Source organism: Tyto alba, unplaced genomic scaffold (genome assembly GCF_018691265.1).
Source record: "Tyto alba isolate M040663 unplaced genomic scaffold, T.alba_DEE_v4.0 Super-Scaffold_45, whole genome shotgun sequence".
In the NCBI taxonomy this organism is placed as follows: domain Eukaryota; kingdom Metazoa; phylum Chordata; class Aves; order Strigiformes; family Tytonidae; genus Tyto; species Tyto alba.
In genome coordinates, this window is record NW_024881321.1 from 5376681 (window position 1) to 5520859 (window position 144179).

Here is a 144179-nt window from a genome sequence, read left to right on the forward strand (position 1 = left end):
AAAATATATATATATATATTCATATAATTTCTGAGAAGTACCTAACTATTTCCAGGAAATCTAATGCATATGAAACTACCTCCACGCAAGCATACTGAATTGGGGAAGGGTCTCTGGTGGTCATTTTGAAGTACAGACCTTAACTCAATTTGCCCATATATGGTCAGAACTCACAGTTTGGATTACTTTGGCACATAGACTTGTTTATCTTGTTTACAAAGTCCACACAAAGGGAGCCTATTCCTTGTATCCTTGGTAAAAAGTCCTAGTCCTGCTTACCTTGCCTACAAAGTTCACAGAAAGGGGGCCGCTTCCTTGTTTCCTTTGTACACTAACTGAAATGTTCAAGTCTTTGGTACCAAGGTGATCAACCTGAGCTTCAGCTGGAGGATGACTCAGGAACCAGGACGTCTGTTTGCATGTTGCAGAGCTCAGAGGCCGGACAGGGGTGGGACTTACGAGGAATTGAAACTAACTGGTGAGAAGTCAAAGTTCTGAGTCTTTCCCTAGCCTTAGTGGCAATACTCCTTTCTGGTAAGGCAAGGTACTCCTGAAGCAATGTCTGGGATCAGAGGAGGGAGGGAAGGCAGCAGGTACAGGGCGGCTGCTGCCTCCGGTACCCGGTTTTCCTCTGAGCGTTACCTCTGGGATGCCAACAATAAAACAGAGAAGGCTGAAAACCCCCAGAGGCTGACAACATCTGAAGAGGAGCAAAGTGGCCAAGCATCGGTCTACCAACAACAGCGAGAGCAGTGGTAAGTAACAAGGGGTCTGAGATGGTGTTATGTATATCAGGTGCCTGTTTTCCAGGTGTGCACTTTCAAAGGGGGAAATACTTTCTAGAGAGCCTGTGAATGGGACTGGGCACACAAGAAGCATATCCTCATCCTCTTGGAGCCACCTGGGATCAGCCTGAAGCCCACCTATGAATGGCTCTTCCTACAGGGGACCTGAGTGGTTCTGGCAGGTTTCCTGATAGCGTGGCTTACGCCTCTGGTGATAGCAGTGGCCGGTTCTGTATATTTGGTATTGGTGTACGTGGTGTCTGTTTCTTGGCATCTTTCACAGTGAAATTTCAAATCTGATTCTAGCTCCCTGTTTTCTGTTTCCTAATTTTTCATCCTGGAAAGTCTAAAAATACTTCATTTGGCTTAAGAGATGGATGCAGGCTGTGTTCCAGCGCTGATCTGAATGCAATCCAGGACACAGAGCAGCTTCCAACAACTTCATGCTGACAAAAGTAAAGACAAAGCTTCAGCCCTCAATTTCATTTTAAGCTTTATTGGGATCTATGCTCAGTCTGTCTCTGGTTTTCCAATGACAATTAGTTTGTGTGAGCTCTAGCTTGCAGATATAGTACAGAATAGAAACAGAGAGCATTGTGTATGTATTTTATGCATGTGCTTAACAGATATATACTTAGCTGACCAAAGCTAATTGTTTATAGTCTTTTTCCTCAAATGCGCTTTTTTTCTGAGCTGTTAGTAACAGTGCATGTAATGCTATTATTATTATATGCTGAGTTTGCTTAGCTTGCTTTTTTTTTCCCCCGTCATTCAAAGCACAGCTGACAGAAACTGAAGGCTGTTTCAGTTTCCTTTCCTTTTTTTTTTTTTCTGGATGAAGAAGGTGGAGCCACACTGTGAAAGAGGTGGCAGGCTGCTGATTGCAAGCAGCAGTCAGCAGCTTTCCATTGTGACCCATGAATGCTTGCCTACTAGGTAGTAATGATACAGGGACTATTAAGAGCTGGGTAGCTTTGAAATCTGTCAGTGCTTTAATGACTGACTTTCAGGAGAGCAAACAGCCTTTCCTGAGTTACAATCTATGTTTATTTTCTGCCACTTCCAAACATGAAAGACCCTCTGTCTTGCCTGCCCTCACTGTAGCATATATCCACAGTAGAGTGAGAGCAGTCCTAGTTAGCTTACATATTTGTGCTACGTGCATTTTTTTTTTTTCCTTTTTTGGGGGGGGCGGAGGGGACGTGGATGGTGGGAGTTTTCCCATTGGTATAACTGTCTTTGCCCAGATTTGGGATGGGATACAAATCCCCTGGTACAGTTTAGGTAAATACTTAATCAGTTCGTTAGCCGGAGCTCCCTGCAGAATTTAAAGCTAGGACAAATTTATTCACACAGATTCTGACTGGATGATGGGATCCCCCCTAAAACTAAGTAAGCTTTTAGTGAAGAATAATTTAAAGACCTGTCCCCTTTTTCATCTTTGTATGATGCTTGCAGAGAGAAAGCTTGTGTTCATCTACTGCAAGGACTGTGTGCTTAATGTTTTTTGTGATGTGATACAAAAGATTCTCTCTGTGTCTTCATAAAGTTTTAACAAAGAATTAATTCCTAAACCTGGGGTGTTCAAATTACACTCTGCATTGGTATGTAGTTAATGAGAAGGAGGGACGAGGGAAAGGCACATTCAAACAGAAACCATGTAATATGAGTTGGAAGGAAATACTCAGAAAAATAAGTGAACGCAAATGGCATTTACTCTCTTCCCTGAAGGAGTGGGATGCTAGCAGTCAGTTTGAAGGAGATGAAGATACTTAAACTGTGATTTCCTTAACTAACCTGTATTAAAGTAGTAGAAGGTCTCTGAAGTGCTGAAGCAGACAAGGGGAGATCTTTATTCTTAAAACAAAATGTTAATGTTACATTCATTATTATATCTGTGTTCTGTTATTTCAAGTTATGTTTCAAGAAAGATGTCAGATTAAAATATCGTTTCAGCAGTGATAAAGCTGAACCGGCCTTTTAGCCATCAATCCTTTTGAACATGAACTTTAAATACTAGGACACCCTCAGAGTAGTCCAGGTTTTCAGTCTCTGGGATAACCAAGGGTTGAGCAGAGCAGTTGCGGAACTGAAGGCACAGGGTTCAGTAGAAGAAAACTTCCACAGCCTAGCATTAACCTAGAAGGCTTTCTGGAATATGCGTAGCAGAGGGAACATGAAAGGCCCAAGTATGATACCTCTGTGCCAAGGAGTGGCTCTATTCCAACTTATGTGCTGCTTGCTTTTTTTTTGGAAACAGCTAGGGTACGGTTTTGCTGCCAACAAAGCAGGAGTTGGAGTCTCTTTTGAAGCCTTTGTGTGAGTTGTTTCCATGCAAACTCTGTCTCAGGCTTTGCTTCAGAGCAAAAGGGAGTGGGAAAACACCTTAGCACTATCTTGGGGTGGGAGCAGGTGACCTTTCATGTAGACTAGACACATGAAAGATGTATGGGACATGGCATGTTGTAGTCTCATCCAATAGTCAATATTTGGATGACTATTGAAAAGTACAAGGTGGGCAACTGGTATTAGAGGGTAATTTTTCTCTTGCTTTAGAAAAGCCCATATATGATGCGTTGAGACTGAGAAGTGATAATAAAATGGTCCTAATTAAGTTAACAAAAATACTTGTTCAAATGCAAAACTGAAATGAGACTTTGCACATCCCCCCTTCAGTTATATATAGGATGTGGTTTCAGGCCATGGAGAAAAAATCACGAGGATGACAAGTGCTTGAAACTGCTTATAATAATAAGCTTGCATTTAAGTTACTTCACTTTGTCTGCTAAGTGCCATGAAATTAACTTGTAGAAAGTGAATTCCCAAGTTGTCCCTGTTCATGTCTATTCAGAAACAAAAGTCTGTACAGAAGAAAAGGTGGAGGAAAGAGGGGAAATTAGGTGCCTGAAAAAGAAAATGCTGCCCCCGTTCAGCCGTCTGTCCTTGACACATTTAAAGCTGGCAAGAATAATACTGGTTCTGGTAACATCCATTAAAAAGCTCAAATTCAAAATAATAAAATCTGAAGAAATATTGTCACACAGCTGGTAACAGTCCCTCATCATTTTGTGTGAAAAGAGAACAGAGTTACTAGAATGCTTCACTCAGAAAATTGTATTCTTTGACAGTCGGAGCCAAATCCATCAGGGCTTTCTTTCCTTCCTTTTCCAATCTTCATCTCGAATTTTAAAAAAATAGTATCTACGGTATTGTAAGACCTCTCAATCTTTTGCTAATAGAGTATACATAGCAGTTCTTCTGAAAATTTTATTTTCTTTCATTATCTGAGATTTCTATTTAAAAATACCAAATTAGTCTATGGAACTGGAGGTGAATGTTTAGCAAAACGCTTGTTTTGCCCGCTGCCCTGACACAAGTGGAATTGCTGGAAGGGTAATCTGAATTATGAACAGTCTGTTTCGAGTTGAGCTCTGCATTTGCTGCACGGGAGAAATCTCCCAACTCTCTATCTTTCAGGCTGATGTCCTAATTTTTACAGCCCAGTGGGACGATTCAGAGGTGCCCAGCTTCGCTGTGGTCAGCAGCCAGCCTTGTCTCCAGCCAAGCGTTTGGTGGCAGGGTCTACATAAGAGGATAACTGCGCAGTAAGATCTCTGTTAGTGTGGACTGTGGGGCTTGCTGTGTTCCTAGAAGTCCTCCTCACTCCTGTGTTAGAAAGCTTCCTTGGAAGATCTTGATGTGCACAAGCCCCGACATGTTAGCTTGATAAGGGGCTGTGGTGAGACATTAAGGAACATAGGGGAGGAACCTGTGTTTGGACAGGGGCAATAAAAAGATAACAAATACTGTGGTGCAGAGGCAGAGGAGGAAGAAGTACACCGTTGAAAAGAAGGTGGGGGAAGCAGAGATGAACGTGCCACTAGTTTAAGTCTTAATCTCCATGTGATACCATTGAAAAGAAAGTTGGGGAAGCAGAGATGAACGTGCCACTAGTTTAAGTCTTAATCTCCATGTGATACCGTTGAAAAGAAAGTTGGGGAAGCAGAGATGAACGTGCCACTAGTTTAAGTCTTAATCTCCATGTGATACCGTTGAAAAGAAAGTTGGGGAAGCAGAGATGAACGTGCCACTAGTTTAAGTCTTAATCTCCATGTGGTACCGTTGAAAAGAAAGTGGGGGAAGCAGAGATGAATGTGCCACTAGTTTTAAGTCTTAATCTCCATGTGATACCGTTGAAAAGAAAGTTGGGGAAGCAGAGATGAACGTGCCACTAGTTTTAAGTCTTAATCTCCATGTGGTACCGTTGAAAAGAAAGTTGGGGAAGCAGAGATGAACGTGCCACTAGTTTAAGTCTTAATCTCCATGTGATACCGTTGAAAAGAAAGTTGGGGAAGCAGAGATGAACGTGCCACTAGTTTAAGTCTTAATCTCCATGTGATACCGTTGAAAAGAAAGTGGGGGAAGCAGAGATGAACGTGCCACTAGTTTAAAATCTTAATCTCCATGTGGTACCGTTGAAAAGAAAGTGGGGGAAGCAGAGATGAACGTGCCACTAGTTTTAAGTCTTAATCTCCATGTGATACCGTTGAAAAGAAAGTTGGGGAAGCAGAGATGAACGTGCCACTAGTTTTAAGTCTTAATCTCCATGTGATACCGTTGAAAAGAAAGTTGGGGAAGCAGAGATGAACGTGCCACTAGTTTAAGTCTTAATCTCCATGTGGTACCGTTGAAAAGAAAGTGGGGGAAGCAGAGATGAACGTGCCACTAGTTTTAAGTCTTAATCTCCATGTGATACCGTTGAAAAGAAAGTTGGGGAAGCAGAGATGAACGTGCCACTAGTTTAAGTCTTAATCTCCATGTGATACCGTTGAAAAGAAAGTTGGGGAAGCAGAGATGAACGTGCCACTAGTTTAAGTCTTAATCTCCATGTGGTACCGTTGAAAAGAAAGTGGGGGAAGCAGAGATGAATGTGCCACTAGTTTAAGTCTTAATCTCCATGTGACACAGCGTTTGACCTGCTCAGCTCTCCGGGCACGCTGGCAAGCCTGACGCACAACACACGGTCGCCTCTGCGGGAGGTCGCTTGGCTCAGCGCTGGCGTTGCCAAGCCCAGTGCCTGGTCGTCCCGGCGTATGGATGCTCTGTGCTCCTCACGGCTAGCGATTACCAGGTGCTCCAGCTGGCTCTGCCCCCCCCCGCTGCATCCCTGGCACTGTGCTGGGCTAACGGAGCTGCTTTGGGGCCCGGGGACAGCATAAACATGGCCCTGTTTGACTTCATAGACTTTGTTGGGTCTGATGTTCGTCTACCACACTGCCACAGCGAACTCTCTCCCGTCGGCGTAGTCTGCCCACAAGCTTATGCTGACTAATGGCATGTTAGCGTTTTCAGGGAAGAGAGAAAGCTGTGCTGTGAGCCGAGTTTGGGCTGAGAGCTATCCCTTGGCTCCCTGATTTGATCCATCACTATGACAATTTCCTTGGAGCTTTAAAAGGTGGCTTAGATCATCCAAAACGGGATGCTGGCTGAAGCACCTGCTGCTCTTTCTGATGTGCCGTCACATTCTGAGCCCAAACCAAGCTGCTGAATCTGAGCCACATTTTAACTCTTGGAAATTCAATTCTGAGTTCAGTTTTACTCTTTGGACCAAATTTTAACTTCAGGAATTTTTCTACAATCTTGTGGGTACTGGAGAATTGAGATTTGGGTGCCAATAGCAGAACCACAGGTCTGTAGCTTTTCTGCTTGTTTCTGACTCATACCTTCTCCTCGGCCTCTATCTGCTGCTGTTTTCCTTCCCTCTCTTTCTCTGTGCAAGTTCACTTTTGCAGGATTTAACTCTTTGTTTCATCCTGAGGCCTCAATATGGCAAAAATGTTGGCCGTTTTAATGAAAGCTTTAGCTAACCAGAGGGACCAGATGCAGAAGTGAGTTACCCCGGATTAATAAGCTTCCAGATATCAGCTGAAATGTGGTAATTAAGTGCGCTCCTAGCCTGTGGCAAACACAGGACAAAATCCATGAACACAGACTTTTGATGACAAACATTCTCTGCTAATGCAGTTTATCTTCTGCCTCTCGTGTTAAGAACATACACGCAGCTAGGATCAGTCAGACAGTATATAATGTTAAGCCCCAGTAATTCACTTCTATCTCTGAGCTGCAAACTGGTAAGATGCTGCTGCTGGTAGAGATGGAAAACCAGAGCCCCAAGCCTGTACGTTAGGCTTGCACACCCTCCCAGAGCTCTGCTTACAGCACCGCTGGGGCACAGAGCATGTTGCTTGACTAAGGTCTAGAACTGTGGCTGTCAGTTATCATTAACATCTGGCCATGGGTGCATTGCGAAATAGGGATACCTGTGAGACAGTTGTCTACTGGCTGGGATTTGGCATTTTGTAGTCCGCTGATTTGGCTGCTTCTGCAGTGCTTAGCAGCACATGGCTGATCCATCAGGCATGGGAGCCCTGATGTGTTGGAGAATGGCTCAGAGAGAAGGGTCCTGAGCCCACCGAGCAGTTGTACGATCAGAGCCTGTTCTAGGGGCTGATGCTGGGCCTCCCTAGGGTTTGCCTGCAGCTGCTGATACATGAAGAATGTGAAGGACGCTTCGGCCCTGTGTACCGTGGTGTGTCAAAAACAGGTTAAGAGGAATTAGAAATAGTGGCCTGAGAAACTTAGTGTTTTGAGAAGCTTGTGCTGTTAGCTAACTGCAAGTAGGTGGACCGTGCGAATACGACCTTTAGAGCTTAAGCCAGTCAGCTAGTGACTAGTAGGCATAATAATTATCGTTGTCTGTATAAATATATGTACCCTGGACCAATAAAAAAATACGATATATGATGCTCTATCACCCACATTGAGTCCGTCTCGGCGTGCCGTTCCTCCGCAGCTCCGCACTGATGAAAACAAAACTTTGTGGTGATGTGGACTTGACGGCTTTTAAAGCGATTCCTGATAATTGAATGCAAAGTTCAGGTTAGCATATCTTTGAAGGAGATTCACCAATTGTCTTTGGCAGTTTGGTTACTTTTCTCTTTTAAATTGAGTCTTACCATGTAATTTAATGCAGTATTTCACCTCCATCTTCCCTTGAGTCTTTCCTTCAGACTGAACCTGCCCAGGTCTTTTTCCCAAGCTTTAGTCATTTGTGTTGCTCTCCAACCAGACTCTCCTTGGTTTCTGTCTTACACAGAGAACATTGCCCAGCAGAGCGAAATATTTAGCTTTCAGCTTTGTAGCATTCATGTACCGATGCACCAGCAGTATAAAACACAGTGGAACTGGAAATAGTTTATAACAGCCATTACTTTTGTAACTCTTTAAACTATTTCACAGTTCATTTGGAAAGCTCCCCAGTGGTAGGTGGCTGGAGCGGGTTTGAAGAAAAACTGAAGGGCACAGCTCTGCAAAAAACGTTATTGGTGAACTGCAGTTCTTACGTGCTTTTTCAATTTTAGAAATTATTTTATACAAACCTGAAAGAAAGCAGAACAAAGGTTTCTATGGTTTATACCCTGAAAGCATTGAAAAAGTGTCCTTGAGTGGTGCTAGTTAGATGAGTAGAGTTACACACAGGATTCAGAATTCAAGATTGCAGACATGGTGTTCCGTTTGTTGCCGATCTCTCAAACTGTAAACTGTCTTTTCAGATTTTCTATGACTGTATTGCATTTTTCTCCTGACTGAAATGTTTCTATATCCGTCTATTTATATATATTATTATATAGGTATTTATCTGACGACTACTGTGGTATTTGATGTCTATCTGTTTGTAAAATCATATCAGGTTGCTTTTTCATTTTATTTCAATACAGAAACATTCTCTTATTGGGTTATAACTTTCTTACTCCTGTTAATATCTGTTCAGTTTGTGTAATTAGTCAATACATTCCCATTTTCTGTGGAGCAAATAAACCAAAAAAAGTCTCATCAAGATTAATATGATCTATAAAGGTAGAAGATTATTTGTTTCTCTTTTTTGAAAAGATAGGACCTGGATAAGATGTTCTCCCTGCCTCCTTTGGTGTCTTCTATATTTTTATTTATAAAACAGCCCTACATCAAAGATAGGCTTAAGTCATATAACAGTAAGAGCCATTATTAGGGAACCTGTAAAGTTAAATTCTTTATCATTAATTCTTTACTTCTAATTCTTTCTGGCTGTGGATTCTGAAGCACTTTGTATATTGGTATAAAGTACAAAAAGTCTGCACACCACTGATAGCTTCTAATCTTCACATTTCCTTAATTGCTACCCAGGTAAGTAGGATAATTTTCTCCAGACTTATGGCTACTGTGGCAACTCAGGAACTGATTGGAATATTAAATTGGCAGGCTGTAGCTGGTTTTAGAGGCTGTCCTGGATCAGAGGTTTTGTCTAAACAGAGAAATGACATGCAATATCCCCCAAACTGGCTAAAAACACAAGGTGAAAGCTGATGGCGGGTTTTTGCATTAACTTTCTTTCCTTCAAAAAAGTCTTAAGAAAATAAGGGTTGCTAGGTGCAGATTTTAATTTTAGCGTTAGAACTGGTAGGGCAAGTGGAGTCTTGGGCAACAGCTCATCTGGCTCCTTTCCTGATGTAGGCTTGAATAGCAAGGACCAGTTCCTACCCTGACTTTCACCCACCTAACAAGAAGCTTACCATGTGCTCACTTTTCCTTCCCCCTGATCCCAATACCCACAGCTACACTGCTGCATATCTATCTTTCCAGAGACCAAGGTGAACACTATAAAATTAAGTAAACTCACTAATGTTTTGGTTCTGTTTTTTTTTGTTTGTTTGTTTTTTTGTTTGTTTGTTTTTGTTTTGTTTTGTTTTTTTGTTAACTTGGACTAAAACAAAGCATGTAGTATAAGCACTAGGTAAAAGACAGCCAAAAGTTGGTATGTCCTCTTCTCTATTTCCGTCCCCCACTGGAGACTTGACATCCTCATTTTCTTTTCTCTTTGCCTTTATTTCAATAATGTGGAAACCAAATTGGCCTTTAAGTAAACACTCTTTTAACCACAATGACTCTTAAGCCACTCTTTGGAAAACAGAGCAGAGCTTTCCCTGGCAGTAAGTGTCTTGTCACCTTTACCCCTTTCGTAAGCTGATGGATCTTTGCTATATTTCACGTGCCATCCTTCTGAGATCCTGGATAATGACCACAATCAGATGTCATAAGTGTGGCCCCCACCTGGCCTCCTGGCCTCTGACCCTTCCAGCCAAAAAACAGAAGCAGATAAAGAAAATTATTCATAGCGTAAGGGCTAGATTTGATACCACGACTTCTCATACATGTGCAGATGTGCAGATGTGAAGTGGTCCGTCCTTTCAATTCCTAATTTAAAACAAAAACTGAAGTCATCACATACATCAGATGATATAAAAATTCTTCTGCCCTCTAGTGTTGTGAAGAAGAGTGATGTCTGAGATGCACTGATGTTCTTGGTGGGGAAAACGTGCAGTCTTGCAACACAGTTCCAGCCATTTTTTTCACTGAGAGAGGGAGAGGAGTGTAAAAGGTACTTAATAATTGTTTATGAACTTGAGAGAAATATGATATTAATATGAAACAGCCAAGAAAAACTACTAAAAAAAAATAAATCTTGAAACTGATAAACTGTCCAGAAGCTTGTGAAAGGCAGTTTGGGATAAATTGTAAATGCTACTACTCAGTCAAATAAAGAAAACTCTGAAAAACCATCAGTGATGAGGAATCTTATGCCATAAGCAAGATGGGTCGTCAGAACTTCTTTTAAGTAACTATTGCAGCTGTGCTGTGAATGCCAGCGGGGCATTGCTGCTGTCTTAGCTCCAGCCTTTGAGGGTGGAGAGGTGAAAAACAGTCTCACAGGCACCAGAGTAAGCTGGTGGGAAGGAAAAGGATCGCATTAAACGGCACCATTAAAGCTTGCAGCTCTATCTTTATTAGTTTAATCTCATAAATTAATCCACGTCCTCCTAGAATAAGTCTTCAAAGAGAAAGAGGTAATTGGATAGAAATACTTTCCTTCTCAAACCTTGAATTACAGTGATATGGCAGCAGGCAGCTTTTTGCACTTTGATCTCTGCGTGATTTTCATTCCCCTTTTTAGCCTTAGTCTTGGGCCTCATTGTCTTATTACTTTTTCACATCCAGCTGTGCTCTCTTTGCTTCCTAGCTTGTCCTCTAGCCACCCTCTGTGTCCCTTTTTTCTTTTGAGAGGCTTAAGCTTCACCCCTCATTCTTTGTTTTCTGCTCTTCTCCTTGGGCCTTCCTCGCAATGAAGTCAGATTAAATATTTGTGCCCACACGTGCAGATAAAACCCTACCAAATGCTGCAGAGAGATGTGAGCTTACACTGATACGTGGAGCCAATTGGTGTTTAGTGTGTCTCTAGTAAACCTTCACCCTCGTGGCTCAGCTTCTGCTGAGTGGGAGCAGTGTAAACTCATACCCACACAATGCGCTGTGTAGATAAAACATTGTTTTCTCCAAGTGTAACTAACTGACATGTTTTCATCACTCTTTTGATCACCTCGAGTCTCTAATACACTCTGAACCCTGTCCTGCTTCTTTGCTGTCAAGTTAGATTGATAGCACCTTGAGACAGCAGCTGGATTTTGAATTAAGTCTAGCAAAACAAGGCCTTTGTCCTGATTCAAGTGAGTTGCACCTTAGGCATGACAGCAAGATAAATATGCCCAAGGAATTCCCGGTGCCTGACACACACAAAACTGACAAGGAAACTGAGGCTCAGACGGAGAGCAAGTCACCCGGGTCCATCACAAAGAGTATGATTTAGCATGCTCCTTGGACAACACTTGGGCAGAGGCAGACTGCCTAAATCCACAAGGTGCTTGGTGCCCTTGAGGTATGGTGTGAGACCGTCAGCACCAGTGATCCTCCCAGTAGACAATGGTCTTCCTCTGTGCTTGAGGAAGCCGTGGAAGTAGTCATCTACCACGTGGAACATTTTGATACAAAGGAGTGATCTGATTTGAAATGGCTGAAATTTGAGGTCAGCAGACTAGAGTGAGACTTGAATGAGGAAAGTGAAGGCTATGCTAAAATTTTCTGAAAATGTTATCCTTGGTATTTGCAGCCAATGCCAAATATAACAAGTATTTCTAAAGTGTTTGCCAAAAATTCATGGAGAGCTGAATACCAGTTTTGATATGAAGTTATTTGCTACTACAACAGAAAACTGACCTTGCTGATGAATGAACCTCCTCCTAGTCCTGGTTTTCTGTAGACACTAAAAATAAGAGTGTGTTATCTTTCATTTTAGTGTTGGCCCATATGTCTTGATAACTCCAAACGAAACCAGAAGGAACCAGTTGCAGCAAAGTAAGTTGAGTTGTCTAATATGATAATACATTATTTCTACTTGAATAAGTTTAGGAGTTTGTGTGCTTTATTGCCCTTGCAACTTTTATCCTCATTTTATGGTTCATGTTGAGTTTAGTAAGAGTAAAGTGAGCTTCTAGAGCAACTGAAGTACTACCGTAAAACAAGGCTCATCTTTGTAGCCTTTGTGGGCCTTGCTATTGAAAGGAATTAGTGGGGTCTTTCTTCTGTCAGTTGACTTGAGAGAGCAGTTTAATCAACCAGCCATCTTCGAGCATATGGCTGGCGTCCCTGGCTGTATTGACTAGACTTCTACCAACTACACTGGGAACTTGCCACCCATCTCATATGTGGACAACTGTATTGAAGTGTCTTAATTTGAAGCTGAATCATGTATTCCTCCTGCTTTTTATTTAGGGACCATGTGGTTGGGAGGGAAAATTACTTATTCTTCATTTCCCCACTGAGGAGTGTTACATCTCAAGCATTTCCCTCCATGCAGCAATAACATCGTAATCGTAACTTCTGCTTTACCTGCAGGAGTAAGTACTGTGGCATTTACCTACAGGTTCCCAGGTGTTAAAAAGCAATCTATTAGCAGTCCTTTAGCTGTTTTTTGTTTTGCTTTTGGGGCTGAGTCCTAAGTTTTGCTCACCATACAGTCTTGAGTTAGGCAAAATGTTTGCCTTGTTAGCTATCATTGCAGTGACTGCGTAACGTCCTGGGGGGGTGTCTGCACCCCTTGAGAACAAGTTTGTCTGTTCCTGGATGTGTCTTCAGGGTTACATACAATTAGTGATACTGCCCGCTTTTTAGTGTTGCCTCTAACGTCCATATATTTGTTTCTTTTTGTGCCTGCTCAGTTGCTAAGAAAGAACTAGATGACCTGGAGAAGTGGAAGGAAGACCACAGGCCAGGGCCAATTAAGTTGGTTCCACAGAGACTGGGTAAGACATATAAATCAACTATTATGAATTGCAAAATTTTATTTTCCAGGACATGAGATGTTTTTCACTTTTCTCCACATGCTACTTATTAAAGAGATTCACTGTCATTAAAGGCTAACATGAGCCTACCGTATGTGCTCTGTGCTTTTGATGGTCGTGGCAATAAAGATGTTTTTGAAACAAAACAGCATAGATTGTCACTCAAGAAACCCGTCAAGATCAGTGTAGAAAATTTATACTAACAATTGGGAAAAACAAGTGGATTATCCCTCCTGCTGGTGACATTGTCTGTGGTTGATGTCTCTGAGGAGGTGCACACTTGGCATTAGCGTGCAGATGGACAGCATGTGTTGGAGACCCTCCAGTTACCTATAAGAAAAGTCCTCTGTGTTAGTGGCCAGTACGTGTGCTTTCCTGACTGCTGACTAAATGTGCCTGAGTTTCTGTATAACCAATTTTGTAAAAATAACATCAGAGACGGGTAAATAAAAAACAGGATAAAAAACCACAGGAACTTAAGTCACCCTGAACTGAACTGATGTGTCTGATAAGATAACCAACTTTTTTCCTAGACAAGTGAGAAAAACCATAGGAGATCTTTTCAACTGTAACCACTATAAAACATTTAATTTAGTGCTATTTGGGAGTTAATTATTAAAAAAAAAAAAAAAAAAAAGACAAAAAAACCTCAAGCCAACCCACCTCCAATCTTGTACAGAGAATAGGACTGCAGGTTGTGCTGAAGCGAGAGGAAGGTTATTATAAGTGTTTTTCAAGTACCAGTCTTCAGACCTATCTTGTTCTAGTATCTTTCTTTAATGTCTTTGGCACAAAAAGCAGGAGAAAGCTGATGAAACTTGCTGACAAGACAAAACTTGAAAGCATCATCTGTATAGAACATGATGAGGATACTGTGCAGCAAAAATGGGATGACCTTGAGGAACTGCACTAATAGAAATGGGAGAGAATTGATTCTGACAAAGTGAATGATTATAATGATGCTTTTATTAGTTTTGTAAATCTAGATCTCTCCTTCCTTCCCTTGTCTGCCACAGGAGAATTTGAGGTGCACAGTGCAGGCTGTTGTCTGCCTTGACCTGGGAATTAAGTTCTTTCTTTGCCATGCTATACAACATAAGTTTGGGGTGGTGTACTGTGAATAAAAATAGATATCAGGTGGGAGATGGAGGAATTTGAACTGACTCCAGCCCAGATTTGTTTTTGTGATCAGGGTGATACTGGTCCCACATGTTTGTTTTGCCCTGCAGTCTAAGTCCTGGTTGTTTGCAGTGCTTATCCTACCTTTGCAAGTTGGTGTAATGCCCTGTATTCCCACCATCATGTGCAGTCGTGTGGCCAGACATGCTCTTTGTGAGTTCTCATACACGCTAGCTGTTTCTTGCCTCTGAGCTGTTCCTAGAAGACATAATTCTGTCCCAAGAGGACCACAAAGCTTTTTGCTGAAGAAAGTGAAATCTGAAAACAGAAATTTGGTGTGTGGTGTCTATGTAGAACGTGTGCAGGCTGCCTGCATGACTGGGGACATGGTGGCAAACCCACAGTGACTTAAGAGTGGATAGTCTTAACTTCTGGTCCCACTGCATTTAAAAAAATTATTGGGGAAGAAGAATTAAGAGAGAGAGAGAAAAAAAAAAAAAAAGGGCAAAAAAAAGCTGAAATAATTCAAGGACATTATATGAACTCTTCAGTCACTGTCTAGCTGCCACTCAAAGAGACCCCTGGAGACCGAGACACATGGACTATGTTCAGTGCCTCTGAAAAGAGGTAAGGTGCAAAGATTATTAGATCTTATAATTCCCACAGGAACAAATTTAGAACAGAAGAGAGCTTAAGGAAGGAGAAAAAAAAAAATGTAAGTGGCATCTCTAATTTCACAACTGTAGGTACTCATGAAGGTAAAAAAGTATCCTATGTTATTTTCTCAGAGTGATTTTAAGAGACTACACATCCAGTCCAAATCACCAGGGAATCCTTAAAGTTGAAGTTTCTTAATGCTTGTGCTTTCCTTAGGGAAAGAAGTATTCTGGATTTCAACTCTGTAATATTTGATTGGCAAATTTTCAGGTATCATGGAGGGATGAGAGCAATGAGGGATGCAAAGTTCCACCGTCCTTCCTAAGCACTGAATGGAGCAACAAATCATGCCTGATAAATGCAATGGCTTCTTTTTTGACCATATTATATAAAGCCAGTCACAACATACTCTGACTTCAGTGAAACATTTGACAAATTACAGCCAAGCCAACTTGAATGAATTAAACCTGGCTGAACGGCTACAGGCAGTGGCTAATAATGATCAGAAAAATCCTTGTTTAGAGCCAATGTCCAGCAGTACATGTAGAAAAGTACAGTGAACACAAGAGTGTTAAATGTTGCCAATAAAAGGCTAGAAAGAAAGAACGATCAAGCTTCCAAAAGATTTCAAAACTTATTTAGTAGCAATTTTATTTCCCAGACCTGGGGAGAAGACACTCTACAATGCCAACTGTATGCTTATTGCTACTGTAAGCTTGTTGCTTGTATACTGTATGGCCAGTCTTTCTTGAGAGCTTAAATTTATGGGGTTATTTGTGTGCATAAAAATGTTACCACACTTAGGGAATTGATCTCCCATTCACTGAACCTCACAGAAGCACTTAAAGATTAGTTACCTTCCATTAGTAATCAGAGAAAGCTACATCGTCAAGAGTGATCCCTCCTAAAATTTCTAGTATACTTGTCTTACATTTCAGGCACCTCAGGTCGCACAGATCAGCCCAGCTTCTTCTGTAGAATTAATGGTCACGTACCAGGGAACTTCTCAGAAAAACACTGGGTGCATATACAGCCCTCATCCTCAGAATGGGTTGGGGACTGCTGTTGTTCTTTGCAACAACTGAGGCAATGAATTACTGACTTTCCCAAAACAAGAAAATACTTTGGAAAATAGTAAAGCAGAATAATAGAATCAAACACACTCCCTCCATCCCTTAAGACCTATTATAATTTTCTCTGTGTGGCTGTTTTTTTTTTTTGTTTTGTTTTGTTTTGTTTTGTTTTGTTTTGTTTTTTAGTTTGGTTGGTTGTTGTTTTTTTTGTTTTTTTTTTTGTGGGTTGTTGTTTGTTTGTTTGTTTGTTTTTAATTGAAGGCTGAACATTATGGTCAGAGCTTCAGATGCTCTCAAAAGAGAGCCTGTGCCTTTGGAAAGGGCAGCATTTGCTACTTGGATACAAATATGAGGTCTCTGGGAAAAGGCTTTGATTTCTATTTCTGAAAGGGAATTCTTCCTCAAGCCCCAAGACATTAATTAGAAGATATTCAAATGATTGTATCCCATTAGATCTGGTAGACTTCAAGTTCCTAAATTTGATAAAAGAGAAACTTTTTGGCAATAAAATTTCTGACTCTGTATGTATGTGTGTGTGACAAACTGAGCAAAGTTGGGGAGGGCTGGATCTGAAAATGAAGACTCACCTGCGAAGCGTGACTGATTTTCTGAAAATAGCATGGTTTGTCGGTAAACTGATCATATACTGTAGGACATATTTGCTGGGAGAGTGGATGATACAGTGGATGCTCTGTAAATAACAAGCTAGTGCTTTTGACGGATGGGTAAAATGATCAAAAAGGTCTCCTATCTGTTCTCTTTAATGTCAGACAGCTACGGTAATTATGAAAAATTTCCTGTATATGCATACATCTAATCTGTTGTATTGCTCTATTCTGAAATGACTGGCATTTGAACTTAAAATGCTCATGCAAAATGCAATTTATACTTTTTTTTTTTTTTTTTTTAAGGTGGAAAGGAATCAGAGGCTCAAGCAAGGCAAAAACAGCAAATGATGCTCATGCAATCTAAATACCAACAAAAGGTCAGGAAGAATAAATCTGTTTATTTTAAGAACTCAAAAAAAGCTTTTCACGAAGTGTTTCATATGACTATAAAATTAACTCACAGTTGCTTGACAAAAGAAAGTCATGAAACCTGAAGGAAGCAGAAGAAAACCAGTATCAAATGTTCTGCACCAAAGAAAATGAGAAATCTGGCTATAAATATGTAGCAGCGTGTATCGCAGATCGTATCTAAAATGATAACCAGTACAGTTGTAAAGCCACTTCTGTGTCTTGCTGTGTCTTCCAGCATGTTGCCACTTTGACTCACTGATCAATGTACCACCCATCCAGTGCTTATGTAGAAACGTTCCTGTTATAAAAGTCATAAATGCTTGTAAGTTATCAATCAGCTGTGTGATTCCTTGGATAGATGCCCATTTATCAGTCCTAGATTTCTCAGTTTTTGTAAAGCCAATATTGGAGTAGCTGGTGCACAGCCTGCTTTATTCAGTGCCTCATTTTAAGAAAAAATTCTGTAAACTAAACACGCATAAGATTTGAAAGATGTGCAGTACAGGAGTCAGGTCAAGTTACCATATGTATAATTTGTATACGTACATATGTAAAATAATTTTCTATGCTTACGTCATACAGTGCAAAAGAGAAGAATGTGTAAAAGCAAAAAAAGCAGCTGAAGAAGCTGAAATCCTGAAAAAGAAAGCAATTCAGAGAGAAAAGGTAAACATAGTTACTGCATATAGCAAAATCCGTGTCTTTCTTGATTTTGCTGAACTACATGGAACAGGCTAATTAAGTTAAATGTTAGCCACAGATTGCATCAAGGAGTCAGGAAGTCCAGTCCTCCTTCTCTTTGTGGCTGACTGAAAGATGCCTGACTTGGGTGTTCTTTGGGGCTTGAGTGTTCCTTTGGCTCTTCAGAAACTCCAGCCTTTCGGATGTATCCATCCTGAAGAGTTAGCAGAAAGGGGCAACTCTACGGTCAGGATTAATGCTGTGTATAGAGGTTTTATAGTTCACTTTGGCATGACATTCCTCTGTAAGGTTGGATTGTGGCAGATGGAACAAAGACCTTATAGAAATCCATAATTGCCTGTTGTACACGTGGAAAATCCAGGAAAATCTAGCCTGTCATGGTGGAATAGGCATCCAAATCATGAAGAGGTCAGTGTAGTCTATCTACATCGTCCTGATTGCACCCTGAAATTTAGATGCCACTCCAGTCCCTCTGGAGCTTGCACAACCAGGTGTACTGTTAATATGAAAGATCACTTTTCCTTCTAGTATTCACTATATATTGACATCAATGACAGCTCACTTTCAAATCTTCCATTTTATTTTGCATTTGTTTGTTTTTTCTACTTATTCTCACAAAGCATCTTCTTGTCCTGTGTGCTGCATATATCTTTGTAAAAATTCATTCATGTCTCCTTGGTGGAAACCAAGTAGCACTCACTTGAGAATGTAACGTGGAATTTAAATGAAAATAGAAAAGAGGGGGAGCATGAAACTGATGTGCACAGTAATAATGAGAGAAAGAGAGATTTCAGGTTTGCGAGTTCTGTCTCCACAACAGTAAAAATGATCTTCTGTGCAGAAGCTGAATGCTGAGAGTTAATTAAAAAAATCATCACTACTGGATGGCTTACAAGGGCATGCATAAACAAAAATAGCTTTAATTGCCTCTAGGTAAGGGTTAGTCTGTTTCCTGTCTTTCAGTGGTTATCATTACTCTTTGGGCCCATTCACAATACTCAAAGGAGCAATAAATATTACCATGTGAAAATGTCATTAACAGTTACCAGCTCATGTATAACTCCAGAAGCAGTGATGATAGCAATAGTAGAAAGAGGATTAATTATATTTCATTCACCTATTAAATATATGTTGTTTGCCCCTGGGCATTGGACAAGAAAAATGTTACAAGACTGCTATAATTGATAGTTAACACCTAGAAAAAATATTGATGTATCAGTTTTGTTTTCATGCTCTTGAATTTCCTTGCCTTCACTCCCACGGATTATAAAATCTTTATAGAAGTTGTAGTTAGTAAAACTGTAACTATCAGTTTCTTCTAAAGGAGAATGCAACATCATGGCAAACATCTTTGACAGACTGTTTAATTTGGATAAATAAACATATACCCACAAAGCAAACAAACGAAACAGAGGAGCATGAAAGGGAACTCTTCATTTGAATTGTTTAATCAGGTTGTCTTCCACAATAGTGATTGAGCTGATGAAGATTTCTGCTTAGAAGATGTTTATATATTAAAAATTCAACTCTGACTTTAAGAAAAGCATGCTGGAAAGCCACTAAAAGGTGTCAATTTGGCTATCTCACCCTGCCTGCAGATGAACGGCTCCCAAGATCTGAGGATGACAGGAAAGGGATCCTAAAGAACTGGTACGGCATGACCAACATCGGGCCCTCTTTACCACAGGAGAGGAACTTTTATTTTAAAGTGATAGATTTGTAGACAGTTGCACCTGCAGAGCATCAGCTGAGAGCATGTCTTTCTGCAAATTCACAGGCTGCCTTTTCTTGCTGGCCAGTCCTTTTGCTCAAGGTTATTATTCATTCAATAAAAATCAAATTGTCCGACAGCCTGAAAGGAGATAGTGGCTAGCCAGCTTTATCAGCAGGGGGCCCCGAAACTTTCACAGATGGAGAGTTACTTTGCCAACAAACATGAATGGTGAAGCCCTAGAGACTAGTACACAATGACTAGAATGTGTTCTGGTACTCGGTTCAGCTCTTCCTTGATTGTAAGGATGGTGTACTGTAAGCCAGTGCTGCTTATGAACAGAGGACCTGTTTATGTTATTGCTTTAATGCTGGTTTTGCAGAGAAAAGCAGTATCCACTCTCCTGTTATCTTTGTGACCAAGAGAAAACTGGGTATCTGCCAAAGCAGTAGCCAAACGTGGAAGGTCTGACTTACCATCTGTACAAGCCCACCTGCCTGTCTCTATCATTCTTTAGTTAACCACAAGGTTAGGTGCAGGAGTACCAAAGCTCTTGGCATCTACCTTGTCTCTCTCCAACTCCCAGAGAGAAGAAAAGTGGATCCTTCCCCCTCGTTCAGTGTTCCAACAGGACCAGTTTGTGTGAACTAGTGCTCAAGTCTCCACGTGTAGCAGTGAATGGGATTTGGGATCCGTGCGCTCCATGTCAGGCAGCTTGTCCTGGGACTGCTTTGATTTGTTCATGTCTTAACCTCAGGCTGCATGAGTTTGGATATTCTTCTGTGCTAGTGATCTCTCAAGTGCTCACTGAAATAATTTTGGAGAGATTTTGTAACGTTAGCAGGGGAGTCCCTATTTCTGTATTTGTCCCTAGTGCTGAGATGCGTGTCTGATCTGCAGAAAGCGTGGGAGTACATGGGAAGTAGCATTATTATTATTTGCTCATTAGTAGCAGGTGTCTGCAGTTGGGTATCTTTTGTGCAGCCCTTCACATCATAGATTTTGACCAGACCGAACCATAACTTTCTTTGTGTCTTTTGGGTGAAAGGACTGTCAAAGTTCCCAAGAAAACAAACAAGTTGCTAATATTTGCCTTCCTGGTTTTTAAGCTTTCTGCATTTGTGCTGGACACAAAATAACATAACTTCAGTGCACTGGATGCTTCTGTTTCCTGTCATTCAATCTCTGTTCCTGTTACACTGCCTTTAGCCGTTCCTTGGATATTCTAAATCTTGACTAAATATTAAAATATTCAAAAGTTTGGATGTGAAAAGACTCGGTGTATTTCTACTGCCTTCAACTTTCTTTTGCTCTTACATTGCATACTAAAACTCTTTCCATCGTTAGAAACTGTCCTATTTAGAATAAGCTGTAATTTCATTTTATTCTTTATCAAATCATGTGCTCTTTAATTTGACTGTGTTAATCAGCATGAATGGCCTTTTTCGGGAATTTGTTAAAACCAGGCACTTTACAGACCTTCTGCTAATGCTTTTCAACATGTTTACCTTCAATATCACAGCTGTTCCATTCTTGGCTTTATTTTTGAAGACTGTGCCAAATGTGGAGTGCTTTGGCAATGTCTACTGATAGTTTGTCATTAGTTAGAGAATATCACAGTCCCATTGCCTGTCAATTGTACATGTCCTAAGCAGGGGGCTCAGAGCAAACCTCAAGAGTAGAAAAAAATCACACCAGCCACAAGTAAGTAACTTCAATATGCTGGAGTTTTCTTCAGACACCATTCTGGTGGTAGAATAGCTGTAGGAGATTTCCTTCTTTTTTATCTAGTGGGAGATGGGGGTGATATTGATGGATTGTATTTATCAAACTTTGTATCACTGTGCTGCTCTAGCTAGGAGCTAGATCACAGCGACTCCAGTGAGCTTTGGATTTGAACTTTCAGGAGCCCTGTGATACGGTGGTGGATCCCAAGTCAAATGCTTTTTTTTCAGAGGTGAAGACATAAGCTTACAGTGTTGAACAGTGGTGGGGAAAAGCCTGGGAGCTATTACTGGTGTTTTGAGGGTATCAACATCACCTTTGACAACAATAAATGCCATCAGTTTTCCTTTCTTTCTCTTAACTTTCTTTCCCTGTAAATTGTTAAATTGAACAGATGGATGGGAGTGTTTCACCTAAAAAAACAATCTGTCTCTGGGTGGAGGAGCAAACAAGATGTCTTTTGAACATCATTGAAATTTACCTATACTGTGAGGTGATATTCTTACTTTAGTTCAATTATTTTTTTTAATTACATCACTATTTCATACATTCTACTACTGTCTCAGAATGTCAAATGATTGAGCAACAGGACATCTTACTCAGAGAACCATCTTCCTCCTTTTGTTTGTTTTCCCATTGCCATTTTCCAAATAAAAACTTCTTAAGTCATTTGCCTTCCAACAGGTTATATTGTTACACAGCATAGTGGCTCTTTTCCTATCTTCAGACATCTGACAGGATTTTTTTTCTTAATCCAATACATGCCAAGGAGGAATTTGCACATGTTTTGCAAATCTCTTCCAGACAGTCATTCTTTATCCAATTAAAAAATACCCACCCTGCAATCACTGGAGGCAAAGTAATTGAGTAACTGCCAGTAGAATTGTAATTTTTCTCAAATGTTATTGATTAAAGGACAGGAAGAAAGCTATGGGGGTGGGTGTTACATCCCTGTTCTAACACCACTTTCCTCCTTACACACCACCACCACACTCCTCATTCTACCTGGCCTTGCACAATACCTCCACCCAGGTGGAGCTCCCTGACTTGGGGCTCTGACCAAACAGGCCATTCCCACCTACAGCTCCCTTCTCATCTCTGCAAGATATTGTCTGAAATTTCCAGGGCACTTCGTTTAGAGCAATGTCTGGTTGCTGGGTTACCAAACAGTGAGTCTTTCTCATTTTGAGGGTGAGTGATGAGCAGAGTGACAGTCTGAGCTTGCAGTTTGCTCAACGTCATTGTGAACCTTGGGTGGGAGCTCTTGTTGGAGCATCCCCACACCAACCGCAGCGTGTGAGCTTGTGCTCAACATGTAGCAAGGCTGAAATCTGGTTTGGCACCTCTAATTTGTGCTTTTAATACTCTGAGCTGCCTTTTGACTGCTATTCCCACTGGACCTACCTACAGCCTACGTGTCAAAAAATCCATTTGTCTGGCCTCCTTTTGACTGGAATTTAGCTTGAGCTACATACTGCTGTTACAGCAAGTTCTCTAGTTTCTGTTCTATTTTAACATTTTATTCTACTTTAATTTGGAGGGTGAGGCATCTTAAACAACCCTTCCACTGGAAATTATGTGCAATTTTATATTAAGAGACTTAATCAGTTGTGTGGTATCCAGATTTCCAGAGGAGTTTTGTGTGTTAGGGATTTGGTTGACTCTTGCACTGGGCAAGGTATCTGAGACAGAATATCACTGGTTTAATACAAATGTCTCCCACTTTCATCCGTCCTAGCATGTATTCAACTGACCAGTACCTAACGTTCCTGAAGGCCACAGGTCTATGTGCAAAGCTACATGTACTTGTATCACTGTGCTTTCTGTGCTACAAGACTATCACCTGCTTTGGTGCGGTGGTTTGTGTCCTCTACCTTCTTACTAGGGCCAATGTTGCATCAGTTATACCGAGAGATGGCTCCGACAGTGCTGTGGCATGAGAACTGTGGAGGTTTATGAGGCCGTTTGTGAGGATAGGTGGGTCTGCCAGGAGCACAGTGAGGTTTTCTATTTCAGAGTGGTCTCTTGAGTAGGAGCTATTTGGTCATGTCTGAATACTTCTAAATTTGAGATTGGGTCACTTCTGTAACCAACTGATGCTATAATTGTTTTAAAAAACAGAATATTGAAATACTTGAACTGTAATAATCAGTGTTTGTTTCTGGCTTACTGGAAATCTCAGGTATGTTTTCCTGTTTTTAATGCTGTAGGCAGAGAGGCTTGAAGTTAAAAAAAGACAACAAGAAATGCAAAGAAGAGAGATGTTCCTTGAAGATCAATTTTAGTAAGTAAAATTTCAAACATATTACCTAAAATTCCTCATCTGCTTGTTCTTCTGTTTTGGGGTTTTTTAATTACTTGTTTGCTTTTGTCTGGTTTGGGGCTCAGGAAGGGTTTTGTCTTCTGTTGCTGTTTTTTCACTTTTTGAATTGAAACTTTTGACTTCAGGGCAAGAGGCAATGAGTACAAACTGAAACACAGGAGGTTCCTTCTGAACATCAGGAAACACTTTTTTACTGTGTGGGTGACTCAGCATGGGCACAGGTCGCCCAGGGAGGTTGTGCAGTCTCTATCCTTGGAGGTATTAAAACGTTCTGAGCAGCTGGCTTTAGGTGGCCCTGCCTGAGCAGGGGGTTGGATGAGATGACTTCCAGAGGTCCCTTCCAACACCCACCACTCTGTGATTCTGTGAAATACTCCAAGCCTCCTCCATACCTTATTCTGTGAGAAATTTGGTACAGTAGGTTTCTCTTAGCTACTCAGAACATGCTCTTTGAAATTAAAACTGTGAATTATGGTTTGACTTTGTGCTTTCTTTCTCTGACTGAATCAATGTGATTATTTAATCCAAGACTAATTATCAAAACAGGATCTAAATTACATCTCCACACATTTTTTTTTAATGACTAGTAAAGAAATCTTACCCATGTGGAAATAATGAGGACTTCCAATATTTAGCATAGTCCTATAGTTTAAGTGTAGAGATCTTCTGTGAAGACCTGCTTCCCAAGAATACCGCCTTAGTGTCAGATTTAGATATGGCTTAACTCCTGACATAATTAATTCCATTGGCTATGAAGTTCCTACCTTGCAAGTTCACTCTATTTCTTTAATTTTAACTGATCCAAACCAATTATATCACATAATTAACACACAATGCTGTTTACTCACCTTTACCTTTTTTATCTTTGGCTCCTTAAATTACTCACCTGTGTTTTTAGGATGATTGATTGCTCTTTCCTCCTCTTTGACCTTTAAAGGAGTCACTTTTCTCCCGTGCTAGTAGCTCCAGTACTTTTATCATTTGCCCAGACTCTGTTCTGTAATGTATAGACATTTTAGTGCTTTTTCACTGATCTCAGCCTTTCTTGTCTTTTTCCTTTTATTTCTTCCCATTTGGCTTTAGGTACCGCTCTTTCCTTAAATACATTGCCAACATTTCTCTCTAGAAACTGGTATTTTGCCTGCTATTTGTCCTCTGTTTGTCCCGGTGTGGATTTCCCACACGCACACACCTTGATTCCTCAGGATTTCTGAAGACCCTGCACAGCTTTAGATCTCTGCATGTTTCTGACAGACTAGACACCTTCATGCTCTTTGAGCCTGACTCAACAACAACCTCATCAGATCTTTTCAGTGCAGGGTCCTCAGTTATGGGGCTTGCATTTTCCCAAGGGGATTGTCAGGGTTCTTATCTTCCCATTTAATCTGATTTTTTGTTTTAAGGCTTGTTCAGTTATGAACAGAGATATATCTCTTCTTTTCCATTACCTTCCCAGTCTGTACGTTCTTTCACTTATGGTGAAATGAATTGTTCTGATCAGTGTTTTTTCCATTAAAAGTAAGCTTGGTTCTGCCAAAAGCAGGCCCAAACCCTCTGAAACACTTTCATGTGGGCAGTTGGTTGGTCTGCAGGTGGTGCAGGAGCTCAGGCTGTCTGCACACTGAGAAGGAGACTGGCTGACAGCTGTTCTGTCCACTGATTTAGGAAAACCTTGTGAGTACTCGGCTGGTGTCATCTTAGAAAACCAAACTGACCGATACAACTGAAGGTAGAGATGGACTGTTGAGCTCCACTAATTGAGATTGTGTTAAACTATCAGAAGATTATCTGTATGTATACCAAGAGGGCCCTACAGATACTGCACCTGGAGGAAGTGAGCTGAAAACCTAATTACAGTGAATGCAATTCTGGTTAAGCAAAAACCTCCCGTGCTGTACAGAGTGACATCAGTGCCTTCCTGGGCCTGAGGAAATCCTCTGATGGGCAGAGAAAGAGGAGTCTGTGCTATTAGATGTTGCTGAGGTTGCATTGCTAAGATACACTGGCATTATGGAGCACAACATCCAGGAGTAATGGAAAGATATTGTGCAACTCCATTCAAGTACTGCCGGTTTTTAGAGACATGTACACATAAAAATGATTCGTATTTAAAGACGTGCTTTTGCCTACTATGCAAAAATGAGCCACTCATTACTTCCATCATCTAAGACCCTAGGTCTAGAGGTGAAGAGAACAAATACGAGGTTGTGCCCCTTTCCTTGCTGCCTCTGCTAGAGTATTTTGATCTCTTTCCCTGCTTGCTGGGAGAGGGGGGAAGGAAGGTCATGCATTGCATATAAAGCAATGACCTCTGCAAAGTCGTGGCCTGTGGAGCCATTTCAAAAGATAAGCTGCCTTGTTAGTCTGTTCTCTGTAAGCCTCTGTAGCTGCAACATCACAATTTTCCTGAGGAGATCAATGCCTACCAGCAGTCTCATTAGCTGAGAAACCTTTTAAAATTGATCACCACCTCTAGCTGTATCAGCCTCCATGGGGTAGAGCCCAATCAGTACCTCTCCTCTATGAAGTGCCGCTTCTATTTGATAAGGAAAGGCACTTAACATTCTCATGTCATTAGCATACTCTGACAATAAAGTATGATGCTACCCATAAGTTCGTTATTCTGATTAAATTCCTGTCACTATTAAAAATAAGAACTTCTCACTGAAATCCCCTTTCAAAGAGCATAACGTGAAGTAAGTGAATGCCAAAAGGAAAAATTGTCTGCAACCTTGTCCACTGTCTGCAGAATACATTTATTTCCTATCTCTTGAAAGCCTTGTTAACTTCCCTGTGTACAACTGGCCCTAGAAAGTCAACTGTATCTGTTATCACAGTTGTTTAAGTATGTGCTTATGTCTTGGGAGAGTGAGGTCTAGACATGCATGCAGAGTGCTATGGAAAAGTCTGCAAGCCTCTCTCTTTTGGGATCAGCAGCTCCTCTGACCCAGGTGGACTCACGCTCTATTAGGTGATTAAAATGTACAAAACTCACAGGGTATATCCTAAAATAGCTGTGTATAAAAAGCCTGAAGAGCACACAGGAGCAGACTTTGGGCTGGGGGAGTTGCTGCATGGCAGTATTGATACGATTTTTACTAACAGCGGAGAAGCACTTGAGGGATTTATTGATGATAACGTTGCAGTGGTTCTTCCTCTGGAGATGCCAGATCTAGAAAATAAGGAGTACGTGTGCACTTTTCTACTGGAAACTAATTACACATGAAACGGAATTCTTCCTTCTGAGTAATGGTGTCTTGGATGCATTTTACATTGATGGCCTGTGGCAGAGATTGTGTTTCTGTCAGAGTGCATGAAAAGGTAATGAATGCTTGTGTAGTCCATACTTTGCAATTGGTAATCCTTGTGAGGAAAGGACTGAGTGTCCATCTTTCCAAATGGTAATGAAGAGGTTAAATAGCTGGCCCAGGACTTTTCAGGACATCCCTCTTTAGTTAAGACACAAAAATTGTCATTTAAACAGTAATGAGGGATGACTACCTCATGCTTTTTTCTGTGTCTTGTGCAGGCTGTATGAATCTGTAACTGAACTGTAGCGTGTCTCACCATATGGTTTAACCCCAATTCTCTGATAAGATGCTTTAATTTGGATTTGACTACCCAGAAACTGAAGTGTTGGATGTGGTCCACTGCTTTTCTAATAGCCATCTACCTATTTATGTAATTGGAAAAGCAGTCTAGAACATAAGGTTACTCTTCCATAGTATATGATGGCTATCGTATCACTTAATCCTTCCCTTTGTTACATACCCATGCTTCTGTTTTTGTGAAGGTTGTACTCCTGTAAAAATTCCTGGCACTGCTGCACTCGGGTACATGTGTGCACTCAATATATTCTGCTCAGAGTTTGGAGCTGGAAACAGAATTTGCCAGAGTGCCTCTAAGTGCATATTCCAAACACAATGCAGGAGGTTCACCAAACCAAGCTGATATACACTTGCCTGCCAAAGCAGTTCTCTCAAAAGTCATAAAATGCAAGAAAATAAAATCTGAATCAAAACAGAATTTTTATTTATTTATCTATTTTTACAGGATAAATACTAGTGTCCTTGCCAGTTTTCAGTCCCCTATGATGTGTGGTTCAAACAGCCGGCTGGTAACAAATTTTCCCCACAGAAGTACAAATGTAAACCTGACCAGACTTTTAATATAGGTTGCTAGAGAGAATGAAAGAGGGCTTGCACAAAAAGGGTTTGCAGCCTTGAGAATCTTTTGTTTGCTTCTTTTTACCACAATGGTCTTCGTTTTTTTCATTTGCTCCTGATTATTTTAAGCATTGTCAATTATTTAGCTAACAGGCAGAAAACTAGGCTTTTATAGACATCCAAAGGGACTCTCTTGAGTGTAATAATGAAGGCAGTTTATTGAACGCCTGTGAGGTTGCTTTCTAATTGTACGCATTAATCTGCCCATGCAAGCTGGCTGAAAATATAGAAGCAGATTGCACATGCAGATGGAGCACACAGAATGGAAGATCTATGGAACAGACTTATACAAAACTGCATTTTCCTTAAAACTGGATTTATGCTTATTACTTCAGATAATAAATGAAACTTGATGTCTAAAATAACTTCCAAGAATATTGGATGAGTTGGTGGGAGGAAAGAATAGCCTATCTGTATTATTTCATCCAGTCAAGAAAACAAAAAAAGCAAGTGGGTTGACTGGAAAGATTAGTTTTGGGTGTGGGTGGAAAGTGATGAAAATAATTTTGCTGAGAAAGTTGCCTTTTTTTTTAAAAAAAAAAAAAAAAAAAAACAACCCAATTTTTATACTGTCTTGAAGCCTTATACCTAAAATGAACCAGTGCCACATATTTAGTTCTTATCCTCAAGAACAGGAACACATGCTCAGGAATCTGCAGACAAAAAAGACTACCAGCCAAAGATAGCACAATTTTGATCACTATCATTAGATTTGTCCAAGTCCTCCTTAGTATGATTGTGCATTACTCGCAGTGAAATCTCTGAATACTGCATTGAGGTTGGTATGTGGCTACTGGAAGGATTTGTGCTGGAAAGCAAGTGAACTAAATATCCAGAGGATGGTCTTTCTTCCCAGTAAAGGGCATTGCAGAAGAGCCATCAACATCTTACAGGAATTCAATGGGTTAATTATTTCACATTGTAATGTTCCACTTTATAGCTTCCAGCAGAAGGTGAATCCCCCCACCCACACCCACACCAAAAAAATGGACATTAGTTCATGCTGACAACTTTGCATGTTTGTTTTTAATTCTTACCCAGAAGTGGACTCTGTCCTGCAGGTGTGGGTTATAGCTGAGGTACAGGAGAACCAGAATCCATGCTGCGCTGAGGGCATGTTTGTTGCTGACAGACTGAGATGGTTTTACTACTATCTAGACCTTGTAAACTTATTGCTGTGGTAAATCTCTGCAAAGAGGAGGGGATGCAAGAGGAGGCATGTATAACTGTATACCAGCAAAAGCCACTGGTGTCCCCACTCAGGCTACTTGCAACTTTCTCAATGGCTTCATTTTGAAATATGTACCTTTGATGAGATTATTTTCTGAAGTGGTATAATTGACCCCCCAGCTTCATTCCCACTTTAGCAAATGATTTTCATTTGTGAAAATCCCAACTACACCTCTCTTCGGAGTCTCTTTCTCAATCTCCCAGCATAGGCTCTATGGGAAACTTGCATAAATGGACAGCAATCTCATCAACCTTCGCACCAACTTCTGAAATTTCTTCTATTTTAAAATTTGATTTTGTTAGGGCACATGACAGAGGAGCAGCAATGGCCATAGTACCATCCAGCCTGGCTTGTGGGTCATAGCAAGTGCCAGACCAGGATGCACATGGCATTGCACAAGGCAGAGCCCTCTCTGAGGATAGAAAAAGGACGTTGGTAAGAACACACCCACCATGGACCTTACTGAAGTGAAGGGCAGCTTTTCTTGTGGGTAGGCTTTGGTAGCATTAAGCAACTGATCTTAGTTTCTGCAAAAGTTGAGGAAGTTGTTACGCTTAGCCAATTAAATATGTTGAAGTGAGGAGAAGTATAGATGTGCTTGCTGGTGCTGCAAAAAGATGCATCTTGAATTAAATTCAGTTTTGTTTTTTGGTTTTGTTTTTCAGTGGGGGAGTCCTGCTATTGTTTAAAAACCATCATGAAATGTCTGGGCAGATGTGTGAAACTAACATTATGTATGCATTATGCATAATTCTTAGTTTTTCAGCTGAATTGGAAGAAAATGGTGAAATATTACTTTAGCATTGCTTACTGGTAATGAATTTGGAAGCTGATATGTCCGTGTCATTCAGCTATAAATGCTACTTCTGTTGTCTTAGCGACTACTCATGTTGTCTCCTCTCTGAAATGGCTATAATGATTTACCTGGCTTGAGATTCTTCATTTTTATTTTTTATGACTGGTTTTGAATGGCTCTTGGCATACCTGTGGACGTTCATTAGTGCAGAATTTTAATGCTGGAGATCCTGCAGCTTGAGAAAACAAGGAGTTCAGGAGCTGTCTTGTTTCCAGTAGTAATAAGAGTGGCCATTATCTTTTTTAAATTGTCAAGAGAAATAAATAGATTTATGATATATGCAGAAGTATTGTGCTGCTTTTTTTTCAAAAGCACTGGCATAAAATCCAGTGTATTTTTCTGTACCCTGGCATTTCAATATCCATCAATTAAAGCAAAAGAATTAACTGCCACTGGTTTCATTGGGAAGAAGTAATGAAGATTACAAGAAGCCTTTTTAGCCGATGCATTTTTAATGTTAGTCTGTAAAACAGACTTAAAGCCAATAACTTTATGTGTAGGCAGAAAAATTATTTTCTTTACATCTTTGTTCTGAGAGGAATAGTCTCATATGAAAAGCTTAGCAAGCAGTACTGTGTGACTCTTGGGTGGAGGAATATCCTGGGGCCTGAGTCCACATCCTTATTCATGTCCCTCAGGATGAATCCTTTTCAGGACTGGCTCTTCTGTTTGCCTTGTAAATGTGACAGGAGTTAAGACCAAATGACACATGAAGTTAAAGAGCTTATTCTGCATGAGATTTTAGATCTCAGGTCCTGCAATTAGATCAGTTGAGGGTCTTCAGATCTTCCACGGTTGTATGCTGGAGTCAACTGTGGAGTGCTCTGATTCTTGGCTGTTAAGGCCGGTGACCCTGTTAGATGATGGGAACTCCTACCCAGGCCAGAAGAACCTAGGTTGACTCTGTTTTTCATATCCACCCCCTTGTCTCACCCCAGTGGGAATATGGGAAGTACATTCATTTAGTCCCAAACAATAAGAAATGTATGTGGATACCCTGATCTACAACTAGATTGTGAGTGCAGGCTGTCAATTCTAAATCCCTAAATTACACCGTTCTCAGCGGAGCACCTAGAAAATTCATGTTTCTGCATTTCACATGTACTTTTTGAGCTTCAAGTATATGCTTTGATGTAACAGTTTTTAAGAAAGGCCTCTGCCTTGTAGAATAGTTGTGAAATATAAAGCCGTGTATCTGAGGACCCACAGAAAGCATCTGCAACATGGACTGATTTCCACAGTCATGCATTGTCCCCTTCTAGGATGTTTCTCAGTGATCCTGGCAACAGAGTCAGTATTTTCCCATGACAGCTCTTAGAGTTTTTCAGCCCTTGAATCCAGTATTGTGCTTCACTCCTCCACAGCTGCATCTATAGTCAGAAATTAAACACTGTCAAACACTGTCACTTTGGAGACCAACAGGTCTGAGACTGCCTGCTTCCATTGCTAGCAAACTTCTTTACCTTCCAAAATGAGGCAGTTGCATGCAAAATGCCTGTTTGGGAATTACTTCTTGTTGATACTCGTTCCCAGACAGGAGCCAGAAGTTAATTTGGGAAAGTGCTATTTGGTCAAAACTATTTCAGGAACTGTTGCCGCAATATAGGTGGCTGAGTTCCCATGCTAAGAGTATTGCCGGGTGCTGTTAAACGCACCAGTATGGGAATATCCTATTTTAATTAGCAGAACAAAGGCTCTTTCCCAACAGTGTAATGGGAAACAGGGCTACCAAGAAAGACAAAACACCCTCATAGGGTCACTTCAGCTTAACCAGTGCTTCTGAACAGCTCTCTTCACTTCAGCCTGATGCTTAGGGGTAGGCAGAGCTCAGGTTAGCAGCCGGTTAGGAGGGTGCCATCCTCTTGGTTTGTCTAAATTTTGGATCTCCTTTTGCCTACTTATTTTTGAAGGGTATCAGGATGCTGCTGCATTTAAATTAATTTCTTCAGCTTATGCTTTTCTTTCCTTAACATTAATTAGTTTAGAGGAACACATTTTATTAGCATATTTGATTAGCTCTTGACATTTTAGCAAGTGAGTGAGATGTTGCTCCAACTGTCTGAAAGTGGAACACCTATGGACACTTTGATATGTTGATTTTCTTCTGGAGATAATGCTTTCCTCTCTGGAACATTAATTGAACTGTCATCTCTATCGGTGTGCTGATCCAGGAAATGCAGTGTCTTAACCCTCCACTCCATATTTATGCAAATAATGAGGACTTCCACAAATCCCATGTTATTCTTTTGCCATCCATAAGGAATTAGTACATACAGGTATATCCCCAAGTTGCCAGATATTTCTTTACAGAGCTTCTATCTTTTGAAATATATTCCAGACTTTCTGTAGGAGTTCTTAGTCTTTCTGGTGTAGAAATAAATTGTTCTTTTAACAATTTTAGCATAGGTAGAGAAACACAAAATCTGCAACTTAAAACTTCAAATTCCCCAAATTATTCTGTACAATCTCACCACTCAGCCACTCATCTTTCATGGAAAAAATGTGTGTGCTTAACACTTGGGTAAGACAACTATTAATTTATTTAACCTTGATATAGAGGTGCTTTGTAGATCAGGGAATCTTTATGTTTCACTTGGTTCTTTCTGTGTTGTGTGTTGGCTAAGGACCATGTTAACTGCCCAGGTAATGGAAGAAAGAGAGTGGACTGGGAATGCTGAGACTGTAAAAGTATGGCTTGCTACAGCTTGAGCAAGTACTCTGAAGTGGTAACATGGTTTTGTATTACATAGAGTAGCAGAGAAGAACTTGTGGATTCTTGTTATTTTTCTCCACTTCTCTATACAACCACTGACCAGCAGGACATTTTCAAAGAATGCATCTACCTACCTTTTCAGATGATGGAGTGAAAGATAAAAACACACTTGGTAATCTATTTCAGCTGTTAGTCATCATCACTCTTTGACAGCCAAGGATTTTTCTCCAAGGTTAAGTAGCTTGCTTTGGTAGTGGCATCTTCTCTGCCACAGAGATAACTGGATGCCCTGTTAGCAGACTAAATCTTTGTGTTGAATGCCTCTTGAAGAACTCCTTCTGCTCTCACTTCAGTACTTTCATGCTTTCCAAAACTGTATACAGAAATAAAATTTCCTCTTTCCTCTAACTCTATTCCTTTGAGTGAGGAAAGGCTTAAATAGATATGCCTGGGACTGCAGGTTAGGAAACTGATTCCTGACCACAGCACTGAAATTCCTGTTCTTAACATTTGTTTATGCTGCTGCTCATGACTTTCTTTGACTGTACTTGGTTGAAACTGTGAGCAAAGCGATGCTACTTTGAAAATCTGGTTTACAAGGGATGCTATTGGAAAAATAAAACAGCCCTTGCCAGAATATGGAATGACAGTATTGTGCAATTCTGCTTCAACAGAAGACAAGCTTTTTTTTTTTTTTTTTTTTTTTTTTTTCAATTCTATAAAATGCTTCAAAGTCTTTCCGCTTGATTAAGTAATCTGTTGTAAGGATGCATTGTTATAACCATGAAGGAAACTTCCTTAAAATAATATTTTAAATCACTTACCTGCAATTTATAGATCTGGTAGAAGGATTTGCAACAATTCAGTGAAGCAGTTACATCCTGATCAAGACCAATGGTATGCAAGTCTGTTTTAGGAGCTTTACAGTGAGGAAAAAAAAGCATAGCCATTGTAGACCCCAAATATGTAAATTACAATGATTGTTTGCTTAAAAATACCTGTCAGAAAATGCCTTATCCACAGTATAGGTTCTGTATCCTCTGTCCCATTTAATTCTGGCTGTCTCCATAACCTTTTGTTCCACCTGTGATATTTTTCAGCAGTCACATGATAAAATCTCTAGGCTAGATTCCAAGGGTGGAATAAAAAGCTGTATTTATTTTTATGGAAGCACTAACAATTCTATTTGAATTGGATTTCTTTGTAGCAAAACCAATGAATTATTGAACAGATTGGACTTGGGTTTGCCAAAGAGCGATTCCTGTCAGATTGCTAATGGTGGCCCAAAATCTACAGCATGGGTAAGCAAAACCATGGCATGTGTTATATTTTCTGTCAGCTTTCCAGGTGCTGTCAATACTGTAATATTAGACGATTCTAATTGAGCCTAGTTGCCTAGACATAACTCAGTGAGTACCAAGGAGTTTTTCTGGGTGAATGAGATTGCCTACATTGTCTCTTACACACTGGCAGATTATCCTACATAGTAGGGGACTGTGTTTATTACTCATAGATTTCTCTCCAATAAATGAGAGCCAGATTTATATTCTAAGGTCAGATCAGGATCTTAAATGTGCTTTGTACCCATCCATTTGTGGCAAGCTTTTATGAAATCCCAGCTAGTTCATGTCGGTGGATACTTTACTGCATTGAAAATCTAGTCCGAAGAGAAGTTTATTTCTCACTGCATCCTAAAAATGATTCCATAGTCTGCTTGGGGACTTTGTCCCAGTTTGAATGAACCTGGTAAGTATCAATGTAATTAGAAAATAGATAAAGTATTGCTTAAGTTTCATTATTCTAATTGCCTCAAAAAGGCTTTTTCACATATGATTAGTCTCTTCATGTCTAAACTAAGCTTTCCTACTGATGTAAAAACTCGTGAGGAATATTAACCCTGAGACAGAAGTATTTCTCCTTTAGGGAAGTTTGTAATTGGAGGAAAAAAGAGAGCAGGCATCCAAGTGAACAGAAATAGTTGTTACAAGCAATAGTCCTTAGTCAGCAGAAACTTGGAAGTATCCAATCTGGTCAGCCCTCTGTTGCATACAGCACTGAACGCCAACAGTTGAGTAAAGTGAGGGAATGATTTACCTCCATATTTACTCAGAAGCCTTGGAAATACACAAGACCCTCCCGTTACAGAAACTGCTGCAAACAATATATGCCAGCTCTGTGTTGCCTCTAGTATCTCTTCCTGGTTTTCATTGCATGAAAAAGGAAGGTGATATTGAAAATAGGTTCCTTTCTCCTTTCATTCCACAGGTCATTTTGTGCCTCTGAAAACCCTAAAGAAATCTTAGTTTATGGGGGCAGATTTATAGCTTGAAGGAGCCAACTTCTGCCCAGCATTGCTGGACAGAAGGTCAATTTCAGGAGAGTGGCTTTCAGACTGTCTTATGTTGTCCTGGGTGGACAAGCAAGATGAAGGACTATGGGAAGGGAGAAAAGATGTCTTGAAACCACTTCTACCTCCTTGAAGCATCTGACACTCCAAAGAGTGGGGAGATTATTCCTTGGTAGGAAAGACCCAGCTCTGCTTGTGTATGTTGTGAACACTGAACTGCAAAGACAAGTGAGCTCATGTCCCCAGGACTGACTTGGATTTCAGCATTTGGTGTGGTATCTTCATATCTGTACAGAAGTGGGAGGATGCCTGAAGGAAGACTGAATTCTTTCAGGTGTACAGGTCCTACTTTTAGCCTTTGCCTTCTACTACGCCTACCTACATGTGCCTTCCTCGTTCCAGTTTTTGAGGGGTTTCTTAGTAAATTATGCCAAATTGCATACCATAGTTCATCTTTGACTTCACTAGTATCCAAGCAGATAAAATACATTGTTTAACTGTACTGTTCTTTAATACTAGCTGATATTATGCATGTCTTTTGCATGACAGCATTTCTACAGCTTTGTGAATCAATTCACCACTTGCTTATAATGCAGCAGTGCATTTAGCAGAATGTCTTCCCAATCAACTTGGACGAGGTATGGTCTATAGGCATATGCACAGCCTCTGTGCTCTGTATGAGGAATCTGAAGCACATAACCAATGAGTTGTTATCTAAATAAACTTGATGTCCTTCGTCTGGAATAATTAAAAGATTCAGGAACAATGTACTTGAAATAGTAAAGTGTGATAAGCTTAGGAAATGCCTGACTTGCAATCTAAAAGGGGGGCATACATATATATAATTTTTATAAATTTAAAATTCATGTTCGAAAAAAAGTTTGGGACAATCTAATGCTGATCAAATTTTTTCCGTCACATCATTTCTTTGATAGTGATATTAATTTAGCACACCTTGCTCAAATATCAGTGTCAAATATTACTTGATGTGCATGAACAAATTTAACTTCTTTGGAGTGACTCTGTCAATGGTGACTTTTTTGGCCTGCTTATTTAATCAAGCTCATAATTAAATTTAATCTTGTCTTTCAAAGTGTTACCAATCCTATGTAGATTTTTATTGTCTTCCAACTTGATTAACATACATTCTACACAATTCTCCAAGCCATTACGGAGAGTAATGAATAATATTGGACCCAGAATGAGTCTCCCTGGACACATGTAACAACTCCTCCCAGCTCAAAATTGAGCTATTAATAATTGCTTTCTCTATTCAGTCTTTTTAGCAAATTGTGTGCCTGTTGTTTTAATGGTGTCATTCTGCATGCATATATCAAGTTTTGAGAACATTGTGTAGACCTGCAACAAATTCCTCACTAAAGTAAAACCTACACGCTTGTATTAAATTATACCAGCTCATTATTTAGTATGCTACACTAGGTCCCTGCTCAAAGACTTTACAGTGTAATTTCCTATGTATAAGATCCTAAGGATCCTCTAAGATCCTAATGGTAGGCTGGCTCTGTGCTAACAACTGCAACTTGTGGAAGACCAGGGCTAGTTATTGTAATGAAAATCTACTACGTGGTTGAATACATTATTCATGATGTGTAGTTCAGATTTCCAGTTCTCTTGACTGCCCCCCAAATAATATAGCAGATTTGATCTCTCAGCTTCTGTCGTCCTACCTTCACAAATGCCTTTCCACAAATAATCCTGGGTTCCCCTCCATTACCAGGCCCCTGTTCTGCTTTGTTATCTTGGTAATATATCCAGTACTTTTCTTTCTTCCCAGAATACTCCGTCTCACTGTCATATATCCTGATTGTGTTTTCTGACTGCTCAGGGCATCTTTATGCTTGACACTGGGACATGGAATATCATGTGCTGTGGCTGCCTACTTGTGATGTGCAGGTGGACATTCAGCCAAACTGAGTGACTGAGAGGCTTTAGAGCACTTCTTGTTTAAATTCTAGTCTTGAGACTAATCTGTTTTTTAAGTAACTGGAATCATTCAACCGTTTCTGTTTTGATAATTACCTGTATAACGATTTGAGAATAAGGTTTGGAGTTTTGGTCCCCCCTCCTTCTCACACCAATATGTTTATATTCTCTGCTGAACAATAGACAAGAAGCCATGCTTACAAGCAAGCTCTTCAAGAGAATGAAAACAGAAGATTAGAGGAAATGAAGCAAGAACAACGAAGGAAGGTAATTATACATTAACAGTTTGCATATTGTATCATTTTTGCATGCTGTGAAACCAATTAAATACATTGATTACTTGTAGCCTATACACAGAGCTTCTCTTTAGCAAAAGTGATTCAGTCACTGTTTTCAAATATTGTGGGAGAAATGAGCCGATCTGTAAAATTTGGACAGGGACTAGACCGTTATCTTCTGGGTTCAAGGCTATTTGCATCTGGATGACTAGCTCCTGTTTGCCTCTCCATTTGAACAATTGCACAGAACACTGTTTCACCATGGCACCCGTTTTCACAGGCTAAGGAAACCAATTTTCTCTCTTTCAGGCAGAAGTTATCTTACTGAGATACTCATGATGATCTCAGACTCTGAGCAATCCCTTTCTAGAGAATGGAGGCCCATGTGCCCTGCCTTCCCAAACGGGGATGTGGAGGCACTCAGTCTTGCTGTTAAATCTGTATGGTTCTCTGTTCCCTTGCTAACCACCTAAATGAAGAGTTTTGTATCATCTAAAAAGCAGGCATGCCGTAACTGCAAGTTTGAACTCCATCTTCTGCATACGTGGCATGCATTGCCTGAAATGCATCTGAACCACTGTAGTCCCTCTGGCATAGATCTGGGTACCATATCGATGTAAAGTTCAGCTACACAAGGCGATGGTACTGTGCTAAGTTATCTGTCTGGGCTCCGGGTCTGATTGGGCAAGTATGAGCAGTGCAACATTTGAAAATCATATTAGCAAATCATTCAAAAGCATATTAGCAAATACTGCGCCTCTTGCTGTGCCTCTGCTGTTACTAACATCCAAATTAATGTTAAAATAGTTCCCCAGTAGCAGAATCACAGTGCAACAAATTCCATGCAGTGAGTTTCTAGTAGAGCTGGACGAGTAACTCAGCCCCTCTCGTGGATATCTTTCTTTAAATGCTGGGGATAACCATCCTCATTTCATAGTATTCTAGCCGCCAGGATGCTGGAAATAAAAAGGTGAGGAAACAAGGAGGCTTTTAATTGCTTTCCCATCAGCTGTATGCTTATTTCCAGGAGCTATACAGAGGAAAATAATTTGAAAGCCAGTCCTGATAGGTGTAAAGCTGGTAGCTGTTTTATTCTTTACATTGATTCTTCCATAGAGAAAATAACTACAGATGTGAATTAGCATGCCCCTATTTTATGAGTTTGGTTTAAGAGACTCATGTAGAGCTTTAGACTCTACCGATTTTCACAGATTGCTGGGAAGGTGTCGGCTGCTTCTAAGACTGCTCTTGCTTGGTACACGGTTCCAAGTGCTCCTTGCCTTCACAGTTGCTGTTATCTATCGCGCAGAGTAATGCACTACTTACAAACCTACTGTAAATAATATGTATTTTAAAGGGCTCCAATAATTGTCCCTCAGATATATGTTGGCTCATTTCTACTTCAAACTAATATTTATTAAAGTAATTGTGAGTTCTGCCTTGTGTGTACCTCCTAGCACAGTGTAGCTATAAAACGTATAGGTATTGTCAGTTCCCTTTTTTTTTTTTTTTTTTTTTTTCAGAACAGGTTTTACTATGTATTGCTTGATTTAGAAATTTTCAGTATGCTTTGAACACCTCATCATATACACACGATATATTTCAGAACATTACTCCAAGAGAGGACTCAGCATATTGAAAACTCAGATACTGGGTTTTAATTTTCAGGTTGAATAGTTATTTAAAACAGTGAAAATTAAGGTTGGCTTTTTTATTTCTTAATCCTGTTTCTTCTTTTAGGGCTAGACAAATATTGATACACAACTCATTCGCAGTTATTGATTTTCTTCATACATTTATTGCATAGTTTTTATTTAATGTTCCACTTAAATTGATTTTTTTTTAAAAAAAACTTTTGTGGTTCCATTCAGTTATTGAAGCTTTTATCTAACCACATCATTTTATTTTAGTTCCTATTCCTACTGCTGCTCTGTTGCTATGGAAAATATGAAAGATGGATCTGTTCCTATCCCTTCCCCCTCACCCTGCAAACCAAATTTTCTTTGCAGAAAAATCTGCATCTTCAATTCTTGCGTGCACTGCAGGGAGGAAGAGCCAGACAAACAAGCACACATGCAGAGCAGAGTCACATAACCTGTGTTTCCTTCTCAGTCCTGGCTAAAATTGCATAAGCAAACTCTCCTCTGAAAAAAATGCCCTTTGATGCTGTTTATGTATCTGAATATTACATAACGTAGGGATGGTAGGCTGGTACAGTGCTGGGAGCTTGCACACACTTTCACCATACCAGCAGTTACTGTTTGTCCTTCCCTCGCCCTTGAGGGAGCCCCAGGGAGCTGGAGGTGACACACCATGCCACATACCCCTGTTCTCATCTTCTCCTCGCGCTCCACGGAGGCAGGAGGTGAAGGGTATGCCTCCTTAGTACCCTACGGGCACAACGGCTGTGTCTGCTCCTGCTAGATGACTTTGTCTGTCTTCGCCCTTGGACCCACAGAGAAAGTAAAACCTGTGGGCTGGGGCAAGGGGAATGTCCTGGGTTTGAGTGGCGGGGTTTTTGGTAGTGGAGACAGGGGCTACAGCAGTGGCCCCTGTGAGAAGCTTCTCCAAGTTCCGCTGGCTCCAAGTCAGATCCACCTCTGACCAGGGCTGAGCCAATTAGCGATGGTGCCTGTGCCTCTGCCAGAACATATTTAAGAAGGGGAACTTGAGAGGGGATTGAAGGACTTGTGAGGAGAAGTTAGGAGAAGGACACCTATGTGAACACCCAGGTCAGTGGTAGGAGGAGGAAGTGGGGAGGTGTGCTGGAGCAGAGACCCCTGTATCTAGTTGTAAGCCAGCAGGGCTGCCCCCCTGCCACCCAGAGAGGTCCGAAGTGGTGTAGAAGCCGACCTGCAGCTTGTGGAGGAGCCCACACCAAAGCAGGTGTCTGCACTTAAAGGAGGCCGGGACTCTCAGGGGAGAAGCAGCCCCCACTGTTGTAGTTCGGCACTGGGAGGGCTGCAACACGGGGGGGTGACCCACACTGGAGCAGCTCGGGAACAGCTGCAGCCCATGGGGAGGAATCACTGCGGAGAAGGTTCATGGAGGCCTGTCTGCAGTGAGAGGGGAGTCACATGGATCAGGGGAGGAATCTGCGGTGTTCACCCCATGTCCCGAGAAGGAAGGAGCAGGAGCTGACTGTAACCCCCATCCCCTGCCCCCCGCGCTGCTGGGGGAGGAGGTAGAGAGATCAGGAGCAGAGCTGAGCCCGGGATGAAGGGAGGGGTGGGGGAGGTGTTTTTGGATGTGGTGGTGCTTCTCACTGTCCCACCTCTTCTGTTAAGTGTTGATTTTGTTAGTATTTGAATTAAAGTGATGTTCTTTTTCTTCCCCTGAGTCTGTCTTTTACCTGTGACAGTAATGGGTGAGCCACCCCTCCCTGTCCTAATCTCAATTCCTGAGCCGTTTTGCTTCATTTTCCGATTTTCTAGCACTTGGAGGGAAGGGGTGAGTGAATGGCTGCATGGTGCTCTGTTGCCTTCTGGGCTCAAACCAGGATAGAGAAGCAGACAGGCCTCTAACATACCCCTTTAAATGCAGGACTGTGAATGTGTGAATCCTGTAACCTCCCATTTTTAAAGCACAAATGAAACTCACTCAGTGCAATGCTGAACAGAAAACTGAGCTCAGTTTTTAACATAATGCTGCCACATAAATAAAATGCTGTTGAGAGAATTTCTGGGAACGGCACGTGGCTCTAGCTGAAGTTAACACCATGTGGAATTAATTGGGTTTGCAACATAGGTACATCAGTTAAAAATAAGTTTATTGTTTTGTACTTGTTTTGTTTTTTTTTTTTTTCTTTTTTCACTTTTATCTTTCACAGGCTGAATTAATGGAATTTAAACAAAAGCAGGAAGAGGAAGCCAGGACAAGAGCACATCAAAATGAACAGAGAAGGTATGATACAAAAATGCAGAATAAACTTTAATTCCTGTGTCAAAAGAGTGTCAAAATTGCAGGTGTTCATGCTTTAGAAGACAATTGCAATGAAGGTCCCTGACCTTGTCTCTGGTTTAACTTTGCCTTCAAACGAACCACTAATATTCATCATTACAACTGTTCACTGTAATGCAGTGTGATCCAGAGTACCTTTTTCACTTTATTTATCCTATCATCATAGGATACAGCATAGGGTAGAAACTGTTAGTAGTTTCATGAGCAACTACTTTTACAGTAGTTTCAGCTGGGAAATATCTATCTATCTATCTATCTATCTATCTATCTATCTATCTATCTATCTATCTATCTATCTATCTATCTTATCTATCTTTCTATCTAATCTATCTGTCTATCTATCTATCTTATCTATCTACCTATCTAATCTATCTGTTTATCTATCTATCTATCTATCTATCTATCTATCTATCTATCTATCTATCTATCTATCTATCTATCTATCTATCTATCTATCTATCTATCTATTTTTTAATTTTTCTTTATTTTAGAATGGGCTACTCTCTCCAAGCCATATTTTGTGGTGGACTGTGACTGAGGTTAACAGGCAGAGCTAAACATGGGATTTGATATAGATGCAGACAGAAGCTGCAGTGCAGCAAGGCCGTCTGCAGCTGCACTGCCTCGCGCCCCAGGCTGTGCCCCACTGCTGTGCCCTCTCTGTGCTCAGCGGCTATAATCTTGCACTTCTGTCACTTAACTGACTTTCCATTATCTTGAAGCACAGCTTTATTCTCAGCTTTGTTTTCTGCTGCTAAAATGAAAGAACACTCAGGCTCAAAAATAAAAACACCAGTTGTTTCTTTTTTATATATCATTAGGGAAATATTAAAAAAATTACTTCCGTAGGCAACCACTCTCCATACTGTTTTCATTTCTTTTCTTTTCTCTAGCAAAGATATTGAGATAATTACCCATAGAAATTAATGAAGGATTTTCGATTCAGTCCATCTCATGTCCCTAGATAGAAATAATCCAGTATCTTGCATTTTACATCATTCTTACCATAGCATTGTAAAACATTAAAACAACAATCATGTCTAAGCATGTGTGTCAGTCCTAAGCATTAATAGGGGGAAAAAGAAGCCATTTTCAGAAGGTTTGAAAATGTTTAAAACAGATTGAGTAGAAGCGTATTTGTATTTGTGCATGCTTTCCAGACTGGTAGAACAGTACAAGAAAATGCTAGAATTGATTTCAGAGCTGGATGGTAGGGAAAGTTGTCAGCTACACAGATTGTCTCTTAGTACCAAGCTTAAGTGGTCTTTTTCATTGGCATTATAAAATCAGTACTTCTAGAAACTCTCCTTGTGTACTGAAGGCTGAAAGGTGACCTCAGGTGAGTTGTCAAAATAGCTAACCTCCCTGATAAGGTGGGTGGTGGTATGTAGGTACTCTTTCTAGAGAGAATTTTGATGCATTTCTCACAACAGCTGAGGTATGCCTTTTAATCACAATGGTCTGATCACAGGAGAAGGATGCACCTAATGAGTTGAAGATGAAATCCACCCTATCTCATGCCCATCTGTAGTTTACGCAGCACAGGCTTGAAAAACATAGGAAGATGGGTATTGAACTGAGAATAGGGAAAGCCACTCACCACCACATGTTAAATTTCAAAAGCTTGTGAACTCCACAGCTACCTTCAATCATTTTTTTTTTTTTTTTTTTTTTTTTTTTTGTATTTTAAGGGTAAATAATGCTTTCCTGGACCGACTCCAGAATAAAACACAGCATAATAACATCTACCGACCTGGATATTCTGGGAGTCTGGAATAACCTCAGTAACAATGCCCAGGTAAGTTTTTGGGTACAGAACGTGAAAGCAATGAGATGGTTTAAAAATTGAATTTTTCCCCAGATACTATTATGTGTCTGTGTGCATTTAGCCTGCCTGACAGAACTTACAGTCCTGGCTGGCTTTCTACAGTAGCTTTTAAGAAGAAATCCTGTCTTAAATATAAGCTCTTCAAATGGGAGGAGGGAGGAACAGCTGCTCTTGCAGCAGAATTCAGTGGCTCTGCATGCAAGGTACTTTCTGCAAGGAACGGCATCCGAGGTACTTCCTTAAATTCAGAACAAGGGTAGTGAAATTGTAAGGGATTTAAAAAAAATATTTAAATGAAAGATGTTTGGAAATGCTGCAGCAATTTTAATATGATGTTGAAATTAGAGGGAAAAAATCCCATGGAAAGTACAGCTGTTCATTTTTTTTACCCGTATAAAATTATGACAAAGAAGACCCAACTGCATCTAATTTAAAATACATAGGATTTGTAAGGATACTTTGAAGAAAAGATATCTTGACTATAGCTTATTAAACTTCCATTATTTCCTTCAGCTGTCCTAATGAGACATTAATGTGACTGTTTAGAATTTCACTCTTCAGTGTAAAAAAAAAAAAAAAAAAGAAAAAAATGTAGTATTCCCATAATGGAAATTTCCATTAGATTGAAATTCCATTGCTGAGAGAACCCTAGTGCAGAAGTGGAAGATTTACAAAGAACTGTGTAGCAAAAGGATGAGACTCTAAGAGAATTTAGTGAATGTGCCAATGTAGAAAAAAATGTTTAATTGATAAACCAGAAAACTTGAATTGGATTAGTTAAAGTGTCTGATGGCTCGTGTGTTGGCAGGAATGCCAGGAAGATTTGGGTTCAAGCATCTACAAACTCAAGGCACAATTAAGAAGCCAATATTCTTGCTGCTGGAGTTCTCCATATATTAGTAGTGGAAGAAGAATGTCTTAATCACTAGAAGCTTTTGGCAAGCCCTGGGCCATGGCAGAGGGCTTGGGAACCTTGGACTGAGGGCGCCTCTATGCACAGCAGTTCTCTTGGTCTTGCCGAGGGGAGGCAGGACCTGCCAGCTCAACCTCCCGTAAGGTCTGTGGGCAGCTGCTTAGAGAACCAGTTGGTTAGAGGCTTTACTGGTAAGGCCTATATCTTGTGCCAGGAACTCCAGGAGTTGTTGAAAGCCAAAATACAGATGTCCAGGCTAGTAAAAGACTGTGAGTATGACAGCACTCTGTACGGCAGGCCTAAATCATCTCCTGAAGGCTGCCATGTCTGCAGATAGCAGAATTAGAGACTTCAGGTAGGACAGAGACGACTGATGCCAAGTAAGGGGAAAAAGGTAAAGTCTGCTGGGTGGGGCCTCGTCATCAAAGGCAGCAAGGGGAGAAATTATTATTTTTATTTCTCTTGCGTCCGTTATCCCAATTTGTAAACTATTTCCTGATAAACTCAAAATGTGTGACACAGCTGATATTCCCAACTTTTAAATTCGAGCATCTCCATCAGAGCACCTGCTGTCACCACTAAAAGAGTTGCCCTTGTCTGCAGAGGGAATGGGGTTTTGCCTTTAGCCAGATGCCATACATCCTCTTCCACAGGGCAGGTGCTGGTATCACCCAACAAGTGCACTCAGCCCAGGCACAGTTTTAGCAACAGATGACTCTGTGACATACGCAGCCAATCTATGATTATTATCTTTTTTTTAATATATATATATTCAAAGAATGCATGAACACAAATGCAATAAAACCCTGTGTGTAGAAGTGATAAATTTCCTATTCTGATGTTTACTTAATGGTTCCCACGGAGCTTGCCTTCTGTTGGGTAATGCTAGATTATTCATTTTTCCTTTATGCTGTGATGTGAGATTTGAAGACTAAACAAAACAGGGAAGGAATAAACTATGAAAGAGTATGTCATCATGGAAAGGAATTAAAAATGAGTATTGGTAACAAGAGCAAGAAAGAGAAATATCTCTCAAAAGACAGGCTGGAGGCTACAACCTCAGTGTCTTTTATTTTACTAAGATTCTTCTCCCTTCCCTTGGGATTTTAAGGAAAAAAACTGAACTCCGGGTGGGGCTTAGAAGTCATGTAGTCAGCAGCGTGGCATTTTACATTACAAGAGAGCTAACTGAAGCAGGTCACACTATATACTAAGATTAAAAGGAATTAGAAATGTTCCCAAAGTTAAGACCTGCAGGTAATTTTTGAGCCTGCTCTGTCTGTGCAGTGGCACAGAAGAGAAAATATTTGTTCTCTTTCCTGCTGTTTTTTTCCTGTTTGAACTCCTTAGAGACACAACAGCTTCACACTTAACAGAAACTGAACATCGCACCATGTTGTCAATATACCTGCTGTATTTTTCACTATTATTTCTATTAGCCTGGTTTCCTAAGGAAATGAAGTTTCTATGATCATGCTGTCTGTCTACATGGAATATGGTTTTCAACCTACCAGCCAGTCTTAGCCAAATTTGAAAGGGAGTATAAGTCTTAAAGATAATGAAGTTTCTATGCGTTTGATGAAAAGCAATGGCTGGCAGAGGAGAGACCCGAAAAAGGTGCCCGCTCTGAGGGGTGGTGGGAAGGACCTGGGCACTCTGTGTGTTGTTGAGCTGCAGCCCTCCAGCCGATCAGCATGGGCACAGCTCCGGGGCAGCCGCAGCTCTGCCTTGTTTCCCTGGGGGCTAGGGGATGTCAAAAGAGACGTGGACATCAACAGGGGACACGGAGAGGAGCAGGGGAAGGTGAAGTTATTGTGTGTGTCTGGGCAGGGGGGAAGAGAGCAGTTGTATTGCCCAGCTGTCCCCTAATCGATAGGAAACCGGTTTTCATTAATTCATCTGCCCTCCAGACATCTCGTGTTTTATTAGGAATATTTATAAGCTGTTATTTCAAGAAGGACCTTCATAAAAATAATCTTTTCTCCCTTTTTTGGTTATAAATGCCAGAATGCTCTCTGGGTGGTTGTGTGGTTTCCTTTTTTTAATGGAAAGACTAATTAATTTCCACTCATGTCTGTGAGCTACTGCGCCATCAGGAGACCATCAAGTCTTGTTGTATGCTATCAAGAAAGTTTTCATGTCCTTTACGCTGCTATTGTCTCTAACATAAGGATAAACCTTTTAGGATAGGAGGGTAAAAAAATAACAGTTGTCATTTTGACATCAAGGTTTAATTGATAAGATTTAATCCTTACTCAGCTGGGACCTATGACTGAGACAGTATGTGTTCACTCTAATAGCATAAATGACCAGTTTTACTTAAATATTAAAATACTTCTATTTTTACAGAAGAATAACTTTAAAACAGTTGCACATTTTTATATTCACTCCCTTGTGAGATTTGCCAATATTCAAGTACGGAGGGGTTTGCAGTGGCCAAATGCTAATGCATGGCAAGCCTGTAACAGAGCCTTTGTTTATTTTTTGCATGGAGATAGAGCACTGTCAAGGACCCTATTGTCTATTTTATTAGTGAGGAGAGGTCACATGGTGAACATATGAAATTTATATGCCTACTCTTCTTTAATGAAATACTAGTTGTCTTGTTGAAACTCTCCGAGCTATAGTAAACCCAGAATCTAGAAGGCAACATGACATAGTGCACCTTCACGTTTCACGTCCCCATTACACCCGGTGTCACGCATAAGAATAAGAAATGCTGTCTTGGATGCTGACTCTGCTCTTTCAGTGGATGCATAATTCTAGATATTTCTTGTGGAAAGTAACTATGCCCTGAATACACAGGTGCAGTGTGACAGGAAACCCCCTTCTCTCTGTTTCCCATATGCAGAACAGGAACTCAATGGATGTTGGATAAATCTGTTTTGAGGAAACACGATTTACGGATAAAACTATTTTAAATAAACATTGTTTGTGGGTTAGTACTTGGTTTAGTTCTTGCAGCATGATTCATGGGAATGTTTCTTTGGAGTCAACCAGCACTTGATTTATGCTGTTTGCTGCCAATCTGAGAGGAAGCATGTCATGAGGTTTACTGTTGCACAGAAAAGAAGAACCATAGCTCAAAGATCCCTGAAGCTACAAGGCCAGCACGCATGCCACAGTTTTCCATACACGATCAGTCTTTAATGCAGACTTTCATGAAATTTTAGATGAATAAAGTTGCACTGAAAATGCTGGTTTCCCAACACAAATAAAAAACATTTATTTAACATGGAAATACTAATAGAATATTTATATAAGAACGTTCCAGAGTGAAATCCACAATGCTTACCTTTGTTTTAATGAAGCATGTGGTTTGCTAACTTAGCTTTAACCTGGTTGGTCTATGTACAATCTGAGTTGGAAAGATTATTACATTTTTTTCCTAAAACTTTGATTTGTGGTTGTTTTTTTTTTTTTTTTTATTTTGAGTAATGTGCTTGTCTTTCCTGGCAGAAGGATGGCAGAAAATAAATAATCAGAAGTATCAGGATCGATATAGGCACTTCAGATGAGCAGGTCCAGGCATACCGTAGCCGAGTTTAATGACTTACGTCTGACAAGGCAGTCAAACAGCATATGCAGATGTGTTCTGCCTGGCTTGACTTTGAGCTCAATCATTCTTTCCTTTGAAAATCTCATCCTAAAAGAGAATAGTGGGAGTCTCGAGAGGAACGGAAGAAACCTTTCATTCTTTCAAATTGTGTGAGATCAAGAAAGTATTGAGGCATCTGAAGATACTTAGAACACTTCTAGATTGATTTTTTCCAGCAAAACCAAGATATGTTTATCCCCTGAGTTGATACATCCTGCTATTCATATTGAGTTCAAATCAAAGAAATATTTATTGCTAGAACTGGAATCTTGCAGAAGGGTTTACTTGTTATTTTAAGTGGAGTTTCAAAAGACAGGAAAGGGCACCAAGTAATCAGAAAAGTTCCACACAACTGCAAAACCATCATTCCTTGCTTAAATATGTGATTATACTGTACAATTTACATTGAACTGTATTCATGCATTTTATTTTTTTTTTTTTTTTATCTAGGAGTCAAACTACTTGGCGTAAAGGAGAAAGGTAAAAAAGAATGAATTTGTTCATTCTTTTTAGTAGCAATTCTGGTGTTAATTTAGCTTCTTATTTGACATTTCATTATGACATTTTATGTGGTTTAATCCTCCAGTAATATGAGAGGGAATCATAACCTAAATGCCTTCCAACTCTGTGTTTGGGGCCATGCAATGGCACATACCTGTTCTGAAACACATTCTTTCATAAAGAACTGCAGATCATGTAGAAGTCAGTGGAAGTGCTGGTGGCATGGAAGGCATCTGATGGGGGTGCCTTGATATTTAGGCTAAAACCTCAATACTGCCTACTACTTCTTTATGCCATGGGCTGTGAGTGGACGAACCTGGGCATCTGAGGAATGCAGCTGGAAATGCAGAAGGCAGCTCTGCAAATGTTTAGTGATCTTAGGTGAAAGAGGATGACTTTGTCGTGGGCTGCATTCTTCCTGCTGTTTCCCATGAGCAAAAAAGGAGACTATTCTTATCGGTGGGGGCTGTTGGTAAAACACCACTACTGAAGCGCAGAAATCAGGTCCTGTTTCCAAATGAACTTTTCATAAGGCTCACTGCACCTATGTTCTTTTCTGAAAGGGGTTCCCTGCCCTAATTCCCAGTTCCAATATAAAGGTTTGTGCAGTGGCTTTACTTCTAGGCTTGGAGTCTTTTGAAGCAAGTTCAGGTACTGGCAAACATTATTCTGGCCTTAGGAGATGGATTGGACATAATTCTTTTTTTGAGAGCTAGGATTTTGTAAAAAGAAATTTTAAAAAGTCAAACTTTAAAAAAAAACCTTTCTTTGAACCCTTCTCCCACAAATGCAGATATTATTCTGTGGCTTTCTTCCTCATTTTCTGCTCCAACAGTTATTTTAGTATTTTTATAGCAGGGCTGTATTTTGAAGACAGTATCTAAATAATAATGTTGGTCTCTCATGAGTCATCTTTTCAGTTTTATGAGGAGTAGAATTGTTATTAAAAATTAACTCAAATTCACTAAAGAAATAATGAGTAGAAAAAGGCAGTTTCCCACAGGGGAAGAAATGGCCATCTTTTTCAGCCCACAATACTATTAGGTTTTATAAACTGTGGGCAGCTGAAGGAGTTCAACACATTGGATTTTTTGTTGTTTTTCACAATATCTACAATACCAATATTATATTTACATATAAACTGTACAAGAATTATGGATGGGTGTGCTTTTTTAAGCCTTGTTCTACTGTTGTTTTGAAAAAACATTTCAGCTTGCTACATTAATATATTGTTCAAAGAGTTACTAATATGTCTGCAGATAATTAGGACATTTTGTGAATTAAATTCACAAAAAGATAGAAATCCCTTCATGAAGGCTTAACATAATTAAAAGCTAAAACCTGTCAGAAGAAAAGGGAGACTTTCTTTTCCAGTGTACTTAATCCTAGAGAAGTTAACTTTGATTTTTGTTTTTGCTGCAAAAGATAATTTTTAATTCTGCTTTCTCCCTCTTGTTACAGGGTATTAGAGAAATATTCACTTTTATCTGGCCTAGGCCAAATGACCTTGTAAAAGCTCCAAGAAAGTGCTCTTTTATCATTGTGACTTTTTCCTTACCCTGACTTCAGCTTCACACCCACTTCATGAGCAATCTGCAGAGACTGGTTTCTAGCTGTCATTATTCACGCATATTTGAAACATCTGATTATGAAAGTCCTATTTAATTTTTAATAAGAGAATGTGTCACTTTTTTTTTTTTTTTTTTTTCATAAATTGTTTTGCCTCTCACGGAATGTAATTATCCGAGTCTTGGGGATCTCAGAAAAAGAAGACATCAGTGGCTGCAGAAGCTGCAGTAACATCTGTTTTCTTGCTGCTCTATACCCAGCCAAAGAGGTCTCAGGGCTTTGAACTAAAGAAGCAGGTAGAGGATTTTACTTTGGGATGGGAAGACATGTCACCTGTTTGGGATTTTTTTGGTTTATTTTGGTGGGGATTTTGTGGAGTTGTTTTGCTATTGTATTCAACAACAGACACTCAAGAAGAAACAGAACTGCATATTGTAGACAGTGTCTTTTAAATATGTTCTTAGAAAAATACACTTCATGAAAGAAATAAAACTTGAAATAACACTGAAATTTATTCTATCTCTCTCACATCTTTTGTGATATGATATACTAGTTTTTCACTTTGCCTGTTTTAACTTGGTAATTTCTGCTTCATGAGTGGGGAAAACTACTGCAAGGTTAGCTTTAGTTTCTTGCTTTTCTTTGTCCCTCTAATCTAATGGAATTTATTTTATATCTCCATGTTTCTGCAGAAAACAACATTTTAATGTTTTACAAAAGTCAGATGCATGACCAAGATATTTCTAATGGAAAAGAAGGGTCCACAGTACATGCTAGATAAACTATGAAGACAATAAAATGTACCTGCAGCATTTACAAGATCATGTTAGGCAAAGTTAAAGGTTTTCTAGGCAGTTTCTTTCAGTGTGCAGGCATGCCACAATATTTTTCCATCACCTTTGCAATACAGAAACTTCATAATGGAACACCCGAAGTTTTACTTAGAAACATAGATGTTGCTACCTTTGCTTTTCACTCTGGGACTCTCTGCTGTTGTCCTTGACGCTCTTTGTCTTGAAGAATTACTCAAATCTCTCATACTACTAGATAGCTGATGTTAATAGGAAATGACAGAGATCTTGGTAACGCTCCATGGTTTAGCCTTTTTTTAAGTATCTGACACTGGGAAAATTCCTTGGGAAGACTTTTGCGTATCTACACAATAGCACTGTACTGCAAGTGGTACTTGGCTGTGCTATCGGACTGCTGCTTTGGAAAATAAATTCACATCTCCCTCCAAGAACTTCCTCACCCAGCCTCCTTTAGTGGAGATCAGGGATGAAGCCTAATGTCTGCAGAGTGGAATATATGTACATGCATACACATGTATTTTAAAGGAAATGCCTTTACTTTAACCAGATCCTTGTATTGTACTCTAATCAGACTAGGACTTGTAGGTGGTCTTTTTGAAGCAGTGAACCTGCAGCCTCTCTGCACTTGACATATGTTACCCCTAGACCCTGCTGACAAAGGCTGAGTGGGAGGGGAAGTCACCATGGTCACTGACAAGTTAAAATTCAATGTGATCATGTTGCTATGTTTCTATATCGAAAGAAAAAGAACTTTTTATTAACCTGCTACTTTCACATGCAGGAACAGTGATGGCAAGTCACCTTGAATAACCTCTTCCATTAAGCTTGTCTACTTGCTTTTGGCAGTCTTCAAAGATGAAACTTGATCACAATCTTCAAAATGCTTCCCCTTATCCAGCATTTCAATCTCTTATTTGAAATGCTCTCTACAAACTATTTCAGACATTAATTATTCCAGCACTTTTTAATGGCGAAGTATCTGAATTTTTCCTCTCCTATCTTTCTGAACAGAACAAACAAATCTATACGAACAGTGGCACAGGAAGTGTCTTTGAGAGCCATGGCCTGCAATGGAGATGATAAGAAGTTATATGTATCCCCAAATTGATGTTAGCAGGATGTCTGGAAAATACTGTTCTTATCCTGTTGGAAAGCTTCCAAAATCTCACAGTTACCACCTCCCTGCACACACACATCCTGCCAAAACTTTATACTTGAAAGCAAAGAGATATTATGACATCTTTTTAAAGGGGCTATAATGAAATGAACTGGTGATAGACTGGGAAAACCGCTTCACGTAAGTTGAGAGTTAGGAACTGATAGTTGGGTGTGTTTGCTATCTACCTGTTAGAGTAAACCTTTGATACAGATTTTCCAAATACAAATAGGTTCCTCTAATTCTAACCTACACCGATCAAATTATCATTTTTGCAGTGGGATAAAACCAGGTTTTATTACTATATAACAGTAAATGGACGTTCATTTTTTTTTTTTTTTTGAAAATTGCTGCTGCCTCCATATAATCTGCACTGATGATCTCCTTGCTCTTTCAGAAACAAACCATGCAAAAGAGAGTGGTATGGGGCTGGAAGTTACAAGAGGAAACCCACTTGCTTTTTCATTGCTGAGAAATTCATTTTAACAAACTGACTAAACCATGATTAGATACTCTGAATTCCAATATAACTTGACAGCAAGATGCCTATGTTTACATTTTGTGATATGCCTATATCAGAAACTACCTTTCTATGAAGAAACGCAATGTTCATTCAAGGACTTACAAGACTGATTCTCCATTATGTACCTAAAAGTTGTTCCAATGGTTTAACTATCCCTGCTTTTAAGTATATCTGCCTGACTCCTAGTTCAAACTTGCCAGGTTTCAGGTATCTGTTACTGAATTTTCTTAGCCACTTGCCTGGTAAATTAAAGAGTTTTCTTCTCTTGGTACTCTTACTTTTTTCAATGTCCGTATTTAGACAGCTTCATTCAATTTACAGTCCTTGTTCAGCTTTTATTCTTAAAAACATCCCAGATTTACAGAAAGCCTTAGATGCAATACAATTTGATATAAGTGTCTTCTTTTTGGTATGTGCCCCACCACCCAGACACTGAAGCAAAATATTATTAGCTACTAGAAAGGGAGCTAATCCATAGCTTACATTTTATGGTACTCATCCATGTTCAGTTCATGCCTCTGCTTCAAGAAATCCAAATCCCTGTCTCCTGTCTTAATCACTGGGCTCTTCAGGGTAGTTCTCAGCACCCAGGCTATGATGGCTCTTCTGCTTTATGCAAAAGAATAGAAATTAATGAGAAGTGAGAAGGCACATGGCTTTATCTAGCCCAAGAGCTGGGTGTTCCTGCTGGGGCCCATGCCATGGCTCTGCTGCCCACTGTAATCATTCCTAAGGGCTCCCTCACACAGCACACTCACTCCTTTACACTTTCAAGTATTTGTTTTCTCTAATCCTGCTCCTCGAAAACAGACTCTGGCAGAAATCCCTTTCGCTCCCTCTGTTAAGCATTCCCCCTCCTTTCCCTTCAGTTATGCCTCCTTTCCTGTTAAAACCCTCTACTTCTCCAGCTGAATTCAATCAGGTGCTTACAACCCACAGATTCTTCTTTGTCACTCTTGACTCCTTCATAAAGTATCTTTCTCTGCTGTATCTTACCAAAGAACAAGTGGACAAAATATTATTGCTATTTCCTGCTTCAGCTTAAATTTTTTCATTTGCAATCATCCCTCTCTTTTCTGAGAAGCAGGTATGTTTTTCTGACTCCCCTTTGTGTCCCCTACTTATCCCACCCTTTCCCATCTTGGTATGGGTCTGTATTAGGAAGAACACTGCCAATAGGTCAAGGGAGGTGATCCTTCCCCTCTACTCAGCACTGATGAGACACATCTAGATTTCTGAGTCCAGTGCTGGGCTCCCCACTACAAGACATGGACACGCTGAAGTGAATCCAGCAAATAGCCTAGAAGATGATGGACTGGATCATCTTTGATATGAGGACAGACTGAGGGAGTTGGGACTGTTCAGCCAGGAGAATATGAGGCTCAGAGGGATCTTATCCATGAAGGTAAATATTGGAAGAGGGGGAGTAAAGGAGATGGACCCAGGCTTTTCTTGGTGCCCAGTGACAGGACAAGAGGCAAGGGGCACAAGTTAAAACACTGAAGATTTTGTCTAAACACACAAGCCCCCTTTTTTTTTGTACTGTGAGGATGATCAGGCACTGGCACTGAGAGGCTGTTGCCCATGGAGGCTGCTGAGTATCCTTGGAGATATTCAAAACCAAACTGGACAGTTCTGAGCAACCTGCTGTAGGTGACTGCTCTGAGAAGGGAGATGGGACTAGACCTCCAGAGGTGCCTGTGAATCTCACCTGTCCTGTGGTGATATCCTCATCTGTCCATAGCTATTTTCATCTTGTGCTATCACTCATTTATTTCCTCAACCTGCACTTTCCACTTTCAGCTCACAATCCAGGAAAGAGCTGTTGATTCACCCTGTGGACATAAAACAAAATTTTTGTGCCCCAATTAAATTTAACTGCTTCCAACTCCCTTTTAAAATTTATTTTAAAAGTAGATTGTTTACAGTAATTCTACACCTGTTAAATTAATTATTTAAGAAGCAGTTTAAATCAATATATCAAATTATTTTGTTTCGTCTAAATCTTTTTGTCTCCATCCCCATTTCTTGTTAGCCAGTCTTGGTCCTCTTGAGCTCTGGTGGCTTTCCTCCAGCTCTCCACATGCTCCTTCAAGCAGCTCTGGATAGCTCTGCAGGACCCTGCACACCAGCTGCAGTGCATCTGAGGTCTGAACTGCTCACTTCCCTCCCTCACCTGTGGAGGAGGAACCTGTCAGTGTCTCATGTTATCTGGAATAAATGCTTTCTCTCATCCTGCTCTTAAAGGAGTCACTGCAGTGCCAGCAATCATGGGCAGGTACTCAGCAGATGCTGACACTGTTAGTAGAGGGGGAGCATTCACTGTGACTAGGGCTTGGTAGAAATGCAAGTTTGAAGATGATAGAAAATTCACTTCAGCTTCTTCAGTCTCTCATTAAAGGCTTTCCAAATTTCAAACCATTCTAGGGATCTCATCTGAACTCTGTCCAGTCTTTTCTCATTAAAATAGGGTGGGTTTTTTTTCTTGCCACCATTAATTCATTTTTTATTTCATTTGCAGCCCACGTTCCCTATTCCTAGCTGTTTGATCTTTGCACATAGCTCTGTAATTAAAAGAAGGCAAACCCAGGTTTTCCTGCTGTCTGAACCTCTCTCTAGAAGCTATCTTTATCTCTCATTCAGTTAGTGCCAACCACAGCCTTTACCACCAATTTCTCTTCCCTTCCAATACATGAACACCCCTGAACTACATTTGGATAAGAAAATTCTACCAGCAAGGTTATTTTTGAAAGATCATTCCCATTTAGTATTTTCTTTTAAAATCTTTAGTAAATTTTTAAGTTGCTTACCTAGACTTTGGAGTTTGAATAATTCCATTGTTTTTAAATTAAAAAGTCATGTGGCCTTATATAAATCAGCTATTTTAACAAATGCATATTTTATCAGACTAGTAATCCCACCAAAAATACTACTTATTTATATTTCAGGTTTTTTCTTTCATTAAACCATGTTGTCTGGTAGTAATTATTCTGTTCACCCTTAAGTCTTTATTGAACACATCTTGTTTTGCCTTCCTGAGATTTTTCCCTGGGTAAGCATTAAATTGACAGACCTATAGTTACATTTTCAGCACATTTTCCTTCGGAAATATTGAAAAATTTGGTTCCTGTCTTCTCTGTTCAATCTTTTGGACAGTCACCATCTCAGAGGACTTACCCATTATCCTACTTTGAAAACAGCAGTTTAACAATCTCATCAGTCAATACTTCTACAGCCAACGGCCCAAGTTTTCTGCCTTGTTGATATTTAATAACCTACTGCTTTACTAAAGGAATAAAAAAATATATATTTCCCTCTTCTAATCTAGAAATACTCATCTGTGTCCACAAAATAAATAAGAATTTATTTTACTACCAGAAGTGAGGATTTTGCACTTTTGCATCCTCTTTGTCACAGTGTTTGTTATTGAGCTAATCTGTGGGGGTGGCAGAGTCTCTTTTCTGATGCTCCTTATCTTAGATACTTTGACTCTGCCTGAAGTGGTGTGTTTCCCTGGAGGTAAGTGTACAGTAGCAGCATCCCCCAAAATCATAGAATAGTTTGGGTTGGAAGGGACCTTTAAAGGTCATCTAGTCCAACCCTCCTGCAAGGACCAGGGACATCTTCAACTACATCAGGTTGCTCAGAGCACCATCCAACCTGGCCTTGAATGTTTCCAGGGATGGGACATCTACCACCTCTCTAGACAATCTGTTCCAGTGTTTCACCACCCTCACAAAAAATTTCTCCCTTTCATCTAGACTAAATTTACCCTCTTTTAGTTTAAAACCATTACCCCTTGTTCTATCACTACAGGCCCTACTAAAATGTTTGTCCCTACCTTTCTTATATTCCCCCTTTAAGTATTGAAAAGCTGAAATAAGGTGTCCTGGGTTTGAGTGAGTGTTGTGGTTTGAGCCTACTCAGCAGCTAAACACCCCACAGCCGCTCACCCACCCTCCCCCCACTGGGGAATGGGGAGGGAATCGGAGGGGAAAAGGGAGACTCGCGGGTTGAGATAAAAACATTTTAGTAGCAGTAACAGAACAATACACTGACAGCAGTATCAACAGGTAATGTACAATACAGCTGCTCACCTCCCACCAACTGACACCCACCTGCTCCCGGCCAGCAATCCCCAACACAAAGGCCCCACAGCCACACTCCCAGGAGTGAGAGCCCCTCCTGGCCCACTCCTGCCTTTATATAGTGAGCACAGTGTCACGTGACATGGGATATCGGCCAATCGGGGCCCAGCCCTCCAGCTGTGCTCCCCCCGCCCCCGCACACAGGTGAGGGCACTGGGCCCTGGGGAGCCCCTGGGGTCTCAGGGGGCTGCAGCTCCTCCCGCTGCCAGACCAACGGGAGCTCTAGTCCAGCCCCAACCAGGACACCACTCAATGCCGTGTTCTTTTGCCCAGGTATTTATAAGATTATTTCGAAAATGAGTACCATTATCTGACTCAATTCTATCTGGGGTGCCATGCTGCCACAGGACTTGTTTTTCAAGGCCCAGAATAGTGTTCCGAGCAGTGGCATGGGGCACAGCACATGTTTCCAGCCATCCGGTAGTTACTTCTACCATTGTGAGCACATAACGCTTACCATGCCGAGTTTGTGGGAGTGTAATGTAATCGATCTGCCAGGCTTCCCCTTATCTATACTTTAACCATCTCCCTCCATACCAAAGAGGTTTGAAACAGCTTGGCCTGCCTGATTGCAGCACATGTCTCACATTCATGGATAACCTGTGATATAATGTCCATAGTTAAGTCCACCCCTCGGTCACGAGCCCATCTATATGTTGCGTCTCTTCCTTGATGGCCCGAGGAGTCATGGGCCCAGCGAGCCCTAAATTTTTCGCCCTTATGTTGCCAGTCCAGATCTACTTGGGCCACCTTAATCTTTGCAGCCTGGTCCTCCTGGTGGTTGTTTTGCTGTTCTTCTGTTGCTCGATTTTTGGGTATATGAGCATCTATGTGGCGTACTTTCACAACCAAGTTCTCTATTCGAACAGCAATATCTTGCCACAAATCAGCAGCCCAGATGGGTTTGCCTCTACGCTGCCAGCCTTTCTGTTTCCACTGCTGCAACCACCCCCACAGGGCATTTGCCACCATCCATGAATCAGTGTAGAGGTAAAAGACTGGCCATTTTTCTTGCTCGGCGATACTTAAGGCCAGCTGGATGGCTTTCACCTCTGCAAATTGACTGGATTCACCCTCTCCTTCAGCAGCTTCTGCGACCCGACGTGTGGGGCTCCACACAGCAGCCTTCCACTTCCGATGTTTCCCTACAATGCGACAGGACCCATCGGTAAATAAGGCATATCGCTTCTCATTATCTGGTAGCTCATTATATGGCGGTGCCTCTTCAGCTCGGGTCACCTCTTCCTCTGGTGACATTCCAAAGTCTTTGTTCTCTGGCCAATTTGTAATTACTTCTAGTATTCCTGGGCGGTTGGCATTTCCTATTCGAGCCCGCTGTGTGATGAGCACGACCCACTTACTCCACGTAGCATCAGTTGCATGATGTGTTGAGGGGACCTTGCCTTTGAACATCCAGCCCAGTACTGGCAGTCGGGGTGCCAAGAGGAGCTGTGCTTCTGTACCAATCACTTCTGAAGCAGCTCAGACCCCTTCGTATGCTGCCAGTATCTCTTTTTCAGTTGGAGTATAACGGGCTTCAGATCCTCTATATCCTCGACTCCAGAATCCCAGGGGTCGACCCCGGGTCTCCCCTGGTGCCCTCTGCCAAAGACTCCAGGTGGGGCCATTCTCCCCGGCTGCAGTGTAGAGCACATTTTTAACATCATGTCCTGCCCGAACTGGCCCAAGGGCTACAGCATGAATTTCTTGTTTAATTTGTTCAAAAGCTTGCTTTTGTTCAGGGCCCCATAAAAAGTCATTTTTCTTTCGGGTCACTTGATAAAGAGGGCTTACGATCTGACTGTAATTTGGAATATGCATTCTCCAGAAGCCTACCACACCTAAGAAAGCCTGTGCTTCCTTTCTGCTGGTTGGTGGAGACATAGCCCTTATTTTATTAATCACATCCATTGGAATCTGACGACGTCCATCTTGCCATTTGATTCCTAAAAACTGAATCTCCTGTGCAGGGCCCTTGACTTTACCCCGTTTTATGGCGAAGCCAGCTCTCAAAAGAATTTTAACTATTTTCTCTCCCTTCTCAAAAACCTCTTCTGCTGTATTCCCCCATATAATGATGTCATCAATGTATTGTAAATGTTCTGGAGCTTCACCCTGTTCCAGTGCAGTGTGGATCAGTCCATGGCAAATAGTGGGACTGTGTTTCCACCCCTCAGGCAGTCTGTTCCAGGTGTATTGGACACCCCTCCAGGTGAAAGCAAACTGTGGCCTGCATTCTGCTGCCAGAGGGATGGAGAAAAAGGCATTGGCGATATCAGTTGTGGCGTACCACTTGGCTGCCTTTGACTACAATTCATACTGAATTGTTCAATTGAACTCAATTGTTCAATTGTATTTGTTCAATACAAAACCAGAAAAAAACATTTCTCACTTTGAGAATCTGCAATTTCCTCCTCAATATAGAGTATCCTATGCTATTTCAGTTTTTCTTTGCTTTTGTGGATTTTATTGCTATTGACACTCTCTTTTTTTTTTTTATTTTTTTTTTTATATTATTTTTTTAAGAAAAGGTTCAAAAGGCTTGTTGGAATGCTTGTATCTTGATTTGTATTTGTTTTGTTGATCTATACAACTGAATTTCTTCCTCCTTCACGAAGACTCTGGGAAACAGATGTTGTGCTGTTGTTGCACATCTTGAAGGTCAGCAATTGCTAGCAGAGCAAGGCAGAGACTAGAGCCTTCAATCCTAGAAATTGGACTACTTCTCTTTATTCAGGTACCTGATTCAACCCCATTTAAATAAATCAAAAACACTTGCTACAAAGAACTAATCTGGACCTTTTACTGGAGGTTAAAGTAAGTGGATTGCAACTGCAAAGCTGTAATACATGAGGAAGTTTCTTAGGTAAATTTCACCTATTTTGCCCAATTTATTTTTAACCTGAAGTAAAAACCAAACAAACAGACAAACAAACAAAACCAAACCAAATCAAACAAACAAGAACAACAATAAAACCCCACACACAATTAAAAACCCAAACCACAAAACCAAGCCAAATCAAAACAAAGCACTTTTTGTTTTCATTTCCTCCAGAGAGAAGAAATGGTTGAATTTGATAGGCTGGAAATTTTTTTCCATTAGCCTTTATTTTACGTGACTTCAGAAGTTCTTCAGTACCTTGTCATACTGGATCAGTTCTGATTAATTCCCTGTTCTATTGAACTTTTATGTTTTCTGTATGTGAGATCAAAACTCAAAGTTCCAATTACTTTACTCTTTAAATCAATGTCTCTTGGCTCTCCTTCAAAAAAACACTGTATGAAGCAGTGATTCATTCTGCTTTCTCTGTTTAATCTAGGAAAATGCATTTCTTGCTCTTTGTACACTGGCAATTGTCTCCAGCAGAAGAATGGGAAATATTGGAATTGAAATAGGTTAAACTGATATGAAAGAAAACCAACCATAAAGATAAAATAGTTTAATAAAGAGATTCAATGTAATTATTGCCTTACAAGTTACAACTCCTTTTGATTTCAAGTGGAATAACCAGAAATTTGGTCTTCTGCAGATTAGCTCTCTGGTGTCACAAAATGGACAGCTTTTAAGACGTTGGAGTGGTTATGTGGGCTCATGAACAAGTACTGAAAACAAATATTACTATGTTAGCATTTTGAAAAATCTATGATTCATTGAGAATATCTTTCTTACTGGTTCTATTTTCAATTTAACATAAGTAATGATAATGTCGTGAGGCGGAACAAACTGAAAAGGTAGGCAGAATACAAATATGGAGGTGGTACAAATAGACCACATATTATTTTTGTAGTTTGCATGTGGAGAGGAGAAGCGAACATAAATTGGTCTTGAAGGAGCAGTTTATTTTCTGCTCCAAGGAGTGTCTTGGAGGAATTCTTACTGCAGGAAGAATTCCGTTTTCTGAACTGTCTGGAGAGCAAATCTGTGGAACCATCTGGTAGGGGATCTTTGACACCTAAGATAAATCAGCCTATAAGGATGTTTGTCTGTCTTTGCTGTCTATGGGTAGAACAGAAATAATCACCACAGACTATGTTCCTAATTTGGGGGTGACATGAATGCCAGCTATAACACCCTAAGCACCAAAAAAAGTGATTTATTTGCAGCATATTCCCATAGTTGCAACCATATGGGTAGTCCTAGGGCCCTTTTAAAAAATTGTTTTCACAAATGAACACAAGGGTTTTCCATGAGGTTACAGTACTCCACACTTCAGTCTGTCAGTTATCACAAGTCAGTCTTCCAGGCAAATACAGGGATCACAGTTTAAAATAGAGTCATCAGTACTTACTGATATTTATTAGCTGGAATTATATGTTGATATTTGTGGCATTCTAACCTTAAAGGTTGTTGAAGGGTCAACTGAGATTAGAAGCCTATTGTGTGAGCACATTGTTCTGTGCATTGCTGTTCACTGAGAGTCTCTGACCCAAAAAATCTTTGTTTAAACAGGCAAGCAGAGGGTAGGGGAAAAAGGAATATAATATAAGAACAAATTGATGGCTGGCAAACAACAAACAAATTCTCAGATATGTTTATTTAATTCTTCAGGTGTTCATTAGAGAGGATTAATTAAATGAAGGAAGTAAGGGAAGGTGGGATGAGGGTGATTAGCATGGGCCAGAAGAGAGCAGAGGAGCCTGTAGCTGAAGTGAAATGGTTGTGGAGACAGTACGTTAGCAGTCAACCAGCTTAAAAGCTTTTGTGGTCCCAGGAAGGTGGTATCATGGCTATGCTAGAATTGGAGGGGGACCACTCAATAGGTCTGGAGTGGGATTGCCAGGAGGGAGTTCTGACTATGGCTAACTGGCATCTTTGTGTTTTTTTCCCTGTCTATGGCCTGCAGATGTCCTTCTGCCATTTATGGGCTTTCATTCACATCCCAACTAGGAGGGACTTAGACAGGGTTAGACCTTGAGAAGATGATGCGTTATGACTTTATTGTTGATAAAAAAATATTTTCAGCTCTGAGCCACCTTGCTTCACCCTGCTGCTGTTTGTCAGGCATCCATTTGAAGGGGACGACAACACCCATAAATACCTAGTACCAGTACTGAGGTTTATGTCACTTGATACACTATTTCATCCTAAAGGCAATATAGACCGCACAGGCCTCTAAGATACCTTGAATCTGACAGCATTTAAAATAAATATGTATGGTCAGATCATAAAGAGGGGTAAATCAGCATAGCCTCAGTGAAATTGGGTCCTTTAAACTGCACATGAATTACATATCTCGGTGCGAGCAATCCTGAGCAGCTGAGTCTCATGCATTGTAAAGGAGACACACAGCTGGCTCCAGGCAGGTTGGGGGGATTTACAGACACCCCCTATGGCAGATTGGGCTGGCAACAGACTTAATCCTGGGTATCCTTTCAGCAAGCTGCAGCCTATTGCTACCACACCTCCTTGCACCTCCTAAACATACCAACTGTGCATTTACTGCGGGTGCCAAAGCAGTGTGGTCATGCCATCAGTAAAGGAGATACTGGAGATGCCCAGCAGGGTCAGCGATATGCCAAGCCACTGCCTGATCTCAGTTACAGCTAAAGCCCACAGATGAAGGCAGAACCAGCTCACTCTGTTTAATTGCAAAAAGGACATTAACTGCAGAGCTGCAAGGGCAAAGATCTGGCTGTTATGTTCAACCCTTCCACATGTCAGGGAAAAAGGCCAATAGTACTATGTGCTAATGGATCCCAGTAGTGATGAGTTAGTCTTTTCCTTGGACACTTCCTTGCTAGTGGATCTGTGAAGCGTTTTCCTACTACAATAAGGTACAGTTAGCGTGTCAAAGGTGGTCCTCTGTGCCAAAGCCTACTCAGTTTCTACAAATATTTTGTTCAACAAATTGCCCAAGCTCCCAGCACATGGTTAATCCTTCATTCACCAAAGGCTGCATTCCTCAAGTGTTAAGGGGCCAGTTAAAGTCTACCATAAACTTTTATAACAAGCTTCTGTACTGAGTATCCAGCAGTCTCACTTTCTCTGTTACCTGGCCTTGCATGTGTATGGATGAGACCCAGCCTGTTCTGGAGTGCCCATGTCTGTCACTGGGAATACAGCGTGCTGGAATTTATTAATCCACTTTGCTCAGCATTGCCACCCTGGTCAGCACTGCAGCATTAGTTGTGTTCGTTCAGTACTTCCACTTCTTATTGAGTGATGATTAGATCTGAGCAGCAGGGACCGGTGAGTCATCAACGGGTATAAATTCCAGGCTCTGTTTAAATGTTCAAAAAGGTGGTAAATGCATGATATATGAACTGTTAAAATCTTCTGCAGTTGGGAAAGCAGTATGCTATAACCAGGATTTATTATTAATATATTAAAAATTTCTTGAGTATTTCGCTGATAAATGTCACAAGGGGTTGTATTCTTATTGTGCCGTAATTAAAATGAATGTTTCAAAGATGCCTGCCCCCAGGCTGACAATAATGACAGTGGAAACAAGTGAGGAAAATAAAAGTTAATGAAACTGGACCAGAGTTAAGAGATGTCACAAAACTGACTTTATTCCATATGTGCACAAGTTCCATTTAGAAATATTTAATAGTAAGCATATAACTATTATTACACCCATAAATTAATCTTCGCTGACAATGAATAGTTCATTATTGGTTACTCAGAGTAGAGTTTAACAACAAGCACACAGCTTGCCAAAACCTTTCAGATCAGGCACAACAGTCTTCAAAGATGACAGTGACAAATATCCTACACATTTAATCCAAAAGGTCTTTGGATGCCTCTGTGGTCTTCCAAGAGGTACCTCAAGACAGCTGTGGGGCCTGGATGCCCCCCACAGGCCTCCCCCCATAGCGTGGGGGAAGCTGTGCGTTCAGGTGTGCCTACGGCATTGGCAATAAGTCTGTTGCCAGCCCACCCTGCCACTGGGGTGGCTGGAAGGCATCCATATGCCTGGGAACTGAGCAATTCAGGGAGCACTGTATGTTCCTGCCTGCTCTTTAAAAAAAAAAAAAAAAAAAAAAAAAAAAAAAAAAAAAAGAAAAGAAAAAGTCAGAAAAGGTGTTGAACTACTCTTTGGGCAGGTATTAGCTTTTAGTGTTAATTCTTAGTTTGATCACCAGCACAAGAAAAAGGCCTAGTTGTCTTTGTTCTAGGGCTCTGAAAAAATACAAGAATGCAGCAAAATACAAAACTCTTAACCTAAGCTGGCACAAGGAGAAATTCTGTCTTAAAACTGTGAGAGAGGCATTGGATATATGACCAAGGAAATCTGTCTCAAAACATCTATTGTCTTGGAATAAAAGAGTCAGCTAGGAACAATACCAGAAGAGACATAAAAAATAATTTAAAAAAAAAAAAACAACCAAACATAAAAATTAATTTGATTAGTTACAATAATTAGAGTGTAAAACCACCTGAAATAATGAAATAAGAAGATTCACCTGTTCTATGGTCTAAATAAAATACTTATAAGAAACAAAAGAACTTCCAACCTAATCATAGCATGAGAAGGAGATCAGGAAGAAGTATATTGAATTTATCAAGGAAGTCTTGAAAGGAAACAAAGAACTAAAAGTCGTAAGAAGGTAAAGAGAAAGGAATCGATGTGAACATCTAGATAGAGATGGAAATTAAGTGCCAGTCAAGCCCTTAATAGTGAGATCTATGAGCAGGATTGAGGTGTGACGTACATCTCAGAGCTAATGCAAGTCTTTCTTCCACATCCCTGGGAGATAAAACTTCATTCTGAGGCCCATCTTTGGAAGAAGTCTTGTAAAAACAATCACACTAAAAAGAAGTTGGTCAAAAAGCCTATATACTTTCACAAGGCATTTATCCATCTTCTTTTACTGAACCATAGCATCAAGTATCAAAAGTTGTTTAATAAGTGCTGTGATGCAGTTTTAAAATGCTATAGAAAGCTGTACAAACTCAGTTGATTTCTGTATGACCTACAGGAGGATAAAAGTCAAAGAATAAAGGAAGAAGGAAACACCTGGAAGAGATAGAACCAGCATTTATATTGGTAGCAAAGGACTAATATCCAAGAACAGGATGGACATTATATCACTAAGCTGGGACAGTGAAGCAGAGGGATTTTTCTCTATGGAGAAAACTTAAATGTCTTAACCTACTTTTACTAGTGTGACAATACATATACCAACAATATTGCAGAATATTAGGAAACAAGCTACAGGACTTAGTAGTTTTAATGAATTGTGATGACATCCACAAATCCCACTCCTATGACATGAATTATCCTAATTTCTTCACTCCATAACAGAAATACACGCATAAGAAGAAGGGGATAGAGATGCTTTGATACTGCCAAGTAAAGCAACAGTGCAAGCAAAAGTTAGAACTATAAGGCATGAAATAGGTAATATACTGCCAGGAAAACAAATTACAAATGCCTTACCCTTACCATGAAAGAGAAAATGGTAAAAGAAAAGAACTCACTGATTTGACATGACTCCATCAAGGTGAAACTCAGTTTAAGACAATGATACTTAGCAACAGTCCTAGATACACTTTGTCTATAATGAGATTGGGGAACAGAGCTCTTAACTGATAATTGCTTATTTCTTACATACTATTCTGATTGCGGACAATACTTTTACCTCAGCTAAATTCTTCCAGGCAAACAGTAAACTACCCTCCTGACCTGTCACTTGAAGAACATTTCATCATTGTGGGCATTTTTATTTTGTTATGCTGAGATTTATAGTGGTTTCAGTAAAAAATGTAATTTCAGTTTTCTACTTCTCCAAAGTCTTAATTTTCCATCTCTTTCTAATTAGTCCACAGATAGGATTCATCCACTTCTAAAATCAATGCACACAGATCTGATATAGCTACTCTTGGGTCCTTTTGGTGTCATAAAAAAGGTATCTCTGTTGGGTGATAAATCTTATCCTAAGATAAGTCTCTAATGTGGGTCATTTTAAATTATTTTTGGAGGCCCATCTCTCTTCATTGGCTACAGAAGGAGCCTCCTTGTATTAGCTCAGCTTGATATGTCCATTGCTGGATGGTAAATGCAGGCTGACTTCGATCACTTGAAAATCGTGAGACCTTGATATTCGTCTGTGGGTTGTGGGTCAATGGAGAATGATGAAACTGCATCAGAAATCAGTGGACAGCATCTAGGAGTCCAGATGCTCCTAGTCCTATCAGGTTGTCTGCTTTGTTCTTAGTGAGACCAAGCTGATGACTCTAAATTGCTATCTGTAAAGGTCAGATCAGACCTCTGGGAACCTGCCTTTGTGAAAACCAAGAATCCTGCCTGGGGCTGGTAAGAGCATTGCTGGAAAAAAATTTTCATACAGTAGGTAATAATAATGAAGACTATCAAGGATGTTGCTTGAGAAATTGTGTGAATTCAAATGTGTGCTTTTGTTATCTTGGATGGGATACAATGGCTATAGCATATTAGCAAGGGGTTTTGCTCAATAGGATCAGATTTGTAGACCAAAACTGTTGTTGCAGAGGAACCCAGGCTCACACTGTCCTTACTTGCAGTGGTTTGGCTATGGACTAACTCTTCAGATTGAAGGCCCACTAGTGATTGAAGCATGCTGAAGGCACCACAGGATCCTTTCCTATACTTTAGCTTTGTCAGGGAAGAACATGATCCAAGACTATTCTGTAATGTGAGCCCAAGTGTGGTGACTGGCACACTGAAGAGATTTGCTTCAAATGTACACTGCTGATGTGAATTAAAATACTGATGTAGACACACTCAAAATTTCAGTTTCATTTAAAATCTCAAGACCTTGAAGAAAATGTTCATGCAGAGTCAGAATGAAGAGCCAAAGCACTTCCTTCCCTTTCCCCTTTCTACAGAATTTCATTTCAGAAACACTGCAAAAAATTTGTTCTTCTTATAATGATGAATGTGTTCCCTGGATAAATGGGAGAAGAAAAACAAGGCTTCTCTACATACAGTGCAAAGAGGACTCGTTGGTCTGGGAACACTTAAGGCAGCTTGCCTGAGAATATGGTCAAGACATCAAACAAGTCTCTGGTATAAGTTTTGTCACATGCAATATGTGTGACCCTACCATGTCCTTTTGAGTTTATTGAATAAGTATTTTTTTTTCACATGTGTTGAAAATTCTCATATTATTTATTTAAATGCTGTTAACTATAAAGTCATCCCTCTAGAAATAAAGAACAGAGCCCAAATGGACTAGATGATTGTCTTACAAAGCAATGACTTTGAGAAGACCTTGGATATCTTGTTAGATATCCTTGTTGGATAAACAACTAACCGTTATCTCCTAGCAGTTTACTCCTAACTCCTGGGGGGGACGGCTGCTTGTGGGGACACTAATATATTTCTTGCATATATGCGTAGGAAGGTGGTACTTCCCCTTTCTCTATCATTGTGGAAAATAACATGGATATCTGGTCTAATCCTGTTGTCACTGATTTTGATAAAATAACATTAAAAAAAAAAAGTCAGAGTTCAGTGAAAAAACACGATGGATATGAAGTCTGAAAAATGCATTTCAGCATGACAGGCTGAAGGTGTACTGTCTTCATTATTTTCTGAGAAGCTGAGGTGATGACTTTTTCAAATTCAACAAGCTGTATTGCAAGGAGAAAGTATAGGAGAGTCATCCAGTAAAGTGTAGAAAAGAACCAGTGACTGAATGTTAAGAAAACTGGATAAAATCACACTGGAGGCTAACTGTCAGGGCCAAGAAAGGGATATCCATGTGGAAAAAAATAAGGAGAAAGAGACATCAAATATTGCAAGTCAAGTTTTACCCTATTTCCAAGATAATATCTTCATGTGTTCTCAAGAAAGTGATTTCTCTATGTACTCTTCCTCCGAGGTGCTAGCAGGTTTTAGGCTTTTTGCCTGTAAATTGCTGTTTCGGAGTGATGCCTATTGGAATAATGCTGAAGAAGCAAGTGACCAGAGCAATCAGTAACCTCTCCATCATTCCAAGTCATTAAACAAAGCTAAATGACTTTCTAAAAAGATGCATTTCTTATTCCACTGAGGGAGGCATGTTTGGTCTTAACATTTACAAAAAAGACGTTAGGACTAATGTCAACAAATTCCTGTATTAGAGCTCTTACAAGTGGCAGTGCCAACTGAGAGAATTTGGGCTATGACTAATGGATTCCCAGTTCTTATTGTGACCATCTACTCAAAATTACAATCCCACGGGTTGAAAAATGTAGTCCTAATTCAACTACAAATGTGCAGTGTTGATGGAGGATCACGTTATTCAATGTAATCCTATGGCCTTTGCTGGTATATAGGAACTCACATATTCCTGTGTCCATTAAAATTAGTAATTATTCCAGAAAACTGTATGGAGAACTGAGCTGTGTTTGCCACGTTTTTGGATGAGTGTTAATCTGGAAAATATAGTCATATGAATTGGAAAAGATAGTCATATGAATTGAAAAAGAGCAGGTGGACTGAATCATAGCTACTCTTTGATTTATGTTCTTTGCCTTCCAAATCCTGGTTTTCTCTAACAAAACCATGGAAGAGAAATGCTGGGGTGATCCCAAATTCACGTATTTTAATTCGTTCCCTGGTATTGGCTTATGGATGGGGAATACCTCTCCTCTACTGAACTTAGCACAGGCCTATGCACCATGACAAGTGCAATAGAAGTAATAAAAAACATTAATAAACTATGCAGACAGTCAGTTATTCTACTGTTTTCAGTCTTGCTAAAATATATGATACTCACACTGGTGCTGTACAAGCAACATTAATGTGTGCAATCTGTACCTAAAAATTCATTAGGGTTTGAGTTTGAAGTACCACATTTTCACATCCCAATACACAGCTGAAAGACTTGGCAAGAAAAATTTCTTTATTTCTTTTATTTTTTTTTTTTGGTAAATGAATTTCTTTCTCTTCCTTGCTTTGTGTGTGCACAGACCGATCCCACCTGCTCTCCTCATGTCAGTAAATCCATTGACACAACGAGACCACTTTCAAGAAAGCATTCCCTGCTCTGGGACTCCTGGTGCAAAGCAAAGCAAATTTGACATCATTTCAATAATTTTATAGCATTACAGCTGCTTTCTTCCGTGCTGTTTTTGTGTCTCGACAAGCTTATATCTCCCTTCCTCGATTATCCTTACTGGTGAGCTGACTGCCATCTAGTGATCCCTTAACCACATTGTTCCCTATTGTCACTACAATATGCTTTGTCTTAGAGCTCCAATCTTTTAGTTTATAGCCTCCCCTCTTTCTCTTTCTTCCCGGTGTTATGAGCAATATCAATTATAAAGCTTTGAAACACAGCCTACCAATCCCAGCAAAGGACAAACTAAATGTGATATTAAGTCATAATTTTAGTCCACATAATTTTTTTCTCCTTCTGTATTTTATAGAAGAGATATTGGATTTCTGTGTTTCACTATAACCTTGCTGTCAAATAAAATCCTTCAGCAAGGGAGAAGGTTGTTTAACCCACCAGCAATGAACCATTGATTATGGCTGAATGTATTTAGCACTTTAATATGCCCATCTACCCTGGTACATGCTGTCTGCACTTTTTGGCTGTTTCTCTAAGTGAGTTGGTGCAGCTGCCTGTGTGTTGAGGCAGCAGACAGAGCTCAACTGTTTCCAGCACCATGCCAGGAAAACCTGCTCGGAGCAAACGCTAATGACTCCATGCTGCAAAAGGAAGTATCCTCACTGCACAAGCCCTTAAATGTCAGCCATCCCCCAGCAGGTATTTCACCCAGCAGCGACAAAATGAGACACTGTATATAGAAACATGGTCATTTTTCTGAGTTGTTTAATCACCTAGTTCAAATTAGATGCAAACTGTCCTTAATTCATTAACATCTGAGCAAGGCTCAGAGGAGGTAAAGCACTCTCTAACTGCTGAGAATCATAGTAATTAATTTCTGAGTCCAATCCAATTAAAAAAGAACTTCAAAGGGACTTTAAGCAGGGAAATGCGAGATGTAAGTTGTTGGAAATATGAGATATTAAACTCTCTTCCCATGCAGTCCTGGATATTCCCACTTAAGCAAGCGAAGTTCTTCCTGTCTCTTTGTCTGTGTGTCTGTTTGAAAATGGATGGAGGAGGAGAAGGAGGATAAAAAATTAAATATTTTACAGTGGCAGGCAAGCATCTTACTCTCCAGATTAACAAGTAATCAGTCTGCATTAAAAGAAAAAAAAAAAGAACAATAAATAACCGTGAGACTAATGTTGAGCTGGCAAGTTTTTCCATGCATCAGAATAGCAATTGTATCAAAAAGACAGGTGCTCAAAAACACTAGAGAAATCAGTGTGATTTATTCAGTGTATTCAGGGAATCCCAGGCACGTGTTGATCCTGGGAGAAGAGCTAAAAGCTTAATTTTACAGTGCGCAGAGAAAGAAGGGACAATTTATCTGAAGACCATGAGAACTCTAGAAAATGCAAATAGTACCAAGACATTATGAATAGATTTGTTACAGGCACAAATATCACTCACATCCTAGTACCAACCAGTCAAAGCTGAACTGCAATATACCTGGCATAGCCACACCAAGCATCCAGGTCAGCTTCATAGGTCTAGGACTGATGTAAACAACATAACTAGCTTTGAAAATTACTCAGGTGAGATCCGTCATTTCTCTTAGAACAAATGACTTCCCAGGAGACTTGTAGAAGCAAGCATGGGCAGATACTAAGAAATACTGCACCGAGAAGGGATTTTGCAAATGACCTGGATTAATTTTCAGCCTCTGCCATTGCTCTCTTGGTGATCAAAGGTAGTTGCTACTGTCTTCCTGCCTCAGTTTTCCCATTTGGAAAGGGGGATAACTGTGGCAGTCTTTGCCAAGCATCTCAAGACCTATTGAGGTAAAACACTGTTCAAAATGAGTGTCCTGCAACAGAGCATACTCCAGATATGTCTAGAACAAGGTTAGTGCTATATCTATAACAAGGTCAGGTTGTGGTCATGTCACTAGCTCAGTTCCAAACAGTCTTCAGAACTCCTCCCTAAAAGGCAGGCAAATGGGGCGAGCTGTACACTTTCTATTTTGCTAACAGCACCTGGGCTGCTAGTTTGAGGCCAGTTTGTCTACAAAAGCTGAAGTCGTGGGATTATGCTGTGAAGAAGGCACCCTCTCGTGCTGGCCATTTACAATGCTGGCAGAAAGCCTTCATACCTAGCAATTTGCTGCTAAACACAGCAGTGAAGAGTGGAGATATTTCAATCCAGCTGTAGCGGCAGGTGGTTTAACAATAATTAGTCACATTCTTCTCTCTTCACAGAAACCAATTCCTTTCTGCATTATGTCTCTGTGTCTGTCTTATTGATTAGTGATACACAGCACAACCCAGAGAAACCACTCCTGGTCAAACGAAGCTCCCAGTTAACATGCAGGGAAATATGCCGTGAAAATTGACTACCCAAGCAAAATGCCCAAGCAAAACAGAAAGCAAAGTCCCCAGGAGACAGCCTGTCACGTCTGTGATGCTGTCCGCTTATAATGGGCTACAGCCAAACTGCAAACCTAAGTGCTGCAGGGATCTGCCCAAGGAAAGTGGTCACAGGGAAGTCCATACCCCAAGAACCCGAAGGGTTATCGTCCCAGGAGCTGGGGTCTCCCACCTGTGAGGCTCAGGGTTCACCCCGATCAGAGCTGAAGGGAGACCTTGTCCCAAGGCAGCCTGAGAGACGGTGCCGGTGTGTTTTTGCAAGAAAACCCAAGCTGTCCTTGAGAGATGAAACTTGACTCAGAAGATGTCATTAACAGCATTGATTTCAGCGGGAGCAATACTTCATACAACAGCAGACAATGTCACGGAGGACCATCCAACTTGCAGATTGGACTAATTAAAGGATTGTTACTCTGCCAGCTGGACAATCAATGTCTTTTGTACTATTATGGAAACTAATCATTTGCTGGATATCTTCATGAAGTAAAATAGCTCTCAAAGCCTTTAGATTAAAAAAAGAATAAAGAACAAAACCTTTGATGGATGCAGAGAATATTATCTGTTTCACTGGGTTAATATAGCATCAGAATTTTGAGAAGTCTTGAAAATGGTGGTTTCCTCATGCCTGAATGAAGGAATTTGTTCCTTCCAAATGATACTCAATATTCTACTGGGCTGCTGAGAAAGCACCAGGAATTGAATTGTAACATCAGTTGTTTCATGTTGCTTCCAGTGATGATGCAGAAATTTTTTCCTATTATAAGTGAACCTTTTGTAACTCACTTGTCTTATTTGGGCTGTAAAAGGTTTGCCTTGAGATGTTTATTATTTACTCAATACTTAATTGCCTCACTAGAATGCATTCACAGAAAAGAACATACCAATTTTTATTTTCAATTGGGTGGTTCTGTTTTGCTTTAAGAAGCAAACAAACTAAATATTTCCAGTTGTGTTTCAGCCATCCATCGATCCTTAGGCAAAAATAGAGCAAAAATGCAGAATAATATGGCTGTGATATAATACACATACAGTTTTATTGTAGAATTGCTTTTGTCCATTTATGTTTCAGATTGGCTGCTTGGGCAGAAGGAAATTAAGCCATAAAGAATAAGTTGCTGTACATGATACTTCATTTCTGGAGGAATGGCAATGGAAATGCATGGGCTGGGGGCCCCTATGCATTCATCTCCCTTGGTATCCAGAAGTGAAACGAAATATCACATCCAGCTGCCCTAGTCCTCCACAGCTTATTTCACTGCAACATTTCAGTAAAACACAGTATTAAAAGGAAACCCAAAACCTCAACCAATGCTACTTTGAACATCTTCAGTGTGACTAGTTTTTATTACACAGATGACAGCACCCCACGTTATCTCTCCAGTCATTCCTTTTAAGTCTATCTGACTATCGTATCATTTCACCCATCACCCATCACCAAATGGGCACCAAACAGTGTGTATATACTCTTATTGCTTAGAAACTGGTCTGAAACATTCCCTTAAGCCAGGGTGTATGTGAATAGTCCTTCTATGTCTTTGAGCAGGTGGCTAACTAATCACAGCATGACCATGCTGTGAGAAATCAAATCTATTCTCTGATCAGCACTTCTTTCATTTATTTCATTTTCCCATTTTCCTGTTTGTTTGGTTTTTTTTTGTTTTGTTTTGTTTTTTTTTGTTTGGGTTTTTTTTTTTTTTTTTTGGTACAAGAACAACCAATAAACAAGAGAGGGTAGAAACAAGATAAGCTACTTAAAATACCTCATAATATTAAAAAGTACACATTTAAAATGTATTTTTATAAGTAGCTCATTTATCCATTTGCAGCCACCTTTGCATTTTTCTGCGGTGAGAGAACATTTTCTTTTCATGGCCACTGGGATGTCAGCAGGGGGCTGACTTCAATGAAAGCTACATTTAGCCCTAAATTTAGATGTGGTGCCAAACTGTCATGATTAAGGAATTATATTACATTGGGTCTTCAAAGGTGAACAGAAATATTATTAAGAAAAAATGTCATTGCGCTACATAGTGAGGCAAAACGTCCTCATATGTATTGTTAGCGGACACTTCAGTCATTTTTTCCTAAGTATAAATTGTTCTCCCTTAATAAGTTCATTGCATTGCTGGTCCATTGCTGGTTTCCTTCATGGGGCCAGCCCAAAGACTCCTGTTGTCCTCAGTTCTCAATCTCTTCTCATCAACAGGTACTGGATCACGAGCCATCCCAGTGGTTCCCACATGAGGGGTACAGCAGGATTCCCGACAACTGCTGAAGAGCAAAGCCTTCTGATAGGAACAGTCAAAGACATGTTTTGGTTTTTTTTTCCCTGAAGTTCATAAAACCAATTTTAAATTATTTTAAATTTGAAACACAGTTTCTATTTTTCAAGAGAATATACATACATATATAGAAATATACATACAATCAAAAATTGCATTTTTAGGAAAAAAAAAATCCCCAGTCACATTTCAAGAATCTATATTTGAGTTTTTGTCAATATAGACTAAAAGTTCAAAATAATCTGAGTTTTAGTGTCGAAAGCTATTGTCTGTCAAAGATACTGACTGGATGGCTGAGCAGCAGTATACTAACCCATAAAGTATATGGCTTCATTTTTTGATTGGTTATGATATGTTATATTACATCGAGTATATATGCATAGTAGATATGAAGTAGATTATTTTTATGTACATGGTTTGAAATATTTACATATAAATGTATGTATACAAAACTATGATAATATATAATAAAATATGCTAATATACAATAGAAATTAACATATGTATATAACATATTTTCAAAGATATCTATGTGTTTAAACATACACACATGAATGTATCTATATATGATATACGTGTATAATGTCTACTGAAATGGAGGGAATCGGATAGTGTTGGTGCCACCATGTGTCATTCACCCTGTCTTGATTATCTTGAGACCATAGTCTGATTTAGTATCATCATTATCCTTACTACTATCACTGCTGTACCTTTGGATACCACTGACAAACCTAGAGTGAGACACAGTAGGGCATTTATCATGGGCAGAAGAGTCTCAAGTTGGGGAATCTTACTTTAGCTAATTTATTGCCAGCGAACACAAACACCCAGTAACTGATATGGTTATTGAGGAAAAGAAGAAAAACATTAGATTTTTAGAACTTACAGAATCATCTCTCCCGTTCCCCACCTATGGCTGTAGTTCCTCAAGGTATCTCTGCCCTGGCATGAGTCACGCACTGCCACAGTCCCTCAGGGGTATCCCTGCTCCAGCATTGATCACCCATGGCCACCGTTGCTCATGGATGTCTCTACCCTTTTTGGCACCAGTTTCACTCTCATCCCCCAAGAGCGTGCCTCCAGCCCTTGCCACTGATGGTTTCTTTCTTAGATTTGTTTGAGCAAGGGCACTGTGTGTTTCACTGACTGGATAATGGTGGAGATTTGTCATGCTATAGTTTCCCCATCATTGTTCTCATTTGTCTCAGGGCAGACTTCAGCTGATTCCAGCAGGACGGAGTGTCCCATGACCTTCTCCAGCACAGGCCCCTTGATAGGACAGCCTGCAGCATGTGCTCCAGCCTGTAAGGTATGATCTTGGCAAACTCCACCCATTGCCCCTTAAAAACAGATATTTAAAGATCACGTTACAAGTTAACCCGTACAATCAGCCTGAACAACAGTCATTGCTCCAGTCCAAAGGTCTCCCCAGCCCAGGATGTGTGCCAGGCCTGTAGGCTGAGGAACTGTGAAGAGACCCCTGCACAGCCTGGTTTCTGCAGTGCACAAAAAGTAGGGCAATGGCTGAGGTTTTCCTATGGGATCAAAGTATTAACCTTAAATCTTCAATTATTCAGAAGGCAGGAAGCTATCGAGCGATTTTCTTTTCCATGTTCACAGTGAATTACACTGAAGTGAAAGAAGAGCAAGAGTTGGTATTACCAATGCTGGTCCTGCACCCATGAGGAGTTGGAAGGGTGCTGGCGATGTCAGTGTAGAACAAATGTAGGAAACATTTCCCATGGGTCACGGCATAGCTTTTGCCCGTGAAGATGTAGGTCAGTAGACCTCACCAGGGTCTACTGCAGGCTGGTGCAGACCCTGACCCAACTACAAAACTGAAGGAAAGCAAGCAGAGCAGAGCACAGGAGACTGGAAGGAGAGGATGTTTTGATCCACAGTGCACTCCACATGGAGATGAATCAGTGCTTTGAACAGTATACACTCTGCTCCAGCAGGTTTTTGTTTCTGTGGGTAATAACCCAGAAGTTCATGTAAGCTAAGCTCCTACACTGCTACCCTTACTATGGCTATCAAAGCTTCTTATTAGAGATTCCAGTGAGTTTACTCCTCTGCCACTGTAATATAGTCTGTTTGTGAAATGAACTGAGTTTCTTGCCTGCAAATGCCAGACTGCTGAACTACTCGTACAGGGTGAATCAGGTATGCACAAAAGTAAAGGGAAGAATAATGTGCTGAGCTGACATCTTCTGAGGTTTCTAAGGTTTTTTGTTGACACAGAAACCTACACTGTGTGCAAGCCAGGGTCTCCTTGCAGCTGCCCACCAGAGTAGAAAGTAATGAACTGGGCTCTTCAGGGCTTTAGTCATCAGGTTGTTTTTAAAGTTTTCCAATTGAAAATACTCTTTTCTGATCATAGGGCCTATCTCAGTATGCTCCCGATAGGTTCAACAGCTCAAAAGAAAAGAAAACAGCTATGATCTCTGCTTTGTCATGTAAAAGTAAGCAAGGCTTTCTCATTTTGGGTGTGGGCGGAGGCAATATATTGAGACTGCAATGTGCTTCTGATGTTCTTCTCTATTCTCTGTATACCCCTTTAATTATTTCCTGCACACTCTTAAACTGTAATTCATGCCATATACTTATGGCTTGTTTCAGTACCTATCTATCTCATGACAACAGGAGTAACTGCTTGGATGCACTAAGCAACATCCTTCCTTGCACATAGCCAGCCTATCCTTTACATGACAATAATGTCTTCTGCCATTATACCTTTGAAAACTGGCCAGTCCTGGATAAGGGTGGTTTCTCTGCCTTCATCCTGCTTCATTTGACTGCATGGATCCTGCCCTCTGACAGTCACAAAGGAGCCATTTGTAAGCAATATACACTTTGAGGTACTTTGTCACATTTATGGGAAAAGTCCTGAGAAGTCTTCAGCCCATGGCATGTTAATGATACAGCTCTTAGGAGCACTTGGCGATGGCTTCTTCGGTATTTTTCCTGTTGGCTGGTGATCAGACTGTGCATCCATCATATGCCTGGAAGTGTCATACTGGCATCATTCTGTTCCAAGGAGCAGAACCATCAATTTATTTATTTTTTTTTTTTTCTTAGCAAACCATTTGCTTGTGCCTCCTGGGTTTCTTTTGGCAAATGTGTTGGTCAACGGCTTTGCATCGCTGATGTTCTCCACTGGTGTCCCAGACTTCAGCTGTAGCTGGTCCACAAAACTGTAACACAGCAAAAATGTTGTTGACTTGGAAATGCCTTTACAGAAGCTGCTCCTTTGGTCTTCCCCACTCATTATGTGGTGACTGTATTAATAGCTCTTGGCCTTCTGACACAATGTGCTCATCCATGGATGGCAAACCTTTTAGATATTGGCAGCACATTTAGCTTAAAAAGCACCCCAACTCTCTCATTACTGATGGTGCCAAGACTAATCTTTGTCAGTGTCAAATTTGGTAACAGGGCCAAGGACTTATCATTGCTTCCCTAATTTGAATTTTAGATCTATTCTCTCCCTTTCAATCCAATCTTGTCTATTTAGTACTTTTCCCTTGGTACTTAACCATATGCTGAGGAATCCAATTCTTTTTATGGCTCTGAATCAAGACAGGGAGACCTATTGTCTCTTTAAATCCTGACCTTAGGTTGGTTAAATTTCTTCTTTTCAAGCTGAACCTGATGATGTGAACTTCTCTGCTCTCTATTCCCTGCTGAGAGGAAAGAGAATGTGCATTAGCTTATGTGCTGTCAGGATCCATGGTTTCTGCTACTGTACAGTGGGTCAACAAGCATGTGCAGGAAACTATATAGACTTCCAGGAGAATGAGCCTATGGGCAACACGTGCTCGTGAACTCCTTTTGTGGTAGATAAGTGATTTTCTTTTCACTCTATGCAACAGATTTTCTCACTATTACTTCCTGCCTACCTTGCAATAATTGTGTGAAAATTAATCGGTAAATGTTTACAAAGTACTCCAGACATAAAACTGCTAGATAAGTACTGAGTATTATTTTAATTAGAATTAATAACAATAATAGAACTAGATTGAGAGCTTTTCCATGACCGTAATACTCGTTTTCAGAGGGAGACCTTAAACTGACCTGAATATTTAGCAAGTTACAATTACATAGTGTAGATAATTAAAAATAAATTACTATCAGAGTTCTAGAAGTAATTGAAAATCATGTTAATAAATTTAGAAGGGAAAGTAAAAAGAGCCCAGTGCAAAAAACCAAACCAGTTCAGCTAGCCATCCCAGGGGTTTCTGAACAAGTGCAAAGAATTTAAGCCTACAGGATATAGAACAAACCTGTAAATCTCTGAACACCACTGGCAATTCTTATTGCTTGCCTAAAGACCTGACCTCTTAAGAAATGGAGCAGAATCAAATGTGGCCAGGTGTGTCTAGCAGGAAGCAAGATGTAGCCACCCCTTGAGACAAAATAGAGAGCAAAATATGATGACAGCAGTTTGCAGGTAGATCAGGTCATGCTCTGTTTGGATTAAGTGCTGTTGGAAGTTGAAAAGGGCCTATACCGTTTTCTTTATCACAGAGGCAAAAGCACTCAGGTGGTTGATTGTAACAACTCCGTTGTGCTATATTCACAGCCAGTGGCTTAAATTTGCCCCGTCTCCAGCTCAAGATAGGACCCTCCATCCAGAAACTCTAGTTTTTACCACTTGGGCTTAACATAGACATTGTTGACAAAGTATGGGTTAGATAAGTGGAGAGTGAGGTGATCTGAAAACCGGATCAGTGGTTGAATGCAGAGGGCTCTGATCAGTGGCAGAAAGTCCTGCTGGAGTCCAGTCACTAGTGGTCTGTCCAAGGGGTCGATACAGGGGTCAGTACTGTTCAATATCTTCATTAATGACCAAGATGAAGAGAGAGACTGCACCCTCAGCGAGTTCACAGGTGATACAAAACTGAGAGAAGTGACTGATACACCAGAGGTTTGTGCTTCCATCCAGAGGGACCTTGACAGGCTGGAGAAATAGGCTGAGAGGAACTTCATTGAATTCAACAAGAGGAAATGCCAAGTCTGTCCCGAGGGAGAAATAACCCCAGACATCAGTACAAACTGGTGACCAGATGGCTGGAAAGCAGCTCTGCAAAGAAGGACTTAGGTGTCTTAGTAGACAATAAGCTGACTATGAGCCAGTAATGTGCCTTCACAACAAAGAAGGCCAACAGCCTCCTTGCATGAGGAAAAGTGCTGCCAGCAGGTCAAGGGAGGTGACCCTTGCCTTCTGCTCAGCAGTGGTGAGGCCACATCTGACGTGCTGTGAGGCCACATCTGACGTGCTGTGTCCAGTCCTGGGATCTTCAGTACAAGAGAGACATGGCCATACTGGAGAGTGTCTAGCAAAGGGCCATGGACATGTTTAAACAACTAAAGCAGCTTTGACCCAAGGAGAGGCTGAGAGAGCTGGGACTGTTCAGCTTCTGGAGAAGAGAAGGCTGAGGAGGATCTTATCTATGTGGTTAAATGACTGATGGGGAGAGCAAATAAGATGGAGTCAGGCTTTTTTTTTGTTTTTGAACAGTGGGCACAGAGATTGTCACACTGCAACTCCTTTTCCAAGGTCTGCTCTACACATGCTGTTAGAGGCACATGCTTAGGTAGAGAAGTAGAGCAGAAGTGCTGTCTCTGAAGAGCTCAGATTCAGGACACAATTTTCAAGTTAGAGGACAGCAAGTTTTCAGGATTAACATTACGTAGCATTTTATAATTCAAAAGCCTGTTGGTACTACCAACTGACCTTAGGGAAATCTCTGAGAGTCAGCAGAAGCCATATCAATCAGATTCAGGAAGAAGGAACACAGAAGAATAAGAATTCCATCCCTATGCACTGCCTTTGAATATTCAGTGGCTTACTTGGGCCAAACAAACTTGCCTGTTCACAAGGTTGAATAAGATGTAGGAAAGACTGAGAAATAACTCCATTAACAGCTTAGGCACTATTTGCCTTGCAGAAACAGGCAGTCACTACATTGTCAATGGGTTGAGGCCCTGAGAAAACTGTCCAGATTTTGATAGAAGAGAAGCTTGAAGAAAGAGAGAATCCTGTACTGAAATAAAAGGTTGGGTATCATACCCAAGAGAAGGCTGGGAGACAGAATTTAAAGCCTCCCCTCAAAAACCCACTGTCAAAAAGAAAGAGTCCAACATGGTAGGAAAGACAGTCTGTTACTTTGGACGATGTGCTAAGGGAGAAAAAGAAAATCAAAACATCACACTATGATGAGGCAGAGCTACCCATACTCCTGTAGCTGCGCATCAGCTACTATAGGAATGAGAAAGAAAGTGTTTCAGTAGGAAGGATTGAAAGGAGGTGTTTCAGATAGCGGTACTCAGGAGATCGGTTATACACTAACAAAGAATTTGTGCCCGCCCCACGCTTGTGCAGCTGTGCTGCCACCAATATTGCTAAAGATTTCTTTCCTCAACCTCTGATTTGAGTATCTGTGCAAATGGCCTCAGCAGTGCATGAATTATTATTAATAACAATGGTATGATTGCTCTTCATCTGCATAGACTCTGTTAGCCAACTCTTTTCTAATTCCTGCTAGGTTGCTCACTGCCTAAGCTTGGCAGCCAAGAGCTGCTGCACTAAATGTCAGTGAAATGAGAGTCTTGACTGTTCACGGTTTAATCAATAATAGATTTAGGAGACGAAGTCGCCCATGCTCTTCATTTTTGAATCTCAAGCCCCATCTGCTGCTCACTCACTGATTTGGTCTCTCTCCTGTGAATGCCTCTCTGATGATCTTGTTGTTTACTGCGAGTAAAATACTTGCCACTCAAGAGTTCAGTCAAGTACATACTTTTGCGGTCTTACCAATTATAGAAAACATTGGTATTGCCAAAATACACTCTCTTGCATCATAAATGCTGCCTGATACTACATGAATGTTTATTTTTAAGCATTTTTCACCTGAAAAAAATCTATAGGGAGACTGCAAAAGCAGACAGAGATCTGGATGATGAAATCCTTCCTCCGTCTAGTATTTAATTTTTGGCTGATGAATAAGGTATAAGCTAATCTGCACTTTTAGAAAGTATATTTGCATACGAGAGCTACTTGCTTAGTCCACTGCACATAAGGTCTACAGAACAGGTCCAGAAATGAGATCAGAGGACCATACACATTTCATTTGCTGTCTTTTGCTACTCCAGTGCCACAGCCTCACATAGAGAGCAGGCATGGGTATGTGGGGCAAGTCTCATGGCTTTTCTTAGGAACAGTTGACAGCAGACTATTCATATAAATGCTCCGGTGCTGACAATTAGGAAAAGGGAATGACACACATAGGTTTCACTAAGCACCCCATTGGCGGAGCGTCTGACTGCTGCTGCTCTCCATAGCGGGCTAAAACTGGTCCAGCAGCAGCAATTGCTCTCTGCTGACTGCTGCATCAGGACTGCTGTAAGTGTAAACAAGCCTCAAACCTTCTTCATGTGAAGTATTTCCACACATACAGCAATAATGTAGGAAGTGTACAAGTGAAAACATGGGCACTCTGCTCTTAGGTACCACTTTTTGGTGGCCACTGAACTGCGGTTGCTGCTCAAGTGATGTGACCCCTGATTCATCCAGGCAGATCTTAAATGCTAACGGGCAAGGCAGGAAGATTTGAGGAGCTTGGTCCCAGGAGTTTTACAACAACCTTACAATAACATTTGTGTTATTATCTCCAGGACATAGCGCACAGAATCTGCAAAATCTAGTGCACTGCTGAATCTACAAACTCTCTTTCTCCCCCAAAACAGACAAGTAAACAAGAAAATCTCTTACGAGATCTGGACTCAGAAAATAGCTTGGGTTCGTCCATAATGTAAATGGGTGTAAGTCCGTCAAGGTGGCTGAAATCCCACACTTTTACATGAAGATTAAGCATTTCTCAGAACAACCAACTCTTTCTTACAGCAAGGCCATTCAATACTATCATATAGAGGAGTTCACACTGAAATACTGAAGATCTCAATGGGAAATGGAAGCAGAGCACCTGAAGTCTACAGACTTAGCATGCTCTGTTACTTCATTTCATGCCAGATATGGGTGCATCATTTATTCTTTAATGGCTTTCATGTGAAATAACAGGAAGGTGCACATTGATTTGTGGCTCACCAACAGTGGTAGAAGAGCAGAGTATCTCAAACATCTGAGGAAGATCCAAACATAGTTCCATGTGTAACTATAGAGCATGTACTTATAGAGTAACTACAGAATGACATTTTAAAAGCAATTATACCGCTTCAGCCTCTAATACAGAGAACAATCTATTACCTCAAATGATGCTCATTGCAGCTGTGTTCATCCTGGAGAAGGTTTGTATTGCTTTAACAATATTGGTCTTGTTAAGGGAAAAGAATTTCTTCATGTGGACTTGAAAGTTGAACCCATTGTCCTAAGTGAAATTGATGCACCCACTAAATGACCTTATTGCTGCAGTTGTGAAGAGAAGATTTTTTGGCTGCCTGTAGCTTTTCCTCCCTTGCATACTGTGTATTGCTACTTAGTCATCTCTCTAATTGTAGCATATTGGCATGAATATTGGATGATGATTTGGAGATGCTTAACACCTCAGGAAAAATAATTGCAGCATGACCTGAGGTTTAAACCATCACCTTATTCTTATGCATGACAGCTACTTCACTATATATTTTTAATAGGGCTAACACCTTATTTCCTCCATCTCATTTATTGGAAACTGATATGTGAATGATATTTGGGCATTTTTTTCCTAAGCCCAGTAGATTGCTGGTCCATCTCTTTAATGTTCACGTCCTCCTTTTATAGCATTTTAGATTCTACCAAACTTGATTATCTGGGAAAAGTGAAAGGAAGCCTTCCTTGCTCCTGTTAACAGGTTTAGTTGCCCATGACAAGACAGACAATGGCTTAACTCTCCATTCTACTGCATTTGAATTTTATGGTGCCTGCATGAAACTGGTGTAAGAGAGGAGATGGAGTCAGGCCCTTCACTTTACATTCCCAACCCACCTTTTTTCCCCTTGCAGAATCACAGATACAGCAGCTTCTGCATGTGTATATAATCACACACTGTCTAATTTCTTTAGGTTTAACTGTCTTGTCATATTGTATCACATCCCGACAACACGACATGTATTTAAAAAAAAACCAAACAACTGAAATACAGCACCGTACAGCAAAGGCACAGTAACAGGCAAGTATAGAGCGTGGAAAACATAAACAGTTAATTGCCATTTGCTGGTTTGTGCCACCACTGCATACAGGTGAAGTAGAGGCATCTGAACTAAATTTTAGTATAATATAATCTTCTAATATCATTTTCTGTGAGAAGTCTGCCTTTATTTCTTTTATGTTTTCAGATCCATTGCTAACTGAAAGCAGACGCCATTTTTTTGTCTACAACATACCTGAATTGAAAGATGTGATTAGAGGCAGATGTAACTTTACATATGCATCATTTATTCACTAAAGAAAAACATGTTTTGGAGTGTCAATATTTGAATTCTTGCCAAAAAGCACAAATATTTACAGATTAAATCAAGTGGATTTTTTTTTTTTTTTTGTAGGAGATGGAATTCTAATAATTTCTTTTTTAATACTGGAACAATCAAAATATGTAAAAATTTAGAAATATATATAGTTTATGTATTCTTCTAGTGATATTTCAAGACTAAATTCAGCTAAATTTTATTTTTTAAAGTATGAGGAAAAAAAGCACAAAACTGAAACAAAATATCTCATTTGGGATTAAATCAAAATTATTTCTGTCATTTGAAATGCATTTTATTCATTATATTTTTGTTCTAGCCACCAGGCTGAAAAAAAAAAAAAAAAAAAAGAGGTAGTGTTATTAACAAGGCCATAGATTAAATCATATTCAATCTACAGCATTACTGGAATGGGCTGGGAGATAGAGGAAGGGTGTTTTATAATACCCTTTGTCAAAGACAAGTGAAACATTGGGGAGAGGACAGTTGCTTTAGTACAGGTACACTGATGGGAACAAGAACTTTGTGTCACTCTTGAAAGCACCTCTTCCCCACTAGGAAGCAATATGTGCATCCTCTGTAAATCACCCTTCTGGAGAAAACTATCTACAGCTGCAATCAGCCGAGCTGGTGAGAAGAAAAGGGAGTAGACAGAGGAGTGTAATAACAATCCCTGTGCTGGCACACAATGGAGAGACAGATTAAATACCTGATGGGTCCCAGGACCACCAAGATACCTACCAGTAATTTCACACAAAATAAGAAAGGTCCCCAGATGCCTGAAATCTATCTCTGGTCGCTAGGAGATACGATGGAGGCTGCAGAAGGTGGCAGCAGTGACAAAAGTCTTACAGATGCTTGCAGATGCTGCTGGAGTTTTTGCCTGCTGTCCCCTCGGTGGGGTAACAGCTCTGGCAGTGGCAGAAGCCTGTAGTGGAATATTGTCCTGCTTCAGACTGCACGTCCTTATTACAGCATTTCCAGGAAAGTGCTAGGATACCCTAATGATTGATCTATGGATGGATATTATTTTGTGGCAGTCTACTGGGACCCACAGGAGTTTTTCTCAGTAAAGGCTGCAATTGCTGCTGCTGCTGCTTTTACAATACAGGTCGAAGAAATGGAGAAAATTATCCAAAACCTTGTTGTTAAATTTGACCTGCACATAAGCCAAAGGATTTACATTGCAGAAAAGTGTAGAGCCTAGGTTTTTTTATGATGCTTCCAATGTTGGGAACTTTATTTGTACAGTGTCCTTTCTAGTGTTTCCAAGGAAATAGTTAAATTACAGAGATTACCTGAAGTATGTACAGCACATCAGGAGGGTACCACTGGGTGGATATGTGATTTCCAGACTAAAGAGTTCACCTTTCTGTATGGTTAGCTTCCTTCTTCTTTACTGATGCTTTGGCCAGTCAAGGAAATACACATACTTTACATTTAACTGGAGATGAGTGATATATCATTTAAAGCATCCCTCTGTTAGATGAGAACTACATACAGTTTCCATGCTGTCAGCCTTTAAATCTTCAATCCTACAGAGGTGGTCCCCTTGGATCTAGGTGATGGCATACATATTTGTTTGAATGTTCTTCTCTAAATCATGAAGATTATGCACTGTAGATTTGTAGTCACTGGAGAAATTGGTACTGCTTATCTAACATTACAGCAGGCAAGGCCCAGCACTGTGAGTCAACACACATACTCCAGTTCTACATAACCATGGCATACTTTTTTCTCTTCTTCTTTTTTTGCTCTCTTTTTTTTTTTTTTACAGTTGTAGCCTTCACTGACCTTAAAAAGCTTTTCAAATAAATTGGGGAAAAAAAGCCATAAATTTGCTAAAGAAAAACCAGACAGCCATTCATGAATACTGCTCCCAATTATCTTCTCCATTTCCTACTGATCATTTCTTGGATAAACAATTCTGGCCAGGTCCTGAATGTCACCTATTATTTCTTTCTCCCTCTTTTAACTTCATGCCTGACCTAACATGACATCTGTTTGTCCAAAAGGTGGCACTGCATCTTTGAGCATTTCATGGACTGAAATTGCTCTGGTGCAGAAGAGGTCTTCCGTATAAATAAGTAGGGCTGCTTTGCAGATCTGCTAAACATTTTCACTAGCTTTCCAAATATGGACTCTTTCTAAAGTAAGTCCTTAAAGTTTTTAAAAGTTTAAAGCTTTGATAAAAACAAAAGCTTGACCTTGAGTTTTCTGACATCTAATTTTAATCTTGTGGCTAAAAGCAATCTCTCCAGCCAAGCACATCCAGGTAAGAAATAGCTTCTCTTTGGGAAGCTCTTTAAGGAGAGCTGTAATTCTGAGCTTCCAGAAAAGCTCAGCGTCTTCCACTATGACAGGGAAATTGTTGCCACTTCTGATCACTTGCTTTCTCTCTCTCTTAAATTTACCAGCTATGCTATGCAGAGAAATAAAATCTACTTTAATATAAAAGTTAAAAACTCTTAATTAAGACACCCCTTTCTCCTCAAGCCACCAGGCACAACCTGCAGATTTTCAGGCCCTAGGTAGTCTTAGCAGTATACAGTTTGGTCTAAGAAATACAGAACTGTCTTTTCCACAATACTCCCCACAAAGCAATTGGACTCGTGGCATCAAACCACGATGGCATGTCCCAGATTAGCTCCTTTGCTGGGCTACAGTCTCTTTCTCACAGTTGTCTGGTACCACACAGATGGTAGGACCACCACTAACCCATCTCCCTGGCTCCTGTCAGCTTTCTCACGAAGGCTTTTCTTGACCTCTCCTTCCTTGCTTGTTTCTTGTGTTCCTAGGTCTCGCTGAGATCTGACTCAAGGCACCTGCCATCAGACTCCCAGAGACACTGCAGAGATGACAGACTCCCACTTACTACCTTCTCCCGTCAGGTCAACTTCTATTCCCCTTTTATCTTCCTTCTCTTTGGAAATCCAACTACTTGACTCTTATCTATCTTCCAGTGAGTTCAACTTCCTTTTCCTTGGTTATTTTTTTTTTCCTCTATTTCAAGTCATCCCTTCCTTAGGAGACCAGACTGCAGTTTTCATCTTGACAGTCAGCCTGGCTCTAGTCTTTCTCTCCTTGTATTTAAATTCCTGGATTGTTGTCAGCTTTCAACTCTCCTATTGATTGCCAGAGTTGTTCTCTGCAGTTTCCACTCAGTCTTTCCACACCCTTCAGTCACTTCTTGCTTTTCTTCCTTATATTTCATTCTTTCCTGTGTCTTACAAGTTCTCTAATGAATTTCAGTCTCCTAGCATGGTCTTTAGCCTGTCTTTTCCTCTCCCAAATAGCATTCCACCCTGATTCTCCTGCCTCCTTTCCTGTGATGTTTTTCATTGTTTTATGTCTGACTGTAACCAGAGCGTCTCCTTCAATTTGGTTTTTTTTTTTTTTTTTTTTTTTTTGGTTGGTTGGTTTTGGGTTTGTTTGTTTGTTTGTTTGTTTTTCTCTTTTCTGGCCTTGCTGCTATTGTTTTGTTGCCCTGATTTATACTTAGGACCCAATAGAGCAAGAAACCCACGCTGGTCCAGTTCAATCATTGGAAATTGCTCTACAATTGGGAAGGAAATTGAACTCCTTCAAAGCTTAAAGAATCTGTTTTGGTGTCTGAGATTGATCAATGCCAGAGAGACTTAAATCAGAATTCACTGTCAAACTCCTAACTTTCAAAAATTGCACGCTATTATATAGAGCTTGTAGGTAAGACGTGTTTTAATAGCACTTATGAGCTATAGGGCAGATGTTGTAGCTATGCATGTCTGTATGAATGTTTTATACTGATCTTATGCTCCTGACAGAGTGGCCAAAGGAATAATGTAAAGTGCCATGATGATGAGAACTGCCTAACTACTTACACAGACAAGGAAGCTATGCATGGGCTATGTAGTGGGCATTACCAATCAAAGGTTTATTCTTAAGAATCTTCTGTAGCCAGAAAATCTCTTTTACTAGTTCTTTTTTTCTCATTAATCCAATCATCATCATGTTTAATTCACTTTTCCTCTTGTGAGAGGTAACAGTATTGCATAAAAATGTCTTTTCCAGTAAAATGCTTCTTTAACAATTTGGCCATGATACAAAACCAGATTCCCACCAGAAAAGATTTTTATCTCCAAGCATATTGCGGCCAATTTCCTTCCTAATTAATACCATATCCACCTCCAAATTCCATTTCAGTTCCCAAATGAAAATTGATGAGGCAGTCAACCACAAATAAGCATAATATACCACCAATAGTTCAATCAGCAGAGTTTCCAACATAGCATGTTACTAAAGCACAACCAGCATTTAGGTTTTTGTGTCCCTTGGACATGCCCTACTTCTAACATGTTAGTATGAAAACTTCAAGTTACACTCAAAGAAAGATTTTAACATGAAGTTTGATCAAAGAGTCAGCTGCATACGTGACAAAATGAAACAGTGTAGGTAAAATTTTTTCTGTGGAGCAAAAGCAGGGCCGGGGTGATGGTATGCTTGAATGGAAGACAACAGAGGCTGGAGCAAAGGGAGGTGCATAGACCACATAAGCTCTTCCCTGATGTACTGAACCATTTGTAGTACCACTCCCATGGCATGATATGCACCTGCAAGGCAACACAGCTGCAAATACCCCTGCAAAAGAAGACTTGAAATGGCTTCTCCCAGGCTTAATGGTAGTATTGTGGTTCTGATCAGATGCAATCTGTACTTGACTTACACCAGTGCTACTGGTCAGTGTAATCAATGTTGACTGTGGTGCCAGTATTTGCCAAACCTTGGGAATGAAACAGTGACTGGTCCTTGTTGGACTTCTTGCAAGACTCTTCTTGGGAACTGACATCAGGGAATGAAGTGACAATATGCTTAAATATGCTGACTACCATCTTCCAAAGAATATACAAAACTTAAGTGTTTACAGTGCAATCATCCTCTTCCCTGAGCAGAATCTATGTGAAATTACATATCGCCTTCCAGGAAAGCAAAAGTGTTTACCAGAAGAAGCCAGACCACCAAAATCTTTGTGTTTTGGGTAAGAGGACACTCTACGTTGATTATCAGTCTCTCATTCATACAAATTAAAAAGCTTCTGTCTTAGAGCAGCCTTACATTTGCTCACCTTGCCTGCATACAGAAAATCACAGAGGAGATCCTGAAGGGTATGTTTTCCAGTTGAGAGGATATTTAGAAAATAAATTACTTTATTTTAAAGTTGTAAAACACTGAGAAAGAAGTGGCAAAGCTAGATATTGACAATAGTCCTTTAAAGTAGCTGTAACAGCTATGGACATGTTTTCTTCTGCTGGGGCTTATCCATGAAACACAGCTGTTGGTTGGTAGAAAAAAATGAAACCTTTCAGAATCCTTTCATGTAGATGAAAATGCTTTGACTCTAATGTTTCTAAATCTATTTGCCTAGGTCTAGCAATGTTTATTTTAAAGGGCAGTTTCTTCTTTAGGAATTTCTCAGTAAAAAACATTATTACATATATCTTGGTAGAAGTATTGTCAAAGCTGCCTGCAAAAGCTGCTCTAATGCTCCAGAAACTGGAGGAATCCCAGCCAGGGGAAGTACACAACAAAAAAAAAAAAAAAAAATCCCAAAACACCTGCCTTAACATTAACTCTAGCTCTAGCTCAAGAGATTAATGAAATAAGCAAACAGATTAATAAGCACAGTAATAGGGGGAATTACTGCAATGGGGATAGAAAATCCCACACTCCCTACAGACCTCCTTCTAGCACCAGATGATAACGATTCACTTGAGAAAGGCCATTCAATTAATGCTTGAACAATTATTCTTAAAGCTACTACTATTACTATTACATTTCTACTACTACTACTACTACTACTACTACTACTAGTAGTAGTACTACTACTACTACTACTACATTTCTACTACTACATTTCTACTACTACATTTCTACTACTACTACTACTACTATTTCCACTACAACTACTACTACAATACCACAAATAAATATGGTGCTTGTAATGGGCATGACCCAAAAATCGTTGGACTTGTGGTCTGTTCACAGCAGTGCGGGAGGTTTGTCCTCCTGAGAGACCTTGATCCTAACCCAGAGGAAAGAGAAGACCAGTACCTTCCAGTCCTTTGCACACCTTCGGTTTCTCTACAGAACAAGGACCTAATGACAATGGTGATCTTTCTTTTTCATCATTAGTATTACTAATGTCATCTATCACAGTGCACTGCCCAGGGACACCAGACAAGCTAGGGTAATAATGTACTGTGCAATCACATAGTACCAGATATATTATCACCCTGAAGGAAATAAAACCCCAGAAATACAAATTGACTGGGTTTTTTTATCTGAGGGGGGAGCTGGGAAGTGATCCTGAATGCCTTGCTCTAAAGCAAGCCTTGAGTCACATTCTTCCTAGATTCTTCCCTAAAGTATACCTGAAAGTGGAATCTAGCTAACCATTTACAGCAGGTGGCCACTATACATGGAACACAACCATCACTGTCTTCAGCAAGAGCTGGATTCAACTCATGGGTGGTGAAAGAACAACCTAATTTCATTACATTTCCTCTTTGTTGTCATTCAAATGGAAAACAGCTTTCATAAACAGTTTGCAAAGTTGCTCAGGCCATCTGCCATTCATGTAATGATGGATAGTCCTTTGGTGTTTCTCATGGACTATTCATCTTTTAGCTGTCAAGTTTGCAATTAACAAGAATTTACTCTATGGACTTTGTTTACACATGTTAAGCTCCTCTAGTTAAAAAAATATGATCAATTTAGTAGATGTATCAACTATTACATAAAAATGCACTGCTTCTATATATTATCTTTCAGTCAACTATATTTGCAGTTCCCCGATTTTCTAGAAATCAGCATTCATTCTTATCCCTGCATTTCCATTTTTATTCATTCTGTCTTAGAGAAGCAAAACTTTGCCCAATGGAAAACCACCCAGGCTGCTTTCCAGATACTTAAGGGACATGCTTCATTTTCATAAAATGGAGGAATTTGCAGCTTCTCATACACTGTGAGCAAAGTCATCACACCACCGCTACAGGTTCTTAATATATTTTCCCTGGGGAGTAAATGAACTGTGCAGACCACTACAGTTTCTAGAGTCGACCTCCTCTAGGGACAAGTCTGATCTTGACTTCAGAAGGAGTTAATCTCAGTCAGGCTTCGATGTATGGAGGACACAGAGTTAAACTGCAAAGTTCTGGAGGCCAGGAAACAGTCTCTCCACCTGCGTAGTTCATTGTATTCAGGCCCTGCTGACTAATGCCTACACGTTTAAAATTTATTCCACTATATTAAAAAAATTCACAGCACTGACAAAATAAAACTTGGCTGTATGCTCTGCTTTCCTATGGAGCATTTTGGCTGCTAAAAATAATATGCTGTATCTTGAGAAAGCCAAATTCTTCATGTTATTTCAGCCAGACTGTCTAGGCTGCCTAATAAGGTGAAGGTTGTTCTGGGATGGCCTCATATTCTTTTTAACATTGACTATTTGTTTCAGTGATTGCTCCATTGGTAGATATTGCCAATGTTATACCCATTTCAGATTTGGGGACTTTTTTGAGGGATGAAAAAGAGTGTAGATTTCCCTCCTGGAACAATTGCTCTATAAATATCAGTCTTCTCAATTCAGTAAAACCCAGAGTATGGAAAAGTTTTGAGCACTTTCTGCCTAAACAAAAGAACATGATGCCAGTTCTAAGCAGTGACATCAGGAATGACAAGTGATTATTTAATATTCAGGGCCTGACCTGGCTAGTCCTCCGTATACATAAGTCAATGTGAATTCCACGCATGGAGGCTTTAAAGGATCAGGTTTGTAGTTTGTAGAGCACTAAAAAGCCAGTGCTTATTTTTAAAATGTCATTGCACATGTGGTCATCAACACAATAATTCAGCACTGCTTAGGCCATTGTGTTTCTCTTGACTTGGTGCTAAATGTCATGTTCCTGAAGAGCAACTATCCTCTGACATGTGAGAATTCTAGCCTTTATTCTGCAAAGGATAAAGTACTCTGAGCTTCTGAGCATCTGCCCAAGCCCACATGCTGTTGCAATGGACCTTGTGTTCCTTCAGAAAAGTTATCCTTTTAGCACCATTTGTACCATGCTAGAGAGGAAGGTGAAACCATGCAGACCAACAATGAGCCACTTTTCCCCCTTGGAGTTTGCATATAAACCAGGTTTGTACATTCAGATTATGTGATTAACAGTGATTTCCTACTAGCCGAGTCTAGATAGTATCCTATTCTACATAAGGATTGCAGTCAGTGTTCAGGTACTTGTTTTATTTGCCCTGTAGATATGCTACAGCAACTGGTAATTTCAGTTACCTCTCCTCTTTATTCTCCAGTGTCCTTAGTTCTTCTGTTGAAAGCACTTGACAGAAGCACAGAATATACAGACTGTGTTCCAGTCTTCAGCACAATCTACTCAACGCCTCCTCAAACACCCAAATAAAGAGGCAATACATTTTCTAAGTCACTTAAAACTCTATTTCTGCATGTGATCTGCACTGCCATGATCTCTTCCAGCTAAGTATAACCACATTTATTTGAAATCATGGTCAGAGGAGGAGGAAGACACCTCTTCCCTCCAGTAGTTCAGTGGCAAGAGGAGTGGGACCTCCACAGCAGTCAGATATGCAAGATGGGTTCCTAGGACTTTCTCACCTTAGCAGCTTCAGACTGTATCCCAGGAAAACATCCCAAGCTGTTCTGTGACAAAAAACATTCTAATCTCCACTGCTTGAGACAAGGACCTTTGGAAAAAATAATGTAGTTCCAGAGTTGGGAGGAGTGATCATAAGAAAACTGGATCGAGAGGGACCGTGAGAAGCTGTCTAGTCCATCCATCTAGCCTAAAGAAAGATCATTTATACCTCCTGTTTGTCTAATCGCTACTGATCCTCCTGGGTGGAGATTGCCATACCTCCCTATGTAATCTATGTCAGTGCGTCTCTATGCATAGATTTAGGATACTATTCCTATTATTCTTGTTTGTGCTATCCATTATGGGAAGAGGGAACAGATTCTTATCTTCTCTCTAAAAGTGTTTGTGGTCTGTTGTCATCTCCCTAATCAATCTTTAATTTAAACGATACTAAATCCTTTAATATTTCCCAATAGATCATATTTTCAAAATCACTTTCTTCTAGATTGACTCCAACTTGTCTTTCTGATACCCAGAACTAAACAGAGCACTTCAGATGAGATCTCACAAAAAGTGTAACAAAACAGTATGTCTGGCAAAGTGTTCTTCTGCATGTGAAACCTGATCTGATGTCTGCCATTTTTGCAATGGAAAAATGATGTTCGTTTCTGCGTATGATGTCCAATGGTATGCATGTACATTAGTATTTCAGATGTTACAAGAGTACTTTCAAAATGGTTGACTCTATCCCCATATAACATGTTTTATTTTGCATTACAGAGCAGTCTTGAAGTGCATGACCTGCTTCCTTTGGGATGAAACTAAACCAAAAGATGCTCCTCAAGGGTGCACTTACTGAGCATTTTCTGCTAATGGACAGTCAGTCCACAAGACCATACTAGAGCTAGACCGAAGTAAACCCTCTAAAAGTGAACCTGAGAGAGCTGGGTCTTCAGACCTGGCTCTTTCACTCTACAAACTTCCTTCCATTGCACAGCCCTGCTTGGGTACCTCTGCAGTGAACAGAAGGACCCTGCAACCTTCAGAACCTGTCTTGAAGAAGAATGTTTTACATGTATTTACCTTTGATTATTTTTGCCTTTGTGTCATATCTTGCCTCTACTTTGAATTTTAGTCAACATTTCCTTCCTCAAGCTCTCCTTAAATTCTAGATCTGTCCTCCAATGCATTTCATGTCCTTCTTGTCTTCAGGCCATCTGCAAATTTAATATTTAATATTTTCTCTTCCATCATCCAGGTTATCAGTTAAAATATCAAGTAGACTAAAGTCCAAGACAGATCCCTCTGGCACACCACTCAGTGCCTCCTTACATCTTAACAGTGAACTACAGAAAATATTTTTAGCATATGATTATCTGGTCAATTTTTTCCCATGTTATAGAAGTTCCACCCAGGCTGTGTATGTGTAGCTTTTTTAATGAGAATGTCATATGAGAAAGTGTTGAGATCAAAATACGTGAAATTAACTGCCTCATCTCTATCTGGAAGATCTTGTCATAGCCAGAAGTTAAATTTGTTTAATACAATCTCGTTGTGATAAATTCCAGTGAGCTATTATTTATCTTCTTGTTATCCTTCAGGTACTTATATAGAGTTTAGTCAATTATTTGTTCTAGATTTTTTCTAGGAACTGATGTTGACTGATCTTTTCCCTATCTAATGACTATGCTTGCTGTTTTTCCTGTCTTCTGGTACCTTGTTTGACCTCTATGCTTCTCAAAGGCTTCATTTTGCACTACCAAATATAACAGACGGAGGAGCACACTCTGGCCCTGAGGCCAAGTGGCATAGCACAATTCATCTCCACATGGCAAACCTTTCTCCTCACTCATCAGAAAAGAGTGTACACATTCAAACTGTATCTCACCCAGGTTATTCCCCATCTGTGTCCAGAAACTGTCTGGAAAAATAGTAGAACAAAAAGACAAAAATATGCCAGAGATCTTTTAGCAATAAACACTTTGGGTGATCCTAGGACAGAATGTTAGCCTATAGACTGACTCTGTTCTATTTATGACTATAGGCATAGCCAGAAAATGATCACTAAACCATCTGAGATGGCCTAAACCAGTTTAGTTGTGATGATGACAATGGTGCTCAGCTCAGTGCTTAGGATGTAAGATACATTTTATCCCCCTCAGAACTGCAGTAATGGTATAGAGAGTGGGAGAAGATGCTTTTTTGAAGATGTTTTTTCAAGGATGCAGAGATAGGAAACTCCTGTATGTGCCCATTTAGTTTCATTTAGGAATCTAACTTATTCCTTACTCTGCACCCACCCCATAATGAATGCATCCTTTCTGTTCATCATATCTACTTTTTCTTTCCTTGGGTTCCTTACTTACTTGCCCTCATTTTCAAATGCCCTTGTTATTTTGATTCTGCAATATTCTCTGCTACCCATTTCAACCCAGGTCTTCTTTTTAGTTATCATATTGTTACATTATGCAAGAATCATTATTCGGTCCTGTCTTAAAGACAGAACCTCTAGCTGCTACATAATGCATGTAGAGATTCAATGCATTTCTAATGCTGAGAATTTCTCTCCTTTCCCATTGTTCATATAACCAGAAATATTCTGTGGGAAAACTAAAAATAAATCTTCACCTAGTAGAATATGGTTTGTAATGTCTCTTGATATGGGCATTATCTCAGATTTAACTCAGCTCACTTTGTATGGGAGATAGAGAGAGATTCAGCTCTAATTTAATATCTTGGAGATTGATCTGAGCTGTTTGCAGTTTCATTCACACGTAATAAGGTGAAGGTACAGTGTCTGACTGTCTGGCTGAGCATTTATGCTGTGCTTATCACAGTAACATATCTGAGCTGCTTTGAAAAAAAAAAATACTCTGAAAAGCCAGAAAAAATTAATAATGACCCTGCAATATTATTAACCTAACCTGATTCCTTTGTGCTTGGTGCCATTAGTTTTCATTCCTTTAGTGTTGTGCTTCCCCATTCCTCAATCCTGAAACCTGCTGGAGTAAGCTCTTTTCCAAGGTTAAATGGGAATCTGTGTCAGATGCCTTTCTGACAGAGAGCCATGCTGGACTGTGATCCTGATGGAGGCTGGAGCATGGAGCAGGGCTAAAGGTCCTGTGGCTGCACCACAGGTTTTGGGACTGGAAGGGAAAACACCACAGCAGGCACTTCTAATAGAAGCAGAGGGGAGAGATGGATGGGTACCTACAGCCGCAGTGCTAAATTTCTCCTTTGTGAATTCTTATCAAAGATAATTCAAAATGGAGTAACTTCTGAAATATCTAAGCTATGCAATTCAGCTTAATGCTGTGGTCCCTGAATTAGCTCCAGAAATGGTATAATTACATTGCCTTGTCATTCTGCCCAAGTTCTTTAGTCTTCTTGAGAGGCAGATCTAATTACTCTGGGCAGAGCACCAGCCTAATGCAGCCACAGCTCTTCTGGGACAGAGCTGGGGTGTGTGCTGACACTGTGCTGGGCTGGATAGTCAGACCAAACCTGCAGAGTTGTCCTCCCAATGCTTTGTGGTACTCTGCAGGTGTGTCTTATAGCCAGTCTGTCAAAATAGACCTCAAGCCCAGATGAACTGGGTGACAGGATTCTGGAAGCGTTGACCCGGGGGGGATGTGGTTTCCCCTTGATCTCCTTGCTGCAGAGCAAGAAGCAACACTGGGTGTCAGATTAAACTTGTTGGCCACATACAGTCCTGAGATAGTTTCAGAGGAAAGAACAAAGACCTAAGAGACTCCAAAAGGATTTCCTGCAATATTAACGGGAGTATCCAAAGCTAGCTTTTATTTAAATACTGCTCTTGCATGATGCAAACCAGCATGAGATAAATACTATAAGTGCTGCAAAAAAAAGTGCCAGCTCCATTTTTAGGGTGTTTGTCTCCCTGAATAATAATCCTCTGTATTAAGAGAAGGACTTCTTTTTTTTTTCTTTTCCGAGTTATTTTGAAATTCAAGCTTTTTTGTTCTGTTTCATGTCACTGTAACTTCATCAGTGCGTGAAAAATTGTCTAGATTCCCAGATTCACGTTATGGAGCTTTTATTTCTAGCAAAGAAGGCCACTGAGCCTATCAATACCGTTTGTGGTTATAATCTGGTATGACACTAGTGCTACCTCATTTAAGTGAGGTACTGTGGGTCACTTTCAGTATCATCAGACCCAGTAGGGCTTACAAAGACTAACACAGTGGAAACAGCAGACATTTTGGGTGACTCCAAAGCAGTCACTGGACCAGGCTGATAAATGACATAGAGTTGCCTAACTGAGTGATCATGATTTTGTTCCATTAGTGATGTAAGAAGTTGGACCCTGGCAGCTGTGAACTGGAGGCAGTCTGAGTTTCTCACCCTATTGTTGTTGTCCTACACAGCATGAGACTGAATAAACATTAATTAAACTTTTCAGTATACCATGACTGTATCAACACCACTCTTTTAGAGACCTGCCTGTTCATCCAGACCAGCCTGGATACCCTGCTGTTGCTTGTATGCTCAGTGGTAACAGTAATATCACTGGGTGTATTGGTACCTGCTTTTCAGGGGTATGATTTGGATCCATTCCACCTTTGTTTCACCAGAAGCCTCAGAGAAACCAAGAGGATCAAGGTGAAGAAAAGCATTCTAGCATGAAAGCCTAAGAATTTAATCTATCATGAACAAGCTCACAATTCTGCACAGAATATCTCATCCCCTCCTTAGATTCCATTCAGACACATGTTTAAAGTATTGTGAAAATCTGAAGATAGTCTTGTAATGTCTCCACAACAAGGACTGTTTGTTCATTTCTCTTTATACAACGTTTGGCACAACAGGATTCTGACTTGGAGACTTTGGGGCACCCAGGTGTATAGAAGACTGATAGCAGTTACAGGGTGGACTGTTTAAATCCAGGGGATAGTTAGCCACTGGAACAGTTCCACAGTTCTTCATTCTCCATCAAATTGAGTAAACTGTGTTGAACTCAGTGGAAACTCATCTTGGGGAATCTTGACTCATCTGCATGACTATGGCACCCTTCATCAATCCCTGATGTGTTTATGGCTAAACGGACTTTCACTGCAATAGTGGTCTGATGCTCTGTTTTCCATTCTATAAAATAAACTGTGCAATTCACTGTTCTCTCTTCCCCTTTCCTATTTTTGCAATCCAGAAGAACAATAAGCACATACATTGCTTTTATGAGGGAAAGTTCTGAGGACCTGGCGACTTGCCTGGTCTTCTCATTTGTCTGTGTTGGGGAACAGGCAGAATATTTTTCCTCAGCAAATGAGTGAATAGAGTTCTGTCCCTCTAAAATCAATTGCTGAGGAGTACAGGACAGAGCCAGAGTGTGTTGAGGTCTTCAAGAGGGACAGAGGATAATAAATCACTTTGTTACTTCTTGTTTCTCATTACAGCCAGTATCAGGAGGAATGTGTCTAATCTCCTTATTGTGTGGTACTGCTTCAGAGTGGGTGTGAGAAGGGTAAACAAGGTTTAGTCCCCATTTTGCCAGCTTTGCTCTTAGCATGCCCTACTTGGAGCTGATTATGATACCCTCATGGCACTGGGGAGTGTGGATCCTGGGTGGATTTCAAAGGGACAAAGAACAGAACTTGAGCCTCTGGAGTATTGGCAACTAATGGGGAGGAAGTGGGAGATGGCAAACCTGAAATGGAATCTTGTGCCTCCTGATTTGGGGGCTAGTCCCTGTATGTGTGACAAAAGCCACCCTGGGGCTGCCTAAATAGTCACAGGATTATTTCGCACATCTGCTAGGGCACTTCCTATCACAGCATTGCCTCCTATGCCAGCTCACCTCTTCTTCCCCCTTGACGCCACTCCAGGCTCTGTGGTTGGGTTTTAGCAAAATGGATTAAATTTTTGGATGACTATGGGTCCCTTCTTCCTATTCCAGCCAAGCCCTCCTACCTCTCTCCTAATTTGGAAATAGTTTGAGAAGGTGAGGTGCCTTTTGTAGTTATTGGCCTCTACAGCTGAGCTGTAGAAGCTGTACATGTCAGGTGTGTCAATTCACAGTTAAAACTACAAGAGGATTTTTCATTTTTCCAAAGGTAGGAAATAGACCGCTTGCTTTGGATAGAAAGTGTTGGTGAAACTGTTGCATTTCCCTCCCTCCATATATACCTACAGTTGCCAGGTAAAGGCCTATCTGCACTGAAGTTCTGTGTAGAGGCCTGAACAAGCTTCAAACCAGGTAATCTGAAGTAATTGAAAATAAGTGCCAGTAATAGCTTATCTGAGACACTGTGGAGTTACTTAGAGCCATCTCTGTACCTTACCCCTCCTTTTTTAATAACTCTGATAACTAAAAAAGGAAATAAAGTATTTCCAGATTCACTCATTCGAGAAACAGATGTTGCCACCAGTGAGCTTAGCAAAACTGGCAATCAAAACCTGAGTCATCTAGTTCATCCCTTTTAGCCCAGAATTAGTTTCAAGAATGTATTCATTAGCTCTTTCATTGTAAAGCAATGTTATCCGTCTGTAAAAGGGAACAGCTGAGATAAAAAAGGGTATAGGTCTGTTAGTGCAAAAAGTAAAAGAGGTCTGCAAGATCATCTGTAATGCTTGAGAGATGTCTTGAACAATGTGAGTGCTACTGGAAATATCTTGATAGTAAGGATCTCCACCTCAGTATTTATAGAGGTGGTAAAAAATACTGTAAGCTGTATCCTAAGGCAATATTTTAGAACGCAGAATTTGACCTTCTCAAGTAGATCTGGATTTTCTTCCTCATTTTTGTACTGGGAATGTTACATCAGTCTGTGGGCTGTGTTGCATGACTGATTAGATCGGATAGGTCTATGCTACCAGGGAACAAGGTCAAACAGCGTATCTTTGATCCTCCAAATGGCTCATTTGCTGACTTGCCTCAGCCAGCTATATCCAAGACAAGGCTGCTCTAGAGGGCCTGGTGCAAGGCAGCGTGGGCATTGTCCACCCTACCTAGCCTGGGGGTCAGAGGCTGAGTCCCTGGCCCTTTTCTATTTTAGCAGCATAGACATGGACTATATTCAGACCATCTGCCATGGCACCTAAGCTAGACTGAAACGATGCCTGTTAAGACATCCTTCATTGTCAGAAGAACAACGGAGGGAGACAGGGCTGCCAGACACTGCAGCCAGCAGTAGTAAGAACTTAGTGGGTGTGAGTAAGGATGTCATGATCTAACCATAATGCCCGAAGTTGGTATCTGTCATGAGCAGTCTGAATGTGGAGCCTACTCCTTTGACGACACAGGTAGGCAGAGTCCAGCAACCGGTTACTAAGTCAGACTTGATCACCTTTAAGATCTGGGTGGCTTTTAACACCCATATCCTTCATGTCTGTCATGACAACATGGCCAACACCAGGCCCTGACCCTGACAGGGGTGGCTGTACAGTCTCATGGCTGTGGTCAAGTACGATGATGTGCAGACATGCGATCTACCTGACATGGTAGGACACCCACTGGTGTTAACACCTGGTATAGAACCGGCTGTGCATGTGACACAAGGTCTGTATCAAGCCTCTGTTGTAATAAGTAATGTTTAAATCACAGATCATCCTCAACCCCATGGCAGCATCCCTGTTTTTAAAGCGATGCCCAGAACAAACATCTGAATCTCTGATGTATCTATTCGATCTGAAGATTTCAAAATTACCTCCTCTCATTTTTGCTAAATTCACAAAACTGCATGTAAAGTTTGTACTATGTTAATGTGTTACACAGCAGCAAGTTGAACAATAATTGCTTTAATGTATGTAGCTTTTGTCCCTGCTTTTTATTCTACTGTATTTTCTTATTCTTTTAAGTTGTCCCTTTTATCATCAAATCCTCTGCTAGATTTGATAACTTCAAGGATGCCAAGTTTATAGGTTCTGCATCCTAAATCATCCATTTTCTCATTTTCTGAGTGCTGACTAAAGACTTCCCTTCACATTTACTCAAATTGTTATGAGGTTTTAAAATGTTCTTTAAAAGAAAAAAAAAAAAAAAAAGAATAGTTTCCTAAAATAAAATTAAATTATTTCCTGCTGCTTCTGCTGGATTGAAACAGTTTGTTTTGTTAAAACATGTTATCCTGTTTAATTGCTTAGTTCCAATGCATATTATTGGTTTTCATATTGTTCTGGTTGGTGCTGGCCTAGAGCTCCCGTTGGTTCGGCAGCGGGAGGAGCTGCAGCCCCCTGAGACCCCAGGGGCTCCCCAGGGCCCAGTGCCCTCACCTGTGTGCGGGGGCGGGGGGAGCACAGCTGGAGGGCTGGGCCCCGATTGGCCGATATCCCATGTCACGTGACACTGTGCTCACTATATAAAGGCAGGAGTGGGCCAGGAGGGGCTCTCCCTTCTGGGAGTGTGGCTGTGGGGCCTGTGTGTTGGGGATCGCTGGCCGGGAGCAGGCGGGTGTCAGTTGGTGGGAGGTGAGCAGCTGTATTGTACATTACCCGTTGATACTACTGTCAGCGTATTGTTCTGTTACTGTTGTTAAACTGTTTTTATCTCAACCTGCGAGTCTCCCTTTGCCCCTCTGATTCCCTCCCCGTTCCCAAGTGGGGGGAGGGTGGGTGAGCGGCTGCGGGGCATTTAGTTGCTGTGTAGGCTCAAACCATAGCACATATGAATATGATGAATTTGGTTTATTACAGTGATACTGGTATCAGGGAGGTATAAACCACTGTGACGGAGTGGGGAGTAATGTCTCATGGATCAAATCAATAGACTAACCTTTGCCATCAGCTCTTAGAGAAGATTTAAGCCATGTGATATTCACTGAGTTATTATGTAAACTAGTAGCATGGATTCACGTGCCTTGTTTGTGCAGTACTCCTCTATGCCTTGGAGAGCTGAACGTTTGTTTCACTTTTGTATTCTGGCTTGGGTGCCAATTTTGAGCTTCTTCACGTAGCAGCATCCTTCCTAATAATCGTTTTGCACCTCATCCTTATGACTTGGGGGCTACACTGAGACTTTACACTCAAGACCAAGGAACTAGGAAGAAAATTAAAAGGATGGTCATGAGCACCTTAGGAACTCCTCTTTTACAGTTATGAAGCTCTGTATCATTAAACTTCACCAGATGCATGACTCTTCTTATCTTGTGGTTGGGATGTCAGAAGGGAAAGGACCACGTTCCCACCCTGCAGCATCAAGTCCTACAGAGTTTGGATGAGAAAAACTTTCTTGGGCCACACTGTCACAGATAAACACACTGTGGCCACTTTACTGACATCTGTAGCATGATGCCAGTCAGTTACTACATTAATTAGCTCCGTATTACAAATAGTTATAGTTATGGTTAACTGGACTCTACCAAACTGCATGTTGTAATGAAGTAGTAAAATTGCAAAAACATTATGCCATGCTTGACAAAATTTCAATTTGAGATTATATTAATGGTTCTGGTTTATATTACTTTTATATATGCCCATTATAGTCAGCAAGAGAGAATGTTGAAATTAGTCTGTTCAGTGCAAAGCATTTTAATTTGGGCAACAGAACATAATATAGGGGGAAAAAAAAATAAATACTTTTTTTAATATTATCCCCCTTAGCAGTATCTACCCAATAGCTAAGACTGTACTTTCCCAAAAAGCAAGCCTCAGAGGATATCTGGGTGGAGGCTGGGGTTGGGTTGCTGCCTCATGCAGAATGGACTTCTGCTCTACATGATACTTCTTATTCCCACAAATTTCCTGTCCCTAGACAAACATTTCTTCCTCTCTGTAATCAACCCCTCAGGGACCAAGAATTACATGTGAAGTATATTTGATATTAGTATTTCATGAGGTCACACAGTGGTAGAAAAATACTTTAATGTCTTCAAAGTAGCCTTGGAGTCTGTGTATAAAGACTCACAGAATGCTGCTCATAGAACTGAATTTCACTGAGGAGCAATTTCAAATATTATTTTGACACCTAAATCTATTTACTAGATAATAAAGGGATTAAACTACAAAATATAAACTGGTCATAACCAGATATCTCCTCCTACAAGCATCTGGTTCCTACTGTAGCTCTAGGTAAATACAGTATTACCTTTTGACTTCCTTGTGTGAAACTCAGTGTAAACCTATCCTGTGTTATATTATATAAACTTTTATGCTGTATCACTGATGACAGAACCTGAGTACTGTTATTCGGTTGCCATAGCTTCTAAGAGATGGCTAGATTTCAATGGTAAAGGGATTTTATTTCCATCCACCCACACAGTGTGTTGTTTGGTAACCTGGCCCAGTACATATTTGTAGAAGATGAATTTGCTAAGCTGGGATTTTGCAGGTGTACTTGGTAGTAGGGAAGAGAGATCATACATACCTGTGCATAAGAACTTGATCTTGAATTAGAAGTGACCAAAGGCCTTCCAGGACACAAACTCCTTTTACTCTCCATGCAGTGGTTTGTGACCCAAAAAAGGAGAGGAAATGGAGCTGGTCAGTGGCAAGCACGTCTTGGCAGGGGGCCAGGCATCAGATGAGAATGTACAGTCTGGTGCTGCAAACAAGGTGACAAGGGAGATGCCTTTTAAGACAGTCTTGGGTCAGGAGCAAGTCCCCTGTGGCCCTGGAGTGCAAACTCCCCTCATGTAGGAGGACAGACAGACGGTGCCAAGCCAGGTCCTGCCAGCACACCATCAACCCCACCTGGGCGAGAGCCCTGCCCCAAGACAGCTGGCATGGGTCTGGCCACATGGTCCCTGCAAGACCAGCCATCCCATTGGGTTTTGTGAAAAGGGAAAACTGAGATTTGCAGGCATGCAATTGCTGTAAAGCGTTTAATGGATGGAGTTTTTGAGGAAGGTGGAAGGTGTGTTGCCAGGAGATAGGAAGTGAAAGGAGCTTTTCTGCTGCTGTGATTTACTAGACAGTTGGGTTAATGTGGGTGCTGCACCTCACTAGATGGTCATGGTAAGTTTTAATTAATTGTTAGGTCATCTAAATCTTTGCAGATGGGTGTTTTTAAAATTTGAATAAATGAATAAATACATCTTTGGGGCTTGAGCCCAACTCAACATTTCCAAGTGCAATTCAGAGCTGGCAGGATAGCTTCCATTTTTGATTAGTGATAAATCTAATTGCGAAGGAATGGCTGACTTTCAGAGCTGGGACTGTATTACAAGCCATCTGAGGGTAGGAATCAGACTAAATGAGCCTGATATAATGATTTATTTACAGCAACTCTGATACTTTTAGTAATCTATTATAATTGTACAGACAGAGACTTCATTATCCCTTCACGTATCTGTAATGCCTTCAAGGGCTGGGGAGTTGTGGAGCAAGCCTGCAGAGAAGGGAGTGCTCAGAAGGCTTCATCCTGCAAGGTGCTGAGCAGGCTGTACTCCTCATCAGGCAGAACAGGCTATTTGATTCTTCACTGAGTTATTCAAGTCAGTAGAATATAACTGAATTTATTTTGTTTAGGGTTTAATAAGGAAAGGTAGTTAATTTCTGTTGGATAATTAGAATAAATCTCTAATTGAATCAAAGTCAATGTAAGTAAATATTTTTATTAGGTTGTTAGCTTGTTGTTTGAATATACTCCTGTACACATTCATAGCTATCTTAGTTTGGGGGAGTTTTTAGTAACTACAAAATTAATTAAACTTGTAAGAATTTCTTTATGCCTTTTGAAAGCATTTATTTTGCAATTTAAAACAGATGGGTCTCTTTTTTCACTCAGATATATTTTTTGAGATAAATGGGGGCTGTAACATAATATATCACACCCTATCCCACCTTCTAAACTAAGGTTACACTTACCAAGTCAAAGGTTTTCCTTGGTAAATTTGAGGTTTTCTAAGTTGAAACCCCGATTTTACTCTGAAAAACAACCTAGATGGTACTTTTTCGACTAGCTGTAGTTCAGCCAGTTCAGTTTGCAGAAAAAGTGCCAGCTAGTGCAACTCTTAGGTATGTCCCTCTCATAGTTCAACAACAGCAGCAGAGAAAGGCATCAGCAGTGCTGGTTTTGTGCTACTTGAACCCAAAACATTTCTGTCAGGAGCACCTGTACCCAATTCTCTGCTTTATCTCTTCCTTTGGAAGATAGTCCATTGAGGGCATGTAATAAACCTTAAAGAAGGTTTGAAATCTCACAAAAGAGTAGGGTTCCTTTGCTTCATCCCTATCTTTGTCACTTTTCAAGAGAATTAGGTAGGCTGGTGTGTTCAAGGGGCCCAAGAATAGGGTAAGATCACTGGTGTCCTGTCAAAGGCTGGAGAAGTGGGGTGAAGAGTCTTAATTCTTCCTTGCTTGTTTCAGGTAGAACGTGTTTTTAAAGTTGTTATTAAAGGGATGAAAGCTCCTCAGGGAGTGGAGGAGCAGAAAAGCCAGTTAGCACGTCTATCTATCTGCCAAGTCTCAGTAGACATATTGACACACACTGAAGACTCTGAAATGGGAAAAAATAGACTGAAGTATTACTTCTACAGCTACAGCTGATTGGAAGAACAGAGAGAAAGCAAAACTACTGGTCTCATTCAAGTAGTTTTCCTTCAAAACAAGAATAAAGCTGGTCAGCAAAAAACCCCAGAAAGTTAGAAGAGTGGAGCATTTCAAATGTGGGCCATGCAGTGATGCTCTTCATCCCACATTAAAGTCTGTGAATTTGGCAAAGCATTCTGGCTTTGGACACATCACTACATCAGGTGCCTTTAAAAATCCCAGCCTAAATCATTGCCATGGACAGATGGGAACAGTTTTATGCTGTCTTTTGTAAGCCATTTCTGGACTGTTCATATCACAGATTTGTCTTTTCCTCTATCACTCACATCAACACACAGTTCAGAAAAAACAATCTGGATTTTTTTTTTATATATGTATAAAGCTAAGATATATTTTAATGCTTTAACATGGATGTAGAGGACAAGAATACACCACGTGCACCTGTTAGAATTTAATCTACATGAATTCCTGGATCTTGATAGTACAAAGGGAAATAAAACAGGTTAATACCACTTCAATATTATATCCACCAGAGACAGAGTAAGACTCTAACAGAAAGTTATGGTCAGAGAGAAGCTAACAGTTCTCTTTTCCTGGGATCTTTATGTTGGTACAATCCATTTGATTAACAGCCAGCTGAACCCTTTCAGCTGAGATGTTCTTTCTAGCTGAGGCTGTCCTGGAGGATCTGTCACAAGCATGATCAAGGAAGGAGGGGTAAAAATGTGACTTCTTGGGTGATGTGACCTCAATGCCAGGTGGGGGAGATGAAAATAAATCTGTTGTGAGCTGAATATACGTGCAGTTCATTGCTGCTGCCCCAGGGGGTCACAAGGACACATACACCTAAAAGTGCTGAAGAGCTTGTGCAGAAGAAGCCTCCTGCAACACTTAAAAGCTATCTTAAGCACAGACACAGCAGCACTGGTCAAAGCAACAGAAGGCTGTAACACTGGCTGGCCTTTGCCAAGTGTGAATGATGGAGTCCGAAGGTACCATTTGCAATTAAAAGCTGGAGCTGCTGAGCCTTCTGTTGGCAGTCAGCATCTCCTGGTGACATAGCACTACTCCTGCTGAGATTAGTGAAAGCAGCAGTGATCCAGTCTGATATATCAGGGTTGTGGGCTCAGACAGGAGAAGGAAACTGTTTGGCTACATTCAGCATCTCATGCTTTCTTTCAGTGCTTTGTAGAGAAAATCTTATCCTAGAAATCTAAATGGTGCAACAAATGTTAGTTGTGTCCTAAAATAATCTTTAATTATCTGGGACCTAATCATCCCTGGGTGATACTAAAATCTTTGGTATTCAATGAACTCATGCTATGCTTGGGAAGGCCATTGGATATCTCCAGGAGGTGCTGCTGGTTGTGTTCTGTCAGGAAAAGGCTGCAGCCCTAATTTAATTGTGCCACAAAGCCGGGGGATTCCAGCTTTCAATGAGCTGCAAAGTATGGAGACAAAAGACATAACGGCTGGTGAAAGGCCATGGCTATCAAGTAAGTTGGTGGACAGGACCAATAGCCCATTGACTTACTTTCTGTCTGTCCACATTTAACACTTCTGCTGTTAGTGCATGCAGAAAGGGACAGACATTTTCTCAGTGACTCTGTGTGTGTGTGTGTATGTCTGTGTGTGTGTATGGTGACTGCAGAGCCCCTAAGCCTCTCCTCATAACCCCCTCCAGCCCCAGCTTTATCCTCCAGTCTCCAACTGCTTTAGGTTGCTGCTGTGCTTAACAACGCCAGCAGTGAGCTCTGCCGCTGGAGGTTGAGCTCGTATCGGTGGTACAGTGTCTCCCTCATAGGTTTGCTGTCATAAAGATTCATGGTATTGTAAAGATAGCACTTCTGCCCTGTTTCAGGACCCTTCAGAGAAAGGCTGCACATCGCAATTCATGAACAACAGGACTGAATTTGCATCTGATTCAAAAGTAATTTCACGTGGCCTTGAAAGAGTTTGTTTTATTTTTTTTTTCCTTCTTCCACTGTTCTCTTGCAGGCGGACTTTATTAAATGAAGCAGGGGAAGAAAACCTCAGAGTGAAGGTTATTTTGGAACATTTTAATAATTTTAAACCACTGAAAGAATATTTTCATGATGCAACACTTGTCAAAGACCTCCTTTGTTACTTCCAAAAGGATTGGTACTTTTGGGTGGCAGATGGCAATAGCCTGAAAAATGGCAGCTCGAAGTCTCAACGTGTAGAGTCATGCCAGTTCAGCTCTTCACCTGTTGGGGACTAATAGCCCAAGCATGGAGCCAGGAAGAAAGAAAGCAGTAAAGCATTTTTGCCAGTTCTTATTAATGTTAGTAAAGCTGAGGATTCCTTAAATTCAGTTGTTGACTCCTGTGGGAGGGCACAGTAATGACTGAGGCTTTGCTGGCTTACACTAGTTGGGAATAAAAGCTTGGGAAGTGTACGCCAGATTTATAAATATACTTTTAGTCTTGAACAGTGTGCATAAATGGGAAAGATATAAAAGGAGGAGAAGGATATTGAATTACACCAATAAAACCCTCCAGCTGAAAAAGCCCAAGGAATGTGTAGAAATTGCTTGGAGTCAGAAATGAGTTCATTAAAAGATACAGTAGAAGTAATGAAATAAGATAATGAAGGGATGAGTCTGTTTCCCTTTCTACCTCCTTAAAAAAAAAAAAAAGTGGATGAGAGAGGGAAAGAGGACTTTAGAAAGGGCAGGGGTCAGCCTGTATCTGCTCAACTCCAGTAACAAAGCCATTCTGGACCTGATGAGTTACAGTAGATCCATGAGATCCCCACTGGAGCCCTTCCCAATCATATCTACTGCATGGGCAAGGACCAGAAAACACGCAAACCTCCTGTCTCCCCTTCCCTTAAAGCTCCTCTTCCACCAACTGTCTTTTCTCTCCATCTTGCACTCAGCTTTTCAACCATCTTGAGACTGACTGTACTGCAGCCAACAGGCTGAGATGTTACGAGCCATCCAGAGCTGCCCAGACTTGGAAAGATCTGTAAAAAAAAATAGAGAGAGAGCGAGCGAGCTGACCAGGCCACACAGTTAACTGGGGAAGTGAGCCAACAACCAGAGTGATAGCTGTTGTGGCTGACCTGCCATCCCAAAGCATCCATCTGTGACTGACCATCTGCCTTGGATCCTGCAAGCATCAACAAAACACCATATTTTCCCCCAGCTCTGCTATTCTTTCTCTCCTCCTTCCTCTTATGTCTGCCACAAACAGCAGCATCTCAGAGCAGAAGCAGAAGTAACCATGGCCTCTCGTTTGCCAGGATTGTTTGACCTGACAGCAATATCCATACACCAGCACGCAGAGCTGTGCAGGGTTACTTCAGCAGGTAACCGCCTTCCCCACAGGGAATTAAAGTGTGGGGGAGCACCAGCTACTTATAACAGCATCTGCTAGGACATATCATCAGGACATGATAGGACACAGGACAAATAGGATGAGACATGACAGAAAGGTCACTAAAAGGATAGGTGGAGTTCTTACTTTAAAAAAACAAAGCTGCTCATTTTGTTTGAGCTTTGTATCTTTGAATCCTGACATTTTAAACTGTATTATATTATTTTGTTAGGAAATAAAGATAGCATGAATATAGGAGTCACTGCTGAGGAGAGCAGAACAGCTTCATTTTGAGGAAGAATATAAATAAAGGGGTAGCCAAAGAAGGCTGGAAAGACAGAGACAAAACAGAGTCCATTTAAAGCAAGGTGATCCTACCTGATTTCAGCCCAGTGTGCATTCAAAGCTTCTTGTGGCACTTATCAAATACTGCCCACTGAGAAATACTGTGATGATCGTTTCTCCCCTATTTCTTTGTTAGTGAAACTGCTCCTAATGGCTACAGCAGCACACGTTGCTGCTTAATGCATAAAGCCTGCTGTGTTTGCCTACACAGCCACCCGAGCTGGTAGCATTAAATTTGCAGCACTGTGCTTTCAGGTACTTTGCAGAATGAAAGACTTTGTATATAAAACAAACTCTATTCAACTCTGACTCACTCTCGCTTTTCCACAGGAGATAGTATTAATATTAAAATCTATTTCTCTCTGGGAACAGTATCATTTCCATTCTGTTGACAAATATCTTAGCAACACAGGGGTACAGGACAAGGAGACAGAAAGTGTGACAGAGAGCTCTAGGAACAGATCTAAGTGTTTTTCACAACCTCAGTCATTGCACTGCCGTTTCTTTCAAATGACCACATCTGTGCTGTTTTACAGTGCATCTGACAGTTCTGATTGTCCGTGTGAAACCCCTGCCCAGCCTTTAAAAACCATCTCTGTGTGGATGCATAGGGCTGCTGAGAGCTGGAGTGCAAATGAGTAGCATCATGCATCCTAACATCAGGCAGAGGTTTTGGGAAGCAGAACATGTCCATGCTGTGAGAACCAGACAGCAAACAGATATCTTCATGAAGGCAGAAAGAACAAACCCAACAAAACCCTCTGAAAATGTCTTATGATTCGAAAAAGTCAGCTTCAGCTGTGCTAATAAGTCAGAGGTGGAACATTTAATTTAAGTCCTAATGAAATGGAATTACAGTGTCCTGCTGACTTCCATCGGGGGATTTTGGTCTGTGAAGTTTGTTGAAAATCTGGAAAATCTAAAAATCCCTATTTAAATATAACCCTTGAACCCCTGTAACTTTCTGTACCAATTTACTACAAACATAGTAACAAATGAGTGAGTGAGACTGTAACTTTCTAGTAAGTATTGCAATATTAATAGAAATTAATTTTTTAATTCACAATCTTAAACCCTACTATTGAGAATTAATTCAATTAAGTCAGGAGAAAGACACATACAACATGGCTTATGCATCTACATGAATCTTTGGAATATGGACATTCACGAAGAACCAACAAGCCAAGGATTATTTGTCAAAAGTGTGCAGTGAGTAGTACCAGGTAATAGATGCATTTGGGATGATCATAGTTAATTCACAGTTTATTCAAGAGCAAAAGAAAAAGAGGTGATGAAATGTATCAGCACCTGTAGGAATTATGCATCTAGCTGCAGTGGAAAAACTGCTGTTTTGCAAATGGCAAACACTCAGGAATTACATCTTTTACAAAAATTTTGCGGTGAGACTGAAGAGTGGGTAGAAAAATCTGGTCACTGTTTTCCCCTTGTTCTGCAAAATTAGCACAAGAATCCTCATCCACTGCTGCTCATCACAAAAGACAGAACTCATCTTGCATTGTGTTACTCAGAAGACAGAGTAGCTTTCTGAAGCCGAGTGCAGTTTCACAGACAGTACATCAATAATCTCATCTAGAAGGAGTTTCCTGGTGTGATTTAGATCTTGATCTCCTGCAATGTCTGTAAGAGGCATCAATGAACATGTCTTGGGGACATGTCCCAGAGCATCCTTCCAAGAGGATGCCCCAAAAAGCTGCTAGACACTTAGATTTAGGTGATTGCTGGGCAGGCTCTTGAAAACCACCCATACTGCCCATTTTAGGGAAGACCTGGATTTCAGTCTGTGGTGTTTGTAAAAAGTATGTCCTCACCAAAACCTATTCCACCATCAGTTAAGAGTCAAGAGTAATTCTAAGGAAAATATTTCTCTGGGTCTAATGTTGTATTTGTAGCCTGCATTTGTATAGAGGAAGGACGGAGGTAATTTCAGCCCCTTTACTAAATATTTGGATTTGAAATAAGAGCATTGGTGTAAATGTGCACTATGCGTCAGTGCTTTTTTAAGGCGCCTGGGAAGTTATTTGTTGTACATGAGGATGTTTGAACAGGATTTAAGAAATGGGTAGGAGCCTATGTAAATTTAATAGAGTTTGAAAAGCTTCTCAGCTCTGTCCTTATGGGACATTGTTTTACCAGCAGACCTCAATATTGGCATTATGTGAAAATCCTCTCCCAAAGGGACAGTTTATTCAAAGTCTCTGTTAGCTGTTGCCCTGTAGATGCCACAGAAACAGGCAGGCACCTATCCACATCAGAAAAAAAATATATAAATGAATTCTCCACGTGAATACCTGTCTAGCCTGAGAAAACAACTTTACAGTGCCAGCTGAAATGCTGGGGTGATGGCTGTGTCCCATCCTGCCTCCCATTCTGAGATAGGAATTTGCCCGCTAGACGCATATGATAGCTGAATGAATAGTTCAGATTAAGGGCCTGATACACAAATACACTTAAAGCAATGTACACAAAGGTATCCAGAAGACCAGATCCCACCTGCTTGTGTTTGAGAAAAAACACTGGGAGAGCAAAAGCTTTCAGATATAATACTGGAAGCGGTTTCATTTTCCAGAACAAAGAACTATGATGGCAAAAGCTGGCATGATATAAATACCTGAAGGACAAAGATTTCTCTCCCTACAGAGAAAAGGAGAAAGGAATAAAAGGGAAGAGCACACATTCATAAAACTGGGATCTATCTCTTTTTTTTTGTTATATCTTTTCTTAGATCCCTCTCAGTTTATTAGTAAGGTAGTGGGGTTTAATATTCTCTGCATATTTTTAATACCTCTGCATAGCTGTTATGCACGTGTGCATTTGAGTTCATGTATGTGCACAAACATATGTATCTATACATTTATATAGATATATATACACATTCATAAGTGCATGTATGTTATATATAGAAACACATTTATACATACTTGCAACTTTCTGCCCTAAAGAGGTATCACTTTCATTTGTGTCTATTATTTATGCCTTCTTGATCTCTTAACTGGTATGGATGTAAGTTTTCCACACAAAAGATATGATTTCAACATCTTTTACGCAAGTGTCAATCCACAGCCACTGTAATGATTGAAATTTAATCCCTCTGGGGGTTTCTTGTGGCACAGTGAAAATCAAAATATGGGCAAACTGGGACAGTTTTTTTGACTCTGTTGCTAGCACAGACCTACTTTGCACTTACTAAGGCAGTTGATCTGAGAGGTTTTTTATATATGTAAAATGAATTTAATGTTATCTTGACCTTTTCAGAAAACTACTGAGGGGAAAACAGAGGTTAGATACACTCTGCGTGTGACCTTGCCCCGGCACAAGCTTCCCTCTTGCAAAGCTCTGCAAACTGTCATTAGGTCCTATGATTTATCTGTCCAAACTAGGTCCTGTGGTTTATCTGAGCCTATCTCTCAAACCCAGAAGACAAGCAATTTCCATGACAGGGACTCCCTGCATGAGGATGGGCTGCTTTAACAGTCACCAAGACTGCCAAGAGAAGGTGGAGACTTCCCCAGTGTGTTGTTGAAGTTGTATATGAGGAGAAACATATGGCAACCAGCCAAGGCAGAGCCAATTTTGCAATCAGCTTGGCTTGACTAGCCTTTGGTGGCATGACACTGTATCAGAGTAGGGAAACGATGACCTCTGTGTTGCACCCTGTCCTATCTTAGAGGAGAAAGGCTAGGCAATATGCTGGCTGTTTCTGTTGCAGAGCCATGAGCAGCCCAATAGCTATTCCCCATCGCTTGGGATGATCCGAGATCCCAAAGCACTCAGAGATAACTGAAACTGTAATGCTCTGAATGTCATTTTAGGAAGCAGAAAAGAGAGAACAAGAGCAGAAGAATATTTATCGTACCTTCTTCCTTTTTTTTTTTTGTCTGGACTCATGCCAAGCACATCTGGCCAAAGAGAAGGGAAATGTGGTTTCCACAAGATGAAACTTTGAATGGATACAAGCAGTTTCTAAGGAGACCTGCTCTATAATTGTAGAGAAAATTACAAGCTGAATCATCTGTGGTTTGGGGAGAGAAATCAATGATATTTTGTAAGTTGAACCCAACTGTGCTGACTACTTACCAAGAAGGAAACTGGAAAGAAATCAATTCTAAGAACTTTCAGCAAAAATCCATCTTAATTCAGGTCTGACAGATCTGTTTTTTTCTCTAAAGCAACATGATGCACCAGCCTGAAATCCCTATTACTATTGCAGAGACAGGCCCTCCCCAGCGAAGATAGACTAATACGCTACACTCCAGGCCTGCTAAACCACTTGCTGCCGAGTCTTGGGAATGCATAAAGGTGCGCACACCTTACAGGGTTGGCCTGCCGAACCTGCTGGTGTCTCTCCAAGGGGCAGATCCAAAGCAGAATCCGCAAACTGTGATGCATTGCTCCATGCATTGAAATGGATTGCTGAAGCACAGCTGCACCCACTGGACCCTGTAATGAGAGCAGCAAACTAATTCTGCTCATAACCTAAATGGCATCTGACTCCTAAATTACTGCTCTTCATATGCTGCTGCTTTACACATTTTAGCTTTTTTTCTTTTTGGAAGACAAGGGAATAAAAGCAAGACCCTGAATTTCTACTAACATTTGCCCTTCAATTTGTAGTATTACTTTACTGAATGTTCCTGTGGAATGCTGAACTCAGCCTAGTTAAATCAGAAGATATAATAGGGAGATAATACTCTAGCTTCTGGTAAGATGAGTGAGACTTTCCTTTTGTGTTTATTTTATGTTTCTTTCTGGTGCTGAGAACTCCACAGTCAAACACTGCAATGCCTGGTTCCTGTCCTTAGTCTTTGGCAGACTTAATCCTGCATGTAGTTTAATTCCTAATCCTTCTCACCAGAACTCATCCACAAAACAGACCTGCCAAAATCTGTGTCAGAAAGGCTGGATTATTTACAAAGGTTGCTCTTACTCACTCAAAAGAGACTGACATGGACCCAAGCTGAGATATTGGCTTCTTCAGATCAGGAGCATTCATAATTTCTTCTCTACTTCCCACAGTTGTCTTTCTCGTACCTGTCCCTTTTTCCTTCCCACTCTGCTTCTCCTTTTCTTTATCAGTGTTGACCTAAAGTACTTGATATTCAGCTCAGTGCTGCTGGTGAAGTTAGTTGCACTCTGCTTCACCATACAACACACAAATAACAACGAACCAAATCCTACTTGGAACTAGGAGCTTTTGTAGCTTCTATTCCTTTCTCATGTCATCCTGCCTCCCTTATTATGTCAAGGGGTTTGAGCACGGGGTCTATTTTCCTCATGAGGTAACATAAGGCATATATAATACACCAGTGAAGAGATGTCAAGGAGGTTCCTGGAGATCCTTGCCTGTAACAGGACACAGAATCTATGGGTTACAGTTGCAGGGTTTCTCCCTCTGCTTTTGACATAACACACAACATGATGCCTACCAGACCGGACCTCTCTCTGTCACTATAAAACCCTCTGTGAATAGCAAATCCTTTTTCAACTTCATGAGAGATACTTGCTAAAAGACATTCTGACTTCACCATACTACCTGCTCAGATATATCAGGTGAGCCCTGTAACTTCAAAGCCCCGTGCCAAAAATACTTGCTGTATCTTTCAGAAGCAAAACACAAATGCCTCCATAAATGTTTGCCTTGGGGTGCCATATTCCTCTTGAGCCATATCTACAAGAGTGTATGAAATTTAAATGCCACAGGATAGTGAAGGGAAGAGTTTCCCCCTGTGCCTAAATAGCAGTACAATGCATGCTCTTGCTTCAAGGTGCAGATGAAAGTGTATCCTTCCCTACCAAAGAAAAACTCTTGAGGACCCAGTCTGTTTGGAGAGACTCAGAGTAGAGAACTGTCCCTGTCTATTCCATTCCCAATCTAGATGGGATTTTTCTTTTTTTTTTTTTTGAGCAACCCTTCTCTCTGTTCCTCTCTTTTTCCATCTGTGATTTTCCTCCCTTTGAAAATGCAAGCTTTCCATGGATTTCCCTGCCACTTCACATTTCTACTTCTATTAGATTTCCCCTTCTTGGACTTTTTTTATGGCCCTGTCCTTTCCAATCCCCAGTCATTTGTTCCACATTTTTCTTTGCTTACCTCTTATTCACAAAGCTCTAGCCATTTTCACATATCCTATGTTTAACTCTACTATGCAGAAAACCTGTTGGGCTGAAAGAGCAGGTCACCTAACTAGCATTGCCGGTGCAGATTAGAATGAATTCCTTCATAAACATGTTCAGGGACAGAAGGAAACCCAGTTCTGGACAGGAGGAACTTACCAAATGGCAAGTGTTACATGACCAGTAATGAAAACAAACACCAGATGAAAGAACTTTATGGCTCCACTGATCAAAAAATTCTACTATAAGAAATACATTTGTTTTCAAGTGAATAGCTTCCCTTTGTAGCCATGGAAATTATTTTCTGTCTCAGAAAAACTGAGAAGTTATCAAAAACTTATGTTTTTTTATCTTTAGTGGGTTTGTGGGGTAGGAATAAGGGAAAATGGCAGTATTAGGAAAAAAAAGTTGAAGTGATAAACTCTGATCAACGTCATATTTCATTTATATCATCTAAAGAAGGAAAGTTGAGATACAAATTTCGAAGGACAAGCTGGTTGGTGGATAATAAGTTCTCTATTCAATCTGTTTTGCAGAATGTCAGGTCACCAGACTAGACTTGGTGTTATAAAAAGCTTGCATGAATATTTTCTTTCAGATTCTTTTAATTAATTCATTCTGCATGTATTCCTACTTCCAAGTATTCCAGCCAGCAAATCTACTGGAGCTATTGCTGATATGGTGAATTTAGAATTAGCATTGTAGTATAGTAAAAGCAAGTGAATTTCAGATTTTTAAATGCATGTTGGAAGTAGAAACTTGATTCTGTAAGTTTTACCTATGTAATAGGGCACAACAATGACCTCTGTGTCCATCCTGAACATCTCAAATTCTGAATGTCACCTACCTGCAATGAATTACTCATGAGTGCTATAGTCTGTTCTGAATAACAAATATATTCAAGAAAATTACAATTTATTTGAGGACAATTCATGAAGAGAGGATGAGGTGAAATTAATCTAATATGGAATTAAAAATGAATTATTCATGCAGCTCTACAGGACAATGATATTCCCACAAGCAATAACTGTATCGACATCCATGTGGAAGAGGACCTCTATTCAGTCCTTCTTCCATCCCAGCATATATAAGCATACCAAACTGCTTTCAGAATTTAATAGCAACCTGCAGTTTCTGTTAAGCTTCTGGAGGTTTTTTTGCCTGCAGGGGTCATTTTTTAAATGGTATGATGGATCTCTGACAACCATCATCCAGAGGCCTCTGTTATCCCTTTTCAGAGCTGTTGGAAGACTAGTTAACAGCCTGTTTAACATAAAAATTTGCCTGACCCTGACTACTGGAGTTAAGAAAAACCTGGGATGGTTTATGATTCACATAGTTTACCTTGCTCTTGAAAGTCTGCTATCCCTGTGGGGTGAGTATTTCCAGGATTAGCAAGAGAAAACATCATCTTATTAAACTGTTGCCCAAAGCTGCAATGTACATACTATGGAAACACAAATTAAAAGAAAATTGGATTTCCAGAGACTGAGCTGAGATTGAATGATTTCATGTCAGGAGTGAAACAGTTCCCTTTTTATACCTTCTTGTTTTATTTGTGGTCTCTCTTTGTCTTTGATTCCAGGAGGGGTGAACAGAACCAATCTCCCTGCAGCAAGCGGCTACCATTCATCTGAGTTTACAAACCAAAACTGATGGACCCTTAACCTGTCACTGAACCACTGATGAAACCTGACTGGCTTCTGTGGGACTTGGAAGAGAGTTCAGCTGCAGTCCATTAGTGTAGAAAAATCTTTTGCATGGAAAAATCAAGAACTTATACTAAAAAATCAAAGCTATTATAGTATGACATTTTTCTGTTCTGTGTGCATTATTCTGGCAATGTTCTCGTAGACTATGTTTAAAATGGTGCTATAAAAAAAAAATCTGATTAGATTTGAATGCTTGATGAAATCAGCATACAATTTAGATTTTCCACAGGGTGTTCAAGAATATTCATGAGCTCTTTAATTATTAAGTAATTACAAATCATTCATTAAAACATTATTCATTTCACCATTTAATCATGCCAAGTCATACATTGTAAACCCTAGAATTTTTCCTTTCTTAGTGCCAGATAGATCCAAGGAAAGTTAATTTAGGGTTTTTAATATGTAAGTAGTTAAATGGCTAGTTCAATAAACTGCAAGAGAGCCATCAGGTGAAGCCCAAATCACGGGGAGAACTCATGAGTGTATCATTGGGCACAATTCACTTTGTGAACTGCATAGGATGACACTTTGTTAAATTAAAAAACCCCTTGCTATCATGGTTAGTTTTGCCTAAGTTCTCAATATGATCCATGACTGTGTTCCCCAAAAGCAAACATTTTTCACATTGTTTTCCTTAGTTGTAAGTACCCCTATTGCTTTTGACTGCATCAGTTGCTTGCAAGCTCCTATTCCAATGTACTTTCCCTCATTATCCAAGAAGAAAAATGGAAATGCTTTATCCAGGAATGCTTGCTTGACTCATCCAGATGATGACAAAACACCTCGGCAGTTGAGAAGTATGAGGACACTAGCAAAAACTGAGTTAACGTTTCAGCCATCCCATTATCCAGCACAACCTCAGTAAATGATTACACTGATATAAACAGCAGCTGCCTGATTTACCTAAGCGTTCACCATAAAGCAGGTGTCAGATTTCCCCCTTCATGAGTAAACTGAGGGTATGAGCAGGCTAAGAGTAAGAGTGGGTCAAGGGCTTCCCAGGGATCGGACTCACTGGCTGTTAGGGAGAACAAACACGTAGCATGAGCAGCACATACTTTTTCACATCCCTAGGCCACCTGAGGTGTGGTCCTGCCCAAGAGGGCTGCCAAGGAGCAGAGGGCACCAGACACAACACCACTCCAGAGACTCATCTTCCCGAGCATTGGGATAGCTCTGTGCCCTCAGAATCAGTGACTTCCCTTGTAATTATCTCAAGGAATGCCAACCATACCAAGACAAAATTATGTTTTATACAAAACATTTTTTTCCTGGCTGACTTATTTCAGTATTTTAATAATGTATGCAGTGGTTTGTTCAGGGTCACAAGGGAAAATGGTAGCAGAGCTGGGGACAAAGTCAAGGAAGATCTCATTCTTCAAACCTTCTATCCACCAAGGAATGCAGCTTCCCAAATCACAGTGACAGAATGAGTTCAAAGGGGAAGCAACAATTAACTGTCCAGTTAATCCAAGCATCATTTCTACAAATGATACTACATCATATGGCCAGAGATGTGGCTCACTTGACCTTATTTTCTAGGGAAAGAGATGCTTTCCCTAGAGAGAACAAAGGATTCTGTGTCTTTGAGGTAGAGTCACAAAGAGCCTTATTAGTCATTGAATACAGTTCCTTTTCCTCCCCAGCAAGCAATTGCAGATTCAGTAACTGCAGAAATAGCCATGGAAAAGCTGACAAAATATCCATCTGCTTTACAAGGTCACCACACAGTGTGGCCACCAGCATTCAGACTGTAAGAGAGTAAAGGCTACAAGCCTGCTGTGCCACAGAAAGGCAGGTCAGAAAGGTGGACAACATTGCAAATATGCAGGTGTAGCAAAACAGAGGTCTGTGACACCTAGAAATTATAAACATATTAATCAGAATATAATTAATATTAACCTGCCTTCAACTCAAATATGTACAAGGATAGTGTTACTAACAACAGAATGTAAATATTTTGTAATGTTCATGTCATAGCAAGATGCAATGTATAAGCATTTTGCATAAGTACGTGAGCAACATGACTACCAAAGATGGATGTAGTTACAAATGGGTGACATCTAACTAACAAAAATTACCACACAGAGGGTAAGGTAAGCACAAGGGACTGCAAATATCCAGGACCACCTGCCAAATACACAAGTAGGGTAACTGCCAAAGCAAAAAACACAATAAGTGATACTGGGAGAAGATGAGTTCCTCCTTTTTGAGAGCAGGAAATAGCATAAAATCTTCAGGCATAAGCAAGAAAAATCAGAGAAAAAAGGAGTCCACTTCAGTTCTGGCTTCTCTCACCAATGAGCTCTCAAGCCTAATTACCCAACTCTGTCAACTAGGGACCACCAAAGACCACAGCCATCAGTGCCAGCTGTGAGGCATGATCTCCGCAGCATTGTGTGCTCAGTGTTGACTTACAATATGCTTGTTAAAGACCAAGAGTGATGAAGTTGAATGGTGTGTGGGAATTAGCTGTGAGCACAAAACACGCTCTTAAGGAGTGGATTTGGTAAGGTTAAAAGATTAATATTTCCCTGATTTGACATCCTTCTAAACATTTCCATAATGGCAATCTCTAATTCTCTAACTATATACACATACTCACTTTGCATATTTGCAACACAAGTTTTCTGCAAAAGTTTCTTTGCAAGAAGTCCTAGCTGATCCTGAGGAATACACACATACTAAGAAAACTGAGATGCTATAATCACTATTTTTCAAGATGAACTTTCCACAGCAAGGGAAAAGCAATGAACAGATTTGGAGTTTCATAATGTAAACTCCGTATCTTCAGCATCAACGTGAACCATACTACAGGATCTGTAGCCTAATCTGCATTCAGTGGATCACTGTTAAGCTATTTAAACTGAAACAATTGCTTTAGTTAAGTTCCTAATGAATATTTGTTCACACCAGAGAAGCCTTATCACAGTTAACAGTAACTCACAATTTAGCATATCTGCAGGCAAGGTCAGCAGAAATAGCAAGACCTTGGACAATGAACTGAAGTCTTGTCCTGGAACGAAAATAGTCACTTTTTATCATTCACTGATCTTAAAGCACTTTCTGCAAGTGAGCAAAACTGTACCATGTTTACAAATGGGTAGAAATGAGGTTTTGTAGGGGGTGTGATAAGTTTATGGCCTATTTTAACACTGCAGGACAATGTCAGTAGCTGGAGGGAGAAACCACATCTCTCATCTTCTAGCCCTGCAGCCTGGTCTTTCAGCTGGCCTGCCTCCTTCCAGAGCGTGACAACACTTATTGTTCAGTACCTCTGGGTGTCAAAAGATGAAGAAAAATGCCCGGGGTGGAACTTTTCATGCCAGAACCTTTAAGCATCTGAATGCTTTTGGAAATGTGACCCACAGGCACCGAATTACATTAGCTTTGAAAACTTTCCCACATCCTATTAATGAGCAAAGGCCTTACATTTTCAGACAATAAACTGAGCAATCTCCATGACCTTTACATGTTTAGGAATACTGATTATGAATTCATTTCTTAAAAATAATTGATTATTGTGTTCCCAGCTTACCTGAGTGAATCTGTCTATATGCTGTGACCATAAAGTAGAATCATTTTATTCATAATTTATATTACAGTGATGCCTAGAGGCCATAAGAAGGAAAGAGGCTTCATTATCCTAGGTGTTATTCAGGTTGCCAGGAAGACATACTCGCTTGCTCTGCGAGTTTATTACTTAATTTATGAAAAAGAGCATTAGGGCTGATGAGGGAGAAAGGTTTTTAAGAAGTTGTGACTTAATTCGCCATTGCAGTTTTCCATGCTTTCTTTCAATGATGATGACCCTGTTTTGAAATGTCTGGTCTGTTTGTTCCTGTGTGGCAAAACACAACATGGAGGCATGGAGAGGGGAGCACCACCCTCAGCAGAAGACACATTTGACTGGGAATTCGTTAAATTGTCTGCTTGCACATGATTGGAGAGAAATGTGAGACAATACAGCTGAGAGGGCCTCGCCAAACCATCTGAACTTTGTGGTAGCCCCATACGAGGGTTTTATTGCCATCAGTCAATCAACCAGCATGTTTGGCCTAACTTGTGGGTTCTTTTCCCTCAAGCAGTCGATGACATTAGATTGGTGTCATGTTAACACAGCTCTCTGAGCTATGCAAACAAAAGTTTAGTCCTGATTTGTGCAAGCGGCTACCACAACATGCAAGCAAAAGGGGTAAATGCAAGTAATTAGGTATAGGGTTTGTTTTATGATGGAATGGCCCAGAATGGCACACCAAAACATATTTTGGAAGGAAAAGAAAATTGCAAGTTCTCTTAGTATTTAATTGGTAAAAATGCCTCTGAATTGGCATTCTGAACCATCCTTTCACACAAAACTAACCATGGCTGGACCTGTAACTTCACACTTATGCCAAGATTTAACAGTAGGACTAGGGGATGACAAATAACAGTAATATGAAGCAAATTAAAAAGACACAAAAGGAAGAAGTTCTTCACAAGCAGAATTCCTTGACAAAGGATGTTGTAGATCCAGAAAGTGTATGTAGGTTCCAAGTAAGAGTGAAAAGATTAGAGAAGTCCACTGAAGGTCAATAAACCCTGGTCAGGCTCGGAAAGTTTCTAACTTTAAAGACAGTGAAGGCTAAGAAAGTATTAGGGGAAAATACTAAAAATGCTTTCCCTGTCTTTCACTCTTCCCTACACCTCCAGTTTTCATCAGTGTTGGAATCAGTATACAGGACCAGAAGAACATTTGATATGGCCTGCCACTTTTGTATTACATTTCACGTTGTTAACAAATATACAAATATTTTGGGGATTTTTTGCTTTTGGGGGCTTTTTTTGTCTTATCCCTTCCACTAACCAGGAGGCAAAAGCATAGCTCTTCATGTGAATATATAGGTGCCAGATTTTTGACATTATCTCATATTCAGACTACATGTCTACTTGCAGGTACGTGGATGAGATTAAAGATCATCCTTGAATCACAGCAAAAAAAAAAAATATTCAGTTTTTTCTGCCAGGTCAGAGCTCTGCCTTCCACTATTAAAAGTGCATATCAGTGTTAAGGTAAATGCCATAGAATTTGAATAAAAAGCTCACCAGAGCCCACAAATTACATAGATCAAATGCACTTAATCCTGTATCACCATGTCAAAAGGATGAAAAATTACAGCTCTCTTCACTTTGATCTGGTAGGAAATACATAAAATCCTGCTTTTCTTTTTCTACAGCAAGAAATCCATTTCTGTAGCTACGGTTGGTTGTGCTAAATGAAAAAAAAAAAAAAAAAAAAAAGAAGAATGCAGGTTAATTCAGCCTCCAAACCACTACAATATACCACAAAGCCCTCAGCTACTTTACACACAGCCTTCCCCTCAAGAGACTCTAACAATTTTCTTCTTGATTCTAGGTGATGATTAATACACAAGCTCCAAATACACAAAGGGGTAATAAAACATCCTATGCCATGCACACATATTGGATTGAATTCATCATTCCTTGAAGGTGTTGGAGGTGCTGCCAGCAGCTCTTCTTTGGAAACGGCACTTCTCCTGAAATGTTATGTTCTGCTTATGAAGGAGACACCTTATTAAAGAAAAAAAAAAAAAAATACCATTGGACAATTTAATTAGATTTTTAGTAGACCGGAAATAAAATACTTGCTCAAAGAAGGTGTTCAGTCTCACTGGACAGGACCTGTGTTACAACAAAGAAATGACTCTTCAGAGATGGCCCAGTGAAAAAGCAGACAGTAAAAAGAGAAACAAGGAGACTCCTGCTCATAACTGAACACAAGAGAGGCCTGACCTCATTCATCTGGGAGATAAACTATCAGGACCTCACATCTCTTTTCTTTTACTGCAAGGAAGCAGACGAACTTCACTGGTGTACAAGGGTGAGAAGACAAGTGGGTGTCTTAGGAGCCACCTCTCTAGGGCATTGTTACACTAACTTACGGCAGAAACATTTTCCACTCTTGTTAAACCTTCTCTTCTTTACTAAGTGGTCATCGAGCCAGGAACCTTAGTGGGCAGAGGCCAAGCCCATCTTCACCTGCTAGTGAAGAACCATCTTTGACTGTAGGCAATTAGTGCCCATCCATGCAGATTACTGACAGCATTAAACATAAGAGGTTGATCTCTTTACCACCTCACTAGCTGAGACAGCTTTAACAGCATCCCCAATGTTGTCAAGACAAAGAATTTTTTTTTTTTTTTTTTAGAAGTGAGAGCTTGATCACTCAGGCAAAAGCATATCTCACAATTTCAGATTTGTAGAAGAGCTTCTTTTTTCTGTATCTGCTTCTCCCAGCATCATTAGCAAAGTTGATGAGCTACGGGATGGTAGTGCCTTGGGAAGCCTATCTGACAAGTCACAGCTCTGCTGTGCCAAATTCTGTACAAACAAAAGTACAGACTGGGTGCGTTTCCCTTAATCAACCTTAGACATCTGTCTATGTCATCATCTAGGGAAAGCCATCCTATTCTTCCTCCCTAGGGTCTGGAAAACAATTGGCATGTTTAGGGAACAACTCCTCTAACCATGGGCATCTGTCTATGCTAGGGTAAAGCAAATCACACCTAGAAACCCTCATTTCTCTGCAAAGGCTATGAACAGAGTGGAAGGCAGATAGCTCAGATATCAATAGATGCCTACATGTAAGCAAATAACACCATCATCTCTGTTCTTAAGGGCTTTTGTCCACAAAGGAAACAATTTACTGGCACAAATACTGCCAGCAAGGTATTTTCCAAAGATTCCTGTTTAAAGTGCTTCTGTGTTCATTCAGTCAAACAATATCAAATAATCTTACTGGGTTAAGGCTATAGAACCAGGTAAAGAAACAAAGCCAGACACTCTGAGGAAAAAAGATAGCCTCCTTCGCTCCCTTAGGTGATGGGATAATATGAAAATCCACTGCTCAGATCAGCAGGAAGACAGCCGTGGAGGATAACCTTTCACGCTGATATAGCTGAAACACCAAAGTGCTGGGCAAAGTAAACTCCAGCTATGTGGATGGATTGTGAGGAAGCCACGATGACAGCTTAGCCCTGACTACCACCAGCAAGGAATTTTTGTCACAAAGCAGGAGACACGTCCTTACAAATCAGTGCCTTGGAAGAGGCCAAACTGACCCCTTTAGTAAATCCATAAAGACATTTGCAGTGAAAAAAGGCAGCTTTCTGATCTCTCCAGAGCAACTTAATGAACCTGATTTTTCAACAGAGACAAAATGGTTTGTATTTCCAAACATCACAGAGAATACCTGCCACCCAAAACCCCTGTCAGCCTGAATCACAACCCGTGTTTTTCTTTCAATACCTATATTCCTTCTAGCTCATAATTTGCGTGTTTAGCTAGTAATACAAATCACCTTGAGGACACAGCAGTTTTGCTTCCCCTGCACAAAGTATCCACATATTGGATAAAAAACATGGTTCATTTGTTGAACAAGGCAAGGTGATCATCAGGATCAGCCTTTGAGTGAAAAGAAGATACCTTCATTATTTCAGACCTATGTACCTGTTAATCAGCAGCTCACACTTCAGCTCAGGGAAAGCAGCATTAAGACTGCTAAAAGAAACACTCAGGTTCAGACTGTGTGCCAATAGATTCAGGCAAAATATGCTTGTTAGTGTCTAATTAGTCAGCTCAGTATGCACACTGATGGCAGCTGAAAAGATATGTTGTACTTTGAGTTTCAGGAGCCTTCACCACATGAAAAAATATTTTATTATAGTGTAGATTTCTGGATTACTTGCAAAAGTTCTTAATGTAGGACAGATCTTTTCATCACTCACTGCCATATCTAAGAAAAAGAGAGGGTAGAAAGAACTTTGAGAATAAATATTTTAATAGAAGAACCAAGAAATTATTAATTCTCTGCTTCTCACGCAGAATATAAAGTATATATAATTTCCAGGAGGAGGTGATTGATGGCACAGCTCAGCAAGAAACTTTCTTCATTAGATTGGAGCACAGATGCAAAGCATGTGAGGCCACAATGGACCACTCAGGCAGGACAATGCATTGTGCTCTCCAGGATAAGTATGGGGAGAGAAGGGATGAGGGAAGGCTCAGGCAATATTTTCCTTCATTCATGTGGATTTCAGGTCAGAAACTTTTGAGCAAGTGTAGCACTTAACCTGCAGGCCTCCCTTATTCTGTCTGAAGTAAGCTCTATAAGCTCTTCCCCTGTCAAGGGCTATTTTTTTCCATTCTTCACATGGGAAAACATATATGGAGCCTATCACTACTTAGCAAGTCTTTCTCTATTCCACTTGTTGGATTCAATGATTTTTAGTGTGTCTACAAAAAAAGGAAGCTAGTGATTAAGAACCATAGAAGTCTGAGAGAACGTGTGGGAAAGGTATATTTTTTCCTGTGTTTAGTTATCTAGAAGGCAACTGGTCCCATTAGAAAGAGCCATCTTGCAGGGGGATGCCTTTATGTTCCAGTTAATTTTTTGTTTTTTTGAGAGAGGAGCTTTTTGTTTGTTTGCTTGCTTTAGTTTTGTTTTAGTTTTTGACACATTACTTTGTGGTGGATTTTTAGGGCTGAAAATATCATGTGAGAGAGATAGGTTCCAAGACTCAAAGTTAAACTAATACAAAGTGACAATCAAGAAAGCCTCTTTTCAAGTCTTCTGAATTAAAATGTGATACTATCAACGTAACATGAAGTGGGGTGAGCTTATTTCAATGCAGTCTTTCTGCAGATCCTTTGCATCTGAAAGCATAAGTCAGATACAGATTTGACATGAATTAATACATCGCAAAATACATAATGAAAACAGTTGGGATTCTGCAGATTCATGCAAAGGAAATTGTTTGCTGCTTATAAAAGTCCTCTTGCTGACATAAATAGGGCTGTTTGTACAAAAGTTGAGGCTTGCTGGGTGAATCCAGCTGTTTCAGGACAAGGAGTGGGAATCAGATGTATACCCTAAAATTGTACTTGCAGATGAGGCAAGGCAGTAATGTGAGCAGCAGCAAGAGGTAAAGCCTGATGCATGCACATACTGTATCAGCTCATCACAATCTGTGCTTTGAGCTTTGGGGAAAGATTAAAAAGTGAAACCACAAATGGAAAAATAAATCTCCAGAGTTTTTCTAAAAGGCTGTGTTACGGCTTTCACTGTGTACTTTTGTTTTATATTACAGACAAAACAATGAGTCATCTTTAAAAGCTGCTAATTGATTGGGTTGGGATCATGTGACCCATCAGCATCATGTGTCCTTTTAATGTGTTTTATAGAAAGCAAACAAGCAGATGTAGTTGCAATAGAGGTAACAGGCCAGTCCTGTTTATTTATTTAAAGAAGAAAGAGACATCGTATTTAAGCAGTCAGCCTAAAAGGGCCTCTTTTTTAACATTTCATTTTTGTACTACACATTCAGAAGAGTTCAGTATTCCTTTAAAGAGAGTTGTTCAGTACAGAAGAGGCTAGTCTAGACAGATAAATTGAATAAAAGCAACACAAGCCCTGAGTAAATAAACTACAGTTCAGCCTAACCCGCCACAGGGTTTAGTTGCCCTTTGCAAAATTTTTTCATTTAGACTGAAATTTCCCATTCTGCATGTCTGCTTCGGGCTGTTTTGTATACATATATACATAATTTCATTGAAAAAATATCAGGTTTCTGTGAATGGGGTCAGGAAAAACATGCTGATTTCTCTGCATGATTCTCCAAGAAACCTTTATGCCACTATGCTATAGATGTTCAGATTCGACAGCGAGGCTTCCTCTTGCTCAAGGACTTGTCCAATACTGTTAAGAAAACAAAAAATCATGCCTACATGGGGCGAGGTTATGAGGGTTTGATAAACTACCCTGTGTGCAGGCTTAACAGAGGCTTGCTAGTGCTTTACCTGCCCCAGCTGTGACCCAGCCCAGGGCTCAGAAAGACTTTTCCTGCCATTTCATCCATATCCAGGAGCTGAACTGAAATTAGGGGGAGGCTTTCTCCGGTGTCCTTCCTAACTGTGATGGCCAGGTACTGGAGGGGAGAAAGATAGCAAGAACGTGGGCCCACACTGGAGGAAAATAACCTGTAAAGTAATCTGGAAAGAAAAAACTGGGAGAAGACGATGGAGTTACATATTTTCATCTAAAAATAGGTTACAGAATGGAAGGGAACAGTGAATGCAAACAAAAAGGCTCTGGGAAGTAAAGACAAAAATATTTCAACAGACACATTCACTTTTTTCAAAAAAAAAAATCCACCTTATTTTTTGAGATACAGATAAGACTGAAAATTAACATGTCCTTTTTTTGATAAATCATGAAATCCCATAGAATAGGACATCTAGTTTTCACTGTGTTTTAGTCAGCTCTTTGTGTGACATTTAGTCCTCCCCCAGCTCCACTGATGTTTCTGAGTCTTTCACAAACCCCAGAAGATGGGGAAATGCTGTTCCCTCTCTTTTAAAGACCAAGAAATGGGGTAGACAGGGAATTAAGTAAGAAAAAAATCCATTAATCTGGGGATTTCTCACTTGTAGCATCCTATGATCTGGCACTTTCTACCTTCAAAGTGCAGCTGCTGGTGTTCGCTTGCAGCTGTGAACGCCCAGCTCTTCTGCAAACCGGATCCCAGACTCAGGACAGCCTCTCAGAAAATAAGAAATACACAACATAGCAGTGTTTCAGTGTCCTGCCTAGATTTGCTAAGAAGCTGCAACCCTGCCTCTGCCTCTGCACAGAGATCTCGAGATGGACGTTCTGGTCTGGGTGGTGTCACCCTCATTACTGATTGAAGACACGGTATTTATGGTCTCACAAGGGGTCCTTGTTATAGTGTTTCATGGATGGCTGGCAATAAACACAGTTGGCCCTGTGATTTATTTCTCCATCATGCTTGTGTGACAGCTGGGTTGGGAGCTGGCTTCTTGCTCCCTATTTACGTGCCCAGTACTAAAATAGTTTGAATGCGCTATGACCTAGAGGTGCTTCCAGAGTCAAGGCTGATCTACTGATATATAAAGATAGATCTTTGAGATTCTGGGTGACACCTTCCAGGCAGATAAATTCATGAAATTACAATGCCTTGCAAAACCACCTCATCCACTAAAACAAAGAACAAATTCTGAATTATCAAATGAAGTGTGACAGCTCTGCTAAGACAAGAATACATTGTTATCTCAGGTGAATAAACTGAAAATCTAATGAATCAGCTGGGGAAAAAAGGCTTTGGAAAGGCCTTCTGTCTCATGATATAATCCAACAGAAATCCTAATCTACCCTCACTACAAAATTTGGAGGAGCAAAAGACAGAAACAAACAGCAGGATGCCATGAGACACTTCACTCTCTAAAGGTGGAAGAATTTAAATATACAAAGTTAATTTCGTTGCTGAGTTAAAAAGCATTTTGTCTGCTGTAAGGGAAAGGTATTGATCCAAACACAGTTATAACCTAACCTCTTTTTTGTAACACATTAGAAGTTCAGTGTCATGTCTTAGGCTAACAGGTAAACTGGTGCAGTTAGGCCCTAAATATTTACTTTTGTTTTGGCCTTTATCATTACTTTAAACAGAAGAGAAGAACATTTTTTCCTTCATTAGACCTTTTATCTCATTGAGATTATTGGGTTGGGTCCTAAGAAAATTGGGATTTGAATAAATCATATTATGCTCAGAGTAAAGGTGTGCAAACACAATTTCAACTTTTGATTTCAAAGTATCTTAAAAAATTAAGGAAGAATTAGAAATCCTTCACCAAACAGTCAGAGAATTAGAGATACTGAGAAGCAGAAGTCACCAGATCAAGGCTCCCTATCTAACCTAAAGGAGGGCCAGGAAGTACCTAGAAACAAGCTTCAAAGCATTTGATGGTAAATACAGCTATCTGAAACTTCTGCAATGAAACCCCAAACCAAGCAGGTAACTCAGCTGAATTTTGATTTTCCTATCATACTTGGTCAACACACTCCAAAACATCCACCCGGGTTCAGAGACTGTCTCACAACTTTGGGTTGTGGCTTAAGTAAACCAGGGCTGAGTTTCAGTTGAATAGTCCTATTTATAGTTTCCGGCAGACACCAGGCTAAATTCAGTGGTTTTGCATGGTTTCCATCTGAAAGCCGGCAAAAATTGGCCATTTCAGCTGATTTTTTGCTTTGGGTTTTTGGAGCGGAGGAGAGGAAAGAAGGATGGTTCATTCAAAAATTGAAGTGATGAGCAAAAATAAGAGTCTACGAACCTCACCAGCCAAAACTACGAAAGGTTGACATAGAGCCCTGGGAACAGAAACCACGGCGATTTTCCTGTCTCCCATGGTAAGCAGAGACTATGTGGTGAGTGATAGTGCTGTAGGAAAATGTCTGAGAGGAGCTTCACAAACAGGAGGTGGATTGAATGGACAATTAGCCAACTGATTGCTGTTGGCTGGATCCTGTCCTCCTACATTAAGAACTTCTGCTGTAAAATCACCAGTTCACGCATCAGCAGCAAAAGCCTTTACAGTCTGCACCTCTCAGCTGTGAAACCCCAAAACACGCAAAGAGGAAGCCATGTGGTCTTCTCAGTGGTTGGAATAAAAATATGGGAAGCCTGGAGGTACTGAGCCACTGACTCACAGTGTGACTGTAAGGAAGTCTCTCCACCTTCTTGTGCTTCAGTCATATAAGTCCAAATTAGTTTAAAAAGTAGGAATCACTAAAAAAAGTACCCACTCTGACTAACCTATTTATTGAGTCACCATGCATGTGATGTCTCTGGAAGATTTCTTGGCACACGAAGCACCTTCCCAAAAAGACAATCACCCTAGATAACTCAGGTTTATGATATTGGAAAGGGATTGTCTTTTCAAAGACACTAGAAAATGCCAACAGAAAATATCCATGGAGGCAAAACTGACCGATAAGTCCAGATTCCATTTTCCAAAGAGACATCTGGAGTCACTGTTATTTTACTGTTGTTCATTTTCCCTGGATTATTTTCTATCTCATCATCATTTTCAAAGGGATGGAACAAAACAGACCAGAATGAGAAATTACTGAAATGTACTTTCTAAAATGGAAGAAGATGTCAAGGTATACCACGGTATACCAGGTATACCAAGGTATTCCTTTCCTCCAAATGGATGGAAAGCCAATGAAGCTGAATTATATTATCATGCATTTATCTTACATTTCTGTACTGAAAGGTACACAGCAATTTGGCAAGCATTGAAAAGACTTCAGTAGAACTTAAGTGAAAAAAATTAAATAAGATGGTGTTATTCACACAGTATAATGGCATGAACGGAAAATAAATTAGAAGTGTCAAGCCCCTTCTCATCCTCTGATCCCAGCAGTATTCTCCCAAAGCTTTGACTCCATCTCCCAGGTAATGAACAAAGAAAAGGGGCAGACATGAAAGCTATATCCATAACAGAAAATGAAATGCAGGCTGAGAGGTGGATTAAGAATCCTGAGCACCATGACCTTTTGTGCTGGTTTTAGTTTAAGAGGACCTCAGACACAAAACATGCCCCTAGTGAGCTAAGGAACAGCCAAGCTATGGATATCTGCTGTAGCATGCCCTTTCTGATCCATTCAGGTATTACAAACAAAAGCATTTGACCACGTCAAGGTGCCAAACCTGCCAAGTATTAGACTTGCCAAAGAGTGTGAACATATGCAGAAACATATGCCCTCTCCTGCTTTGTTCCCTTGACCATAAATTTGAGGCAGTGATGAATAAAAGACGCTTAAGTTCATTAATACAAAATGTTAATCACTCTCAAGGAGACTGGTTTTATCCCTAATCAATGGATATAACTGTACTGTGTGGCTGCCAGCTAGGAAGATCATTCAGGGAAAAGAGCAAGAATAAATCCTAATTTATTTCTGTAAGGATGGGGGTTACCTAAATGTATTAGACCACATACACCACTAGAACTACACATGGTAGTTGAACATAGCGTGGTGCCTGAGTTAAGCAACTCACCCCATGACTAAGTAGAGCTCAGCTGATGCAGATGGAAATCACAAAAAGATGATTCAGGTGGAAAAGGACCTCTGGATGTCATCTATTATAACCCCTGATCATCTCATTCCCTGAACAAAGCAGGACTAGTGTTGAAGTTAGATCAGGTTATCCAGCTGAGTTTGGGGTATCTCCAAAGATAGACAACCTCTTCTACCTCTTAAAAAACCTTGTGAAAGCCTTTTTCCTTATACTGATCTGGAATTTCCCTTTCTGCAGCTTGGGTTTCTTGCCCCTTATCTTCTTTCTATGCATCTCTGAAAAGGGTCCAGCACCACCTTTTATACATCCTCTGCTAGATTGGTATTAGCTCTCCTCAAAACCATTTCTTCTCAGGCTGAACATGCCAAGATCCCTCAGCCTCTCTTTGTACATGGTGTGCCCTAGTCCCCAGCCATCCTAGTAGCCCCTCAGTCTTGCTCCCCCTTCTCAACAATCCTGCAGCCCTGCTGAAAGCAGAAGCCCAGCCATAACCAACACTGAAGCATAGGAAAATTAAGACTGGAAGGGACCTTCAGGGATGGGTGCTGATGTGGGTCCTGTCCTATCCTCAACAGTAGCAGCGTTCACTGATGTAGCTGCTGCTGCTGCTTTTGATGGTATCAAACTAACAAAGTTTGAGAAACCTTATTCTAGGGTGGAAACGTCTAAAATATGCCCAGATCCCGCAACTTCCTGCAGCTGCTCAAAACCTCCCTGCCTTCATATGCATGCTCAAACACAAGATGCAAGATCTTCGTATTTAAAGGTTTTGCTAGCATGTGTATTACTCTGTGGGAGTTTATTTATAGCTCACTGATCCTTGCAGCACTGGCCTCTCTGTACTGCCTGCTGGTCATGTAACCTGGCTCTTGCCCAGGACGGTGTTACTGGAAAACGGCGTGTATCCTGGCTATGCTTTGAGAAGTGGCCAAGAGGCAGCTGAGCACAGTAAAGAACATAACATGGACCTTTGCCCTTCCCAAATTGTAGGGCTGGCTGGGCAGTGGTCTGGTCCCCAGAGTATTTCTGCTTCCATTTACCTCAGCTCAGAGGCAGAGCAGAGGAAAACTCCTGGTCATGCACCCACTTGGAGTAACAACTAAGCCGGATGTCTCTCCTGACACTAACAAAATGCCTAAATCGGAACTGGATGTGCAGGTTTAGGCAACTAACTCCCACCCCTTGCATGGACTGAAGAACTTAGAGGGCAGCAGTCTCCCACCCTCCCAGGGAAGTCTCTGGGGACTGTCCAACTTCCCAGAGCCATGATACAGGCTTGCACACCATCTCAGGCAGACTCACCATCTCATTTCTCCAAGGGTCACATTTTCATCTTGCCTTTCACCCCTCCCCGCATCTGCAAGAAGTAGAAACCTCTATTTCCCTCTCTCCTGAACACCTACACCTCTGGACTCACCTTCATCCCCCATCCTCTTCCTAGGAACAGCTAACCAGCCTAATGTTTATATAGTGTGAGCCAGGTAAGACATATCCCACAATAGTGCTTGCACCTCGTTGTGGTCCCAGAAATTCTAAAATAGTTTTCAGTCACTCTTTATTCCAGGGCAACCACTCCTACAGTTGCTTAAGCTGGCATCAATGCAGCTTTCAGCTGCCCAAGAAGCACTAAGTGCATGTACACAGCAGAGAATTAGGTCCCACGTATTTATTTAGTAGATTAAAGATCTTATATTAGTTAAAAAAACACAAATGTCAAGGGGAAAAGGGACTGCATAGCATAATACTCAGAAATAGTCAGGTTCCAATTACTGTAATTATATCTTTCAAAGGTAAGGTATGAAAATTATCACTTAAACGAGGGAACAAGGAAAGCAGAGAGAACAGTACCTTATTTCTCATCTTATCTTTGTCTCCATGTCGTTGTACTGAATTGCCATGATTACATTTTGTTAAAATCTTTTCATTTTTCTCACCACTCTCTGAGGATGTAAGGCTGGGTGAACAAAGCAGGGTTATCAACCCAAATTCAATTTCACAAACTCCTAAAGGGAAATATTTATGAAAATTCAGACTTCAGAAAGATCAGATTCCTGTCTCACTTTCCTTTATGTGTTTGATAAGTGCATGAAAAAGAGCAGATGCTTCAGTGTTGGGGTTCTTTCCAGTTGGGGGCTGGGGGTGTAGAAAAATTAAGGGTATGAAAATATCTCCCACAGATGGAAGTTTTGTTTGGCAAAATGTGCCTTCTTCTTTGGGTTTTCCTCCTTCCTGCCTTCATGAAACCTCTCCATGACTTCTGGATCTTCCTCCTCTTGAGCAGCTCCTTGAGAGGAGGAAGATCCAGCTAGAGGTGGCTCCAGCTCTCATTGAGCCATCGCTGCAATTGCCTCTCACAGGCAGCATGTTCCAGCACTGGCTGCTCCACACCAATTCCTGCTTTCCTCCCAACTAGACAGTGTCTCCTGCATGGTAAGTTACTCTTCATGTAACCTCATCCCATTGAATGGTGTCTCTATCAGTAAGATCAATATTTTTCTCTTTGTCCTTTTTTTTTTTTTTTGAACACTGATGGCACCAAGATAACTCAGGATTTTTTTTTTTTTTTTTGAGCAAATTCTGTTCCTCAACTCAACAACACAAGGCCTTCACCCCTCTCAACAGCTCAAGAACCTTCTGCAGACTTTACCCCACAAAATTCAGAGTACTGAGTACATTTCATGTCCATTGGGCATGAGGAAGACTGAGAGTGCAGGAGTCGGGCACAACCTAGCAACCTCTCCCTGTGGCAGAGCTGCCCAGAAGGCTGTTTTCCATAAGTCTCCATCACTCTGAAGGAAATCACAGGCAGACTTGTGCCATTTTCTCTTTTGGTGTCAGGACAGAGGCCTCTTGGGAGATGAGGAAGCTGAGGGAAAAAAAGACATAAGGAGAAATAATGATGGGAAGCAAAGAGAGAAAGGGGTGAGAGGGTTAAGGGCTCTGATATGAATGGGAAGGTAACAGAAGGAGGCCACCAAGCAGAGCATCTCTGACAGCATGTCATGCACAAAAGGCACATGAGTTGGTGGCCACTGTCTGACAGTGCCCCACTTGGATATACAAATGGACTAGGGAAGGAATCTAGTTCCACAAGCCCGTTTATATCCTCACTAGGAAATTTATTTTTCCTGACATCACAGACAGACAGCCTGATGCAGGCCAGGAGGAGGCAGAGGATGACGTCCTGTTACTTTGGGAACTCTTGGATAGGGAGGGAACGGATGAAGAGGTGACCTCACAGCAAGAGGCGGTGTGGTGGGGCAGCTGGGAGAAGGACTGTAACACCGTGTGCTTGGGGCAAGAGTGTACACTGTCCCTGCTCGTGCTGGAGGTGCCCGAGACAGGAAAGCCTGGAGTTCTAATGTATCCAACCCCTCTGCTCTGCAGAGGATTTTCTGTCAATTCAATGACCCCTGGAAACAGCACCAGGCCAAGCCAGCAGGGATGCTTGGGGTGGTATCTCCCCACTTGTGTCTGGGAAAGACCTGAGAGGGAAGGAGAGAGCAAGAGCAAGCATGCAGTGGTCTGCACAGGGGAAAGAAGTCCACTGCTGCCATACGTTGGTGAGTAGGGAATGCACCCTCAGCAATGCCACCAGCAGAAACCCTCTGTATGCTCCCAAGCCTCCAGATACCTTCTGGGGAATTCACAACTACATGTAACTCGACATGGGAATGGGACTGAACTTGGAATAAACAAAGCAAGAAAGCTGTTTTGTATAGCCCTACTATATTATTAACATTTCTCTGACTGTGGTGAAAGCACTGCGAAGAAAAGACTTGGTGAGGTGAGACAACTGTATGGATTCATTTTCTTAATGAAAATAATTTGCAGAATTAGCAATGACCAAGAGAGAAGCAGGGTTATTAACACTGCTTTGGACTTTGATGGAACAATTTGATGACTGTTTTTCAGTCTCTTTCTGCAGTAGAAATTTGTAGTCATGAATGCTGCATTTCAAGGTAGCCCTGCTTAAATTAAACCAGACAGCACTGAACTCTCCTTGGAACTTGTTAAATTAATGACAGAAGACTTTAGCAAAGCCTTTTTTCCCCCTTCTAACCTGTGTTAAGTGTGGAATTAGTGCTTTTAAAACAAAAATGCAATTTAAAAATTCAAATTGTTGAAATTAATACAGGGGACTTAGTTTCTCCAGTAATGCCAGACAACTCCTACACACACCAGGTCAGGGTCATATGGGTCAGAAATTAAAAAATGCAGATAAAATCTCAGTTATAAGCTACAGACTTAATGTTTAAAAAAAGTAAAAGTAGAAATGTAATGGCTAGAATTCCAAGCAGACAAGGACCAGCTGAGAAATAAAGTGCATATTTCCAACAATCATTTGAACAACTTCAGTATGGATGTGGTAGATGCTTGTTTGAAGTCTTGAAATAAAGGATGTCTGTCTTCGGAGAAGCTATGTCTTCGGCACAGCAAGGAAGGATGACCTTGACACGGAAATCTTTCAATAAAATGTTCTGCTCTTTGTTTGCTGGAGCTCAGACTTAAGGATAATACAGCTACCTTCCAGCCTTACAGTCCGAATCTTCGCATAGAGCTGTATGTATGCAGAGTGTATCTAAAGCTCTCCATCTAGTGGCGGTCATAAAGAGCCATGTCATGTTGCTCATTTGGTCGAAGTTCATTAAGACTGCTATTGTGCACTGCATATATACTGTATGTGCATGTATAGATATAAAGCTGCACTACCAGCACAGAGCCAATCTCATCCCACTGACCAACACTGTCTTTCCTGACCGTCTCCTCCTAGCAAGGATAGCAGCAGACACAGCCTTTTCCTCTTTCCAGTAATAATTACAAGGGGAAAAAAGCCTAAAGATTCATCAACTTCCTCACATCATTCTCGCCCTACAAGTTCCTTTCCTTTGGGATAAACAAGTTCTCTGAATCCTTGTTAATGTGGATGTCCAAGCCCTGGAGTCGGTGCAGGTGAGATGATGGGACACAGAGCAAAGCAGGGATGAGACGACCACCAAAGATCCTAGCCAGCTCTGTGACCCATGTCTCTAAACAGCACCTTTACAAGGAACAGAGAGAGCGTGTGAGGAAGAAGAAAAAAGGGAGGAAGGCTACAGGGAAAGAAATAAACATTTCTCATCCAAAATCTTTTGTGTGTTCATCTATAAACCAAACAAAACCTCTCTGCAGTTCCATCGTGGTGATGGAGCTGGTAAATGATAGGTCTAGGGACATATGAGAGAGTGTACGATTAACATCGTTCCTTCATCTCTGTTTCCAAAGTGGATTTTTACATAGCTGGGCGTTAGCTCTGAATCAGTGACCAAAGTTAAGAGTGTCTCCCACCATTGCTCTGATGACAACCAGGTATTCCTTGTGGGTGCCTGACAAGTGTGGGCACAAGTGTTACCCTTTACTCTTCCTCTCCAACAGCTCTCGCTGGATTTAGTGGGAGTCAGCCCCAAATAAGGGGTGAAGGTCCATCTGCAGAACCATATGCAGTCTCATAGGCTTTTAGCCAATTTTTATGCAGCTGATTGTTGGCCAGCTTGCAGATTTTCCGACTGTTTGATTGGATTTCCCCCCCGCTTCTCCCCCCTGCTCTCCAGCTGATGGATTTATACACTGGCCAGATGGTCCCAAGCTGGGACTGGTTATCTTGCCTCTTTCTGCTTCCTCATTGTGCTGTTTCTCCAGAAGTCAAGTTGCTGTCTGCCAGTCTCTCTTTTCTAAACTCTGTTGCCTTATGCTTTTTCACATAAAGATAATCTCATATCACCTTTATATGCCCCATCACTAGCTTGATGCATGACTGGTTGAGAAACAGCAAGAACAATGAAAACACTTGTATGTGTCAAGGAACACGACAGCATGACATTTCTGGCTCCATTTGGAGGCAGAGTGAGTAATAATTGACAACTCTACCAGAGGAGAACCACCTCCTTTCCCAGTGCCACAGGTGGGATCCACCTACCTGAGGTTGTCTAAAAGTATGTTGTCAAAATTCAACATAGTCAGTGGAGAAAAAAGGAAGCACTCTAGAAAGCAGCTCTGCTGGTGCATCTTAACTGCCTAACTTAGGAGGTGAGGAAACTCCCTGAGGGGTTTCTCTACATTGCTTCGGCTTTTGTATTTGTGTTACTGTACATCAACCCTAAAGGGAGAATGGGTTCCTTGATGCCTACCTTTGGGCAGAGGAATTCCATCCTAGACTTCAGGGACCTTGATCAAAATATTCAGAAAAGCTGTCTGGATGGTGGACAGGCAGATTTCTCAGCACAACTTTTTTTTTTAGTGAGCTCTGCACTGTAAAATGAAAAATGTTATTCGACATATTGAGTCTTTTGGAATTTTGTTTCTGGAACTGTATTTTGTCCTCTGCATAAAAAGAATAGTTTGATACAAAGATACAAGATATACACACCCATACAACTTAAGAACAATAAAGAAGCACTATAACTTCAAGTATTATTTTAAATGAAAGAAATAAATATTGGAGGCAATGTCAATCTAAAGTTGTTTGGTTTTTTCCTTACCACAACACAACCAGTGAGCAAGAAAACAGATTATAAACAGAACAAGAAAATAAATCTATGCAGGTTATTTCAACATTAAACAGCTTGCCCCTTCTGCCCTCTCTTTCCCTAGAGGAAAATAACTGCTTCTGAGGCAATAACATTTGGATATCCAGAAAAAGCATTACAAGTTACCCTTTACAGAACTGTGTAGAAGTGCATAAACAGGGGATGATTCAGTAAACGGAGGCAATTTTTTTTCTTGCCATCAGTTTCTCCTATCTTAAATGTTTGAGCTTTAGGATGATTATGTGGCTTGACATTTCCACTCTAATAACAGATAAAAGAAGTTATGGTCCTGAGCGCTATTACTTCTTTGGGGCAGTGTCCCACCATTCCCTGCACACACATGATCCTTCTCTTTGAGCTACAAACACATGTACAAACAGCAGAAAGCTGCTGGAACTCTTACACAAAACACATACTGGCTGCCTTTTGACCTGATTCTGCTCCCTTTAAACTCAACAGAAAAATTCCCCTTAATTCTATATAAGTGGGAACTAATTTGCTGACCTCCTCCATGTGTGTCTCTTGGGTGGCCTTTTTTCTTTGTTGACTCTGAGGGGGTTCCCTGGTCATCTTCAGTGCTAAGACCTGTGGCAGCATCCTTCAGTTTTGATCTTCCAATTTACAAGGGGTCACAACACGGCTTCTTTCACAATACACAAATTAAAAATGGAAAAAGTTGGGAATAAAAAAAAAAAAAACAGTAGGGGAAGGGAAAGACAAAGACAATCTTTCAGTCCAATCAAGTGCCTATTGCTCAGTTTTTCTCCAGTTTTTTCCACTACTGTTTTTTATTTTACTTTCCTAGATAATCAAGAGAATTTCTGTATGTATATTGCTCATTTACTAGTTTCTTACCCTCAAAATATGTGATTTTAATATCAACTTATTAATTAGTTGGGTTTTTTCTTTAAAATACATAAAAGGGGAAGTGACAAGAGCATTTGTGTTCTTATTGTATCTCTTAGAAATTAGCAAGGAGGAAAGAAAACTGCTTGGAAACCCAAAAGGGAAGGGAACCATGCCTAATTAGCAAGACACTGGATAAAAAGAATGAACCAGGTAAAGTTCTCAGATGGCAGAGAACTTACCTCATTAAAATCCAGAAAGATAGGGAAGGCAAGGAAGATCCTTGGGATCCAGGTTCAGTGGAACTTCCAACTTGCAAAACTTATGTGTCAGCCTTCTGTTTTAAGTGTGGTTGTTCCTTCTTCTAAACGTGAACCATGTGAAAGCTGCTGATCAGTATTGCACATGGGTGAATTATTAATATGAATATGTAGTAGCAAGAACACCTCACTTTGTGAATATGACTCACCCTGGAAAAAGATAAAGAATTTTTGAGGAAAGCAAGCAGTTGAAAATGATAATTGTACATGAAAACAGCTCATGCTTCTGAAGGTAAAAGATAAACATTTACCAAGTGGTCTCTTGAAGAAGATAAACAGAAAGCTACTGAGTCAAAGGATATTATAGTTGAAAACTGTTCAATGTTTTACTGGCATCAAATAATAGGTGCAAGTGCCCACCCCTGAAATCCTTGTACGGTGCTTATAACATTGGCTGCGTATACAGAAGATATGTGTTCATCTGGGAAATGGTAACGTCCCATCAGGGATGGTAGCATAAAAACTAATGTGAGAGAGAGAATTGAGTATAATAAGACATTCTGGACATTTTTCATACTGGGAATCTCACCTTTGTGAAACACAAAAAGGGCAATTAAAAATATTTATTCAAGCACCTCCCTCTGGATATTGAAACATGAAGGGTTCATTATGCAATGCTGTAATTGCAGCAAGAGAGGACAATTTAAAGTAACTAAAAAAATTAATTTTGACACAAATGCAAGATTGTTCCCTGACTAGATAATAGTTATGCGCACGGGAGGAAAAAAAAAAATGCCTTTTCTAACTGCAATTGAATCTTCATCTAGAAATTAAAAGAAAATGGAATAATGGGCAAAACTTGCATGCAGAGCCATCCAAAAATGCAGTGGGCCATCCAGCAGAGTTCTTGGTTCAGATAACAAAAATAAATTGAGAAAGATAAAAAAATTTGTCTTAAGCTTTTGTCATATGAATTTCAGCACACTATAGAAAATGCCACTGGGGAAAAAAAAAAAAAAAAAAGAAAAAAGGGAGCAGTTACCCTCCCCTCACAGCACATTTCCAAAGTCATTGAGACCCTGAACCTGTCCTTACCTCATGTTGTTTGGCCATAACAGTGTTGCCCCAGCATCTCCACCACTTCCCGGGCACTACTTTGATCCTGGGAACCAAATACCACATGAACTTTGTGCTGAAACCACAGAAAACTTTAGTCTTTTGAGCGCAAGCTTCAGAGCAAGCTTCTTCAAGAGCTGCCCAAGTCACTTGTTCATTCAAATTATGAGAAGGCTACCAGTCCCTGTCCTAGGGAAATTCTGGCTTCTTGTAGGCTATGGGGAGAAATGACTGCAACCAGCCACTGGAAGCTAAATATTTTTTTTTCTTGAGGAAATATGAGCATTTGTATCCTCCTTATAGTAAATGCACATTTTTTGCCGAACCAGTAAAAGTGCATCTTTTACTGGATGATTGGATTACAAAAAAAAAAAAAAAAAAAAAAAGTGAAATTTTTTAAAAGACCAGCTAGGCATGAAGATGGATTCAATTGCTTAAACACTGATGTCCAGTGATAATCTAGAATCCCTGCAGCACCTGACACATCTGCACATGGCTATCAGACATGTCACAGGATTTATGGGGCACCTGTAATTTTCTGGAGCCACAGCTGGAGGACAAGCATGGTACCTTAAAATGACATCTGGTGTCTATGTTTAGACAACTAATCTCACATCGGGTCTCTCTGTGGGCACCTGTCGATAACTTTGGTCATTTTTTTAAAATAGGCTAAAGGAGCTGATGAAACCAGCTGTTGTTAGAAGTCTGTCTACATCTAAAGGGTTATACAATGAAAGGAAGGTTTATAATTCAGTAGTGCAGCATGTCAGCTTTCATGTTCTTTTATTTTCTTCAGAGCTGCCTTTTTAATGGCCAAAGAAGAAATGCACTTACTCACAAAACACGTTCATTGATTTCAGCACGCTGAGGAGTAAGCCGCCAGTATGGCTGTGTGCGTTTTGTGCTTCACCTCATCTTGCAGATAGATGGGCAGTAAAGAAACAGGGTGTATTTTGCCCAGGGAGAGGAAAGGGAATGCAACAACCCTGCAAGCTTTAGTTGTTTCAGGTGTAGATTCCCTGATTGGCAGAGGGGTTTGAGTTCTCCACCCATGGGTACTTACAATGCATGCAAGTGCTCCTTTCACTGATAGCCTGATGTTTCCAAGCTGTACTCGTTCTGCCTGCCTCGGCTTTGTTCATTACCCTTTTGACTTTCTGGAGAGCATCTGAATAGAATGAAACCACCTTGTTTCCAGGATGATCACAGTTCTCCTGATGAACACACCATTTCATCCGGGGGTAAGCTTCTGGCATCTTTTAAGAGACACAAAAAGACACCCCCAACAGCAAAAAGAGAACAGTGGCTTAAAACATGGGAATAGGAAACTTTGCTGTTTTCTTCTCTGTCATGATTCAGCAAATGACTTCATAGCTTTTCTTCTAACCTCTTCTGTATCCTAGTCAAAGTTAGATGACAATTAAGAGTAGAACAACACATCCAGAGGTTCATCTAGGATTTGGGTACGCCAAAAAAAAAAATATTTATAGAAAAATTGGTAAATATTTACAATCTGTTTCTCTGTCTGTATCATTGAAAGTTTTTTCAGAAATCACTTCCTTAAAAATACATATTCAACTACAGTTTTATTGACTGTGAAGGGGTATGCTTTGTTTTCTGAAAGTTTCTTATCCAGTTGTGCATAGATTCTCTGTCATATCTCATTCACTTCCAAAGATCTGAATCTTTTTCTCTGTCAACCTTCCTCTGAAAGGGGAGAGCAGGATCTGAGTGGAATGACAGCTAGAGAAGGAACATAATGAAGTATCTTTGAAAGGCTTACAAGCATTGCCCCTGCAAGTGATTTCCCAGGTGACTTCAGCAAATTATATGTTATAAACAATTGCTTTTATTACAGTAACATACAAAGGCACTAAGCAAAGTTAAGAGCCTGATGGTGCAAAATACTAGTAAAAATAACAGAGCAAAATCTTTTTTTGACCCCAAGAGCTATGGTGTTGCTGGGAAAATGAGTGAGCTCTCTAATTTGAGGAAACAGTTGGCTTTTAACCATTCTGTGTAAGAAGTGTCTGATAATTGCTTTCTAGAGAAGAAAATATTTGGGTTATGGTCCAAATCCTGAAGTAAGAAGAACAGAGCAGCATCTTTAGGAGGAAAGACTTATCCAAATCTTGCTATACTGTCATAAATTCATTAATGAAACAAATGCCTCATACTCACTTTTACCAAGCCTTGGTTTTCTTTCTCTGAGTCTGATACTTGTATTACCAAATCACTTGTATTACTTCATCTCAGCTGTCAGTATTCAGGAAAGTACTCCTTGTATTTCATCTTCCAAATAACAGCCTTGTGTTTGATGCTGTTGATTATATTATATTGTAATGCTCTATTTGGACCTTTGATTGTAAAACCATATCTGTGTCTTCTTATTGTGTTTAGAATGGAGAAAAGCAGTTGCAAAAGTAAGTGTAGAAAGAGAACCGTGCAGTTCAGTGAACAAACAAATTAATGAAAACACCTTTACGAGAAAAACCAAATAACTTTGTTAATCCCCATAAGTAAGTATCAGGCATCATTAGGAACATTAATACAAAAATGTATACAATCTGAAAATAAGTGTAAATTTGGGATGGATCAAAACTGTGGATAAGTAGAACATTCCTAACCACTGGGATTTAACTCTCTTCCCCTCCCATTTATTAGCTAAAGAATTCATTTATTATGTAAAACTGGGTTTGGATTGTTCCTTCGCCCAAAAAGGACAGAGTCTTTGTGACGAGTCAAAGTGAATGTCCTGCTGTCTTGTATACGAGGTTGAACTATTTCTTACTTTTTCCTGTGAAAACTGCTGAGTCTTCACTTAAGTACTTTATTCACCAGTTTGGAGGGGAAAAAAAAAAAAAAAAAAAAAAAAGGAAAAACACCACTCTACATGCATGAATGAACCGATAACCTGCTGCACAAACTGCCAAAGAAATAAATAAGTTTTCAACACCATTTTCCAAGAAAGCATTCTTGCTTATGCAAACAGTACCTGACCCAATGTGTCCGTCATGTAATGTTTAAGGCACTGTTCTTGAAGATGGGATGCTTAGATAAAAAATATTTCTATTTAGACATCTTGCAGACTGAGTGAGTGACCTCACTGTTGATCAGGGAGGGTGGTGATATCTACCTCTGTGCTGCTTTTGTAGATGAGGCTTTGAATTGCTTTTATTTTTTTGCCTTTATTAAAAAATAAATTAAACCATTTTGTCTTTACCAAACAAGCTTTCAGGGTTTTTTTGGTTTTGTTTTTTTTTTTTTTTTTCTCTGTTCTGTTTAACAACAAAAACTAGTAGTTTTCAGCATTATCTAAATCAGTCAGGTCTCTTGATTTGGTTTCTGAAACAAAACCCAATTATTCTCTAAGACTTTATTCGTACTGGATCAAACCTCCAGCCGGTAGCAGAGCTTGTGCACAATGCCACCCCTGCAGAACAGGGATCTGCTCTGGGAATTCTGGAATAGAGGCAGACTTTCTCCCACCCTCCTACCCATCTATTTAGATATTCTGTCACTGTTTGCTGTTTATAACTAAGCAGTTTTCCACTGCATGATAAAGACCCAAATGAAAACCTCTTCACAATGCTGATGGAAAACTGTTTGAAGCAGGAGCCACGTGGGCTCTCAACATCAGAACAAAAGAGGATCTGAAGTGTTTGCTAATCCTTGTGGACCTTTTTATAAGGCCAGTTTCATCCACTGACTAGAACACAATGCAACAGATGAAGATTGTTAATATATGTTAAATTCTCAGACAGCCTTTTGCAGTACAGTTTGGTGAAATCTTGCCATTCTGCCTGACAGACATGAAGTTCTTCAAAAACGGGACAGGAAAAGCTGACCTCACTATAGTAAGCAGAATAAACCAGTTATACTTAGCCTCGTTGGTGTTTATAAGAGGTTTTAGCTGGCTTCCTTCCTGACTGGCTATAATTGGCAAAAACAATTTCCTTCTTTGAGAACAGCTGTCACTGGTGTAGTTTCTCTTAGGGCCAGGAATGGAATAAAGCATTTCTCCTCTTGAAACATCCTCCTTCGTGTGGAGGCCTATAAACAAAGGGTAATGATAACCAGACGTTCATCAAATTATGGGAAGGCGATTAGTGGGCTGCCACAAGAATTAATGTTAAGCTTAGGTATAATTAACATCTTTAGTCTCTTCCACAACCTAATAAAATCTAGCTGCTGGAAAAACTTTTCTAATATTGATGTAATTTTCTTATTTCCTTGACTTGCATAGTGTCAAGGTAAAGATTGTTAGGGCACCTTTAGCAATTGTTCTTTTTCACTGTTGATTTTTCTACTGCTTGTAAATGACTGATTTCACAGTCACATCTGTCCATACCAAAAAGCAAAACAAAGTAGTTTAGAAGTAACATGAGAGTGAAAGGTATTGCTATTTTATCATAATTCAAAACCTGCAAGTCCAGAGGAGGCACTGTGTGTGAACCTGACTTCTATAGAATTGAACCAGAGGGGTTTTTTAATTAGGGACAAGAACGTAGAACCAGGTGAGATGTGTTGAGCTGATGAGTTTATTTTGGTTTTGTGGACAACTGGACCAAATATCTTAATTTAAAACTTACCAGGTTCTATTTCTAAGCAAACAACCTTGTCTCTCCTTGCCATTTCTTCTGGAAATCTGTTCCAGGACTCCATAGTTCTGTCATTAAGAAAATTTCCAGCTCAAAACTATTAGTGTCCAATTTATGACCATACATTTGGAGACTGACAAGTTTCTGAATTAGGAAAGAGAGCTTATTGTGAGAGCTTCCTTAGAGGTCAGGCTCTACTTGTAGTTCAGACTCTCAAAAGCATGAGGCCAAGCCACAAAAACTTACATTGCATTTTTCACAGGTCTTATTTCGCTAACTTTGCTAGATTCCCATAGCTGAAAGTGGGAAAAGCTATCTCCCTTATTAAAGTATTCCAAAATTTTGTATAGGAAACCTTAAAATATGTGTTTGGTCAATGAGAACAACATAACATTGGTTTGTGCAGTTTCATACAGAACTAAACCTGCAATTAAAATTTAACATTAGGAGGTAAATGTTTTAGACCATCTTAAAAAAAAAAAAAGCAGGGCTGCAACTTGTAGTGATGACAAATTAAGATTTCATAGTTTAATTATGTATTAAATAGTCTGTCAGCTTAATGAAATAGAAAATCAGGTTTATGAGTAAATAAGGGTAACAATTAAGCAAGTACATATATATATATCTACAAAAAAAAGAGTGATAATTAAATACATACCATTATAAAAAAAAAATTTTGAAGAACATTTGGGGTTTTGGGAACTATTACACCCCGTCCCACCAATGATTGTTGTTGTTTGAACTAAAAATCCCTATATGCGTCATTCCCGATGTCTTTACCAACGTTTGGCCCAAATACAGGTATTTTTACTTAACTGGCAACTGTCTATTTAGTGGTCTCGCTAAAAACAGAACCTACATAAAATGTGTACAAGTGCAGTGCCACCTCTAATGTATCATGAAGATATAAACATCTTAAGTCCAACACATGATTTGCAAGGCTTAACTTGGACATTAAATGTTTGTAGATATGGACATAGTTTACAATTAAGGAACAGTATTTACCAATGGTTAAGAGAAAGGCAATGACCAGAGAAACAAATGTGAAGAATTTTGGTTAATTATCCATGATGAATGAGAAGAACAGCCAAAAAGAACATTCCAGTGCAGAGCAAAACCAACGTAGAATAACCAGGAAGTTGTGGCTATTAATTGTAAAAAAATATGAAAGTGCCTAGATTGGAAGAACGTTACAGCTACTACATTTTACTTTATTTTTTTGTCACAGAAGATGGCATTTACTTTTTCTTATTCATATAAAGAGTTAAAAAAAATAATCCCTGAAATACATTAATTCGCTGTACTGGAATGAGTTTAGAAGCAGAGAAGGATGGTTGATGGTAAGTTTCTATTAAGATATTTATGAGGTTGGAAATAACATCACAGAAGATTTTTTTAAGATATCAGTAAGGTCACTATCCCCTAACTATGCTGAAAATATGGAAATTATATTTGACAGATAGAAGAGAATATCCAAACATATTCTGATATGTATGTAATGAATATGTAATTAATATCGGTTGGAGCACTAAGTGACCTATCTAAAGACAATGTGAAGCTTTTCTCAGGATTATACCTTTGAAATCTGTTCATTTTCGTGCTTTGCTAGGCCAGTAAAGGTGTGAGTATAATAATGTTAACAAATCACAACCAAGATTTTATTTTGTAAGGGTGGGGGGTTTTATATTAATGTTTGCGAATTTTAACTCTTAATCTCTGCTTACATAAACAGAGTTTCTAATGATTTCTGTAAGCCTGGACAGGGTTGACTCTAGAAAAAATATTGAGTGGTAATTAAGTTTTGTCTAATCCCAAACAAATCTGACAGTTAAATAATTTTATGTCAGCACTGTTCCCTTGATGTTCATCGTGGTTTTAACTCCTGAAGTATTTAGGGAGACAAACCACATTTCTCATTTTTCTATAATGAACAAGTAAAATGGAGCTTCAATTCCTTAAGGACAGTGAGATTTCCATGAGATTCCACTGATCATTTCAGTAGCCCTTATCTCTTCCATTTATTTTGAATATGGTGAACTGCAATTAAAACAGAAACAGATGCAAGACCTTGTAAAATAACATTAGCATTTTACCTCTACAAAGAACAT

The 144179-nt window shown here is 40.3% G+C and overlaps 1 protein-coding gene and 1 pseudogene across 1 annotated transcript; both read left to right on the forward strand.

Moving 5' to 3' along the window:
* Positions 1-515: 515 nt before the first annotated feature.
* On the forward strand, positions 516-49816 carry EPSTI1 (epithelial stromal interaction 1). Its single transcript, XM_042806264.1, has 12 exons — positions 516-755; positions 12010-12068; positions 12932-13015; positions 16815-16888; positions 17505-17588; positions 23271-23344; positions 33617-33710; positions 36884-36967; positions 40808-40881; positions 42630-42736; positions 47728-47757; positions 49240-49816. The coding sequence occupies exons 1-10, from the start codon at positions 559-561 to the stop codon at positions 42715-42717; spliced, it is 912 nt and encodes a 303-aa protein (XP_042662198.1). The 5' UTR covers positions 516-558; the 3' UTR covers positions 42718-42736; positions 47728-47757; positions 49240-49816.
* Positions 49817-111654: 61838 nt separating this feature from the next.
* LOC116965031 lies at positions 111655-114716 on the forward strand (annotated as a pseudogene).
* The last annotated feature ends 29463 nt before the right edge of the window (positions 114717-144179 follow it).

Bases quoted from the DNA above. Each gene is read 5' to 3' on its own strand.
- EPSTI1 (XM_042806264.1), top strand. From the start codon at position 559: ATGTCTGGGATCAGAGGAGGGAGGGAAGGCAGCAGGTACAGGGCGGCT. The intron at 12,069-12,931 runs GTAAGTTGAGTT...GTGCCTGCTCAG, and splicing joins AAGGAACCAGTTGCAGCAAA to TTGCTAAGAAAGAACTAGAT. The intron at 13,016-16,814 runs GTAAGACATATA...TTTTTTTTTAAG, and splicing joins GTTGGTTCCACAGAGACTGG to GTGGAAAGGAATCAGAGGCT.